The following is a 122,397-nucleotide window of genomic DNA, read 5'->3' as shown; positions in this document are numbered from 1 at the left end:
CTGACCTACAGATCCTTCGACACTATGGGCATGTCTCCATTATAGCTGTGGACCAAAGACCTTCACTGTGATCTGTCTAACGCTAGTATAGTTCCAAGTTATGATTGGCATTAACTGATTTTAGGGATTGATGTAGTATATCCTTAAACCGCTTATACTGGCCTCCTGGTTTCCGAGATCCTTCTGTTAATTCGCCGTACAGAGCTATTCTGGGAAGTCTTGTGTCTTGCATCCTCAGAATGTGGCCGTTCCATCTGAGTCGGGCCTTCGTTTCTTGAGTCTCAATTGTTATACAACTCGCGCGTTGCAAGACTTCTGCATTCGAAACTTTGTGGAACCATCTGATGTGCATTATTTGTCTTAGATGACGTTGTTGCGTTTGTTCAAGCTGTTTAATAAGTCGCCTGTAAGGCGTCCAGATTTCGCTTCCGTAAAGAAGCGTTGGGAGGACCACTGCTTTGTAAACAGCTGTCTTGGTCTTCAGATTAAAGTCGTGATTTTGGAACACTCTGTCCTTCAAATTCCAGAATGTCTGTGATGCTGAACTGATACGGTTGTGTATTTTCCGTGTCCAGGTTAGCCCTAGTATTCATGAAGCTTCCCAAGTATTGGAACTGCTCGACCTGTTCTAGAGTTTCATCCTCCAGGCTGATATCTGTTTGAAGGCTTTCTGGCGGACTTACCAGGATTTTGGCTTTGTCAATATTGAGTCTAAGGCCTAAAGTTTCGTATATATGATAATATGTATATATCCAACATTATCTGTAGATCCTCTGAGCTGCTAGCCATATATAAGTGCGCAGTCGTCTGCATATTGAAGTTCCGTGATAAACTTTGTACGGGTTTTTGCTCTGAGGTGCTTCAGGTTAAACAGGCCTCCATCAAATCTGAATCTTATTCCAACACCTCTTGCAGGCATACTCATGTAAATTATCGAGACAGCTATGGCGACAATATTGAACATTAAAGGCTCTAATACGCAGCCTTGTTTTATTCCAGAGTTGGTTAAGAAATGGTCGGTTGTGGAGCCATTATGCTGTATTCTATCGGTGTTGTTGGTATGGAGGCTTTTACACACTGCTAAGAATTTTTCGGGTACTCCAAGGCGTCCCATGATTTTCCATACCGATTCACCGAGTCGAAGGCCTTACTTAAATCGATGTAGGCTATATAGATCCTTGATTGTTGTTCAAGGGCCTTCTCTTGCAGCTGTCGCAGTTTGAAAATTAGGTCCACCGTACCTCGATTGGGTCGAAAGCCGCAATAGGACTCAGGTAATAGCTTTTCTAAGAGTAGAATCAGACGATTAGCCATAGTCTTCGAGAGAATTTTACTGGTCACACTAAGCAACGATATGCCCCTGTAATTGTTGCAATTTGACATATCGCCTTTGTTCTTATAGAGCTTGATAACTAAAGCGTCTGTGAAGTTTTGTGGCACATCTCCTTGTTCCCAGATATTGCGAAATAGTGTTAGGAGACTATTGACAATGTCAATACTAGATCTGGTGACTTATTATTTTCTATCGCATTTATGATTTCCGACATTGAGTTTTCGTCATCAAGCGATGTCGGATGTCATCGGACAATACGGGGAGTGGCGGTCTAAAATGGATAAATCAGAGTCGTTACTTTGATTCAAGACCTGGGAGTAATGCTCCTTCCATCTTTCGAGAATTTTTCTATCATCATCAGTTAGTATAGCTCCATGAGCATCCCTTATAGGCAAGTCAGCTTTTCTGCTTGGACTATAAACAGTTTTAATAGCTTCGAAAAAACGCCTGTAGTCATGGTTATCGGCGTAAGCTTGTATGAACGCTGTATGAACATCTTGTTAACACGAAAACTGTGTATTTGACAGTAGATTCTTGAGGTAAAAAAATATACACTTTTTTCCTTTTCAGTATTCTACGATTCGGTCCTGATAAAAAGATATAGCCATTTTAAGTTTTCATAATGAGCTATGCCACCTCTGTAAAAACAAAATTACCGCCAGAATAACTAGCTGTGATATCTACACATCTGTGACACTACACATCTGCGGTTCTTCCAAACAGAGTTGTATTCAGACAAAGAACCCAATTTTCCAATTTCACAAAGAGTTTTTAATTTTCGAACATCAAATTACTCGAAAACGGCGCATTAAAGGAGAAAATATGAAGAATACTTTTATTTTACAAAACGCTCAAATATTCATTAGATAGCGTTCAACTTAGTTTCAAGAGTTGGGTTCTTTGTATTGTAACGTGGTTTCCTCGGAGAAAACTTATCTCGAGCGCCAGCTATTCTTTTCACTAGGAAGAATAGCAAACCTACCAGAGAAGCTGCTAGTCGGAGACAGAGTTCGCTGTTATCTAGGGTGGCAGCATAACGAAGTAGTCAAAATTAAATTATGTACCAGTTTATTCGCACCTTCGGAAACTGATTATATATACAACGAAAATATGTGTAGGTATGAAATATGAGCGAATCGATCAGCAAACATACATTCTGGAAATTCGATCCGATCACGAGCACTTTATAAAGTTTATACCAGGTACAGTGAAAAATCAAAGGTTGTTCAATAAAATACGCCAACCAGAACTGACGAAATGGATACTAAGGATGACCTCGCGAAGTGAAATGACTTGCTATACGGTATCGGGATGTAATTACTTGTATTTCTACAGAAATGAATGAAACACAACCAGGGCGGATCTACTCGAGACTTTTACTCGCTACCCCAAGGGCTACGCTCCATGACTGATGGCGAAGAAACGGTCTATTTTGAGCGCAACTACGGGATTTCACTGACGACGAGCGGTATCTCTTATTCTATACCCCAAGGGCTTACGGACCATGACTGATAGAAAAGAAGAGATTTCTATTTCAACTTTCAACACTTATGACGCGGGAACGCGAACAGAGGGGTTGACGGGACTTCCTCTTCACTACCCCAAGGGCTTACGCACCATGACTGATAGCGAAGGGAAAAGTCAGACTTGCGAAACAGGGTAAAGTACGGCAAAAGATAACAGAAAGCGATACAGTACAGCAGTGTCAAAGAAGTAACTGGTGTAGGTCCAACAAAGAAACTGAACGGTAAGACGGGGACCTACCTCCTTTATTCAAGGCACTCGCGGAAAACAAAAAATAAAATTAATTTCTAAGAGCACTACCTCCGTAACACAAAATTTATTCTAAATTCGCTGATCGGCTCGTCGGGCACACAATCGCAGAGACAAGAGAAAAGAGAGTAAAGAGCGTAAAGAGACCAAAGACAGTCAAATGACAAAAAAAGAGGCCGTCGCGGGAGAAAATCTGCTTTTATAGGCAAATCCCCCCACACGTTAAAAATCTGAAAATTCCAGAATGCGACAAGAGTGAAAAACGTCGTCAGCTCCGGTTTATCGTATATCAACATCTGAAAAACGTCGAAATCTTCAACGGCATGCAAGAAAAACAACGTTAACCACAGATAAACGGTTTTTTACATTTACTCTGCCTATCGAAATGAATGTACTGAATATTTGAGAATTAAATATTTTCAAAGGCGGAAATGTGAAATGAAAGGAATGCACTAAAATGAACTCCAATTTTCTCAGAAAACTGGGATTCATTACAGTATTTTTGGTTTTTTTATGGTATGTAATGGTCATGATGAGAAAACTGAAAAAGGTAGGTAATTCTTAGGGTCGAAAGAAAATAATTAAATAAATGGAAAACCATATTCCGAAATTCCTTTTATTAAAAAAAAAATAGTTTGTGAGATAGAAGTAAAATAATTTTGTTTTATGGTTTTTCAACAGCCTGTATCTTTTAAACCGACTAGATTCGAAAAAAATGGAAAAGAGAAATGTTTTTTTTTTGCCTCAAGACTACTGTCAAAATATTTGTATAAATTAAAGACTCACCCTGTATTGTATGATAATTTTTATAGAGGAAATTCTACAAAAGAAAGAGCATGAAGGATAATGTAATAAATATATTTGATATAGCAGATTAATTCATTAAAACAATAATTAATGATCATTATATACATAGCTCAAATTACACTGAGTAAATAAAACAAAATTAAATATTCAATATAAGCAACATCTTCAAACCCTAACTGAACCAATCCCGACAATTATACAGCCAACCTAGTATACTCGTTACATTACAAAATAAAGCACATTTTATTATGTGTTCATTTCATAAATATTTCCTATACAATTCTTTAATTCTCATCAATCTAATTATTCCAATTCAACCCCTATTTATTCGAAAAGAAAATTACAAGATAAGAAGTATGATCACTGTTTCCAAAATCACTGAAAATAATAATATGTTTACAATATTTCCCATAACAATATTTACACAATTCTTCGATAATTTTACTTATGTCATATTATATACAGAAAATTCAACAATTTATCACAATCTCCCAATTTCCATACAATTCAACAGAAATTTGTATCTTCGAATAAAAAGTGTTTTATGAAATCTTATTACAAACTGTCATCATTACATCAAATTTTTTTATGTTATAAATATCATAAAAATCAATTTTACCTAATGATTAATGTAAATTATAGTAACAATGAGAAAGATTCATTACATATGTTCATTAAATGCTATTGCCTGTGGTTTGAATAAGTTTGATATTCCGCAATTAATCCTCATTTCGTAATGCAATTCAAATTCTATTGGGATGTTAACTGGAGAAAAATAATTGCAAACAACAAGAGAGTTCAAACACTATAAAATCCCTTACCTAATGTTATTTATACATTGAGATGAGAAAAAGTGTATTTCGCTACATATTCAAACATACCGCACTAAAACACTCCTCTCAAAGATACTGTTTGAATTAATTTTTTAAATTAACAAATAATATATCTTCTTGTGTTGTTTCCAACACTTGTTAAACATCAATCAAACATTTTAGCTACTCACTTGAAATCAAATATCCTCTCTCCATCACATTACTTATGCTACACTACTCATACTACTTCCTATATGACTTGAGCTGCCAATTGTTGATGATAAGTCCTGAAAACTGAATTGAGGAAAATGGGGTTCCTCTTGAATGGAACTCAGTATCCTATCAGGTTCTGGGGGGGTTAATTCTACACTTTCTCCAGTAAATTCCTGATCGAAATATCTGGTGTCCGTTTCACTTGTTACCTGAGGTTTAAAAGGGGGAGGTATCTGAAAAAGGTAGAAACAAAAGATTGTTGTTAATCGTTTGCCATCAAATGTACCAGTAAGAAAGAATTATGAGAAAAAAAGTAATCACCCTTTTCATTTCCAAATCCGTCCAGTTGATGCAACTGAAGAATGGATGCTCCATTATCTGTTTCGCATCTTCAGGACCGCCACCTAACCTCAATTCAGGTTTTTTGACAAGGAGGCCAGCGAGCAGGTCTTTAGCTTCATTGCTCAAATTCCTTGGAAATCTAACTGATTCTACACAAATGAGTTGGAAGAGGATTTCATGGTCTTTATTATAAAATGGAAGTCTCCCACACATCTGAAAAAAGATGAGACTATACTCCATTCACCAAATGGAACGAAAAAAGTAAGTTTATAAGGTTGAAATCAAGAAGATATAGCAAAGGAGGCGCAATTCAGCAATTCGTAGGAAAAGTGATGACGTAATTGGAGGCTAATGTAGAGCTGAATTAACAGAACTGGTATCGTTAGCAGTGGCGTATTATTGGTAAAGTTAGAAAGAAGATAAGTTGAAATACCTTCAAATTTTGTGCGAAAACGTTATTTATCTTATGAATAAGTCACAGGAAGTGCTACGGTACTTCCACAAGTTAAAAGAGTTAGTGAAGAAGAATGATGACCGAAGACAATCTTCCATTGAAGAAAAATTGATGTTGGCCATGATATCTGACCTCGTCAGGGCAACACAACTTCCTCCTCGATGGAAAACGGAACTTAATTGCTATTAGGGGCTGTGAAGTATTAAATACTCCAGCGCCATCTAGGAGGCAACGAGATCCAACTCAAATCCTCTCTGGACACCCAAAACGAAGACATTAGCGTATGTCCTATCCCTCCAAATTAAGTACGCTGATCCGCATAGCGCAGTCAACATGCATACCTTATCCTATACCACCTACATATGAAATATTATTATATTAACTTACCATTTCATACATAACCACTCCAATACCCCACCAATCTACAGCCCTGCCGTAGTCGTTATCTTCCAATACTTCTGGTGCCAAATACTCTGGGGTGCCACAGAATGTTCTTGTTGTCTGACCGTAAGTTATATCTTCCTTGCACAGTCCAAAGTCTGTTATCTTTATATGTCCATCTTTATCAAGAAGCAAATTCTCCAACTTGAGGTCTCTATAAATAATTCCTTGAGAATGAAGATAGGCCAATGCACAAATAATTTCTGCCCCATAAAATCTTGTACGTTCTTCTGAAAATACTCTTTCCCTGGATAAATGGAAGAACAGTTCTCCACCATTCACATACTCCATCACAAAACACAACCTTTCATTGGTTTGAAAAGAATATTTCAGGGACTGCAAAAAAAAAAATTGGTGTAATCTTAGATCAGAATGAGAAGGAATTAAATCAATAACATACCGTTAAGAAGGGATGATTTGTACTTCTCAGCACCCTGTTTTCTGTTTGAGTATGTGCCACCTCATCTTTCTGGATGATAACCTCCTTCTTTAATATCTTTATTGCATATAACCTTGCTGTACTTTTTTCCCTGCACAATATCACTTTTCCAAAGGTGCCTTTACCGAGAACTTTCAAGAACTCGAATGATTCTAGAGTTACTTTCTTTTTTCCAGATGACTTGGAATACGACGTACCCTGCAGGAGAAATTTTTTCGACAAATCTTCAGCGGCCGGTTCAGCGATTTCTATTGGTCCTGCATTATACGGCATAGAATTCATCTCAACATCGGAATATTCCGTTGACAATCGTTCGGCTACAGTTTTGATCGCTAATATCCACTCTTCTCTGAAGAAAAGAAAAATTTTATAGTTGGACCACCTCGTTTTTAGTTGGATTCACGATCAAAATGAAACGTGGTTGAGAGGTGGATAAAATAAAAAACTTTTATGATTATCTATTGAAGACGGCGAATCTATCTGCCTTCCAACATACTGGGGATAAGTGTACAGGGTGGGCAAAATTCGTTGTCTAGTGAGGGGATCTCAAGAACAATAGCAGCTAGAAGAAAACTGACACATTTCCGAGCTCTTTTTCAGTGAAAATCGTAGACTCCTACGATTCTTCGTTTTGGAGTTATTAGCAGAAAATTAGATTTTGACGATTTCGAAAAATTCTCATAATTTTTTTGTATTTGAAGTTACAGATCTGAAACTGACATATTCTCGAGCTCTTTTTTCCTGACTTATCCAAATCAGAAAACAGAACCGGCCTATCATTTCTAGATTTTGAGTTATAAAAAAAAATTTAGATTTTGACGATTTCGAAAAGTTCTCATAACTTTTTTGTGTTTGAAGTTATAGATCTGAAACTTGAATCTTCTTAGGCACTTTATACGTAGAGTCTATTGACAAAAGAATTTTTACAATTCAAAAATATCAAATTCAATAAAAGTTTGCATTTAAAAAAACAAAAGTTCGCCTAATGATTCGAAATAAAAAAATATTTTGATCTCGACAGTGGATTCTACGCGAAAAAGTGCCTGTAGAAGGTTTAAGATTCAGATCTGTAAATTCAAAGACAAAAAAGTTATGAGAACCTTTCGAAATCGTCAAAATCTAATTTTTCTTTTATAACTCAAAATCTAGAAATGATAGGTCGGTTCTGTTTTCTGATTTGGATAAGTCAGGAAAAAAGGGCCCGAGAATGTATCATCCGTTCTAGCTGCTATTTGTTCTCGAGATCCCCTTAGTAGGGGCCTAGAGTCTGATATAATGTACACAGAGATCTTCTTTTGAGCAGTCATGTATGAGAAAGCATCGATTTAATTAGTACTTCGATGCGACTACTGACTTTCAACAAAAGGTCCTTCTTTTGGCGGCATCGTTCTCCACCTCTTCTCATCAAATTTCAAAATTGTCAAAAAGTGACAGCCTACTATCGAATTTAGTTCTAAAAGTATTCCACATAAAAGATATTCAATTAAAACCAAATTTTCCTCGTAATTTCGAAGAGCTGTGACTTCAAAGAGACTGGACTCAAAACAAAAAATAATGTGACAAACCTCCCTTGATCGATCAATTCAAAACACCCTATATATCATGGAAAATTGCATGTAGAATAGTGAAGCAACAATACAAATTTTAGAAACTGATTAATAATTATTTGCGTAGGTTGTTCATCTCACATAAATTTTTCACTAATGTTTGTACTCCAGATTATATAATAAAAATGTTTTCTTCGTGATCGATCTGAAGGCTTTTTTATTGAAAATAATACACCAAAATATAACATTTTTCTTACAATTTCTCGAACAACGATGAAATGATACCCCAAATTCACAATAGTGAAAAAAATACAATATCTCACCTTTCTTGCTCAGTCTCAACATTGAACATTCTTTCAATTACAGTTGTCCACTGAAGACCTCTTATAATGAAAGTGTAGGGCTTAGGTCTGTCTGTTGACATTATCTGACACCCTCTCACGGTAAAATTATTTAGTGGATCGCTCATGGCAGTAACATGGGGTCTGTTTTTGAAACCGAAAAGGGAACCATCATCCAAAAGTATGAAATACCTAGTAAGAAAGTGTATTGGTAAGGATAATCTAAATTTGTGAGATCAACCTCTACCTTGGTCTCCAATTTTTTATTCTTTCACCTCTCTTATACAGCCAACCTTCTTTCACTATATTTGCTGCACTATAATTCTTAGTACCAACGGATGGTGTACCACTCTGTAAGATCTGATTCATTTTTCTGTGAACAAAAAATTGAAACATTTTAAAAAACCCTTCTTTTATCTAGAGGGATAAGAATTGTTTCATGGGCGAAGCAAAGTAATTCATGGTAGATAAAGCTCATTTGGATCATTCTGGAAATACCATATTAACTACTACTATTATCTTGATATCTCAGAAAAGAGAAATTCTCATCATTTTCAGTTTTTTTCAGTTGTGTAAATTTGCAATAATTTAACTCGCAATATTTTTGGAACGATCGATCAAAAATATTCGAAAGTATTCTTGATAAATCAACTAAATCAACTGTTTTCAAGTAATTTGAGTTCGAAGATAGGTGAGTGCAACTACAGCAAGGAGAACAAAAAAATCTGGAACTGATACTTTTCTGAACAGAAAGCTTCTAAACAATGCTCTTCTGATTCAGAGATACTGGTCGAAAATTTGGTTAACCTTGCTGATGTTATAGTCAAACAGTTATAGTTTCGAAGACTATTTTCATTTTGATACGTTTTATCTAAAAAAAACTGATGAGAAACTATTTCGACATTAAATAAGACTCCTTGATAGCAGCTCTGAAAAAATGTATGACTGTGTTTGTGATCTGAATTTGAGCTGAAGAACGGTTCGGAATATAAAAAATGATATCTATATTTTTCCTACTGACCTATTGAGCTAAATTAGACAATTTTCCATACAAAAAATTGTTGAATCTTTATTCATCATGAAAATGCTGTATTGTTGAGGAATTTGTTTTTTTATCATTAAATTTTGGTATAAAAGTCTGTGAAGTCTGTGAATCGAAATTCACGCATACGCACTTTCGTAACCTTTTCCCAGCAGGATATAAAATTTAAGCATGAGCTGGGAAATTTTTCCCATTTTCCTTCACTCTTCAGTTCCCAAAGTATCGCTTTCCCGCACTTAAATATACTTTTTCTAATGCCGTGCGTTTTTACGCACAGCAGTGCTGTGCGGGAAAGACACTTTACATACGATTTGGGATCATTATTTTTTTAGCGACCTTTTTTTCTCAATTTTCCTTTACCCATTTCGGTTTCTAAAATATCAACAGATTCCCGCAAAATTCAGATTTGCATCAGATAAAAAAAACATTTCGAATATATAGAACCATAGAAGACTCTAGGATCTACGTTCAAGAACAAAAATTCAAAAGAGCGCTCGTTAGGAATTGATTATATGGATACTAGGTCCAAACTTTTGATGTATTTGACACTCTAAAAAATAATTCACCAAGGATTTAAATCGAGAGTAGACGTAACTGGCGTTAAGGAAAGAAACTCGCCGAATTATGTCGATTGCGCATTTCAATATTAAAATGGGGCGTCTCTGTGTTTTGTGGTTTCTTTACCCTCCTTAGTTCCCTTCATAGACTAAGATGTCTATGTTAGAAAGAGTTTGTTTGAATTTTAATCTGTGTTTGAATTAATTACCGTTTGGTGAGATTGGGCGTTATTTTATGTTAGGTATCAATACACAGTCAAAGAAAAAATTCCACAATGAATAAAGTAACATTTAAAAAAAAATTGTGGAATTTCCTACCAAAGTTTATACTTAATCGAGGTCTAAATGTTATAATCCTGTAAAAAATTCAAGCAGATAAAATGCCCCATGTACATATTTTCAATCTTGTTCATCTATCTACATATAAATGCAACAGTTTTTCAAAAAGTTAATTTAAACCTTATAGGATGTTAATGGAATAGAAGAACATCCAAAAAAAATGGTGTAAGAATTGAGTAAAATACAAAATAATCATTTTTCAATATCCACAAAATAAGCAGATCTGTAGATTTCCCCATTGACATATATCAGAGAAAATACTGATAATGATAAATTTTATTATTATATTCCATTCTTGAGGAAAATAGTGAAATAGAATCCTGCAAAAATGAATACTTAGTTTTTCATTGTACTTTTTAAATGAAACCAAAATGTTCTTGAACTTCCATTTTTAAGGTATTGAATAAAAAAAAAAGTTAGTGAATCTGAACTTGATTTGGACATCTTACCATTATCTGATAAAACCACTTACTTTGCAATACTAGACAAGCAAATTTTGTCAAAGAATTCTTCTGCCATTTGAGGAAATATCGGTAAATTTTTTTCTAGAGCTTACCTCATGCTCTTGAAGCTGGCAAAAACTATTATGCTCTTGTAGGATCTTCATACTCATTGCTTTATTGTAATGAATATGATATTATAATCTCTTTCCTATACCTTGTTATTGATTCAATATAACTGACTCATTTTCTTCTTTTGGTTGTAATAAGTTATCACCTAGATAACACTGAATGTTTACTAACTACCACCCAAATATTTCTGACAAAGTAGAACACTAAGGCCAGGTTTCTTCAGATGCATAAAGATATTTAAGTTTATAATCAAACACTATTATCATGTTCCTTTTCTTATTTTATATTTATCTCAAATGACATCAAATTCAATGGTGATGATTTTATGTAGAACATTAAACTCAACATAAAATAATAAGTATTTCTATATTTGTAGAGATAAATGAAACTGCAAACTATTCTCCTAGTAGCATTTGCAAAAAACATGTAAACAGACTCAATTTCATCTATATAGTAATATACGATATTATTTTCAATGAGTCTGACAGAATTCATGTGTATATTAGCATATATACTCAATGAAATTAATGGGTCTTCCAAAAAGAGGGACCATTCATTAAGCATGGTCCTTTGAGAATATATAGCTGACACTACAGGAAGTTATTTATAGAAAAGCCATTTTAAGTAATTTGGGAAAACTCACATCTACACCTTGTAGAAGCATATTGAGGTTCAGTAATGAGTTTTTTTAATATTCATGTGTTTTACTTAACATAATACGATACCCAAATTTCTTATCATGAGGTAATTAAATAACAGGTGGTGGCAAAACTCTTGCACATCCTATACACACACAAAAATTAGGTTTTCATATCACTCTACTTGCAAGCATATACCTTTAGATGTCTTCAAAAATATTATTTCATTCAAATTCTCCACATTAATTCAAAATACTACGCAAAATTTTCCTATAACAAGGACATTTTCATATTATATCAAAGTCAACAACCAAAAGTCAACAAATATTGTTATCAGACACGGAAAAAGAGATATATCAGAGAAACTGATTTCTTTTTTTTTAAGTGTTAGCAAACTCTTCTGATTGACATTCGCCAAAAAGATCTCTGCATTTAGGATCGCATAAAAAGTGTTGGGAAGTTCTCAATAATACAATACAGTACAGTAAAGTAAATCCATTTTCGTTTTAGCGAATTGAATGAAAATTCTCCAAACAAAACTCTAGCGCCTGCAGCTCGTACAGAGATATATTCTATATCTCTGAGCTCGTATCAGCATTTTCTCTGTAATTATTTTCTATGGCTCCTGTCAAATCAACGTTAAATTTTTTTCGTGTATGAGGTTTTTTGAAATTAGGAAAATTCGAATATTCTTTGCCTCCACCCATGGTAGAAAATCAGGAATTGGAAATTAATTTCTTATATTATTATTGGACATAATATGAATAAAATATGCGGCCTCTATTTCTTCCTTACAGCATTTGTGTGGCAAGGCCAATGCTTTTCACAAGGGAGCAATTGGTTTTTCAATTTCACTACAGTTGATACAGTATGTATTATATTTTTTCGCTTCGTCATTCAAAATTAACAACCTTCATTTCTAGGGTTACAATTTGTATAATTTACCTCAGAGTTTATACAAAGGATCCCAAACTTTCGTACAGAGTAAGGACTGTTAATAAAAAGCATACATATTTCAATATCATTCTCATTTTAGTAATTTGTGAGCCTCCCCACAATGTAGACACCAGAATTAGCTTGGAAATAGCTATTGTTCCTCTTGCCTGTTGGGACTATGCTGATGCAGTCAAACAAGCTCAAGAGGTATTGTCCATATACAGTTCCAAAGTATTATATATTTCATAACCCAAGAATGGTTACCTATCATAAAATGAGCATAGCAATTATATAATCACATAAGAGAACCATCTCTAGTTTGAAAAATGACACTAGTTTTCAGAATAAAAGAAATCAAATTATTTTACCACCTTCTGAAATGAAGAAATGAGCAAAAAATTTCTGAAAGGAGGTCCGAAATTCTGGTAAATTTCAAAAAACTCAAAAAGGGCTGGGTCGATTTCGACCAAAAACGATAGTTGCGTACTTTATGCAAATAATTATATTGGAAAGGTTTCTTCTTTACAATTTTGCAATAATGAGAATAAAATTTTCAGCTCAATTTCAATTTCAGTGATTGAAAATGATTCCTTTTTCAGCTGATCAGATCCAGTCAATACAGCAACAGTTCCTTGATCTTCAAATTGAGCAAGACGTTCAAATGTGATGATCACATCATAATTGACGGAGCTCCTTTGAATCAGGATGAAAAATCCCTACACAAAACTCTTCATCCAGTATACACTATACCACATGATGGATTCTATATCATATCTTTTCAAGTAGCTTCGAACTCATCAGGCGCTCAGTTGAAAGTACATTTAGAAATGCGAAGCAGTTATGGGTACCTTTCAGCAGCCGATTGGCCCTTGTTGCCCTTTTACGGATTCATGTGTGTTTTTTATGTATTTCTGGGGATTATGTGGTTGGTTTTTTCATTTATGCAGTGGAGGGATCTTTTACGTGTGCAATTTTGGATTGGTGGTGTAATTTTGCTTGGGATGCTTGAAAAAGCAACTTTCTATGCGGAATACCAGAGTATTAATAATACGGGAGTACGAGTTCAGGGTGCAATGCTCTTTGCAGAGTGGGTGTCCTGTGCCAAACGTACCTTAGCAAGAATGTTAGTCATTATTGTCAGTTTGGGCTTCGGAATAGTAAAACCCAGACTTGGAGCCACCCTTCATAGAGTTGTAGGTGTAGGTTTGCTGTACTTCTTCCTTGCATGTTCGGAAGCTTACCTGAGAATTGTACATCCTAAAAATGATCAAAGAGATCTACTAGTGGCTTCTGTGCCTCTTGCAGTACTCGATTCTGCAATATGTTGGTGGATATTCAGTGCTTTAGTAAATACTACTCGCACTTTGAAATTGCGCCGTAACGAAGTGAAATTGTCGTTATATAGGCACTTCACAAATACCTTGATATTTTCTCTTGTGGCTTCTGTTGTTTTTATGCTTTATTCTATAAAAACTCACAGATTGGTGAGTTGTTTGTCTGTTTGGAAGGATTTGTGGCTCGATGAAGCTTACTGGCATATCTTATTCTCATGTATATTGCTAGTTATTATGATTTTATGGCGTCCTACCAACAACAATCAAAGATATGCTTTTGTACCTTTACTTGACACTGAAGATGATGAGGAGGAGGCTCAGTTAGTAAATGATGCATATGGGGTAAAAGTCCGAGTAAATCACAACGCGAATAAAAATTTACTTAAGCGAGAAAAGTCAGTTGAAGATGATCTGGAATGGTTACAGGAACATATTAAAAGTGAACCAACATTATCCATTCTAGACTCGGATGAAGAGATAGTTAATACCAGATTTGAAGTTTCCAAAATGCAGTGAATTAGTTGTTATTTTGTTGTATTATTTTTTCATTACTTATGCATAGAGCTTTTTAAGATTTTATTGAATGTACATATATATTACTAGAGTTTGTTGGATACAGGCTTTCTAATTCTGTCGTCCCGGAAGTATTGAATCAACTGTTTTTGATGTATTGAGTCGTAACAAGAACGTTGATTATTATTTTATTATCACATGTGAAATTTGAGTATATTTATTTTATTTATCAATTGAATCTGATGTTCCTTATTTGAGTATTCATTTTTTTTTTGAAACTAGAAGAAAATTTCAGTTTTGTATAGTTTTAGGAATATTCTTAATGCTTTCCACATAGTACATTGATAATTTATAAGAATATGGATGTTCTTATTATAAATTCTTCAAAAGATAATAAATGTGTTTGCAGATGTTTTAATTTTATTCAAGCGATTATTATTTCTGAACAGAATGTGAATCAACAATTAAAGTTTCAACCTCAATCCATAAATTCTGTGCGGTTTGGAGAACCATTAGCGATTAGTGAAGGCTTCATTTAGTGTCTTCATGCCACTTCTGACAATCCATGCAATTTTTTCATAAATTCATATTATCTGGAATATTTCGACAGCTCAATTCAAAAATTTTGGGCCTCAAAACCAAACCATTTTTTTTTTATTATGTTAGAGGTTCCTACAAGATATTTGGACGGCTGTAGTGAAGAAACGGTTTGATATATTTCGATTCTGTTTTTATATTCGTCTTTGGTATGGGTACATTTTCGGATAATTTTTTTTTTCGCTGTAGACATGTAAAAAAAAAATTGTGATAGATTCATGAAAGAATTTTTTCGCAGAAATTTGAAAATTGTGTTCATTCCGAAAAAGAAATTCAATTTGGCAACCGAGAAAAAACACGAACATTCCAGGTTTTTCGCCATTATGTGAAAAAAATTTCCGGAGTTCTTCACCTTTACTGAATTGAACGCTCAAAAATACTCAGATGTGACCAGAAACCGTTACTCTGAGGTCAATACATAACTGACCACACTCATTAGAATATGCACAATTGCTCAAAGATGACCTTGAACACCCTGTATCTCGCTTATGCATCGAAAACGGGGTATATACAGGCTGATTCATAACTATTGGGACATAGGTAAGGGTAGATTGTTTGGACCAAAATATGGCAAAAGGACCAAATATACCTCGATAAAATATTGCTGTGGAAAAATATAGAGGGCGTTAAAGTTGACTTTTTTTCGTCTTTCGCTAATAATTTCACTGTCTATTTTTTCATCCGTTTTTAAGAAAAACACAATTGAACAGTTCAGAGCATCGGAAGGGGATTTGAAGTAACGATTTATTTATTTATTTCGACGATAAAGCATATTAAAAACAATGTAACATAAAAAGAATAAACTTAAATTAAATGTTCTACATGGCCTTCTCCGACTTCTATGCCTTTTCTAATTCTTTTAATAAAGGACTCTCGAACTTCGAAGAAAATATTATTCTGTCCCCTTATAAAAAATTCAACTTTATCACCCTCTATCTTTTTCCACAGCAATATTAGGTATATTTGGTCTTATCGCCATATTTTGGTCCAAACACTCTGCCCTTAGCCTATGTCCCAATAGTTATGAATCACCCTGTATATGTCATAAGGAAAAATGATTCTCCTGGTGTCATTTACCGACCATATATGTTGGTCCAGTTTATGAAACACCTTGTAAAATAAAGCTAATAATATAATATAATAATGAACAGTTATAAAAAAACCTTTGTAATTTTATTATTCAACAAAATTATGTACAAACATCACTTCCTAAATAACAATAACTTAATTAGAATATAGGTCACCCCATTTTATTGGTCAAGGTTTTGTTCTACACTTGCTTTGTACAGAGACTAACAATTTTGCATAATTTGAAGATTAATTAAACTGAGCTTCTTCTTAACGTTCCAAGAAACTGATCACCAGAAAGGGAGCCTTTTACTGGCCTAAAACCTTTCTGTGGTATAGGAAAATGCACCTATAAGAAAATATTTCTGGAGAAGAGAAGAGAAACCCTGTAGGAATCTTCCAAGAATGCATCATTACAAAAAAATCCTCCAGAATTTTAAAACTGCCAAGAAGTATTTGGATCTGGGTAAAAATAAGTTACACCTCCTCACATTGTTCTTAGAAAGCATAAATATGATGAAAATGGGTTCATCAGAAACTGACAAGTGTAGATTCTTTGGGGAAGAGGAGGAAACTCCTGTTCACCTGGTTACAAAATGCCTGGCCATTGCAAACCTGTGCAAAGAATGTCTTGGACAACAAAATTATAGGAGGAATAAGGCCTTGTAGCCCTCTCAGATACTGGGGTTCAGTCCCATATGGGATTAGAGCCTGGTTATAAGATTCTCTTCCTCACTTCTTCTACAATTTGGTAGTTTGAAATGAGAATGGCAAACTCACTTCAGACCTCAACAAAAAACTCACTGCAGGCACTGGACAATATCTTTTGCTCTTTTGAATTTCATTTGATCATTCAACTCAATTTCTTCATTCTCGATTATTTTTATAGCCTCATTAATTACTTTCTCACGCACTTTGCCTTTCGAATTATTTAAATAATCAATAAGAGTTTCCCAATATTTTTCATCTATTTTGCCAGAATCATATATATTCTGAACTAACCAAACCTGTCTCAGTTTTTCAAATTTCCATTCTGACCTGGCATGTTTCCATTTGGACAAATAATTTAAAGCTTTCTGTTGAGACTCATTGTCAGATTCTTTCTTTTTTTGGTCTAACAGTTGCTGATGTTTCGTTCGTTTCAGAGCTCGTTTAGATAAGGATTTCTCAGATTTTTCAACCTCATTTTCCTCGATATTTGTTACAGCAGGAGTTTCCTCATTCCTCTTTTTTTTCTTGGCTTGTAAACCATCTGCCTCATCAACCTTTATATCCGCTAGATCCTCTTCCTTCGAGACTTTTTGTTTTCGTTTTTTGGGTTTCTTGGGTGGGATTTTAGCCCCACCGATTGCACAGTCTTCTTCTAGTTTGTTCCGAAATGTTTTTGGATCAGATTCATTTCCTTTGGGCTCTTGGGATAGCAGATTTTCTGCTACATCTCTAGTTACAATTTCTTCGGTGAAACCAATTCTTCTGTTGTGGCCCCGATTCCGTTTCTTCACTGGTTTTTGTTCTGAGTGAACCATTATATCTCCTGAAATCTAAAACTTGATATAGTATAACAAATAATTTTTCTTCAATTAAAAGAGTACTGCATAGGTGTTGAAGCTTTGTACTCAAGTTGAGGTCAATGTTTTTCATGTGCAAAAGATTATACTTATTTAGTTGAAATATAACCTACCTGTATTGTTTAGGAAATTTCGGTTAGAGGGCTTCTGAAGAGATTCTTGTAACATGTATTTCTAGTTTGTCTCTGTAAAAAGGATCTGCTTGCACAAGCACAACAGTTTTTACTTTTTAGGTTATTTCAATTTCAGAGGTCTATGTTTCAGAGGTTATTTAAATGTTCTGTGGTATGAGGAGGCCCAAACCATAGACCTAATAATAATAACATATCAGTTCAGTGAACTAATAACGAAAAATATTATTATTAGATTTATTATAATTGTAGATATAGAAATATCTCCTTGGTTTCTCCCAACATGGAAACGTCGGTACGGGTATGAGCCAGATACAACTCTTCGTAGGAAACGTCAAACGTCAGTTAACTTAACCTAACTCTTGGCAAAAATAACACAGAACATCAAATAATAAATATATTTGACAGTTCACTTCAAAAAAACATGAAAACAGTTTTAATTATTTAATTTCGCATTGAATTATATGTATAATAGTTGGAGGTCGGCTATATTTAATATTAAACATTAATCATTCTCACTTTGGTTCTCGATGGAAATCATAAAGACCCCAAAAGTAAGTTCAAATCATGTCTCATTTCCAACAAAAATTCAATGTTCAAGTTTATGAATATCTCATTGCAGATTGAAAATGTTCGAATGTTGGATAGATATTCAAAAACTCCTTCACAAGGAACATTGTATTTAGCGGCAACGCATTTAATTTTTAAGGATCCTGATGAAAAGAAGGAAACTTGGGTAAGTCTTCATTGAAAATTTGTTTTTGTACACCATGGTACTTACGACCTAATTTTCAATGTTTTATAGATACTCCTGATGCATATTGCTAATGTAGAAAAACTCCCACTTTCTACTACAGGATCGCCCTTATTAATCAGAACAAAAACTTTCCTTTCTGTAACTTTTGTCATACCTAAAGAGAGGGATTGTCATGATGTATTTACTGCTTTGAATCAGTTGTCTCAACCAGCGAATATTGAGGATTTATACTGCTTCACATATACTGTTAGTGTAAGTGATTCCTCCAAATCTAGAGGATGGGACTGCTTCAATTTATTAGCAGAGTACCAAAGAATGGGGGTGCCTAATGAACATTGGAGTCTAACTGAGCTTAATAGAGAATATAAGGTGAAAGAAATATTATTAATATTGTGGTGTTACATTTTTTGTCTGAGTTAATTCCTCTGAATAAAATGTTACAATCAGTAAATTGTTCAGTATTGAAGAAACAAACAAGATGATTTTCAGGGTACAAATATATTGATTTTTAAGAATAATATTTTTCAGCTTTGTGATACCTATCCAAGGCACCTTTTTGTTCCAAATACAGCAAACAATTCAGTTTTACTTGGCAGCTCCAAGTTCAGAGCTAAAGGAAGATTACCAGTACTATCTTATATTCATCACAATAAAGCTAGTATATGTAGGTGTAGTCAGCCTTTGTCAGGCTTCAGTGCTAGGTGCTTGAAAGATGAAAAAATGCTTTATCATATTGCTAAAACTAATACCAATTCAGCTATTATGTATGTGGTGGATACTAGGCCAAAGGTAGGGAAATATTTTGATTCATTTGACAGAGGTTAAAGAGCTTTTTTTTCCTAGATCAATGCTATGGCGAATAGAGCAGCAGGTAAAGGATATGAGAATGAGGCTTTTTATGAAAATATAAAATTTCAATTTTTGGGCATTGAAAACATACACGTGATGAGGAGTAGTCTGAATAAGGTAGTTGAAAGTAAGTATTGCTTGTTTCTTTTTATGGTTTGCAGAAATGGTTGTTATTTCTGCTTTTCTCTTTGAAGCTATTTTATTAACAGTCTATTATATGATAATGAATATAACATATAACATTAGAGCTGGAAGTAGAAATAAAAAAATTCCCCATGGTATGGAAATATGGGTTCAAAAATAACGAATCTTTAAATGAATGAACATCCCTCATCAATACCAACATTCAAAAACCAACACACACACACATAGAGATTCTAATAATATGTTGGATTCAATGTGGATAGCTGGTATTGCCAAATCCATTCGAACATTTTCCAACTGTTTCCCTAGGAATCGATCTTTTTGAAAATTTGTCATAAAATACGAAAATTTCAATGGTTAGGGTGTTTAGGGAGAATAACCATAGTTTATTGCATCTAATGAATGGTCCTGTGGAAGTGACTCAGACTCAGAGTCGTCAGATATTTCGCTGTCTCTAACGCCAGAGTGTATTAGTATCTTAATAAGTTGCTCTCTACTAATTCAGAAAGAGAGAGATTAGATCTACACTTCAGCTTTAGTTACATTTGTTAGTAGTCAGTGATCTGAATCCAGATCAAGTCTCCTTCATGGCGAGGCACTTCTACGTGCGGTGCCTCCACGTGCATTGAACCGAGGCCTTGTGGCCTCATTTTTAATCCCCTTTTAGTTGGAGAGACTCACACTCTGAATCACGTCAAAAATTGCCACAAGTCAACACAGAGGAGTCCATTTCACAATAAAAATAGAGAGTATTGTGTTTAATAGGTGTGTTATCCTTAACTGTGTAAGCTTACTACATGTGGACAGACATGTGTTCAACAGTTTCATCATTACAGTCCTCATTCACAAGAAACAACCAGTAATTCCCATTTTCCTTTAATGTTTATTGAACAGGACGCCTGTCACAAGTCTCAGCTGTTTCCTCTCAAGGCCAGGAGTTTTTTGAACTCAGGCTTAAAGGACAGTCTCTCAATGTGGAGGCTGTGGAACACTTCCTGTGTTCCATTTGGAGGAAAATTTTCTGTCTAGACATATCATAAAGAAGTTCTTGACAGATGGACAGCGCCTGTTTCGGACTAGCAGAAGCTTAGCGAACCCTCCACTGAGGAAGTATGTCTGTCTTCACGTTTTCAAGAACCCCTACGTCTACCGGACTCCAAATAACTTTTAAGATCTTCACTAGAGCCGAGTTATTTCGGAGTTTCCCTTACTTATTATGAGTTGACCTTTATCTCAGAAAAGGATGTTCCCTGACTGTCACAGCATACGTAGATATGTTTTCCGTAGTATCCTGTGCAGATATCCTTCAGTATGCAGACAAGAAGAGCATACAGTTCAGCCTAATACAGTCCTTCCCTAGGGGGATGGACTCGATAGACTTGTTAAAACAATGTCTCACAATCCCCACTCCAGTCCCTGTGGACAGCATCGGTGAGCACTAGGGTTCACGGTTCAAGGAGTTTGGTGAATATCATAGATTTCCATTAAGGCCCGGCGCAAATAGAAACGCAGGTTGGTGAGGTGACGCAGGGTGACGCAGCTTTTTCCTGCGATGCACGTACTATCTGACAAGTCACTGTCACGCTTTATTTGCGCAGTCTTGGTCTTTTCTATGTTTTACAAAAACTCACTCTGCGTCACCTCACTAACCTGCGTTTCTATTTGCGCTGGGCCTATCCCTATAGGGTTCGTCAAAGCAGAGGCTGGTGCCCGCGCAGTCCACTATCACGCCGTTGTCTCTGTTCCCAGATCCGTCGTCATAGCACAGCCTTCTGAAGGAATAGACGGCTGTGGTCATAGCCATATCCCGTAAGAGCGAAATGTACAGGCTGGACAAAATTCGTTGTCTCCTGAGAAATCTCGAGAACTATAGCAGCTAAAAGAAAACGGATGGCATATTTTCGAGCTCTTTTTTCCAGACGAATCCAAATCTGAAAATAGAACCGGCCTATCATTTTTAGATTTTGTGTTATAAAGAAAAATTGAGATTTTGACGATTTCGAAAAGTTCTCATGATTTTTTTGTCTTTGAAGTTACAGATCTGAAACTTGATCCTTCTCAGGCACTTTTATACGTAAAATCTACTGACAAAAGATTTTTTTCCAATTCAAAAATAACAAATTCAATAAAAATTTGCATTTAAAAAAATGAAAGTTCGCCTAATGATTCGAAATGAATATTTTGAGCTAGTCAGTAGCTTCTACTTAAAAAAGTGCCTGTGGAAGCTTCAAGTTTCAGATCTGTAACTTCAAATACAAAAAAATTATGAGAATTTTTCGAAATCCAATTTTCTGCTAATAACTCCAAAACGAAGAATCGTAGGAGGCTACGATTTTCACCATGCTTTGTTTCTGCGAAAAAGAGCTCGGAAATGTGTTAGTTTTCTTCTATCTGCTGTAGTTCACGAGATCCCTTCAGTAGACAACCAATTTTTGCCCACCCTCTACAGGGGGTAATCCTAGTAGACACTCTATAGCTGACGTAGAGATAGATCTCAGAGCGCCCGTAATGCTCAGGCAGGCTTTCCCCTGGCATTTAATCATAATGATGCCTACCAGAGATATGTAGGTTAGGATACGCCTCACCACCATAGTACACAGCTAGTGCTTAATGTGTGGTTTGAAGATCCATCCCTCACCAAGTACTTTCAGAGTATAACAAAAGATCACCTTAGCCTTATATTCAATTGAGTCTCAATGTATTTGTTCGACAGTAATTTGCGATTTAATATCACACCAAGATATGGGGGTTTTATAGCTGAAGTGAACCAAGTCCATTCAGCCTAGTTTTGAGATGAATGACTTAGAAGTTGTTTATCACCAATTAATTCACAAGTGACTTCTTTAGATTTTTGTCACATTACACAAATCTAAAGAAGTCACTTTTGAATTAATTGGTGATAACCAACTTCTAAGTCATTCATCTCAAAACTAGGCTGCATGGACATGCTTCACTTCAGCTATGGACCCCTCATATCTGACTTGCTTGTATAGAGTGAACCCATTCCCAAACAAAGTACGAAGCTTTATGTTGCTGGGCACCCTTCTTCTCCTAGTATAAAAGGCAATTTACCAAGGATTGACTGAGAGTTAATTTTCTAACCACCATGGCTCAATCACGTGCAGAGCGTTCTGCATCAGATCGAAAATGACACATAACACTGATTAACTTACCTGTAATCAAAAAGACAAAGTCAGCCCACAGCAACGAACCCTCAGCCTTTGCCATCTAGACCAAAGGGAAATTTTATTCTTACTATACTTGATGTTTGAAAATTCAATAGCAAGATTCCCGAGGAGTATTCACAAGACGAAATAATACTCCTTTGTCCATAAACATAAACACGTCGGTTCAAGATACGATTTTCTTCATAAAAGTAGTCAAAGCCCGCAAATTCTCCTTTCCGTCGGTTTGTTAAGAAATCCAATTAAATCTAGAGAATGTCGTTTTTTTCCCGATAACGTCGCAGAAGACAATAGTTATTAAATCTAAATCTAGTCTTACCAATGGAATTAGCTATTATGACAATTTTCATTGGCAAAATTGGTGCGCACTGAGTGAATACAATACAAAAAGTGTTGAATCTGAAGGTTCATTTTTACTTTCAGCTTGCGAACAGAAAAATCCCACAATGAACAGTTTTCTCAGTGGGATGGAGTACAGTGGTTGGCTGAAACATATCAAATCGATATTGGATACATCTTGGTTTGTTGCTCAAGCAGTTGAGGAAGGAGTGACAGTTTTGATACACTGCTCTGATGGATGGGATAGAACTGCCCAAGTGTGTTCTTTGGCATCCCTACTACTTGATCCTTTCTATAGAACATTGAAGGGATATCAGGTACAATAAAAGTATTTACAGTTATTAGGTCTGATATTTTTCTACAGCCATTAATGATAATTGGGATAATTATTATTTATTAATATTTTGTTAGTATTCGACATTAAATATACAGGCTTTAAATGAATACATACATAGTTGCGAAAAAAAGGGGTGAATGCTTGTAAAAAAATAATATGGGTATTCAATTTTTCTACTGGGATTGCGAAACACGTGTCGTGGTTAAACAACCCCCGTTATAAATTTGTTTTTAGTTCAATTATGGATGCTTGATAAAGACTTTGATGACATGAAAAATCATTTCTGATAGTATGATATGAAATGCTACATTTATAATCAATAGGTTTTTTCTCATGTATACACATTACAAATTGTTGGGCGTGTTAGTCGGACCTACCACCGCTATCAAAGAGGTCTATTGTAGCACGCAAACAAGTCGATTTAAGATTTTGATCCATCAGTAAACCATGTGGGTGACGTTTTGTTCAGATGATTTACGAAACTCATTGCACTAGCACTGTCAGCTATGACCGTTTCAAATGGCGTTTCGTAATCGAAGATGATAACATCCTATGGTTTTGCCAAGAGGTTTGAGTCCAGTCTGGTTAGGAGATTCCTGTTAAGGGATATTCTAATTGCTTCCAGCAAGTTGCATTCCCTATAGGGGAGGCAGATCAAGTATGACCTCAAGCGCTGCTGTAGGAGCTGTGCCCATAGCTCCCGTAACACCAACACAGGCCCCCCTTTGCAGTTTCTGAAATCGGTTGCTTGTGGTGAGCTCTTCGGTTTTTGTCCACCACGCTAGAGACGCATAGGTGACAATAGGGCGTACTACCCCTGTGCATAGCCACAGTACCATTATCGGTTTCATGTCCCATGTCTTTCAAAAGAGTCTTTTGCAAGCCCACATGGCCGCCGTGGCTGTGGAAAGAGTCTTATCCATGTGTTCCCTGCAGTTGAGTTGGCTGTCCAGGATAACAGCGCTCACTGGAGAAGTTGAGAGAGTCTGGCCATTTAGGACCGGAGCTCTGAGATCGAGATTCCTTTTTCTAGTGAACGGAATCAGTGTTGTCTTCGAGGGATTGACAATTAGCTCTTCCTCGCACCACTTTCCGATAACACAGAAAGCAAATTACATCAGGCTGTTTAGTGGGCCCTTATGTTTGCCTCTAACAGTCACCACTATGTCGTTGGCGTATGCCTGTAGGTTAAAACCACCTATCGTGAGCCTCTCCAGAAGACCATCCACGACCAGACTCCACAGCAAGGATGATAGTACCCCTCCTTGAGGGGTGGCACGTCAGCACGGTCAGTTTTCCCCAGGTAGGCTGGGACGGTTTGCCCTTTCAACATAGCTGATATCTACTTAACTGGGGAGGGTTCTATCAATTTCCGTTTAACTGCATTTCATATAGAAACATGTAGTGTTATATTTTTCATAGAATTTTATAAGATGTTATTAATTTTCAATTGTATAGTAGCCATTTGATGTTTCCAAGGTTTTCAAAAAAAAAAGATTGATTGAAAAAATATATTTGACGACTGATGACAGATTTTTCATTTTTGACCATATTTTCGACCTTCGACCGGATATAAAGCAATTATTTACAGGTAAAGACTCTAACATTGGACCTTCGACCGGATATAAAGCAATTATTTACAGGTAAAGACTCTAACATTGGTCCTTCGAACTTTTTGAAACAACCAGCACTACGGTAGACAAATTATGGATACGAAGTCAGATAATTTGAGACGAAGCAAACGACTTCAAGCTAAAGAAGCAGTGAGACGAGCTGCCGCAAGTGAAGGTGAATTAAAATGCGACAAAGCAGAAAGAAGAGGATATTCAGCAAAAGACGTGGAAGACCAAGAGATGAATCATGTGAAAGTCACGAAATCCAAGTCAAAAATAAGTCAGAGCAGTATAGCATCAAGGAAAAGACGAGCCGAAATCGAAACTGCTATACAGAAGAAAAAATTAGAGCAAGAAATGTTAGACCTACAATTAGCGCTGAAGCTGACCGAAATTGAGGAAAGTGAAGGGACGAGCGAGTCCAGTTCTAAGCAAGATGATAATTCCGAATCGATACATGAGTCATTGGAGCCCAACATGGAAGAATGGATGGACGGACGCCTTCCATGGAATCACGGACAGGACCCATATTCGATTGGGAGAGAACAAGATAAGTACAGGACTGTCAAAGGTAAAACGGATAAAATGAAAGCTGAAGAGAAGGTAAGAGATTACAGTTTTGACAGAAATCTATCTACTCCTTCCACCTCTCGAGATGAAAACCCAATTACTCTTCCACAAATAACTAAGATCATGACAAGACAATCTCTGCCGAAAGAATTACCGATATTTGATGGAAATCCTCTTGACTGGCTCAAATGTTGATCACAGAAATTTTGAATAAACTGCCTATCTCTTACAAACTTTTATGGATTGAACATATTGCTAAAATCAAAGTTGATATTAAATTGATCGAATTATCGAATTGGTTGGACGAAAAAGCAAATGCAATAGCACAAATTCATGTTCCTAAGTTTGACAAACAGCAAAAGTACAAGTTGAATCGAGATGTCACTTTGACAACTTCAGATAAAATTTCGAACAAAAGATGTTTTTGTTGTAACAGAGAAATTCATCCATTGAGTTCATGTGCAAAATTCAAAAATTTGTCAGTGGATGCTCGATGGTCTCTTATAACTGAAAAGAAAATATGTTTTTCTTGTCTGGCACCTTTTCATAATATCCGACAATGTCGAAAGAAACAAATATGCGGCATCAATGACTGCAAAAGACCACACCATAAACTTTTGCACAATCAGTCGAGAGAAAACAATTTAGTTCCACAAAATAGTAATGCCGCTGAAACCAATTGCCGTGTTTCTGATAGCATGAATGCACTCATGAAAATTCTACCAGTTATTTTGTGTCACAATGGTAAAGAAGTCGAAACATACGTTTTATTGGATGATGCTTCTACAATTACTCTAATTGATGAAGAATTTGCAAACTCTTTAGATTTGAATGGTCCAAAGCAATCACTGTGTTTGCAATGGACAAACGAAGATATCACTCATCATGATAATGATTCTAGGATAGTGAGCTTCACAATCAAAGGGAAAAATAACGGATCAAAATTCCAGTTACGTCGTGTTCGTACAACAAAATTATCTTTACCCCACCAAACTGTAGATGTGAACAATTTGCGAAAAAATTATCCCTATATTAATGACAAAGTGATTGCAATGACGAATGCCCAACCCAAAATAATTATTGGGCAGGACAATTGGCCGCTTCTTGTCAATAGAAAATTAGTTGCTGGACCCTGGAACGGACCAGCAGTGAGCAAAACGCTTTTAGGTTGGGTACTTCACGGAAATTTGAAATACGGCGAGAAAAATCCAAATTCAGTGTGTCATATTCAATCTTTCGACATTTTCAGAGAAAAAGATGACTTAGATGTTCTTCACGATCTTGTCAAAGAACAATGGAGACTAGAGAAAATTGAAAATTCTCAGGAATTGGCTCCATCACCTCTAGATCGAAGAGCACAGAGGACTTTGGATACTACAATGAGAAGAGTTGGACAAAGGTATGAGACAGGACTATTATGGAAAAAAGAAGACTTAGTATTACCAGAAAGTAAAACGAATGCCTTCAGACGACTTCGCTGTGTCGAACGGAAAATGGATAAAGACAAAGATTATGCAGAAATGTACACTAAAAAATTTGAAGAAATGGAAGAAAAGAAATACATAAGACGACTATCAAAGAGCGAGATTGAAGAAGATTCAAATAAAATTTGGTATCTGCCCCACTTCGGTGTAATCAATCCAAATAAGCCCAATAAATTGAGAATCGTTTTCGACGCATCGGCAAAGAGTAATGGTATAAGTCTTAATGATTGTTTGTTGACCGGACCAGACCTTTACAATTCTCTACAAACAATACTTCTGAACTTCAGGATAAAGCAATATGCTTTCACAGCGGACATAAAAGAGATGTTCCTTCAAGTCAGAGTAAGAAAAGACGATTGTTATGCACAAAGAATACTTTGGAGAGGCATGAATAGAAAAGTAGAACCTGATGTCTATGAAATCATGGTTGTATTTTTTGGCTCATCCTGCGGACCGTGTCTGGCTCAAGAGGCCAAAAATAGGAATGCCAGAGATTTTGCAGAAACCTTTCCTGAGGCTTCAGAAGCTATTATACGTCATCATTATATGGATGACTATTTGGGAAACGCAGATGAGTTGGAAGATGCCAAGAAATTGGTAAGAGACGTAATCTACGTTCATGGACAAGGTGGCTTCGTTATATGCAACTGGATTGCCAATGATGACAGAATTCTTGAGGACGTGGACATGGATCTTGTAGCACAAGGTCATAAGAAATTAGATAGTAATAATAAGGACATGGTGGAAAGAATTTTGGGTGTGTATTGGAATCCTGTAGAAGACACATTCTGTTTTCAGACAAAATTCAATAAGATCGATCGAGATATTTTGGATAACCGCAGAAGACCAACAAAAAGGGATATTTTGAAAATTGTTATGTCAGTTTTTGATCCTTTGGGATTCTTGGCAAATTTCATCGTTCAAGGCAAAATTATTTTGCAAAATATTTGGAGAAGCAAAATTGGGTGGGACGATGAAATTACCCATACTCTCGAAAATCAATGGCAAATGTGGTTCTCAGATTTGAAGAATATTTATAAATTCAAAATTCCAAGACAATACTTCTCGTTGAATCGTCATAAGAGTAATATTCAATTACATGTATTTTGTGACGCCTCCGAGAACTGTTATGCAGCAGTTGCCTATATAAGAGTTCAAGAAGAACAAGCAATCCAAACCAACTTTGTCACCGCTAAGACTAGAGTAGCTCCGTTACGACCCCTATCAATTCCCAGACTGGAACTGCAAGGAGCTTTGATGGGTGCACGTTTAGGAAATTATTTGAAAAAAGAAATGAACTTGAACATATCTTCTGTTTTCTATTGGACCGATTCAAGAACAGTTTTACATTGGATAAGATCAGAGGCACGACGATTCAAAGTATTCGTCGCTCAAAGGTTGGGAGAAATTCAGGACATTACTAATATCGCTGAGTGGAGATACGTATGTTCGAAAGAGAATGTAGCTGATGATGCCACAAAAAGAAAGATTTCTTGGGACAGTCAGCGATGGATGAACGGTCCTGATTTTCTGCGGAGAAATCCTGAAGATTGGCCAAGAGAGGTAGAAACTGAGAACTTCGGAATAGACCCAGACACTTTGGAAGAAAAGTTCGGTAATGTTCTCATTATTTCAACCAAAGCAATTTTGTCTACACCTGATGCTCTAAGATTTTCGAAATGGCAAAGATTGCTTCGAACTACTTCTTATGTCTTGAGATTTATCGACATTATGAAGAGACAGTGTACAGGAAAAGGAGAACTTTCGGTTGAAGAGATCAACAAAGCTGAAAACCTTCTTTTCAGAAAAGTACAGGAGGAATCTTTCATGGAAGAAATAAATGCATTGATGCAAGGTAAACCCTTCTCATCGAGTAGCAGACTCCGAACACTAAATTGTTTTTTGTCGGAACAAGATGGACTTTTGAGACTTGCTGGGAGATTAGAAAAATCCGAATTGAATGTACAGACAAGGAAACCTATCATTTTGGATCCACAACACAAAATTACGAAGCTTATAGTCCAAAAATATCACGAAGATGTTCACCATCATGGACAAGAAATAGTGATTAACAATTTGCGACAAAAATTTTGGATTTTGAGGTTGAGACAAACCGTCAAAAGCATTTGGAATAGTTGCCAGCTTTGCAAAATTCGACGTGCAACCCCAAGAATTCCAGTTATGGGTCAACTACCAGAATGCCGTATTCAACCGACTATCAGAGCCTTCATCAAAACAGGTATTGACTATTTTGGGCCGCTGGAAGTCACAGTAAAAAGAAGCCGGGAGAAAAGGTACGGAGCTATTTTCACATGCATGACGACTCGTGCTGTACATTTAGAAATAGCTCATGACCTGACAACCAATTCCTTCATCAATGTTCTTCGACAATTCGGCTGTCGGAGAGGCTTTCCAGATGAAATTTATTGTGACAATGGTTCTTGTTTTAAGAGTGCTGAGAAGGAAATTACCGAAGAATTCAAGAAAATTGAGAAAAAAGAAATTTTGGATTTCACTGTGATGAGAAAAATCAAGTTTTTCTTCAACCCCCCTCTAGCACCACATACGGGTGGGAGCTGGGAGAGATTGATACAAAGTATCAAGAAAATAATGAAAGAAATTTTGAAATGCAGATATCCGCCAGAGCATGTACTCCGGACAGTACTTTTAGAATGTGAAAGCATTCTCAACTCCAGGCCATTGACTCATGTATCACTTGATTCGGACGATGCAGAAAGTTTGACTCCCAATCATTTCTTGATTGGACCATCCAATATTTCACCATCATTCACCGAATCTGTAGAAAAAGACTTAAATTTGATGTCTTCTTGGAGAGCTGCACAAAGGTTAGCTGATATGTTTTGGTCAAAATGGTCAAGAGAATATTTACCTACGTTAATCAGAAGCAGTAAATGGTATAGAGACAATGGAGAAAGAAGCATACAACTGGGTGACGTTGTTATAATGGTGGATCCAGATGGACCTAGGAATTTATGGCAGAAGGCTGTTGTTATCAACGTCTACCCAGCAAAGGATGGGAAAATAAGAACAGTGGATGTTAGAAACTCCAACAACACCATTTATCGAAGACATGTTGCAAAACTTATTGTTTTAGATGTTAAGAAGTAATTGTCATTTCCCAAGTCAATTACTGGGTGGGAGAATTGTTATATTTTTCATAGAATTTTATAAGATGTTATTAATTTTCAATTGTATAGTAGCCATTTGATGTTTCCAAGGTTTTCAAAAAAAAAAGATTGATTGAAAAAATATATTTGACGACTGATGACAGATTTTTCATTTTTGACCATATTTTCGACCTTCGACCGGATATAAAGCAATTATTTACAGGTAAAGACTCTAACATGTAGGTTATTATCAAAAGCACTCCCAATGTCTCCAAACATTGCAAGCAGAGTCTCCTTTTCAATAAAGATGCCTTCCACCTCTTTAAGAAGATGATGAAGGACGTTTACGGAAGGTCTACCAGCTCTATAGGCAAATTGTTTGTTATGGAGCTTTAAATTTCCCCCCTATACTGTTATCCATTATTTTCTCCATGGTCTCCATATGTGTCTGTTTTTCAGACACTGATCGAGAAAGATTGGCTGTCATTTGGACACAAATTTTCCGAAAGATGCGGCCACATTCAAACAGACAGCAAAGAGATCTCTCCTATTTTCACTCAATTTCTGGATGCGACTTGGCAGTTGATGCAGAACTTTCCTTGTTCCTTTGAATTCAATGAACACTTTCTGCTTACTCTACATGATCATGTTCATTCTTGTCAGTATGGAACCTTCATTGGAAATTGTGAGAAGGAAAGGATTGAGCTCAGGTAAGTGAATGATATCGCTATTGGCGATATGGGCTCATAGACATAGAGACATGGTCATTCACATAGAGGTGGGTGCGGACCAATCAAAATTCAGTTTCTCTCTGTCACTTTTTTGACAGTATTTCATGCATAGATAAAAAGGGAACACACAGTCCATGTCTCTATGTCTATGAATGGGCTCCTTCAGAAAAATTACTTTGTGTGAATAAAATGCTTATTGTTGTTATTGACAAGCGTCAGTTCTCGCAGAACTATAGGCGCTAAAAAATTATCAGGAAATCCGTTTCAGAAAACAATTTAGAGTAGGTACGTAAAAAATTCTTCTATTATGGAAACGCCCTGTATATATAAAATTTTGAATCTATCACATTGATAGATTATGTGCATCTACGTTGAGAAGTTCATCGATTTTGGTGGAAATCGAAAAAACGGTTTTTGAGTTGATCAAATTAAAAAAAAATGTGAGCTCGCTACAATTTTTAACGAATCGATGTGAAAATTAGTGCTTATCTAAATCGTGAAGCTTCTTGATTTTGATTAGAATTGATCTAGCCACTCTCTAGCCTCATGCAAAAACATAGGAAAGTACATATATAAATTTATCAGTGAACAGAGTTATTGGGGTATCAGCAGTTTTTTAAGAAAACTCTTTTTTTGAGCTCGAGCTTTCGAGATTTATTCTTAATTTCTTCATCAGGAGCACTAAAATTCAAAAAGAAACATCAAGAAGACACGATAATACGACATTGATTTAAACTGACTGAAGGTGGAAAGAGAAATTCACAGGAATTGAGGTTGCTACAAATAAGAAAACATTTCTTCTATCTTGGAGTCTCATGTATAGAAATTTAACAATCCTATTTGATAGTATATAACAGTTCCAGTCTTCAATAACAAATATTTTACCAGTAGATTCTTGAGGTAAAAAGAAACACTTTTTTCCTATACCATTTTTTTTCCGATTCGACCTTGATAAAAAGATACAGCTATTTTAAGTTTTCATAATCCCTGGAGAAACAAAATGAGCTTAAGAATAACAAGGTAAATCTATGACACTACACATCTGTGGATCTTTTAAACAGAGTTGCTTTCAGCCACTTAACCGTTTGCGGGATAGAACTAAAAAGAACCATTTTTTATAGTTTTTTAACAGCCTGTATCTTTTAAACCAAGCCGATTAGGAAAAAATGATCAAGGAAAAAAATTTTTCTTTTGACCTCAAAGATCTACTGTCAAAATGTTTGTATAAGTCCTAGACTCACCCTGTATATGTTCCAAGATCAAGACCGATAAGCGTGAGAGTGCTTAAATTTATGGCAAAACCCCTATCTGTAAGCGCGGGTGTTTTTTACTGTAAACTTTTTCAAGACAGCCGTCAATATCTCAAGAAATATGGTAATGTATTTTCGGATTCAATTCCGAATTCATATTGACTTAATATTGTGGTGAGCCATAAACATCTTTCATTTTTCTCTTCCAGATTGAACGAGAGAACATATTCATTCTGGGGTTATGTAGAAAATAATGCAGAGGAATGTTTTAATCCTTTATATTCTATAGATGATTCGCCAGGTCTGCTAGTTCCAAATTTATGTCCTCAGAACATAAGGTAGGTGGAGAAAACTGGCCGGGGAAATCGAAGATGGACTTGAATGATATTATTTATAGATTTTGGCGTGGAATGTACTGTCGCTTTGAAAATGGTGTACATCCGAGAGAACCTCAGGAGGACTTGGTTCTAGCCGCTTATGATCATACCAATTTATTGGAAAATCATTTCAAATTCCTTTCCAAGGTAAAAATATCAAGAGATCCAAAACCCTGCTTGGTCGATGATATAGTTTGTATTTTATTTTTCAGAAATTAACAGGACTGAGGAATATGATAATGAAGAAGAAAAATCAAACCAGAGAAATATTAAATGACCATGTTAATGTTGTGAATAATAGATATTTGAGGAATAATTCCTCGAGTGCTATGGAACCCACCCAGGAACATCCTTTAAAAATTGATTTCAAAGCAAGTGATTCAAGAACGTCCGATGAGGATGTAGATGGAATTGAAAAGGATCTCGAGAATGTGGCAATAGACTGGAAATTGATGAATAGGGCCACTGAATGCAGTTGTTCATCTCCATTTGATAATTTAAGTAAAAAGGTTAGTTTCTATCAGTTATTTTAAATTTCAGTTGTATACCAGGTGATTTATTCAACTTGGCAGAAAAAAGTTGTAGATAGAAATGTTTGATACTTCTAAAGGGCGCACCCGGTAGTACTGAACTACGCCACCCTGTAGGCGAGGAAGGAGCAAATTTGAAAACTTCAGCGGCAACCCCAATTTTTTATGCCGAATCAAATTCTATGTATTTTTTTATTATTTGGGATAGATGGCGTTGTACAGGGTGGGCAAATTTCGATGTTTTAGCACTACAGCTTCTAAACCAGAGGAGATAGACAAAATCTGATACCCCATTCTCGTTCTCTTTTTCTGAGAAACTTACAATAGTAGTAGTCATTTTTGGCCACTTTCTTTTGTTTTCGAGTTATAAGCAAAAAGTGGAAAAATGGCGATATCGAAATAAATTTATATCTCCGCTAATACTGATGATAGAGCTCTGAAATTGAAACATTATACAGGCACTTTTTTACGTAGAATCCAGTGGCGTGCTCGCCTTTTTAGCAGGATTTTTAATTACGAAGCAATGACCCAAAGTTATGTTTTTTTAAATGGAAACACTAGTTTTGTGTGCAATTTTTTGAAAGCTTAATTTTTACTGATTTCAAAAATATATAACATCATATGGTTGGTATCAACATAAATAATAGAAAATGGTCAAAAACACTTCTTCCCAATATTTCTATGGTTTCAACTTTTGACGAACACAGAAAAATAGAGTTTCCTATAACAAAAGCAGTCTCCTTCCGGCAATGTCATTCTTTCTATGCTCTTTACCAATTTTCATAAAATTTGAATTAAGATATATTTCATAAATTTTCATAATAATGAAAGGACTTATAGAAAAAAACACTGGTAATCATACGACGCTATATTTTTCTATGCTCATCAAAAGTTGAAACCATAGAAATATTGAGAAAAAAGGTTTTTGACAATTTTCTATTATTTATATTGGTACAAACTATATGATGTTATATATTTTTGAAATCAGTAAAAATTAAGCTTTCAAAAAATTGCACAGAAAACTAGTGTTCCCATTTGAAAAAACATAACTTTGGGTCATAGCTTCGTAATTAAAAATCCTGCTAAAAAGGCGAGCACGCCACTGGATTCTACGTAAAAAAGTGCCTGTATAATGTTTAAATTTCAGAGCTCTATCATCAATATTAGCGGAGATATAAATTTATTTCGATATCGCCATTTTTCCACTTTTTACTTATAACTCGAAAACAAAAGAAAGTGGCCAAAAATGACTACTACTCTTGTTAGTTTCTCAGAAAAAGAGAACGAGAATGGGGTATCAGATTTTGTCTATTTCCTCTGGTTTAAAAGCTGTAGTGCTAAAACATCGAAATTTGCCCACCCTGTACACGCAAGGATGGGAATAAGAGGAAAAGCAGAAAAAACAACGAACATTTGTCAAAGTAGGTTTCAAATTACATCACGTATTCGAGAAGAGAACGTCTCCACATAAATGGACGCAAGAATTTCCAATTCGATTAGTCATACCCCCAGAAGGGTTGGTACTTTTTGCCAACCCTTCTAAATTGATCCCCAGGATTATGCGGATCCACGGTGTTAATTTTGATCAAAATCGATCCAGCGGTTTTCGAGCTTTTTCCGGAATTTCGAGTACCTTTGAAATTTTGTGGCTCGTTAGGTGTCGGAACTTTTCGAATGAATGTCACTTCAGGTTATTAAAGAGAAAATGCTCTTTTCACAAGAAGTGACGAAATAAAAGTGTTGATATCCGTGCAATGATAATTATGCTTAATTTTAGCCCGTTCAAAATAAACTAGTTGTGTGATTTTGATGTGATGAATTTATTTCCAGAATTACTGCAGAAAATGTGGTGAGGTCTTTTGTATGAGATGCATTACAAAAAAAGAAATCCCTGGACAAATTGCACAAACTCCTATACCCATATGTAAATCATGCTGTGAAAGTTTGGAGAGTTGAAGTGAGAAGAATTCCAATTTTGTGATAATTTTCAATGTCAAATTTATTTATTTGTTATAAATCAATTTTAAATGATATGATATAGGTTATTTATACATCGAATGTATTGAATGAAATTAAAGCTATTCAATAATAATAATTCTTGTTCAAAGTTGTATTGGATTAATTTTACAAAAAAGCCATATTTCCGGCTAAACCGTCCTAGATGGACGGTAGAAGTAATAAATTAATTAAAACAACGTTTCAAAGGGCTAACAACCCAGGTCTTCCTGCCCATATACAGATTTATATTCTACATATTAAGAAGAAAAATCAGTTTGAACTTTTAGAGAAGCGATTACGTTTGTATGATAAAAGAGTGGTTTTAGTTTTTCAGCATAGCGTTATTGTTTAGTGAATTTTTCATTCAATCTATGGGGGAATTCTATCTCAAACGAGCCACGGGTGTTACGGATTCATTCGCCAGCCAGAACCAAGACACCCTTAACGGGCAATGAAGTCGGGATTCAGTTTCAAAACTACGGGATTTCAGGTTGGGGAAAACAAAACACAGTGTTGGGAAACGGTTCTCTACTCTGATTTCTGCTTCCAACGGGTTTGCACGCCGGCCAGAAACCGTACTTCTAACGGAGAGAAACCTAAAAGGATAAGGAAGCAGAGTGAACAATTGTCCACCACTCTGATTTCTGCTTCCAACGGGTTTGCACTCCGGCCAGAAATCGTACTCCCAGAAGTGATAGAACTAGGTAGGATATGGGGTTGAAACTGAGTTTCTCAAGTGAAAGTACAGAGTGCATGAGAAGGTGCCTTCTAGCTGTTCATAGTACAGTTAGACTTCATTCACAGATTTTCTGACCAACCTAGACCATTAAGGGGCATCATCAACAGAATAATGAATATCAAGAAAATTTTTCCTATAAGGATAAGTTGGGGCTGACGAAAATAACAAAATAAGTTTTGCCATATTTTCATACAAATCCTGAAAATTCTCTTAATCATGCTGAAAGAGATGTAGGAATATGTTCGAGAATCAGAAAAAAACATGAGATGCAAATTCAATAATTTGAGAGAAACTGATCTCATGATGAAAGGATACGGTTTGTGAAGTAATTTTGATCAGAGTTCAAGAAGATGAAAACTTTTTGAACTGTGTTATTTGGTCTGACAAATCAAAAATTACTTACAAATGATTGTGTAGGGTTTTGAGAGGAAAGATGATAATGTGAATTTCACAAGTGATGTCATTATTAATGACTCTTTAGGGGCCACATAACAGTGCACAGGAATTGTGAGTGATTTTTTGGAAATCCTCCCCTATCCCCGTTTACCTCTGTTGCGAAACAATCTTATACTTTCTAGGGAATACTCCTTCTGACGAAAATAATGTATTTTTTATGGAATATCTTTGAAATGTCACATTTTGAAATAACCATTTCAACCGTTTTCGAAAAAAAAATATGATATGTGGAAGAAGAAGAAGAAAAATGAAAAATAAAAATGGGTATTTAAAATTTAAAGCGTTTCATGTGGATTGCAAAAGTTGGCAACACCGACTGAAATATGCCTTGATGATAAAGGATAACAAATACATTATCTTGATGAGATAGACAAAGATTTTTATGGCCGGTTGCAGTTGAAGCTCGCCAGTAAGTAGGCGCCTGTAGATCAACAGCTGTTATTTTATAAACAAGCTGATCAGACATTGTTCTTTTCATTGTCTTGTATGCGCTGTTGCCAAATCGTAAACTCCGCACAAAGCGATTTAAATTTTAAAACCCCGTATTTGAAGGATGATTTTGAATAGTTTCCGCGGTGAATTTGAAAAAAATCATGAATGAAACACATAATTATTCAGTTTAAACTTGCATATGCAGTGATAACCCAAATTGAGGAGAATTCCCCATTTCAGGTCCGATTAATGAAAAGAAATTTATTGAAATTGAGTTATAATAGCATAACTGATATTTTTTACAATAAAAATTCATCATTTATTCACCTAAGCTAGTTTCACAGGCCTAACGAAAGTACGTGCCCTCTTCAACTTCTTTCTGGTAATTTCCAATTTTTGCAACTGGTTTTTAATATCATCGAATATTTCAGTTTGTTCTTCTTCTGGAATTGTTTTCCTGAAAATAAGAATTTATTTAATAATGGATATTAAAATGATCTTCAGAGTAATTACATGTAAGTTTTCATTAAATCATATTTTTCCCAAGGTTTGGCCACCTTTGCTGCCTTATCCCAGAACTTCTGGGGTAAATTTATATTTTCAACACCTTGTAAATTCTTACGTTCCCACCTCTGAGTCCAGGGTCTGGGTTTCAATTTAACTTTGGTTGTATTTACAGGTATAGGAGTATCTGTAAGCAAAATATTTTCAATATGAATTTCCTCAATCGATATTGACTTTAACGACAAGTGTATTAAAAAGGAGACTCCCAATCTGTTAAAGTAGAATTTCACCTTCTGAAATCAATTCAGCAGTCATATTAACATCAAATGTACTGTACTCTGGATAAGAGTCCCTCAGATATAATAATTCATCATCTAATCTTTTCTCCAACCTTAATACTTCAATCCTTTGAATAGATGGATCATACAGTTCATATAATACTTCAACTCCCTAAAATTATAATACTATTTTCTATTTTTTTATTTTGTAGTGTATCCTATTAACCTCATTATCAATAACATTCCTCAGTAAGAATGTGGCTCTTAATCCACATCCTAGTCTTTGAATGCAAATTCCAACAAATCTCTCACTTCTACCAGGAGAATGCTTGTCCGAAATTGTGACTGCCAATATAGATCCTAAAGATTCATATTCATATTATATTGACTTATTACCCTTTTGTTTAACTACTCACCAACATAGAATTCCGGTATAGCTACTTGACTCCTACGTGATATCATATCTTTCCTTTCTAATTTTTCACGAATAACATTTCGAAATTTCACATTTGGATCCGGTAAAAATTCCGGATATATGTGGCGATATGTTAAGAGATTTTTTTTTGAACTTTCCACTACCTTGTTTTCAACACTTTTAGGTTCAGCGGCATTAGAACAATTTCGAAAACCTAAAAATAAAATTAATGATGTTATGTACTCCTAGAAGAAAAACAGATATTTACCGTTTACATTCTTCCACTTGAGTACTCGGGGTTTGATTACAATTCTTATAGTTGTCAACATTTTTCTAAAACTGTTTCGTTTTATATTTTATTTGTGGAATTTTATTTTCGAATTTTTTAGGTTAATGAAAAGATTTAAGATTTGAGGTTGAAGGTTGATGTTGACGTTGACTGAAAAGATGTACATGAATATTTTATTAGCGTTTTGTTTTAAGTGAAGTATTTAAAGTATGCGAATATGCAGTTTAAAATACGAACAACTATTAATTATGGTGTTCAAATTCAAAAAAATTAAGCAATTTCAAAGTGTCTTTTTTATTTTGTGATACTGTCATCAGAGACTGTCATTTTTGACATTTTCTGGAATGAAAACTTCAAAACAAAATTACTTGTCATCATGTTTCATCAGTATCGTGATTTGTAAATTTTCTCTTTTCTCCTAATATCACATCATCACAGCCCCACTATTTTATCAACTATATAAACCTATGCTCAATAGCAAATTTTATTTTTGTATTCTCTTCACAATTTTCTTCTATTAGTATAAAATGGAGTTTCCACATTTAGGAAAACAGTGTTCTGAACCCACCTGCAAAAGACTAGGTAAATACGATTTTAATGGTATTTGTTCTTTATAATTAATTCAATTTTGATCATTGCAGACTTTCTTCCAATTAAGTGCGATGCATGCAACGAAATTTTTTGGTAAGTCTACTGGCTATTCAATAGATTAAACAAACTTATCCTTCCGTTTCTTCCAGTGGAGATCATTATCAGTTCAGAAACCATAATTGCAGAAATGTACACACTAAGGATAACCAAGTGCCTGTTTGCCCACTTTGCAATAAACCGATACCATTGAAATATGGGGAGTTGCCTGATTTGATAGTCGGATCCCATATTGGTGAGTAATTGATTAAAAGTATATTTATTGTATCGATGGGATCCAGATACTGGATGAAAATTAATAATAATAAGTAATGAAATTGTATTATATGAGCTTCACTAGATACATAAATCAGTAGTTCTACTAGCAAGCAAAAAAAACATCTACTTAAATAAACTTATTGAGATAATCATGAAATTAATGCTTTCAGATAATGACTGCCAATCAGATCCTGCCACGAATAGGAGGAAAGTTTTCAATAATAGGTGTTCATTTAAAGGCTGTAAAGCAAAAGAGATGGTACCAATAGTGTGTAAAGATTGCAATCAGAATTATTGCTTAAAGCACAGATTCCAAAATGACCATAAGTGCATGGGAAAGATGTCTGTCAGACAAACAATTCAAAAGTAATGCATACTTATTTGTTATTGATAGCGTTCTAATAATTTTCTTTTCAGTAAATCTGTACTATTGAGGCCGAAGGAGAATAAAACAACAGCACAACCTGCAACTACTACCCCAAGCACTTTACAGGGCAACATGGTGAGTAAAATGATTATTCTCAAATTGGTTCTTTTTAAAGTTGATAGGCATCAATGTTAATTTGTATTACTCTTGAATATTTTTATAGTATATGTTAAACATTTCGATTCATAAAAAGCAGTAAAAGAAAAATTTCATATACTGGTGTATTCAGGGTGATGGCCTTTATATGGAAAAATAATCATAAATCTCTGATAGGCCACTGTGGTGAATCACCCTGTATATTTATCACATTATAATATGTAAATAATGAATCTTGAAGATTTTTATTTATAATTTAATTAATTTTTTAATGTGTTTTTCAGAGTGAAGATGAAGCATTAGCTTTAGCCCTTTCTCTTTCTATGAATGAAAGCAAACCAAAAGAAAAGAGTCAAGAAGAAATCGACTTTGAGCTGGCTCAACAACTTCAGCAGGAGTGGAATCAGCCCTCTCAAACAATGGTAGGAGGTTCTAGCAATGGACGAGAGCGATGCAGTGTTTCTTAGTTAAGCTTTATTAAATAAAACTTGTTATTTGGAATAATGATTCAGAATATTTACACTTGTTAAAAATTGATGACTATGCCTTTCCAGTTTTATGCATTTATTAACTTTAACAGTTGGTAAGTTTCACTTTATCTAATTACACAAATTATGGAAATGTAATACTTAGTACAAAATATAATTTATTTACACATTATTATTACTCTCAGTTTGATGTTGGGGATTGTGGGGGACGCTGATGAATAAGAAAAATCAGAGCTAATATTAAATTTATTGAGTGGGACGCTGAAAAACCAAAGATTCAAACACCACTGAAAAAAATGGCTGCTTTCTTGACCTTGTTGCTTGGTAACAGAACTAGTTAGGCTGACATCAAAAGAGATGGCTGAGGCCAGGCTTTCCTCAACCGTGGTTTCACCACAGAATAAGAGGCCATTGTCAAACACTCTAGCGCAAGCTGAGTCACTTTTATGTATGTTTGAACTATGAAAAAATTTCATCATTTCGAATTTTCCAATAATTTTGTTCCTTTTTCATAACCACATCAGAGAATTCGTGATGTATGTGGTGTTATTAGTAAAAAAGTAAGTTTCATAAGTTTCACCTTAAAAAAAAGGTATTTAATCAACTGGAATATTAATTACAGCAATTAATGATTGGTTAGTGATTGCTTCGCTCGCACCTTAATGTTCGAGATACTTAATCGTTGAATTAGTAAACTAGTTGATTACGAGATTTTTCCGTAAACATCATTTCGAATTGAGAATTTTGATTGATATAACGGTTGTTATTCATTGCGAAATTGGAAAAAAAGCGAAGATTTTCAAAGAACTTATGAGATGAATAACAAATATGAATAACAGATAATTGCAAGATAAATTTCTTGTCGAAAATGAAATGAAAATCAAGAGAAGAATATCCAATGTATATCGCCAACGAAATCACTGTAACTTATTTATTTTATTATATTCTACTTTGACCAAATGAAATGAGTTTATGCTTGCTTTTCAAGCTCAAAATGCTAAAATCTAATGCTGTCAAAATATTTCATTACTCAACATATTCTCTTAATTGGATACATTTTGTAACGCCTTTTTCTCGGGGTACTCGAGCGCCAGCTATTCTTTAAGAGAAAAATAGCAAACCTACCCTGGTAGCTACGAGCCAAAGACGAGGTTCCTCAGTATCTGGGGTGTTAGCGCCAACCAGTGAAAGTCAAAATCAACGTATACAAATTATATTTGTCGACTAGTAAAAGGAAACACAAATAGCACTATTATAAAATCCGTACAGTGAAAGATTCGATATAAGTGAATTTACAGGGCAAAACGGACGGAATGAAACAGGATCTGATCTCAACGCGATACGGGGTTTACGGATGCGTTTGCCAGCCAGAACTTAAGACGCACACTTAACGGACAGGTATTGGACCTTAGTCAGGTTAGGGGATGAAATACGACGGCACAAATTCACGACGGCTCACCCTTAAGCGCGTTCTGCACTCCCCGGGTATCCACACCAGCAGAGTGCTACCCCTTCATTACAATTTATTACCTGCAACGTCTCTAGACCTTTAAAAAAATTTTTTTCTTGTTCTGAAAACCAGGAAATTCACGACCTTTTTAACTTTTTTTCAGTTGAGGAAAGAGATGATAGTCATATGGAGCCCAATGTGGTACATATGGAGGGTGTTCTAGTAGTTCAAACCCTAATCACGAATTTTTTGCATGACAACATGATATTTGTCATCTTTGGATAGCTTTCCGCGTCTTTTTTCTTCAATTTTTTCCCGTAGAGTGGTCAGCAATGTCGAATAGTAATCTCCGATTATTATTCTACCCCTATCCAAAAAATCAATCATGGCAATCCCAAAAATCTGAAGCAAGAACTTTTCCAGCAGATTTTTGGACACGAAACTTCTTAGGTTTCGGAGAACCAGAGTGTCGCCATTCCATCGATTGTTGCTTTGTTTCTGGATCGTAGAGATGTACCCAAGTCTCATCCACAGTAACAATTCGGTTTAAGAAGTCTACATCGTTTTCAAATCGAGCACAGATCGAACGCGATGCTTCTACCCTTGCACGCTTTTGGTCAACATTCAAACCTTTGGGGTTCCATTTTGGAGCAATTTTTCTCATGTCCAAATTGACGTGAATTATATGATGAAAGCGTTCGTATGAAATATTCAGTGCTTCAGATATACGTTTTAGCCCAATTCGACGGTCTGATAAACTGAACATGAACTGCCTCGATCATAGCCTACTATAGTATATCCAAATCCAAGAGGCCAGCGGTAAACATTGCAGCATGAAGTGATCACGCGTCAAGAACGTGATAACGCAGAGGTGTACTAATAAATTGAATTCCGAGAGCGTTATATTTTAAAACTTTTTGAGTGTTCCAGTTCCGGTGAAAAATGTGTATGCTTATCTACGAGTCTGAGTAATGAACAATTAATCTAAAGTTCCCACTTTAATAAATACTATGTATATAAATGTGTAACAATATTTTTTTTGTAAAAGTGACTACCCCGTAGTGTCGTCAGAAGATGCAGAACTTTCCTCTAAGTTGACGATGACTGGTGTTATATCATCCATAATATTATCCAGTTTCCACATGTCTACCTCAACTTTTTGTTTGACATGTTTCACGCACTTTCTCCATCTTTCGGAAGTAACCCGTGAGAGAGCCTCTTGAAAAAGATTTTGGACGTCAGCCATTTTAAATGTGGTGTTTTTATCTGCCACAAAATTCTTGACATCGGCCCAAATCAATTCAATAGGGTTCAGTTCGCAGTGGTAGGGCGGTAATCTAAGTACAGTAATATTTTGGGCCTTTGCGGTTTCATCCACAATGTATTTTTCAAAGTTTTCTTTGTTCTGCCTGACTATCTGCAACTATTCCGCTTTTATGAGGTCAGAGGTGAAATCAATATTTTTCTCCCTCAACCATTGTTGGATCACTCTTTCTGAATTGTGAATTAGGAATTTTTTCCATTTTCCTTGAATGGTAAGGAGCATTATCTAAAACTACTATAGAATTTTCCTCCAATTTAGGAACTATACCCTCGACCACTTTTCGAAGGACTGACCAACCATTTCTTCATGGTAGTCACCAGTTTTTTTGGATTGGAAAGTCCAGAGTCCTCCAGTTAAAAAACCAGTGTCACTGCCAATATGACACACTATAATTCTTTGCCCTTTGCCTGGAAAAATATATTCACTTCATTTGAAAAAGAATGTTGAAATTGTTTTCCACCAAAAAGGTACTTACATCAAGTTTCACAAAACTTTGATTGCTCGATCAACGATTTGGCATTCGATTTCCCGAAGGAAATCATTGAAACTTTCATATTTCCGAATATATTGGAGGAGTAGCAGTTGAGAATCATCAAATGGGCGTGTATAGATAATTATTTGGTGAAAGAATGATATTCAGAATGCTTATGACCAACTTATCGACTGAAAACTAATTGACGTTCATCCGTCACTCGATCGTTGATTCTCTGATCAAGCTTTATGAAACCAAAGGGTTAAACTCAAAATTCAAGACCTTCCCAGACGGATTTTTAATCCAGTAGATAATCCAGCAAGTAACGCTTGCCGAGAAGATGTAACTGTTTCATCGGTCCACACTTTGGATTTAGTATGACCGGTATTTACCCAAGTTTCATCCAAGCAGTAAATCTTCCTGTTTTCATCACGGAAGGTCCTAATTTTCGTGAGATAGTTTCTTCTCCAACATTTAATGTCGTCACGGTTCATTAAAAAACTGTTGCGTTGGCGACGTCCATATTTGAAATTAAGTTTTTTCAATATTATAGAGAAGGTACTCTTCTTAAAATTTGGCAAGTTCGAGTCTTCATTAACTATTTTTAATACTTTCTCTATAGTCGGGTGTTCATTTCTGAAGAAAAACTCGTGAACTTTTCGCCGTATTACATTTTTATCGAAATCTGATAAGGACTCCCATTTGGTGGTCCGATTTTGATTTGTTGCCGGCTGTGATAGAACACCGGAATTTATGTATTCGGAAATAATTCTCCTAAAACTTCGAGCTCCAATGCCAAGTCTCTCAGCAACTCGGAGTTCTACGTCCTTTAAACACATTGCTGCATTTTGAATAATCTCAATTTTATAAGTATTCAAAATCATATCTTTTATCTCGGCACTGAAGTGTCGTTTCAGACGTTTCTTTTTTGGAGGACTTAAGTCAACACGCGATTCCTCAGCAGTATCAGTACTTGACATTATCTTAAATGCTTGTAACTTGAATAACTTGCTACAACTATAAACCAATTTACGAAAGAAAAAGCAATGAATGATCTCTGCAGTTCTGCACAACAATTCGCATACAATCAATGAATCAAACCTAATGCGGTACTGCATTACTCCCACCTGCAAACATGGCGTTCCTGAAGCTTTGACCAATAAGAGGAGTACCTTAAATAAGATCACGCGTTAGTCAGTTTGTTTACGCTGGCCTCTCGGATTTGGATAGACTATAGAGTTAGTTCTAGTAGGCTATGCCTCGATATTTTCGGGCACTGACACAGAAACTGGGCTTCCCGATCGGTCATCATCTTCAATGGCTCTTTTGAAGCTTGCAGTCAAATTTTTCACGGTCGCATTCGAAGGACATTGATGACCAAGGAAATTGAGCATATCTTCGTAAATCTGCTTACCCCTTAACCCTTTTAAATACAGGTATTTGCGATGATGGCTCAATACTCCAATTTTTCGATTTTCACAATTTCGTTGGACATCTTCTTTCTTTTAATTTATTGCGTAACCCTGGTTCACTTTTTTGACCTCAAACTCCACAATCACACTTCTAATTAGTTATTGTTCGTTGCTATGGTAACGCATTTTTTTTATGCATGGAACTAATCTAGGCTCACTAGATATCAATACATCCTCGTAATTGTTACGGAGCAAAGGGTAGAATACATAGCTAAGACTTTTTTCAATATCAATATAATATCAACTTACAAAAATAATATCTTGTAAAATATTTTTCAACATACAGGGTTAATCTGTAATAAAACCTATTATAATTCTAACAATTCTGAGCATTATCTAAGCACCATAAATATGCATTTTTGAACATTCTCTCCCATGGACTAGCATGGTAATTGACCCAATCTGGAGGCATGTAGGGCCACTGGAATGGTTGAACACATCTCTCTGGATGAGGCATCATGGCTAAATGTCTCCCATTCTTCGAACATATTCCAGCTAAACCTCCAATACTACCATTTGGATTCATAGGATATTCCTCAGTGGGATTACAATCATCGTCAACATATCTTAAGGCAATGCAATTGTTACTAATCAGTTCATCATAAATTTTATCATTTTTAAAAGTGAATCTGCCTTCACCGTGTGCTACCCATACTCCAAAAATGGAATCTTCCATATCTTTCAGCATAATCGAGTTGGATTTCTCGATCTGAAAATATTTTAAATTGACCACCAGTATTTTTTTTTTCAATTCAGTTTTTATAACCTACCTTGACCGTATTCCATCTGCATTCGAATCTACCAGATTTGTTGTGATCGAGATATATGTCCGGTTTTAAATGTGAATTGTCCAATTTTCCAATCCATCCTATCAGGGCCATCAATTGACAACCGTTACATACACCCAGGCTGAATGTGTCGGGTCGGGCATAAAATTGATCAAATTGTTTCCGCAACTTGTCGTTGAAGAGTATATTAGCTGCCCATCCTTTTGCAGAGCCAAGAACATCTGAGAAAAAGTGGAATATTCTATTCACGTTTTGTCAATTAAATTTTTTTTTATTTTTCCTCATTTTGCAGCAAAGATATTTCGATAGAATACATATTCAGATTTCGGAAATTTTAGGACTGTAGAAATGCAATCGCCCAGTGCGAGAATAATTTTATTGGATGGGCTAAATTATCGGATGTTCATATGGACCGCTCTCTGTATCACTGCGAATTCCTGGTCGGTACAGTGACTATACCGGGTAGCCCACCCCAGACGCGGCGCTCATTTTCAGGGAGTAAATAAAGATATTTTGTGGTGTGTGTAGGGTGTTCAATCAATAATTTAAAAATATTTTCATATACAGGGGTATATACAGGGTCTTCGAAAACAAAGAAATAGACCAAAGTTACACTTTTTTGAATGTAACACTGTATTTGAACTCAAAAATGGAATGGCAAGCTCAAATTATTATGATTTTCTTCAGATCACGTTATACCTTAGATGGATCATTTACGAGATAATGGGCGAAACTGTTTTATTAGTTTTGAATTAAAAATCGAAAATTGCTCAGAAACTATAAGGTTTAGATGTAAAAATTTTTTATGAAGATAGTTTCGAAATTAATTTTTACGCCATTTGAAATAAGAAAGTTTTAGACGATTATTTGTAGTTGATGTTTGAGAAATAATTATGATCACTCTGTATATTCCAGAGTTGAAATTTTCTTTTATATGTAGAAGTAGCCAACTTGTCTACTCGAAAAAATTCTGTCTGTATCGCTCGCGTAACTAGTTTCTTCATTAATTGCTATTTAAAAAAACTCCATATTTTCGATTTTTAACCATTATCTCGTAAAGGGTGCTTCTAAGGTATAAAGTAATCTGAAGAAACTCATCATAACTTAAGCTTGCCATTCCATTTTTGAGGTCAAATATAGTGTGTTACATTTAAAAAAGTGCAACTTTGGTCTATATCGATGTTTTCGATTACCCTGTATATGACAATAATTTAAAATTGTGCTTTGGGACATCCTACACACACCACAAGAAAAGATTTTCAAATCTTCATTTACTCCCTCAAAATGAGCGCCGCGTCTGGGGTGGGCCACCCGGTATATAGTCAATGTACTGGTCGGTGACGTCTACAAGGGAAAAACTTGTAGCTCATAGCCGATGAGGTAGGCGCAGCTAACTAAAATATTTATAATATGAAGCGATCCAGTTGAATATCCATCCCCTGTAATAAAATTATTCTCGCACTAGGCATTTTGACAGTCCTCTTCTTTCTCATGGCATTCCCTATGTTCGGCGTTAAATTTTCTTAATCTCACAAAAATTAAGAATTAAGGAAGCAAAAAATTCTAGTTTTTAGGTGATTTTCAGCAGGCTATAATTCGATGAAAAAGCTCCTCAGCAATAATATAAATATGGCAAATTGTATCTCCAAGTGTCTAGTTTCCGGATCTGACCTTCAAAATTTATTTTTAAGATATTTTTTCCAGTAATCTTGGGAAACTAACCGGTGTAATTAGGAATTATGACAATTCTAACGATCAAATATGTTTTTGCTAATACAGAATACAGGTTAATGATGTGCAGTTTCCCTGAAAGTTATCAATACTGACCTGCATAACTGAATCCACCAGGAAAAATGACTCCTCTGTAATCGTTCAAATCAGCATCTCCCGATAACAAATCATGCATGGTGACATCCCAAACCTTGAATCCTACTCTAACGAATGCTGCTGCCATCTCTCTATCGCCATTCGAACCTTCTTCCCTTATTACCGCCACTCTTACTTCCCTATCGGGTTTGCTGAATGCCAAATCTGGATCGAAAGTTAGTTTGTAACTCGGCCCTTTCCTCTGCGCCAAAGAGTTGTACTCTGATTCAGCACAAGATTTTGTGGTTTGTTGAAGTTCTAGGTGATAACTTGTTTCTTCCCACATTTTCATCAGCGGCAGAACGCGACTTTCAAGGCAGGAATTATTCACGATAATGCTTATTTTAGATTCGATGCCATAACCTACGCTCCTTCCAATATTGAACACAGGAACACCCATTTCCTAATAATTAAATTAATTTTTTCATCAATGATGACTTTTGTGATTTGGTTTACGTTCCACCAATATAGGTAGAGCAAGCTCCTGTGGTGTAAGCATATCAGTGGTAGCAAAGCAATAAAGACCTTGATGGCGCTCAGAAATCTGTAGGATGTAACCCATAAATACTACGATGGATGTACGTCATGATTGTGAGACCAGTAATCATTTATCGGGCAATAGTCTGGCATTCTAAGGCAAGTCGAAATATTATAAGGAAATATTAAGTCGAAATATTATAAGAAAAATAAAGGCTAGCCTTTATTTGAATCACTGACCAACACTGCCGACTCAGGAATCATTCAATGAGAATGGGTCTAGCAGAAACTGACTAGTGCAGATTCTGTGGGGAGGAGGAAGGATCTCCAGGTGAGAGAATGACTCGCCATTACTAGCTTTGGACGAAAAACTTGCAGGAGCGAGGAGACAAACCATTGAAGTTATCTCACGCACTGTGGTTCATTGGAACTCTTGTATGGACGGCGAGCTGTAGATGACATAGTGGCGAAAACAGATCTGATTGGGCACAATAGATATTAAAGTTGCAAGCAGTGCATCACTCCCTTTAAAACCTATAATCTACATTTTTTTTTTAATTACTTAATCAATCAATCAATTCAATTGATTAAGTAAATGAAGAAGAATTCTTGAAATGGGATACCTCTTTTACACAGAGTGTTCCTTAATTGGAGGTACAAACGAAGAGGGAAGATTCTTTAAGTAATTTTGAAGAATAAGTTCCATAAACATCGGATCGCAAACGTTTCGTTTTCGAGATACAGGGTGTTAAAGTTTTAATTTTTGGATTAGTATCAAAACAAGTTGTGAAAACACATTAATTATTAGAAATACCGAGTTTAATGTGTCAAAACTAAATATGTGGTATTCACTACAGCTTACTTACTGAATTTTCATGATTTTGGTGAGGATTGCAATCGTTCAAAATTTTTTTCTCGAAACCGGTAGCAGATACGACAAAACTACAAGAGACCATAGAGTTTAGTACAACGACATAAGCTTCTTTCCACATCTTTTCAAATTAAAAGTGGCTCACAAAAAAAAAAGTTTTGGAAGAAAACAGGGGACATTGTTCCAGAAAGAAATCACCCTGTAGGTGAGAACTATCAATTGTAATATTTATGCCAAATTACAGTTGAATATCTTGTGAAGTATGTATGCAGGGTGAGTATTTAACTCGTACAAATATTTTAACAGTAGTTTCTTGAGGTCAAAAGAAACACTTTCTTCCGATTCCGCCCTGATAAAAAGATTTTTCATAATGTGCCACCCCTGGAAAAACAAAATTCCCCTTAGAATAACTAGCTAAGGCCCGTTTGCACCAATACCCCTTAAAACTAGTAATTAACTAAGTGTCGTTTAAAGTTAATGGACGCTTAATTTTATTCCCAGTTGCACGACTATGGCTTTACAGAATCTTAAGTAAGGGGCCCTTAAGTTTTTATATCTAGTGATATTTCAGTTTTTTATTTTGGTGCAATTTCATCCTAGTCCAATAAAGCTATTTCATTGGTTGGCCGGTTGCCGATGATCGTTGTCATTTCATTAAGCTAACTTGATTGTCCTGTCAGTCAGTTACAAGTAAATTTTATCATATAATTATCATAAAGTAACAACTTTTTGTTGTTAAATTAGTATTATTATTGATAATGATAAGGATTGTCAAATAAAGGGTACTTAATTTTATATAAGTACAACACTTTCTTTATAAGGTCTTGTGTGAATTTGTTTTACTAATGTTGAAGAGGAACGTGAAGAAAATGTCTTTATTGCCCTTGTTAGTACAAATACGATGAATGATTACCAAGTGGTGGTAATTTACGAAGGGCACTCAACTTCTCAACAGAAGAAAAGAGTTTGTTGAAAACTATAGTATGATTTGTGACACCAAATTGAAAATTAAAAAAGACTGATGGCATTGCAATAAAGGCAGAAGAAAAGGCTTGGTATTCAGTAATGAATTTATTCAATTTTCAAAATCCAAGACCCGTTTGCATCAAACGCACTTAATGTTAAGTGTCCCTTAAAATGAACTCTTAACTTAAATTACGTTGCACCAACTGTTAAGTGACATTTGAATGGCTAAAGCTAACCTTAAATTTAAGCGCTCCTGTAATGACCACTTAAATATTTAAGGCGGGATTCTAACCTAGAATTATTTGTTGAACTGGCTGCAAAACTTCCCATTTTTGATGGATTTTGAAAATTGGATGAATTCATTACTGATTACCAAGCCTTTTTTGCCTTTATCGTTATGCCATCAGTCTTTCAATTTTCAATTTTGTGTCACAAATCATACTATAGTTAGCAACAAACTCTTTTCTTCTGTTGAGCAGTTGAGTGCCCTCTGTAGATTACCACCACTTGCTTGGCAATCATCCATCGTATTCGTACTAACAAGTACAAGGAGGACATTTTCTTCACGTTCCTCTTCAACATTAATAAAACAAATTCACACAAGACCTTACAAAGAAATTGTACTTATATGAACTTATAGGTACCCTTTATTTGATAATCCTCATCATTATCAATAATAATGCTAATTCAACAACAAAAAGTTGTTACTCTTTGATGATAATATAATAATTTACTTGAATTTGACTGACAGGAAAATTAAATTAGGTTAATGAAATGACAACGATCATCGGCAACCGGCCAACCAATGAAATGGCTTTATTGGACAAGGATAAAGTTGCACCAAAATAAAAAACAGAAATATCACTAGATATAAAAACTTAAGGGCCCCTTACTTAAGATTCTGTAAAGCCACAGTCGTGCAACTGGGAATAAAATTAAGCGCGACTTTAAACGACACTTAGTTAAGTACTTGTTTTAAGGGGTATTGGTGCAAATGGGCCTTAGAGATTTAAATCAATTTGTGTTTATTGTATGATTATAATCAAATCATATTCTTCAATAAAGATGATATCATATACGAAGGAGAAATTAACTGAAAGTTTTAATTCCATATGAAGGAAGAATACACATAGATTCAATCGAAACTTCGACAGAACCACGACGAACTCGAATAAACACTTAGTAGAATATGTGGTAAAGAAACCAAGATATAGCGATAAATGAAATAGTTATTTTTCAGAATCGCCCTGTTTACCTCGAGAACGAGGAAATTTTTATAGTTCTCGAGATGCACCGAATTAGGGGCACCCTGTACAGCGATTCACAATCTCTGCTGGTATTATTGTGTGTCGCCAAATTTTATAAATGTATATAGTAAAAATTATAATACAAACTTATCTTATCGTTAAAAGTGTGCCCTGACAAAATGAAGGTTGAGAATTACTGCCCTAGTAGATTCTCGACTAAGAACTGCGGAAATTTTTAGGTTAATTTTTTAGTTCTTGCACTATAGATAGGATAGGAATGCACCATTACTCAGAGATAATAATGTTAAATCTTAATCTCTTCCTAATTGGGCACCAATTAACTCACCTTGAATATGTGTAAACAATGATCCAAGTCATCCTCCAAGACTTCCAGAACCCAGCCAACCTCCTCGTTGAACAGAATCGATATGGCGTTACCCTGACGGTAATTTATCGAGATCTCCATACCGCTCATTCCTCCAAAACACATCTCCAACAAGCAAACGATAAGACCACCATCGCTCACATCGTGTCCAGCCAAAACAGCGCCGTCTCTGATCAATCTTTGGGTAGCCTTGAAAGCGTTGGATAGATCTTCCACCGACTCGACATCTGGACATTCGTCGCCGATTTGTTTGAACGTTTGAGCCAGGGCAGAACCACCCAGACGATGCTGATCGTGTGAAAGGTCCACGAAGAGGAGGGTGCCGGTTTTTCCCATGGAGGGGGCCTTCAAATCTGGAGTGACCACTTTTCGAACGTCAGGACACGGAGCATACGTTGATACTACTAGAGTGCCTGGAGCCTTGACCACTTCTTGGCCTACCCTAGCCGCCATACTGAGCGAATCCTTACCACCGTCGATGGCGATTCCTAATAGAAAAAAATGGATGAAATTTTGAATATGGATAGGGGCATTTTTCTCCCACCTAGCTTGCACATTATTTCGCACATGGCTTTGCAAGTGTCGAAGAGTGCAGCGCCTTCTCCTGGCAACTTAGCTGGCCACATCCAGTTTCCACTACATTTGATGTCTCTGATATCGGTTATGACTGCGAATACCAGGTTACTTAGAGCTTCCGCCACTGTCATTCTTGCACCGGCGGCACAGTTCACCAAGCCTTTGATCGGTTGTTCTCCTATCGAAGAGGCTATACCTTCCTGGAAATTAGTTGAGAATTTTTTTATTCATTGATTTATTATTAAATTGATTGGAGCTATGCAACCTCAAAGTAGAGCTAATACAGTTTATAATAATCTGCACTAGTGAAATAGTCAAGTCGCTTACCCTCAGTTGCAAAAAGGTCAATTATAAATTATAATTTAATGGTAAATTGAAATTTCAATCCTCCATCAGACGATGTATAAACTCCTTTTAATGGAGGATTAAAATTTTAACGGATCGTTAAATTATAATTGACGTTTGCAGAAACCGGTTGCAGAACAGGTTGTATGAGACTTATGTTGTTGGACTTGCAGTGAAATTTCATTTCTAACTTTTTTTATTTTTAGTTATTTTCTCAACAAGTGCGGAAAGTGATACTTTGCGTCTTTCGATCAAATGCAGTCGCGTAAGGGAAAGACTCCTTTGCCCCTACTCATTCCAATTTGTAAAGTATCACAATCCGGTAATGGCCAGGGAGTAATAATTTACTTTCCTCCACTAGTGCGGGAACACTTTGGAAACTGAAACGAGCGCCGAAAGCGGGCAAAAACACAAAGGAGAAGAAAATAGTTATTTTCGTAACAAGTGAGCAAAATGTCCTTTTTCCACACGCAAAGAAATTAGATGAGTTTTTGCATGCAGGAAAGGCACGAGCATTTAATTCTTTTTACGATTTGATGAAAGGAAAAGTGTCTGTAGATTCTTGTTGACAGAATCGGAGTCTCAAAGTCGACAGACGCAGAATGTTATAATAATTTAGCTATAAAACAGGGTACTTGGAAATGAAGAGTTTTTTTGTTTCAGATTGAAATAGAAATATCTGATTTACGATCGCAAGTTAAAAAGGTTGCTGAATTCCAACTAATAAAAATCTACAGCTATTAAAATAAGTATACATAAATTTGCTGTAAACTCTGCCTACGGAGGACAATGGGTGGATTGAGTAGCTCAAAGTCCGAAGTAGCCGGTCCCAAGCCCGGATAAAAGAGGAGGGTTGGGGCGATGGGCTAGCAACCTATCCCCTATAAAAAAAATAAACCGCTAAAAAACCCAAACCAAGCCTCGGAATAATTGATGGATCTAACTGGCAACGAAAAAAGCTTCGGAAAAGGACTATGAGTTTTGGCACATGGAACGTACAGGGAGTTAGAGGAAAGTTGGAGATAGTTGTTAAAGAGATTGAAGATCTGAAATTGGATATCATTACTATAACGGAGACAAAGAAAAAAGGTTCTGGATCGGAGAAAGTCGAAGAATATGTCCATTTGTTTAGTGGAGTTCCTAAACATGAAAGAGCAAAAAGGGGAGTGTCCATCCTGATTAAGAATAACCTGAAGAACAAAATAACAGGTTGGGAAGCGATATCTGAAAATATACTGAAGGTGAATATGACTCTGTACCAGAGGAAGATTACAATATTGGCGGTTTACGCAATATCGGAAGATGAAAATGCGTCAATAAAAGACGACTTTTTCGAGAGATTGAATGAGGTCGTGCAGAATGTTGGATTGAATAGGGAAATCATTTTGATGGGCGACTTCAATGGTAGAACTGGTTCAAGGAGAAACGATAAAGTAGTGGGTCCATAGAGAGAAGATACAGTGAACGACAATGGCGAAAGACTTATTAATTTGTGCGAAAGTAACGAATTAAGAATTCAAAACGGCTTCTACAAACACAAAGAAATCCACAAGTTTACGTGGATCCAACCTACCCGTGGCCTGAAGTCAATTATTGACTATGTCATCACTAAACAGAATACCGAACTGAAAATAGTTGACGTAAGAGTACAAAGAGCTGCAACATGTGGATCAGACCACCATCTTATTAGAGCAAAAATCTGCATACCATATACTCATCAAATACAAACTGAGGATCGAGAACACAAGGAAAATATGGAAGAGGTAAAATTGGAGACATACAACGTAGAAAGCTTCATACACGAAAGTACACAGGATCTTTTTAAAAGAAGATTGGATAGAAAACTAGATGAAAACTTGGAGACAATAGAAGATACATATAACAACATAATTAGTAGCTTACACGAAACAGCTAGAGAAACGCTAGGTATAAAAGGAAGGAGGAAAAGTACGAAAGTGTGGTGGAGTGAAGAAGTGAATGAGGCGGTAAACGAGAAGAAGAAACTCTATTTGAGATGGATTGGTTCGGGAAAGACAACTATATGGAAGCAAAGAGAGTATGCCGAAACAAAGTCAACGCTGCGAAAAATAAAACATGGGATAAAAAATGCAAGGAGATAGATACATATATTGGAGGACGACAGTGTACGGAAGCCTGGAAGTTCATAAATGCCATAAGAAGACCCGTCAAAAGTGAGGTGAAGTTGGATCCAATAAAATCAAAGGAATGGATAAACTACTATAAGAGATTGTTGACTGAAGATAGGCATGAGTTTACAATGGACAACGAAAGATCCAACATAGAAATAGAGGGAGAACAGATAAATCTCACACAGGAAAGGCTGGAAAAGGCAATAAGGTCTTTAAAAAACGGTAAAGCAAGTGGGCCGGAGGGAATAGCTGCAGAATTAGTGAAGAATGGTACTCCAAAACTTTATAGGATGATTACGAAGAATTTCAATTATTATCTGAACGGTAGTCCAATACCTGAGGAATGGAAGGTGGCACACATTCATTCTATCTATAAGAAAGGAGACAGAAAAAAGTGTGAGAATTACAGAGGGATTTCTGTTACTAGTACTATGAGCAGGCTGTACGGAAGAATCCTTCGAGATATGATCGAAGAGGAATACGCGCCAAAGGAGGAGGAAGAACAAAGCGGATTCAGAGCAGGTCGGTCTTGTACTGACAATATATTCTGCTTAAAACAAATAATTGAAAAGAAGCTAGCTACTAACAGAGATGTACATATGACCTTTGTGGACCTAAAAAAAGCCTATGATACAGTACCTGTGAAGAAACTGTGGGAGGTATTGGAAACATAAAATATAAGCCATACATTGATTACTGCGTTGAAAAACTTGTACAACAATTCGTACTCTCAAATAAGAATCGGTAGGTATCTAACAAAGAGATTTCGTGTTTCGAAGGGTTTAAGACAGGGATGCTGTATTTCGCCAACGCTATTTAAAATATATGTTTCAGTAGTACTACAGAAATGGAAGAGTAAGGTAGCAAATATGGGAATGAACATAAATGATAACTTTGTGTACACTTTACAGTTTGCCGACGATCAGGTAGTCATTTCTAGAGATAAGTCTGACATGGAATATATGATGAGAAAGCTGATAGAGGAGTATAGAAAGTGGGGATTAGAGGTAAATCTGGAGAAGACGAAATACTTGTGTGTAGGGTCAGAAGAAACAACGAACTTGGATTTGGAAGATATGGGGGAAATTGAAAAATGTAAAGATTATAAGTACTTAGGAGTCAATTTCAACGAGACGGGAACAGATAATAAGGAGATCGAAGGAAGGATAGTTCAAGCAAGGAGAGCGATTGGTAGTTTAAACAGCATCCTATGGAGCAAAGAAATAACTATAAGGGTAGGAAATTCAGAATATATGAAACCATAATAAAAAGTAGTCTTCTTTATGGTTCGGAGACATGGAGGATAACAGAGAAGTATATGAGAAAGATCGAGGCAGTTGAGATGGACGCCATGAGAAGAGCATTGAGAATTTCCCGAAGAGATAGAATCCGGAATGAGGTAGTGAAGGGACGAATGGGCATTGAAGGTGAGATACGTGAGGATGTAGAGAGAAGACAACTTAGGTGGTACGGACATGTAAATCGGATGGGGAACGAACGAATACCGAAGCAACTGATGGAATGGCAACCTGTGGAGAAGAGAAAAAGAGGACGCCCAAGAAAGACCTGGGGGGAAGGAGTTAAAAAGGCAATTAGTGCAAGAGAATTGAACGAGGCACTGGTACACAACCGAGTGGAATGGAAGAGGGTTATCGGACAACGTCGCAAAACGTTATAAACGGACATATATATATAAATTTGCTGTAATTTTTGGGAAATTTCACTTTTCCGCACGGTATGCGAAAAAGTTTAAATTATCACACGTTTGTATATGATAATATACAGCTACTAAAAATAAATATATGTTATCTACCACTGCGATTTTTGAGACATTTTACTTTTCCGCACGGCGTAAAATATGTAGTACTTCACGAATTTGTCAGAAATTGTGATTTTCCTAACAAGTACGAAAATTGATAATTCCTTGCACGCGACTGCTCTCAACTTAGCTAGAGTATTCAATTGATACTCAATGGGGGATAGAACACAGCGCTAAGTGGAGTTATTAAAACATTTTGCAATAAATTTAACGAATAAGGACAGTTTTTTGAAGAAAATTATCATTTTTTTTCGATAAAAAGTGTCTTTATTTTTTTTAATTTAGTTTCGAAAAACAATTTGTTTTTTTTTTGTTGAGTTATCTACTTAATTATGGTATATGTTACGTATCGCTAGAAAGAGTATCAATTCAAAAACATTTGAAGATCCCACACCTTTTTCACATTGTAAAGTTGACCTAGCATTTTTTTTCTTGAAACTTTTTAGGGTTTTCACTTCCAATCTCTGAAACAAAATCAATTAAAAAAGTGGAATAAACGATTTGCTCCTGCGTAAATTCTTGCACTAATTTGTCAGGAGCAAATCAACTAGAAAAAATTGTTGCCTGACAATGAACTGAAAATAAAGAACTTTGAAATTATAATTTTATATTGTAACGTTTCGGAGTCTATATCAGACTCCTTCATCAGACGAAAATTAATTTTCGAAAATCTTCTGAATTGAATCTTTGGTTTGACATTAATTGTCAGGCAACAATTTTTTCTAGGTTTTTTGCTCGTGACAAATTAGTGCAAGAATTTACGCAAATCGTTTATTTCACTTTTTTAATTGATTTTATTTCAGAGATTTGGGAGTGAAAACCCTAAAAAGTTCCAAGAAAAAAAAATGTCTTCAAGAAATGTAGAAACCTCCAGAATGAAATTCAATCGATTACATTTTTTTCTTGTCGATTATGGATATTTCTTAATTTTAATGAAATTATGATTGAATTAAAAAAAACATTTTTTTGCCATTTCTACCGTTACTGAAAAAATATTGAACTCTTTAACAAAAAAATGTGGATTTTTCATAAGCACAGAAAAAATCTCATCACTCGTTGGATTTGCGGCAAAATTTTGTTCGATTAAGCGCAACATGAAGCCAACAATCATTTTGATATGGCTACTCACCCTCCAAACACCCTGTATAATATTTTCTTCATATCATACCATATGATAATTTTTGAAAGTAGAAATATACAAACTGCAAATGAACTATTCATTAACTAAGTTTTAGCTTGAATAGCTGAAATAAATGGTTGAACTCACATAACCGAAATGATTCAAGGCTGTAACTGCCACATCCGCCAGTGGTGTATGCAACGGCCCAACACACTGCTGTTGTGCAACAAGTCCAGTAACACAACGATCCACTTTACTGGTGAGGTATCTCTTACTGCTTACTGAGGGAAGCCTGAGCACTCTTTCTAAACATCTGTAGATTGAAATGCTAGGTTGTAATTCTAAAGGTTTCAATATGCTCGTTTTCCTTGTTAGAGTAAAAACCTTTCTAGGCATTTTACCTGAAATACAGTTTGTAATTAGTTTTCTGTTCAACCTAATTCGAACTCTATTTTTTACCTAATACATGATCCAATTCTAAATTGAAAGGTACAACAGTCTGTTTTTCATCCATAGAGAAGACAACTTTTCCACTACCAGTTACTTCACCAACAATGTTAATGGGACACCTCTCCCTCTTACAAATGTCCCGAAGAATGTTTAGGTCGTTTTGTCTACACAAAAGGGCGTTGTTTTCCTGATATTCAGCACCCCAAAGTTCCAAAGCATTCATCGTCGGATCACCCAATTCGAACCTATCGAAATAAATTATACCACCGGCGGGTTCTACCAGTTCCTTCAGCACGTTACCGTTGCCTCCTGCTCCCTGGTCATGTATACTGATGATTGGATTTTTATCTCCGAGTTCAAGACACGCTCTCACTACCCGATTGAGTTTTTGTTCCATTTCAGCATCACCTGCCATAAAATACAAATGCGAGTTTATAAAAAGAATTTTGCTCTCTTCAATAATCTGTAATATCTGTAAGAATTTAATTTCGTACCCAAATTTGTTCTTAGCGAATTGTCACATGATATGCATATTTCTTCACGACTTGGACTTACCTCTCTGCACAGCATTGAAATCCAGTTCCGCGCTATTATCCCCTTGGACTTCAACAGAACTGGCCGAACCACCACCCACGCCAATCCTATAGGCAGGTCCGCCAATTTTAATTATTTGGTGGCCCTTTTCGGCTGGCAGCTTATCGACCATATCGGCTTCCATACTGCCTATGCCACCGCTGAACATTATAGGTTTGATCCATTCTTTTCTTTCATTGTTGGAATCCACCAGTCCGAAAGACCTGACAAAGCCAGCTATTAGGGGTTCGCCGAATTTATTACCATAGTCGGAGGCCCCGTTACTGGCTTCAACCAGAATTTCCAGTGGTGGGGCAAAGTTTGACGGGTATTGGAATGTGGCATCCTCCCAAGGTAAATCATAACCTGCAATTAGTGATGTGAAATCATAAATAGAGACATGGAATGAGCAATGCCAGCATGAAACTGGCTTTTTGGTAGAAAGAGAGAAATGATCGTTCGGGTCTTTACCTGTCTCTTTTCTGTTCACATAGAGGTGAGTGCGGACCAATCAAAATTCTAGCATGCCAGATGTTCAGTTTCTCTAGTCACTTTTTTTCACCTTATTTCATGCATATATAGAAAGGGAAGGCACAGTCCATGTCTCTATGTGTATGTGTGAAATAGATACTTAAGAAGACTGATGAAGAAAGCTGAATCGAAAAGATGAAGGAGTATGAAATAGGCGAACCCAAACCAATCCTCACAAATTCAAAAAATGTTTATCACATGTGAAAATCAAAACTTACAGGATGAAAATAGAAAAATTTAGTAAAAAATATAGTAGGAATGAGGAGTTAGCCTATTTGAAGCCCTGTCAGACTCAGATACTGGAGTTCATTAAAGCTCTGGAGCTGGTGGGCGAGCTATAGATGGCGCAGTTGGGAGAAGAGCTTAGAGTCCCATTGAAATATAATCCTCTTATCAAACTATAACTAAATATACAGGCTGTCTGTAAATCAATGCGAAGGATGTAAGGACATGATTCCTCTATGAAAATTAGCAGGGGCGCTCATATATTTTTTTTTTCAAAACCTACCTCCCTTCCAAGATACAGCCTTTGCAAGCCGTTGACGTTTGACACAACGGTTGACGGTTTTCAATTGTTTTTTACGGTTTCCAAAAAACACTGAGTCCTAAAACTCTACATAATATGTAGCACTAAGTAGATGTTGCTCACACAATTATTTTTTCAATCCTATAACTTTATTTTTGAGGGTTGAAAATAACCCCTTTATTTTTTTCTTCAAAAATTTTTTTCGTGAGAAAGATTTTCAAAAAATAAAATTCTCTAATGGTTTTCCACTCAATTCCCAGATCGACAAAAAATTGTGTGGGCAATATCTACTTGGAGCTTCATATTATTAGTAGTGTGTACTGTTTTTTAAAACACAGTAAAAAAAAATGTCAACTATATATTCAACGCTTAAGGCTGTATCTTGGAAGGAAGGTCGATTTTGGAAAAAGTTTATATGAACTACCCCTGCTAATTTTCATCGAGGATTCATGTCCCCAAGTCCTTCGCATTCATTTAAAAACACTGTTAATCACGCTTAATTTCCAAGTACTTTTTAAGCGTTAAAAGACAAAATTGGCAAACCTCAATTTTCCCTATTTCGGATTTAAAGACCCCTGAATTTAGCCCCTAAAATTGTATTTTTTTTAAACTCAGAATCCAATCATACGAAAATCAATGAATTTCAAGAAATTTTATGATATGCGAAATTTCGGACTACCACCTATTTTTTCAATGGACCCCTTGGGCACTTTTTTGTGGGTCACAATATGCCTCTGGAACCACTTAATATTAAGACAGTATTTGAATTTTTTGAAAATTCTTAAACCATTAGAAAGCCATTCAGTTGAAAAATTTTCTTGTCTCTTTGCGATTCTAAAAATTTGTTTGAACATATTTTGCAATTCGTATAGAATTTTACTTGTTAATCATAGGTGGCTGATTTTCAATCACATTTTTAGATTTTCCTCAAAAATCTTGTGTTTCATGAAAAAACTACAAAAGACAAGATAGTTCTTCAGTTGAATGGGCTTTTCAACAGTTTAACAATTTGCAAAGGAATGTTTCTTAAGGGGGCCTATCGTCATAATAGGTAGCACTATGAGATTTCACATATAATAAAACTTCTGTTCAAGGGGCTGTTACACAATAGAAAGAGGCCTCCTGGCAAAAATCGAAAACAGGGGTCTCTTATTTTGTTGAATTAGTTTCGGGACACCTGTATAATAGAGAAGACAGAGTGGACTCTCAGTGCTTTATAGCAACCCTAACATAAACAAATTCTGTGCTACTTAAAGTCCTTCAAATTGTCTACATCGAAGAAAATACCTGTATAGCATGTTATAAAGTGAAAATTGTACTTTCCTCAGGGAATACTCTCTAGGGTCTGGAGGCTAGGAGCTACTTGTTGTCCATATTAATCAGAATGTTTCAAAATTAATTAGAAGTCATAGTTGGATATGAAAAAGTTCATTCTTTCAAATAGAACACCCAGTATTTGGATAGGACCAGGAGATGGCCAAAATCTTCATCTAATAAAGTTTCACACCCTATACCTAAATCTGAAGATTCTCAAGAAATTATAACATTTCGTTCAAGACAAATTTCATTCATGTCAAAAATGAATTAACATCTCCAGGACCTTGAGGTTTGAGTATAGAGAAGTTCGAAGAAACCACAGATAGAATTTTGTAGAGAATTGAAAAAGGTAATAAAATATAGGGCATCAAATTTGAAGCAACAAATTCGGCTCAACTTCAGGTATAACCAGAAGTACCACTGGGACACAAATATTTCAGTTGAATAGATCTCAGTAAATTCATTATGACACACAAATTTTCAGAAAAAAATCTCATTCGGTTCTCCAGATACACTGCCTGTATATCTTGAAATTTCAACACTTGCTTTTCATTTTTCCACACTTACCAGGTATATTCAAATTCCCCACAGAATAACCGGCTGTCCCTGCTATGCAATGACCACCTCTGCCCACACTTTGTACATCCCTTATTCTTCCTCCAGTACCTGTGGTGGCCCCACTGAAGGGTGCTACCCCAGTTGGAAAATTATGAGTTTCCGCTGTGAATATCAAATGGGAGTTAGTTGAAGTTGAACGAAGTTCTGACGCTTTTCCAGAATGCACAGGCCTTAATGAAATGTTGGAGAATCCTTTGATGGCACTAGAATTGTGATAATAAATAATGTGACCACACTTAATTGTCTCAATACATGTGGGACAGTAATTAGTAATTTTTATTCTTATTGATTCAATTCTAAAACTAATTCAAGAGAGTTTTTGATAGAATTGGTATTTAACAAATGGATTTTAATCTCAAAATTGTTTCAAAAACAAAAGAAGTTGTTTGTTATGAGTTGAAGCAATTTGAATGCTGGTCACTTTCTTATTCTTGGATCTTAATAGTAGCCTTTGAAAATTTATAATAAAAATATTAGTTGTTGGACATTACACACATTTATAATTTTCCAAAAAAGATTGAATCCACTACAATAGAAAAGTCATTTGTCTTGAAAACATGATAAAGTCTGAGAACTGTCCTAAGTAGAAAATGTGTTTTTGAATAAGTGTTGAGGTCAAAGCTGATAACAGTGAATTGCAAAAGAATATATTCTGACGGCATACTGTATTGCAAATTTACATATTATCTTTTATACCTACATAATATATTATAGGGTTGTTGGGAAAATTCTGCTTGCATTATTAATATTATGAATAGAAATTTATCATATATGATAATATATATCAAGGATATATGCCAGTATGCTCACCTGCTGTTATCACTGAATTTGATCACATTATTTTTATTGGTGAAATCTTGTGTTTTGATTATCATGTCGATCAAGGATTCCTCGTACTCTTTGCCATCTATTACCATTTTTCCTTTGAAAAACCAGTGCCTGCTGTGCTCACTATTCGATTGAGCTAAATCAAAACATTCGACATTCGTTGGGTTTCTCTTAAGTACATCTCTGAACAATTGTGTATAGTATTCTAAATCAGATTCATCAAAAGCTAATCCTAATTCAGCGTCTATGGCTTGTAATGCTTTCTTGCCCAAATTCAACACATCAACCTCATATATGTTCTCTTTCTTAGTTAATTTCTCGTTAAAACTCAACTTTGGGATATTTTCTGCAGTATAAATGCATTCAGTCATTTTATCATGCAGGAGTGCAGCTATCTCAAATTTTTTATCCTTGTTTATTTCAACGGAGGGGTTATAGCTTATCGAATACCTTCGGGAGACTTCTAGCCTCACAACTTGATGTAACCCCAAGTTCTGGCATATGGATACAGCGTTTGTGGAGTTTGAAGTTGAAAAATTAAACCTTGGTCCTATTTCAATCAACAATTTTCCCTCATCATTTTTCAAATTGGGTGATCCTGATAGATCCGAAACTTCTAGTGGAGACTTTAAGATCCATTTCAGAACTTTAAGTTCTTGTTCTGATAGTTCACTGCTGACTTCAATGTGGTAACATAATTCAACTTGAATATTATGAATAAAAGTATGCTTCTCTTGTAATTTCTTCAATAAATCACTTCTTTTTCCTTCAGGAAATGCCGACTGATACAGTCTTATGATTGAACCGCACACAACCATCTTAATAATTTGAATGATTTGATAAGGCGAAATTCGTAACACTACTCACATCAACCTTAGGGAGATTTGTTTCGAAATCGAGCAATAATCGAAAAGGAATTTGATAACAGGGTCAACATTGACAAATAGGGTTATTTGGTTGAAATTGAGATCAAATTATTTTGAAACTTGTTTTTCTGAGTTCTTTTCTTTTGTAGAAATACCTAATATTATGTTATTTGGAGGAGGTTAAGGTTTTTGCTGAAACTGGAAAGTATGTAAAAATTCTCAACTTTAAAACTACTTAACCGTTGCCCTCGTCACCAATGCCTTGAATATTATCAAGGAAATAATTTAATAATTTATTTCTATTTAAGAGAACAGTTGATTTGAAATCGTACTCATTTGAGTGCGCAATACGGGACCAGTAAGAAAAGTGGGAGGTAGCATGCGACTCCTGCGAGATTTGAACTTGGACCTTTTGGATGATTCCTAATTTTTATTTTTCAACCTGTTTTGTACAGCACAATCATCATTAGAATTTCTTACTAATGACAACGAATAAATAACCCTGTTCTAGAAACACAATACACACGCTTGTAATCGATTATTCTGAATATGAAGTATATCTAATTTTAAATTTTTTTAAAGAACGACAAAATATGAATAATGAAAATGCAAAATAATTAAATATAAAACTATAATGAAAATAAGAATATTATACAGTAGCTGTTTTAACTATTTAGATGTTATAGCTGTAGTGTTTGGAAAATATTTCGTCATAAAAAATAACAAGAGTAGATTTAATTGAAAAAAATTTTTTTTTTTAATCGATATTCATCTTGATCTCAGTTACTTCTACAGGTTAAATAGTTTTTTTAAATCATTATTGTATTCTTTGATGTCCTTAGAAACCTTTTCATAATAAAATCTTCATTTTTAAATTTTTTCATTATTTTCTGCGAACCGCCTTTTCAAGCTTTCTCTTAGGGACATTTCTTTTCCAATAAACATGAAATATTTTTTTAGGTTGGCTAACGTGATACTATCTGTCATGTTGGCTAACGTGATCCTATCTGTCATGTTTGACAGGTTTGTCAAAATATGATATTTGAATAAACAATCATTACATTAGTGTTTGAATCTGATAATCTAGTTGAGTTTGGTGCGACAAATTCACTTAAACGATGGAGAAATAATACTCAAAACATATTTGGGATGGATAAGTGTGAGTAAAAAAAAAATGAATACAAATAGTATGAAGAATCGATTTTCTGGTAAATGTGTCACTTTGCCATGGAGGCCTAATAATGTGTTCTTATAATATTGTATTCAGAAGTCTTCATGCCCAATGCATTCCTAAAAATGTAATAATAGCATAATTACTAAACTGCGCAAAAATTTGTAATACATGAGTTGGACGAAGTAAAAACATAATCAATAAATTTCATGTAGTTCTGATCTCATATTATAAACAATAGTAAATATTATTCCCTAGATTTTCTACATCTCTAAGATCTCAATATTTTTGCATTGGAATTAGAAGAACATTGTCTTATCGTTTTCTAACAACAATTAGTTTCAATCTTTCATCTTAAATTCCCTTGGAAAAATAATTATTTGGCTTATTCAGTGGAAAATTATTATTCAAGTGATGGACAGTTACTAATTGAATCTAACATCATTTTTTAATCTGGAATAATTAGTCAAGAATAACAGCGATTATTACACTTGATCATCATGAATTAATTAGTTGAGAAAATTACTCTAGTCATTACTACAGAATTTGTGAATAGATATATGAAATATTTCTGAATAAGAATGTTTGAGGAACAATAGCAAGTCTTGCAAGCTGAATAAATATACACTTAGTTTAACAGTATTCACAATGTGATCCTGAACATTTTTTTACTTGGCAGCTATATAATAATTCAGTTAGCTCTCATATGCAGCTTGGATTCATCAGTTAATAATTATCAATATTAAAAAGTTTATTAGAGCTTAAAAAATTCCAGCCCCCCTGACATGTGAGCACATTTTAGTGCATACAAATTAAGGAAAATAACACAATGCACTCTACTCAGAAAGTACTGAAAATATATTGATTAAATTTGGTGGAAATATTCCATGTTATCTGAAACAGCACTTACCAAAATTTCGATTCATTTACCTAATTCAAAAGTTTTGAAATTGAGGGGATGAATTATAAAAAATAGCAACTAATTTTCCATTAGTTGTAAATTATTCAAGTATAAAATGAACAATCTGTGCAGGTTGGAATAAAAAATAAATATTTTCTTTACTGATTTCACATAATAGCAAAAGTCACTAAACCTTTCAACTTTCTACTTTGGTACATTTGATTTAAAATTTAGCAAGCACTTTGTCCAATACCGCCTTAAAAATTCAATCAAGCTCAATATATACAGTTGATTTGTTGAATCACACTCAAAATTTCTAAGGAAAAAGAAGTTAAAACCTTCAAAATCCAACTTATCATAACGTGAAATTTTGTACTTCTGGTTCAGATTGCGAAGTAGTTTTTTTGAGTTCGAAAACATCTTTTCCAATTTCCGCTAAAATCAGTGTAAATAATTAAACCAAAATCTGGATAATTTCTAACTAGCCAGTAGTTCAGAGTAGGTAAATGGATAAAATTTTCGATTCGAGTGAATCTCAAACCTGTACCTACCCCTTTGAACTCGAACCAAGAGTGTTGTTGTACAGGCTGTCCCAAATTCAATGCTGATTGAAAGCGTCTCGAGAACTATAAGACTCAGATAAAACATCTTCAAGGATCTCCGATTTCTTTTTTCGAAATAATAAGATATCAGAAAGCAGATCATAGATATCTTGATTCGTTATCGAGTTACAGGGCGTTTCTGAAAAATGACTTATTCAAATATTTCGCTTTATCTTGGTTTATGTTCGAGATGTTCGGAAAATGAACCATTTCTTACATTTTTTCTCAACTCACACCCTGCATACGGTGGTATTCGGTTTTTCTAGAGATGCCATTTCATATAGGGTGTCCCATTTAAATGAGAGTTTCAAAATGTGTCAACAATAGGTTGTCTTATTAAAAAGGTTGCTATTCGATAGCCATAAAGGTAACCTACTTGGTTATTTTTTCTTGAATTGAAATAAATACGAATATATAAATCTTATACAGGGTGGGCCATCCATAACTTTCCACCCCGAATTTCGAGCTTTGACATGGAATACCGAAAAAATGCTCAAATTTTGTTGAAAGGGGAACAAATAAGGGTGTTCAAATGATTTTGATATCACAACCCCTCTAGCCGCAACCCCTAACAGCTCTCATTTTTGAATAGGGAAAAGGGGTCGAGCAGCACCTTGTTAGAAAGGCAATTAAATTTCCTGCATGAGTGTATTTTTTGTTCATCGCTTTATTATTATACAGAGTGACTCAGTATTCCATCAAAATTTCACACGCCGAATTTGGATCTTTGAGATGGAAAAAACGCTCGGACGGGTCAAAAAATGAATTCGATATCACTACCCCTGTAGTCGCTACCACTTAGAGCAATTATTTTTTAATAGAGATAATAGGTCGTAAATCGTGCGCTTTCGTTTAAATTGAAATAATTGCTGTTAGGGTAGCGGCTAGAGGGGTAGTGATATCGAATTCATTTTTTGATCCCACCCTGTATATATTCGACTTACTTTAGTGCTCCTCCGAGTTCGTCCTATGTTTATCGAAGTTTCGATCCAATTTTTGTGTATTCTTTCTTCTTGGGATTAAAACTTTCAAATAATTTCTCCTTTTTATATTTTATTATATATAATATCTTATTTATAAGCTGTCCTATTTCAAGAATGAAGTCGGAAAACTAAATACATATCTTTAAAACGGATGACATGTTTTGAAAACCGGTAACGGGAAGCTTCGACAAATCTGCAACTAAAAAACTCCGTTGAAAAATATAGGGCGATGCATTAAAAAAAAACAGACTCTCCTGTATATCTCTGTAATTGATCAATTTTTCGAATATCTCGAATATAAACCAAGATATAGCGAAATATTTGAAACAGTCATTTTTCAGAATCGCCTGTAACTCGAGAACGAATCAGATATCTATCTATACAGGGTGAGTATTTGATTAGTACAAATATTTTAACAGTAGATTCTTGAGGTCAAAAAAAACACTTTCTTCCTTTACCAGTTTTTCAGAATCGGCTCGGTTTAAAAAAGATACAGGCTGTTGAAAAACCATAAAAAAATGTTTTTCTTAGTTCTATCTCACAACGGTTTTATCGAATGAAGTGAATTTCGGAATATTTCGGAATATAGTTTCTCATTTATTTGATGAATCTTTTTCGAACACAAGATATCACCCACGTCTTTCAGTTTTCTCATTATGACCATTACGTACCATAAAAATACCAAAAATTCAAAGAACCCAACTCTTGAATCTAAGTTGGACGCTATTTAATGGATATTTGAACGTTTTGTTGAATGAAAATACATATTCATATTTTTTCGTATAACGCGCCGTTTTCGATTAATTTGATGTTCAAAAATTGAAAAGTATATGTGAAATTCGAAAAATTGGGTACTTTGACCGAATGCAACTCTTCTTAAGAGAGCACAGATGTGTAGTGTCCAAGATTTAGATAGTTACTCTGAAGGTAATTTTGTTTTTCCAAAGGTGGCACAGCTCATTATGAAAACTTAAAATGGCTATATCTTTTTATCAGGGCCGAATCGGAAAAAATGGTATAGGAAAAGAGTGTTTCTTTTTACTTCAATAATCTACTGTTAAAATATTTGTACGAGTCAAAGACTCACCCTGTATATATGCTTTCTTAATTATTTCGAAAAAAGAGATTTGAAGATTATTTCCCTAAGCCTTATAGTTCTTGAGATGCTCTCAGTCACTCAGTGAGCATCGTATTTGGGACACCCTGTACAATCGTGATCCGATTACAAAAATATGGTTTCACATTTGAATTAACGAAATGCGTGATGACGATTCGAATCAAAATTCGACGTTTTTCGTTTATTTTTTCATCAAGATTGATAGTTGAGCATTTCATTCTTCCAACGTTAAAGTATGATCATCTTTGTAACTATCCCGAATAAAGATTATTTGTATAAAATCTCAAATATCTTCAAAAATCTTCGGAATATCAGTGATGTCATGGTCGAAATCATATCAAAATTCGATGGGGAGTCAAAAAATTTAATAATTTATTCGGCATGCCATTTGAAAAAACGTAGTTTATAGATACTTTCTTTACCACCGGGAGAGACAGAAAATATATGGAATTTTCTCGTCATTCGAGAAAATGAATTTCCTGAAAATATACGTATAATTTTGAATGAAGGAAAGAATGACCCTGTATGGTGTCGATAAAAATCGCGCTGTTGATGCACCAAATTTTAATTTTTAAATTTTTTTGTAATACTGAATGAATCGGTAGTTTTTCCGCTGAGTGTAGGTCGGCACAGGTTCTTTCTTTCGAGGTCGTCTGTTTGCTTCAACTCCATATTACGTCCCGAACGAAAAATCAATAGTAACACGAAGTGTGCGCCACACAGACACCAGACTGGTCCTAGCCTGACAGGCACCATCAAGAAAGAAGCCCCATAATAGTTTTTCCTCCCACCCTTTACAATCCAATTCAGAGGTATTCTCATTTACCATTTAGTAGCTTTGTTGGCTTTTGATGTATACGTAATTGTTGATTTTTTCTGTGCGCATACCTGAACGAAAAATAATAATTCGACCACACGGGGTGGCAGGGGTTGTATAGACGTCGCTCGCACTTCGATCCGTTACCAGAAGTTGGGATTCCGATATGCCCGATATGTTGCGTAATTTTCACGACGATCTTACGTTTTTACCCTCGGTTTGAGTTTGTCTTTTGGTGGCATTTTTCGAAAGCTATGTAAATGTAAGTAGTAAATGTGAATGTGTCCTGTGTTTGTCCTGTGAATGGAGGAAGGAAACCCCGTCTTGTGCCTATCTATAGGCTAATATTTCATACAAAATCGCTAAAAAAAAATTGTATCTATCGATCAGTCGATGTAATGAAAACGAAATATCTATTCATCAGATACTTTATTGCGCTTTGTTTGCTTTGCAGTCTCGGTAGAACGCCTAATTGAAAAATCGATTTTCGAATGAAACTTGGATTGACAACCATCGGAAAGAACAACAGGTCAAACCAACAATTCGAATCAATTTTACTTCGATTATTTAGTCTTGGCAATTGGGGAATATCGATTTGTTAGATGGAATTATCAGTTAATCGATGAGATAATTCGACCTTAATAGGAAATACTCAAAAATTTTGTTTCTAGAGAAATGATTGTCATTTTTTCCTATTTTAGCACAAATGAAAAATCGATTTCGTTATCTGAAGTGCTACAAATTCGTGCGTATTGTTTTCAATTGATACGAATGTTGTTGACAATTATACATTGTAAAGGGTTTGAACAGAAATTATTTCCAAAAATTGCTCTAATATCGATATATCTATATATTCATATTATCCTGATTCTCCATAGGTACTGAAGTACCCCTCAGAAGCTCCGTACATACATAGTCTTTTTTCACCAGTTACAACTTTTAGAAAAAAAATCTTTTCACATATTTTCAGTTCGATCTCAACTCAAAAATTATGTATAAGAAAGGTCTTGTGGTGTATCACCAGAACATTTTCGTTCTAATATAAAATAAAAAATTATCTAAAGCAATTAGTTTTCAGTTTAATTCAATTTTGAAAATAAAATACCTTTCAGGGCATCAGAAACATGAATCTCTTCAAATTGTTCAAGTAAAAAACTGCTTTACTATGAAATATTGAAATTGAAGTTAAATGTCACCAACTTTCAGAAAATTTCAAATTTTCACCATTTTTTTAGGAGCACTTGGCGAAAGGTCTTTGTGTTTCACATTCATCAATAACTAATTTGAAGAATTTATGTTTTTGATGCTGTAACAATATTAACTATTTTTCACCCTCTGGAGAAATTATATATTTTTACGCAAACAGGCTTTTCCAATAATAATGAATCATTTGTTGGAATCAAAACTGTCAACTGAATACAATTATAAGTGTTGCGAAATTTTTCAAGGGGATGAAAAGGAAATCCGGAAACTGAAGATACTATTATGACGATTGTCATTCTTGTCATACAATGTGTCAATTTGGAAAAAATGCAAAAAGTGGTAGGCTTCGTAGAGGGACATTTTATACGGTCAGTTCCAATCAATTTGTATCAAATATCTGAGAGAATTCTCCATTTTCTACAACTTTTTAGGGTTTTTACTCCCAATCTCTGGAACAAAATCAATTTCAGCAACCTCTAAAATCTTGAATGGAAAGGGGTCTTGAGTGACACCTTGTTTTAAAGGTAATTCGATTGCCTTTTCAAAAAATGCCTTACACTTTACCTTTTTTTAGTATTTCCTTATTATTATCGAAAATAAAATACAAATCAAGTGAAAAATATCCAATATATCCTCTATATTTAACAGTAGATTCTTGAGGTCGGAAGAAAGACATTTTTCCTTTACTATTTTTTCCTATTCGGCACTGATAAAAAGATGTAGCTATTTTAAGTTTTCATAATGAGCTTTGCCACCCCTGGAAAAACAAAATTACCTTCAGACTAACTAGCTGAAACTGTGACACTATACATCGGTATAGGTATGGTGGTATTTTTATGGTACGTTATGGTCTTAATGAGAGTTTGTGATATATTGTGTTCGAAAAAGATTCATCCAATAAATGAAGAACTATATTCCGAAATTCATTTCATTCGATAAAACCGTTGGTGAGATATAACTAAAAATAACGTTTTTGTATGGTTTTGTAATAGCCTGTATCTTTCAAATTCGACTTAAACTCTCGGCACGCTGTGTTTATAGATAATTTTCAAGAGAAATAGATTCATAGAAAAGGCCGATTGAATGGCCACAGTATTTGATACCTTTAGATTTTTTTGTCTGGGGACAAAGTCGGTTGTGTATAAACTAGCCCTGAAATGTAGAACAATAATTGAAAGTAAGAATACGCACAGCATGCCGAGTTAAAGTTTTCCAAAAGGTAAGGGCCGAATTTGCAAATAGGTTATATTTTGTTTACAAAATAATGGACAACAATAGCAAAGTTTGTGTATTATTTTCATGTTTCGATGCAAATCTTGCTATCGCACCTATTCTACTCTTTTATTTTATTTTTCGGAATACCAGATGCTGCATTTATAGCGTGATCCCGACGAACTTGAAATACATAAGACATAATAAGAAATAACAAAGTATGTTAAGAAAATGGATTTTTGAAAAAGGAAGAAAACATTTCCAATCCATAATCAATTCAACTCAAATCCAAGAATTCCTGCCTACCTCAGATCGGCCTCTAGATGATGAACCGGTAATCCTCAACTACACGTCACCAAAGTGCATAGTTACAACACTACAGGGTTATCACTAGGTCCTTTCGTTTGCATAAAAAGTGTAGCACTTTTCTACACTCGATTATTCGTTTGCTGATTGAATTTACAACTGTGTAGAGAAGGTGTAGTTTATTCAAAAATTCAAAAATTAAAGTTATCAGGAATTTGGACAGTTTTTATTGTCTCAAATGTTCAATGTGCCAACGTTTCGGAGGCGAATTCCTCCTTCTTCAGGGCTAAAAAACGAAAGGACATTCAACAAAACAATCACAAAGACAAAGTTACCGATATTACCTCAAGAATATTAAGTTGTACGAGAAAATATTGGTGTAGTTTATCTACATCTCCTTTTGACTATGTGTAGATAAACTACACTTCCTCTAGACTGGTGTAAATCAAATCGAAAGTAGAAAAGTGCTACACTTTTTATACAAACGAAAGGACCTATTGAGTTCTCGACACATTAAGTTATCCTCATTTTTGACATTCGATTAAATACTTTTTTTATTCAGTTTTCGATTCAGAAGATTTTATTTCAAATGTGGCTACTGTAATATTGTTTATATGTATGTTATATTGTATATCGCGTATAGGCTTCAGCCTCTGCGATTCATGTTTACGTCACAATAAACTATTCTATCTAACTAACAAAAAAGCTCCAATGTATGGCGTTTTTGAAAAGGCAATCGGATAGGATCTAGATGCAGCTGTGATGAAAAAAATTATTCCTATTATTACAGTGAATGTATCAATAGCTGAGAACGAAGTAAGGAGGAAGATTTGAAGCTTTTAAATAAGACAAGACATTCAATGCGCCAAGCCAGTAATTCCTTTTCTATCGAGATTGAAAAATGTATTCAATTCTTCAGATTGAATAAAGCTAATATGGTTCAATATGAAATGAGCTGCACTTAATTTTTTTAAATTGGAAGCTAGAAGTTAACAAAGAGTGTTGGTCAGAAATTTTGATATTTCAATATAATATATATATATATATATATATATATAATACCTCAGTCTTGTGCTTCGATAGTTGTAAAGGAACTCACCATGAAAATCTTACAAGTGCTCGAAGTAATTTGATTCAAACTTGCTCCAGTTAATATTGTATCATTCAACTATTGATAAATAATATAAAATATAAGAAATAGGTGGGTAAATTGGTGAATATACAGAATCGTCGGTACTGAGCAGCTGAAAACCCTTAAGGGCTTCACCATAGACTCCACCACAGCCCAGAAGTAACCGTTTGGCGTGTGTGAATAGGTATTATTAGGCCATATTTTTTTGAGGAAGCTAATGTCACGGTGATTATGAAATCTGACCAGTGCTGTGACGTGCTTGAAAATTTTTGAGGCCAAAAATCTAAGAATTCGGTGAAGAGTACGACCAAGAGAGCTGCTGGTTCCATCACATTACAGCCCAGGAGATATCCCCTGGGCAACTGGTCTTTTTGCGGGAGCCCATTCAGTGGCCCTCGCGCTCTCCTGATTTGAGCCCTTGTGGTTTTTTTCCAAGGCCAACGTGTTTAGATATCGCCTGAGGACTCTGGAAGACCTCAATTAAGGAAGAAATCGTTCAGATAATAAGCGCCATACCCGAAAAAGTCATGCGAAATTTCGATGAAAGACTCAATAATTGTGTTGCCCGCCAAGGTCATCAGTTGAACGATATAATTTTCAGAACAGAGCTTAAAAAAAATCTAGATAATATAACCTTCCTATTTAGGTAGTAGCGATTTTCTGACCTACATTCAATCCTAATCTACTTCTAAGGTAAATCTGCCTGTTCAAGTTAGGAATAATATTCTATGTGGAAGTATTCTGTTTGAACTCTTATCTTTTTCATCACCAAATGGTGAACGTCCTCTCTCTATAAATGTATATTATCTTTCGCATATTTTCCAAGCGTAATCTGAGTTTTTTTTTTAATTTTCAGACGATAGGGATGCAACACCAGTCTGGGAATGCTGTGTGGGGAGTTTCAGAGCCTGCCACTCGCTTTAAATTTAAGAATATCGGGTGTTACAGATGTGCGTAATCCGTACCTTTCTTTGTTAGCTCTCGTCGAAGGCATGGCCACCATTCCAGCTAATGGTACACAGGAAGAAGAAGAAGATATTTATTTAGGTAAAGGAAAGTGATGAATTTCTTAGTTCTTATTCTTAAGACAGGTCTAACGTTAAGGCTTCCTTATTTATCTGATTTTATAGCAGTTACCAACTTATATTAGTGTTACGTGAGTTACCATAGCAATCAGTGAAACTGAAATGAGTATGACTTAAGGTTAAGCGACCATATGATTGCCATCTATCAATAGGGCTTCATTTCATTTTATTCGTTGTATAAACTCACCTTGACGATAGCAAAAGCTCTTCGCTCGGTCCCATTTTAAACATCAATACAAACTGTGTCGATTTGAAAAGATTGCATTTTCTCTGATTTTGCATGCGGGCTGAGATATTAAAAGTGATACCTTTTCAAATTGACAGACTGTATGTATTGCATCGATAGATCAACTCTTACCTCGGGCAGTGAGGATGATATTCTCAAATGCCGTTATTTATTTTAGAAAACGGACTCATGAGTTACGAAAACCCAAATTATCATTTGGATTCCGCCAAATTGGATGACGCACTCAATTCAAATACAACAGATGATAATCTTTATAAGGACATATATCAAAATATCGACATTTGCAATATGGTACATGGAATAAAAAGCTCTCTGTCTAACAACTCTGCACGCAAAACATACGCTTCTTTAGGTATAGATTCAATGGGAGTGGACATAACCACCGGACCAATAACCAATCGAGATTGCTACAATGAGGATTATAGAACGTGAGTTTTATCAGAAGAAATAATCAGAATAGTAAAGATATCTTTGTCAAATTTTCCTATCAAGAATAATTTTCGAAATACACTTGTTGTGGTGAAAAATTTTACTAATGTTAAAAAAATACTTATTCTCAGTCCAACAACAGAGACAAGCACCGAGAATATAGACAATCAGGAGGGGGAAGTTGAAATAAAACATATAACTGGTAATTTGAATAATGATCTATACGCTGTACCAGTTAAAAGACGTCAGAAGAAACCTCAGCTCATTGAACATGAAAAAGAGGAGAAAGAAGGAGAAGACGTCGAATTGCCACCAGGTTGGGAGAAACACGAAGGTAGTAATCCTCTGCATGAAGGCATTTCGATCATTTCACATATTTTTGTTTCCACTAGATCATGATGGTCCTTATTATTGGCATATCAAGAGTGGAACTATTCAAAGAGAACTACCTGTGTCGGATAAAAGCGAACAGGAGAAAGCTAATATAAATAATTTTTCTCACTGTGCTGAAGATTTTATTTCATCCTACGAAAATACTATATGTTCTGTAACTAGAAGTAGTACTAGTTCTGCACTTGATACCGATTTGGAAGAAAGAAAATTGAAAGAGTCTTACAAGTATGTATCAACTTTTGGGTTGGTTGCCTATTGTTCGTAGTTTTCAGAATGTTTAATTGAAGAATTTAATTTTGAATTAACTTTCAGGCGAAGAAGTTATCCAGCAAAATTCGAAGAGGTGAAGAATAATACTATCCGCTTTGCCGTCAGATCTTTGGGATGGGTTGAGATATCTGAGGATGATCTCACTCCAGAGCGAAGTAGCAAAGCTGTGAATAAATGTATTGTTGATTTGTCTGTAGGGAAGAATGATTTCCTTGATGTTGTCGGACGTTGGGGAGATGTAAGTTGAACTTTATATTACATATCATATAACTAATGAGCGGGTGAATCTAACCATCGGAGGATCTATGTCGTCAGTAGATACACCACATCAGTGTATACACTTTTTCGGCAGATGCACTTTTACGAATTGAAAAAACACGAGGATTGAGTAAAGCCGGTAGAAAGAAAATAGGTGATGAAAATACGTCAATGATCCCTCTTTGAATATGCCCGTACAACTTTTTTGTCCATCAAAAGCCATCCTTTCCTTCCTCGGAAAAAAATCCGTCAAAATCGAAAAAAAACTTTGAAAGATACGAAAACGGCACGCCACTGGTCGTTTTGAATTTTGAATTCCCAGTCGAATGCAACGGCCATGTCGATGCCCAAGGTCACTTCTGATTTTCGAAAATCGTTCATGTTTGTCGTATACGTTGAATGAATTATACTCTGGGGCTGTGATATCAAGAGTCAGAAGTGTCATATTATATCCTAACATATTTTTCAAACATTTCCGTCCCATGTGAAGAATGAAATCGGACAACCAAATATCTATTCATCTGAAAACGCGATGCTTTTCGATAAAGGCCCTAGGGGTGTAAGCATGGTGATTTATCCCTTGGAAGATATTTGAACGATATTGATAGGATCTGTAGGAACCAATAATGTTATCAAATCCTGGGAGTTTAAGATATCTAACTCACTTGTTTTTTGAGAAAGAACAAAATATATGAAAATGACGAAAAAAATTTTCTTTGAGAAACTCGTGAATCGATTTTTCCCAATTTTGGTTATGTTCTTAAAGCTGACAGGGGCTTCTAGAATAATATTATGATCTTCATCGTCTCGAAGGATTCGATTTTTCATCTCAATTTTTAACTACGATCCAACTCTGGCACAATTATGAAACAATTTTTTTTCGGAAACCTCATCATTTTTTCTATAAAATCCTGATACTTTCGAATTTCAAAAGAAAGTGCGCCATAGCAAAAAAAATGAAGTTTCCTTTCGCCAAAGAACAGAAAAGCGCGTGACCTAAACGCCACATGTGATTTTAAGCGCATACGCAACTGTCATAAGCGTAGGTAGTTAATAGGTCCTTTGCATAAAAAGTTAAGCATTTTTCTACACTCGATTTTTGCTGATTGAATTTAAACCAGTTTAGAGGACTTGTAGTTTATCTACATCTCATTTTGACTATGTGTAGTTAAACTACACTTCCTCTACAGTGGTGTAAATCAAATCGAGTGTAGAAAAGTGCTACACTTTTTATGCAAACGAAAGGACCTAATTTTTGATGAGATAGGATATATCCCATGTTCATTGGGCAAATAAGATGTCTTCATTCAAGACCGTTAATGAAAAGTGTAGTGTTTGCTCAAAATTATTGAAGAAAGCTCCAGGTACTCCTGAGCGGTTATTATCATATGAAGATATTTGCGAGTTTTCTGTCGTATTCGATTGTGATTTTTTCAATGGTGCTATTGTCTGTGGCAATTTAACATAGAATTTTAGTCTTTTTCTGTGGTCGCTGATGGAAGTCAGGATATGGTCCGTAAGTTAACCAAACGTACCAGGATTCAGGTCGGTTGGTCCATAAAATCACTGAAAATCAATTTCCAGGTTAACCAGATTGGTTGACACATCACCGCTGTCAACCGATTTCCTGAACCTGGTTGACTTACGGACCATATCCCAAGTATTTCGAAATGGCTAATTTGCCTTAATTCAAGTATTTCTTTGTTAACTCTGAAAGTTTATAATTTTCGGTATAGGGTTTATTAACACTTTTTTTGCGTAGCATCGATTTAAACCATAGAAAATATAGGTTATAATTTGAAAATCTTGAGTTTCATGAATACGATTTGTCGGTCTTCACATAAACACCCTGTATATTTTTTGTCCAAACGGCAAACAGTATTATAATACTTCATAATGGAAAAATTTTAAGTTTTCACAATTTTTTTTTGAAAATCCCAATATATCATAAAATGTCGATCTTTTACACAATATGTTTCACACAGTATATTGAGTTGGAAAACTTGACCGAGTCATCCCACATCACCTCTGAACAACCTGAAAGTCCTATTGAAATCGGATTTTTTTCCAGCAGACCCTACTTTTTTTGCACCGTTGTCCATTAAATCCGTTAAAATCGAAAAACAAACTTAGAAAATGCGAAAACGATACGTCACTGGTCATTTTCAATTGTGAATGCCTAGTCGAATGTACGAATGGTTATTGTGAGTTGTGGTTTCATAAGTTTTCTTACAGGGCAAAGATCTCTTCATGGATTTGGATGAAGGATCGCTGAAATTGATAGATCCAGAAAATATGACAGTCTTGAATACTCAGCCGATACACACAATAAGAGTTTGGGGAGTAGGAAGGGATAATGGAAGGTGAGACAGAAAAAACATTTAGATTTATGCCAAAAATTTCCACAGTGCATTAATTGGACACGACATTTTCGAAACTGTTCTGAAACTCTCAATAACATTATCGACATTCATAAACAATAGTCGTATCTTCTTTCTCTGTACTAATTCTTCTTTCCTTTTTCTCTGCCTTCTTCTGATGTATCGTAGGGAAAGGTAATTTTGATACTCGATGCGTGATTATTATTTTATCTGTTCATTTTTGATTTAAGAGATTTTGCTTATGTGGCAAGAGATAGAAGCACTAGAAAACACATGTGTCACGTGTTCAGATGTGACATGCCCGCTCGCACCATTGCAAACACACTAAGAGATATATGTAAAAAAATTATGATAGAGCGCAGCTTACAGCAGAACATGGGTAAAACTAATGACATAGGGACAAGACCTATGGCAGTTAGACCTACCAATTTACCCACCGAGAACAGACGTTCTCTGAAGAATGGCATTATCAGTAAGTTTAATCCTTATTCAATTTAACACCTCCTAGGGAAAGGATGTTATATGGGTTGATACTTATTATTTACTTTTTTTGTTTTTTTTTGTTTCATTAACCGGAAATATGTTTGAGTCAATTGAAATCGCGTAATAGGTGTTCAATCGATTGTTACTTCCTTTACAGCTCACTCATTTCCTACGCCTATGGAAGAACCAAAGAAAATACTCAGGGCCCAGTATTTAGGCTCAACTCAAGTTCCTAGGGCTACTGGTATGGATGTATTGAATGAAGCGATAGATACACTGGTCGCAGCAGTACCAAAAGAAAAATGGCAATATGTTAATGTAGCTATAGCACCTTCTATGATAACGATCCAATTAACAAGTGTGAGTCACGTTATTTCTTCAACGAATTTCCGTAGAATCTCATGTGCATGTTTTCAGGATGAGCTTTTAGCCGAATGTAGAGTAAGATATTTGTCCTTCTTAGGCATTGGGAGGATAGTGAAATACTGCGCATTCATAATGCACACTTCGGAGGACAAATTTATTGCACATGTGTTTTATTGCGAGCCTTCTTCGGGCGCTTTATGTAAAACAATTGAAGCAGCTTGTAAAGTAAGTATTGAAATATTTCATCTAGCCACTTTGAACGAATGAGCGGACATGGAAATAACTTTTTCAATATACGCAAACACTGTTATTATCGTACTCAATTTTTATTTCAGCCAATAATTTACGGTGCGGACTTCTAAAAAGGAATATATTGAATATAATTTTTTAGATACAGCTGATTGCACGTTTCATAACTTTTATGCCCGTTTGCAACAACGAATTTAAGGCAGGCTTAACGTTAAGGCAGCTCAGATTTCTACAGCAGTCACTGAAATGAGGAAGACTGAAATAAGCCTGCCTTGAATTTGTTGGTGCAAACGGGCATTAGTTACCATAATGTAATCGAAAGTGTTTCGTAACTGCAAAATCGTTGAACATTGAACAGGGTGTCTCATTTCGGACTCATTTATAGGGTGTCTCCCCTTATCTTTAAAGATATAGGATTGCGGTTTTCGCGAAAGATTGCTACTTTTTAATTAAATCAAAAATGGCACAAGCAGAATTTTGATCGCCTTGATTTTTGTACATACAGGGTGAAATTGAAAAGCATCACTTTTCAGGCATCCCTCGTGTCTCAGTTATCTGTAAACTTATCGAAGAAGCTGAAACTTGTTCTGATAGTAATTTTTTGTAGAATGCAGTGACGTAGTTATTTTATTCCTTTCAAAAAATATACAGGGTGAGTCTTTGACTCGTACAAATATTTCAACAGAAGATTCTTGAAGCCCAAAGAGACATTTTTTCCTTTACCATTTATTCCGAATCGGCTCGGTTCAAAAGATACAGGCTGATTGAAAACCATAAAAAATGTTATTTTTAGTTCTATCTCACAAACGGTTTTATCGAATAAAATAGATTTCGGAATATAGGTTTTTATTCATTTGATTAATCATTTTCGAACATAAGATATCACCCACGTCTTTCAGTTTTCTCATTATGAATTAAACTCTTGAAACTAAGTTGGACGCCTTTACTGTTCAATATTTTCGCCATAGCTGTCTCGATAATTGCTGACATGAGTATGCCTGTAAGAGGTGTTGGAATAAGATTCAGATTTGATGGAGGCCTATTTAACCTGAAGCGCCTCAGAGCAAAAACCCGTTCAAAGTTTATCACGGAACTTCAATATGCAGACGACTGCGCACTTATAGCTAGCAGCCCAGAGGATCTACCGATAATGCTGGACACCTATAAATATATATACGAAGCTTTAGGCCTTAGAATCAATATCGACAAAACCAAAATCCTGGTAAGTCCGCCAGAAAGCCTTCAAACACATATCAGCATGGAGAATGAAACTCTAGAACAGGTCGAGCAGTTCAAATACTTGGGAAGCTTGATAAATACTAGGGCTAGCCTAGACACGGAAATACACAACCGTATCAATTCGGCATCAGGAGCATTCTGGAAGCTAAAGGTCAGAGTGTTTCAAAATCACGATTTCAATCTGAAGACCAAGACAGCTGTTTACAAAGCAGTCGTCCTCCCAACGCTTCTTTACGGAAGCGAAATCTGGACGCCCTACAGGCGACATATTAAACAGCTTGAACAAACGCAACAACGTCATCTAAGACAAATAATGGACATCAGATGGTTCCACAAAGTTTCGAATGCTGAAGTCTTGCAACGCGCGAGTTGTACAACAATTGAGACTCAAGTAACGAAGGCCCGACTCAGATGGAGCGGCCACATTCTGAGGGTGCAAGACACAAGACTCCCCAAAATAGCTCTGAATGGCGAATTCACAGAGGGAGCCCAAAAACCAGGAGGCCAGTATAAGCGGTTTAAGGATATAATGCATCAATCCCTAAAATCAGTTAATGCCAATCATAACTGGGAACAACTAGCGTTGGACAGGTCACAGTGGAGGTCTTTGGTACACAGTTATAATGGAGACACAAGAAGAATACAGCGGGGGCCAGATCTGGTTGGTGACTATCCATGCCCTGAGTGTGGAAGGATCTGCAGGTCACGATTGGGTCTCTTCAGTCACAGGAGTGCACATAGTCGCAACTAGCCCTAAGAAATTTCTTTTTTTTGTAGATTGATTCCCGGTAACGGGATACAGCAATGAATGAATGAATTAATTTATTTGGGCGTTTCGTAAAATAAAAGAATTCTTCATATTTTCTCATATAATGCACCGTTATTCGATGTTCAAAATCAAAAAGTATCTGTGAAATTTAAAAAATTGGTTAATTTGGCTGAATACAACTCTGTTTAAAAGATCCACAGTTGTGTAGTGTCGCAGATTTAGCTAGTTATTCTGAAGTTGATTTTGTTTTTCCAGGGGTGGCACAGCTCATTGTGAAAACTTAAAATGGCTATATCTTTTTATCAGGGCCGAATCGGAAAAAATGGTATAGGAAAAAAGTGTTTCTTTTGACCTCAAGAATCTGCTGTTGAAATATTAGTACGATTCAAAGACTGAAATATGTATTCATAATTCATAAGGACCACATTTTTATGTGGAAATAATTTGGGAGGAAATATAATCCAAGGATAATTGAAGATTCCGGGCATTCTTATCGTGGTCTTATCGGTATTTCAGCTGAAAATACCGACAAAACTACGACTAAAAAGTCCGCAAACTTCTATTATTCAATCGGGCCGTGAAAGCCTAAATCAGTATATTAAGGTGTATTATTTCAGAACAACTGCAGATCAATAATATTTGTTTCAGTTAAGATATCAAAAGTGTCTAGATGCTCATCCTCAAGGATTTGAATCCTATAATGCCAACTTGAATACGCCTGGCAAAAGTATTGGCGCAGCTTTGAAGTCCTTCGTTGGATCAATCACGAAGCGAAGGAGTAAATGTCCAGATTCTTGAAAACAGATTTGAATCTCTAGATGATTTTATTTTATTATATTGCAATTTAAAATTTCTATGCTTATTACTGTAATGTACAAAGATTTATTAGTATTTTCAATTTTGAAGTATATCATTTGCAATAATAATATCAATTGAAAAAGAATATGGTGTTTCATTTACTATGGATATATACAATATATTTATGTTTGCAATTATTGAAATCAGAAAAATACACGTTTTTTGGATTTAACTTCAATATATTTCTGAACATGAAGAGGTCGAAATATGGAAAAAACCTTAATTACAATCGACGTAAAATTCAACAAGACATGGAATCAGTAAGGAATAAGTGTCCAGTGAAGAACCTTTAACGCTACCCTTACTTAGTCTTTAGTGAGGGCTGCCAAGGTTAGGGATGTACCTCTTACGATATCAAATTGGATCAGCACAATGCTGAGCACAAGAAATTCACCACGCTTTGCGGCGAAACACTTTGATTTAAAGCAGGTAGAGTGTATCCGCAGGCCGGTGTTCTGTCGCCCCTTCTCTGGTCCCCTCTGATGGACGATCTAATAAGGAACACTCCTTCTGACGAAAATGATGTATTTTTTATAAAATATCTTTGAAATGTCACATTTTGAAATAGGTAATCATTTCAACCGTTCACAAGTTGGCAACATCGACTGAAATATGCCTTGATAATAAAGAACAACAAATACATTATCTTGATGAGATAGACAAAGATGGCCGTCTATGAAGTCTGCGACGAACAAAGAAGGTCGTGAAATTTTATGGGTTTTTTATGGCCGGTTGCAGTTGAGACTCGCCAGTAAGTACGCGCCTGTAAATCAACAGCTCTTATTTTATAAGCAAGCTGATCGGGCATTGTTCTTTCTATTTTCAGTAGGCGCCAAGTCGTAAACTTGAAACCAAGCGATTTAAATTTCAAAACCCCATATTTGAAGAATGATTTTGAATAGTTTCCGCGGTGCATTAGAAGAAATTATGAATGAAATTCATAATTATCCAATTTAAACTTGCATATGCACTGATAATTCAAATTGAGGAGAATTCCCCATTTCTATCATCAAATCGGTTGACATATACGTCCAGGCATATGCGCATGATATATGTAGTTGTTCTACTGACAGGCAATGACGATGCAATCATCTCAGCTGTTCTTGAGGAAACACTAACCGTAATAGGATAATGTGAGGGCGAACAGTTAGGTGTTTCCCTAGCAAAACCTTGATTTTGCCTTCACTAGCCGGAGAAAATTTCTCCACCTATTCTGTACGGCAAGTCTATTCCACCTGTGCAGGAAGCCAAATATCTGAGTGTTAGCCTAGATAAGAAGCTTCACTGGAACTCCCATGTGGATAGAGTCATCCACAAAGTCAAGCACATAAAGTAAGTCAATATGGGTGTGTTCTGTGGTCAAGCACACCCTATGGGCCTGTCGAAGGATTTACGGGAAAACTTGGGAAATAGCGCCGAAGAAGCTCCGCTGCCTGTACGTCACGGTGATTAGACCAATAATGACTTACGGCATGCCTCATGATTTAGGGAACATTCCGCTCTACTCCAACCAGCATCTATGGAGAATATGGAGATGCTATCAGACCTTCTTCCCCTTCACGAGAATTTATTGAAGCCACATCTGTATCAAAGAGATATTCCTTTTCGGTATATCTGTGATCCGTATTCGAGTAGGAGTGGAAAAGAAATATCTCCAGAAACGACTGTGAATTTAGTTTAAACCATGGATGAACACTTTAAACTTGCAGAGGTTCGAACAAGAACCGCTACTAGCAAAGCAAAAAGCAAACATTCCACTTTGGTAACTGAGTTATCTGTGCTCTGTGCATTAGCCTAGTGTGAACAAGGCTTTAGTGCGTTGGTAATGGAATCATTAAAAAGTATGACGTCATTGACATTTCTCTCGTTAAATGGTGCACAAACCAATCAGGTTATAGCATAAATAAACAATAAATAATGGAATGGTGGAAAGTGGAAATCTATACACAGTTTAGAAGTAAAAATAAAAACATATTATAGGGATTATTACATCTCTGGATACAAAATAATAAGTACCAACGAGGAGGTAAACGACTAATGTCGTCGAAATAGTGTGATTCAAAATTCAGCCAGAATAAAACAACTGTTTCCCTGGTGGTTTCCCCCTTCTGTGCTAGAAACTGAATTTTTTAAATATAGCAGTATATTTCATATTATTGAATTAATATAAGTGAAGCGCGACTTCTTAAAATGAGTGCTACAAAACGAATAAGGGGATGTAACTACACGGCCGAAGAAACCAATAAATTATTAGACCTCGTTCTACAGTAAGTATCATATAATTTTTCTCATTGATGTTATTCTGTTTCAGTTTTGTTATGTGAACCTTGGTTTATACTGGCCGATAGCTCATTCCCTAATTTCTAAACTTTTGCAGTTAACTTGAAATTTTAAAATTTTTTGATGTTACACTGCAATGATGAACCTGTGTAAAAGTTGCAAGTTATGGGCCAGCTTAAACTAGCTTCAAATTCTGAAATATGTGTGTTTTTCGACTGACAAGAAACCGTTTAAGTGGTTGGAGCATAAGTACCGTCCAGCATAACCTAGGTCGTAAGATTTCAATTTCCAGTTTATTTTACTTCGCAGGTATCACTCTGCTATAGAAGAGAAAAGGACAGGTGCTGTATTCTTAGCCCGTAAAAAAGAAGCATGGGAAAAAATTTGTTCAGCATATAATGCTGTCGCCACCAGTGGGATTAGAAGTGTTGAAAGTTTAAAAACATTTTATGACAATAGGAAACAAAGGGCTAGAAAATCCTTGGCAGAACATAATGTAGGTTGATGATTGTTAACAAGATATTCATTGAAATTCCTCTGAAAAAACAGTCTATAGATAAAAAATATATTGTAATGTTGGTGTTTTCAGAAAAAAGAACACAGAGCGTTACAAAATATAACGGAGGGAGATTTAAAAACATCTCTAGCATACCCCACTATTCCAGATCCTAACCAGAAAGTTTTGGCAATTATCAAGAAGGAAGTAATACCTCTGCCAAATGGCAGTGACAGTGCTGCTTTCAACTTCAAAGGTGGTCAACCAATAAAATAGTTTTTCCACTCAGGCTCTCCGTTTACTAAGTGAATATTAAAAATCCATCATGAATTTTTGCAGATCATTCGGAGGATATACTTATTCAGCCGGATGTACCACACCACATATTGGAACCTGGATATGAAAACCACGTGACAGGTAAACGAGTTATGTTATCACTTTTAATTTACTGTGCAAGGAAGCAAGTGGTTTTTCACCATATGTCAAGCAATTGTATTGAAGCAACTATTAGTCTTTGAATACTCTACAGAGTGTCACGCTTTAGAAGTCTACTGATGTATGTAGATGGATCTGTATTTTGTACAGAGACATTAAACATATGAAACTTCATTTTTGAATTATTTGCAAGGATTTATCAGTTACGGTTATAACAGAAAGGGGTGTCAACTCGCTTATTTCGAATTGACCACCATTAAAAAAAATGAAAGATAAAAGCTTGTGAGAAACTGTTTCATGAGATTGGTTACCGAAAAGATATTAAATGTTTTTTTATAGGTAAAATTAGGTTCTGATATACAGGAGATTCAAATAATACTGTCAAAGCTGAATGTCAGAAAAAAGTGAACAATCGATTTTTTTTTAAAATATAAACAGTATGTTTTTATCCCACATTTCAACTCATAATGAAAAAATAGATGGGTTTATTTGGAAAGATACAGGCTGTTGAAAATCCATATAAAAAGTCTTCAGATATATTTGATCAAATTGAATGATTTTCGGAATATAGTTTTTCATTGATGTAATGAATCTTCTCTGAACAGAAAATTATTCCAACCACATCTTTCAGATTCTTCATTATGCATATTCATCACATAGTATAAAAATATTAGGAATTCAAAAAACCCAACTCTGGAATGTAAGTTGAATGTTCACTAATGAATATTTGAACCTTTTGGAAAATAAAAGTATTCTTAATTTTTCCTCGTATAGTGCGCCATTTTCGAGTAATTTGATACACAAAAATATCTGTGAAAAATGGGGAATTCTCCTCAATTTGGGTTATCACTGCATATGCAAGTTTAAACTGAATAATTATGAGTTTAATTCATGATTTTTTCAAATTCACCGCGGAAACTATTCAAAATCATCCTTCAAATATGGGGTTTTAAAATTTAAATCGCTTTGTGAGGAGTTTACGATTTGGCAACAGCGCATACAAGACAATGAAAAGAACAATGTCCGATCAGCTTGTTTATAAAATAACAGCTGTTGGTCTACAGGCGCGTACTTACTGGCGAGCTTCAACTGCAACCGGCCATAAAAATCCCATAAAATTTTACGACCTTCTTCCTTCCTCGCAGACTTCATAGTCTATCTCATCAAGATAATGCATTTGTTGTCCTTTATTATCAAGGCATATTTCAGTCGATGTTGCCAACTTATGCAATTGAAACGAAACGCTTTAAATTTTAAATACCCGTTTTTATTTTTCATTTTTATGTGCTTCAAATAATTTTCTTTGGGAAACGGTTGAAATGGTTATTTCAAAATGTGACGTTTCAAAGATATTTCATAAAAAATAAATCATTTTCGTCAGAAGGAGTATTCCCTATTGGGTATGTTGGCTGAAGGCAACTCTGTTCAAAGGTTTCACATTGAATAAACACATAATATGTTTGGAAACGTTTTTACGTCAAAAAAAAATCATTTATTTATTTAGGGTTATGCTTGAAGTTGGTAATTCTTGAACGAAATGAAATAAACAATGATAATGATTGATTACATATTGGAGATGAATATCACAGCTAATATGGGTGGTTGCAAGCTGATTTCGTTTTTGAAATTAAGACAATATTTGTTCTTTGCTACATAAAATGAACGTAGAATTTGAAAATACATTCTAAAATGTGGTAATATAAGGAGTGTAGCATTTAAAATAAGCGAATTGATATTTATCCATATAACCGGATGTCATAATAGGGAATACTCCTTCTGACGAAAATTATGTATTTTTTATTAAATATCTTAACCATTTCAACCTTTTCCAAAAAAAATTATTTTAAGTACTTAAAAATTGAAAATGAAAATGGGTATTTAAAATTTAAAGCGTTTCGTTTCTCTTGCACAAGTTGGCAACATCAACTGAAATATGCGTTGATAATGAAGGACAACAAATACGCTATTTTGATGAGATAGACAAAGATGGCTGTCTATGAAGTCTGCGACGAACGAGGAAGCCATTATTCTTTTTATTTTCTAGTAGGCGCTGTTGCCAAATCGTAAACTAGAAACGAAGCGATTTAAATTTTAAAACCTCATATTTGAAGAATGATTTTGAATAGTTTCTGCGGTTCATTTGAAAAATTCATGAATGAAACTAATAATTATTCAGTTTAAACTTGCATATGCTGTGATAATCCAAATTGAGGAGAATTCCCCATTGCTTGCAACTATTTTAAAAGGCAAGGTTGGTATGCATAGTGTCGGTGCAAAATTTCAAACAGAATCAATATATATTTCGCTCTAAACTTCTAATTTACTTCTTCATTCATTTTAAAATACAACTAATATTCAACAGTTTGTTGTTACTATAGTCGGCTCAATTTAAAATTTTTGATATGGGCACTCGTAGTGGAACACTCTGTGTATAAATAAATTTTCATTATCTTATTTGTAGATTACATGGAGACAGCTCGGCACGATGATGTGAACTCGCCCACAAACACTGAAAATTGTGAGGAAAACGGTAACTAATTCCTACATTATCCGTAATAAGATATGATAATTAATTTTTTCAGAATTATAATTGGAAGTTATTTGTATATTTAATTTTTCAGATTCATCACCTAAAAAGAAGAAAATTAAGAAGAACCTCATGTATTATAAACAATTATATTTTAAACTGAAGTGCCAAAATGAATATTTGCAAAAACGGAAAACTTTACAGGACATAAGACTGCGGCAACGGGAACATTCAATGTTCATGAAAGAACATAATTTGAAGTTAGAAATAATGCAGAAAGAATTTAATGAGAAATTTAAATGAGCGGTAAGCTCCAAGTGACACTGCCAAATAATAAAAAAAATGGAGCTCTTATCAATATTTAAATCATGACTGATTTCCATGATTTGGACCTCTTTTTTTTTTTTTCAATGAAAATTGGCAGGTACCTGATAAGCCTAACCTTGATCTTGTAAGGACTGTGTGGAGTCCTGAGCAATGAATGTCATCTTAGTGCATTACTGATGGACCTGAATGTTATAAAAAGACCATATTATTATTTCTGTATTTGTATTTTTCGAACTTAAGCAAGTGGTAATTGACAATGCCAGTTAAATCTGTGCTTTTTTTGGGTGCAATAATGTCAGAATTGCAAATAAAAAAGTGAATTTGAGTGAGATTTGTTCTGTTCATTTTGAACTGTTTTTTCACTTTACCTCATTATATTGTGTTTTGTTAGTTTTTTAGTTTCTGAAGGTACTGGAAGATAATCACTGTTTGTTTGTATAAAACATTTATTATATGGGAAACAATAATAGAAACTAGTAAACAATCCATTTATCCACTAAGAAGAATTTTTCCATGAAAATCGTTCTCTACTTATGCCGTAGAGTTGACCGAAATCGTTGAAATTTTCGTTCAATTTCATTACTTTCCATCTCCAGTTGTTCTAATTTGAAATGACTTTCTTTTATCGCCTCCTCGATGTTATGATCGCCTTCACCATCGGTTCCAACTGTTAGAGCTGAAATCGTAACTGATTTAATTTCTTAGTTTTGCCGAATTTCATTTGTCCATTAAAGATTCTGAATATGTTTTATCATGTTCAAGAGGATATACCGATTTTCCTGGCAGGTTTTTTAAATACCCGCCTGCAACAGTGGATTCACAAATTGAGTAATAACCCAGTAAGATATTACTCTGAAGGTGCCTACAGCATCTTCAAGTTGAAACTTAAAGTAACATAGTTGATTTAATAAGGATAAATTCAGATGCATACCACCCGACGATATGAATATCGACAAGTGTTACGATCTGAATTGAACTAGCCAATTTGCCATCGTCAAGGCCCCAAATGGAGTACGCTCCACCGGAGAAAAGCAGATGCTGACCATGGTTTCGGCCTCATTTGGCCTCATCAGAGCAACATAGCATTTTTCTACGGTGGAGAACGTTTGGAATTGATGGAACTTTATTCAATGTTGGCGTGTTCTACTGGATAATATTTACCTAGAGCGCCACCCAACATGAAACGGTGTCCCATTCAATCCCCTCTAGATAGAAACCAAAGATATTACTAATACTACTACGACTAATATTACTATTAATATCTTTGATAGAAACCAAGACGAAGACAATAGCATATGTCCCATATTTTCCCTAATTCAGTACGCCGATTCGCTTTGCGAATGTCAGACGCATGATGAATTGAGAAGTCTGGGACGAGCTCAGATCACGGCAGAAACGATGCCAGCGGTACAATAATGAAGAATGCTCACGCCTAAACGGGGAGGCAATTAATAAATTAATAAGGATAAATTCAAGTCGTTTGACCAAAAATTATATATAAAAATTAAATATAAAACATTCAAGATGGCTGAGATACAACCCCTAGAATTTCATTGAATTTCAAGTACGGGACTGTAGAAGGTGACTCCGGCATCACAAAAACGAAACAAAACATAAACATATAGCTGGACAATGAACGGTTCAGTACCAAGTTCATCGAATGAGATGCATCAGGTCACTTTTGAGGGAATCATATTTGTTTTATCGTGCAATTTAGGGTGAAAAAAATTTAGAAAATCAAGGCAGTTTCTTGAATGTTAGTTATGTTGGAAAAAGTGCTCTGAGGTTTCCCCATTTCATCCCATTTTTACGACGATTGTTGGAACAAGAACAAGAAGATTGTGATGCCCATTGTGAAAAGGTTCGTGAATAATTTAGACGAATTTATTGGTGAGAAATTGAAGTATTATTCTATTTTTTACACTTGCGTCCTAAGCCTCTTCTGCCAGTTGGGTCCCGATTCTCGAATGTGTAGGAATTAGATCCTATAGGAACATGATCCCATGCTTTCAGTTCCCATAGGAAATCATAATTTGACGTGATACCTATTCTCGAATTCGATGGAATAGTTTTTCCCATAGGATTGACAGAGTGAGGTTTGTCGATGATAGTGTCTTGTCCTTTAACGAATACACCAATGAGAAAGATGTAAATTATGTTGGTAATATGTAACATATTCTGTGGTATGTAGTTCTGAGGTTATATTATTTTGACATTGAACTCAATGAATGAAAACTTCATGACTTCAATATTGTGTTCAAAGTGTTTTGATATATTTTTATTACTACTTGTTCATAAAACATAAGACAGCGAAGAAAGATGGATAGAAACGGAAATAAAAGAGATCGAAGAGTGGCCAATATCAGTAAGGAGTAGAAAAAACTTCTTATTGAAATAATGGAGGGGTCTGAGGACTTGAGAGACTTAGGTCATTGGCGAAGAAAAGGCATATACCAAATAATTATATATGTACATATATTATTAAGTCAGCATTAAGTTTTCAGATTAGTTTGTTGAAATGTTTCTTGTTGAGTTTAATTATTTATTATTCAGATTCTTGTTTTATTGTCACATAGCCTGTTCGTTAATTGTTGTATAATAATTTCGTTTACAATGATAATATACGCTGAATTTTCTCTACTGTTTGTTTTGTTCTCAAACATATAAAAGAATATTTCATGATAAGGGGTAAATAATCATAAAATGTGATAAAAAGAATATGTTCGATATAAAACTGTAACATCCAAATTCAGAGGAAATATTTCCGAAATGGTCGTTACGGTGGGATGATTACTTTTCCTCACGTCACATTTTGGAGCTCCCTGAGTTGAAAGTGTCTCTGAATATTTTCTGTTGTCGACGTTTGTGAAGAAAATATTTCGAAAATGTTTGGTGATTGTTATGATAATCAGTTATTGTGACGGAGTTTGCAACGCAGCTCGTTCCATGTGTAGATGGCGACCAGCCAGGCACATTTCAAAAAATTCAATGAATGAATATGTTCCTAATCTTGAATTCCGAAAAATATTGATTCGCGAAACTGTCGAAATGAGAACATAAACGTCAAACGACCCTGTAACGTCAAATTTTCCCACTGGAAACAGCTCATTCCCATAGAAAAAACCATAGGAAGCAGTTCCTCTGAAATGTAGAGGAATATGTTCCCATACTTCAGTTCGAGAATACAGAATTTGAAAATTCCATGGGAAATGTCATTTTTTCCTATAGGATTGCATTCCTACACATTCGAGAATCGGGCCCCAGGTATCGAAATAAGCCATTTCATAAAATCGTGTAAGTTACTAAAAAAGAACAATTCGGAAATCCATTTTCATTACCACGTGAATATCGAACGTGCCAATAATATCCTAATCGAAACCACATGGTCGAATCAGGAGATAAGTTTTTACCCACTGTTTTGCGATAATTCAACTAACAAACCGGTCTACTGTCGTATTAGGATCTATTTCAGTAATGATTTTCAATTTTATTTTTCAACATTATCATTTTGAAAGTTTTTAGTTTTGTATAGGTGATTTTTGGTGAAACGCTTCATTTTGATCAGTTCTACCTCCTGTTGAAAAAAAACGCTCACCTCCAAATACAGCCTGTACTTACTTATATGTATATTTCTCAGTCAGAAAAAAAAAGACTATGAATTATGAATGATTATTCACGACTACGGACTTCTCAACAAGAAGCTGAATGAAAATCTAGCTGTGAAAGAGATTTTCTAGGTACCACATCATAATTTTGAGTCGCGCTTAAATAAAAATTTCAAATCACTTTTTATATCTCAAATGTCACATATTGGTATAATTATTGAAAAGCGTCAAATAATTACGATAATGAATAAGGAAATAATCAAATACTCTCAAATTGGGATTGCAGAGATAGAGTTATTCTTGAGAATCCACCCTGTCTGTATGTATTTGATATCATTTTAATTTCACCTAATGGAAAAGCATGCTTCATTTTAAAAACACATTCCATACAAACCTTCACTGCTAGATATGGTCCTTTCAGAAAGCTGTTCTCTTTTACTTTGGATTTCTAAAAGTGCTTTCTGTTTTTCTATTTGCTTATTTAAATTTTCAATTGTCACCATATTATCCTGAATCTGTTTGTACATAATATTTGATTTTGCTGTGAGATTAACTATCAGAGTATTCTGATTCTCGACAACTTTTTCAAATCCACTTCTCTGTATCTTCAGTTGTTCAATTTCTTGGAGATTTTCCTCACATTGCTGATTACAGTGAGGCAGTTTACAAGGTTCTCCTAAATGTTGCTCTTTATCAGATGATGTTTTATTTTTGTTGGAACACTGCAAGTTTCCTGCTAGTTTAATTTCTAATTCATTTATCTTCTTTAATTTATTTTCCATTTCTCTGGATTTCTCGGATAGTTTTTTCTCATTAGAAACCATACTTTCAGTCAAATATACAAGTTTTTTATGTTCTTTTTCTATCCTTTTAGTTTCTTCGTTGAGAAATTTATCAACTTCCATCAGCTTCTGTTTGAATTCCTCTTCCTTGTTTTTATATTCTGCTCGAAGTATGTACTTTTCTTGTTCGTGGTACTTGGAAATGTTATTTATTACGTGTTTCATATGATTTTTCACAATTTGGTTTATTTTTTCAATCATGTGATTGACAGCTGATGTTGGTAGATCGAAATGTATCATTATTCTCCTTATAAATTTTCCAATCTCAATAATATTCCCTGAAATAGGAGGTTTCGAAAAACTGTGTGAAGTAAGGAGAGAGAAGAAAATTACTCAGATTGAATAACAAATAAATACAATGATGAGAATTAATTTCATACTGATGATAACAATAACTACCAACTATTCTGAATAAAAACACCCTTGTTTACTGAACTTTAGTACACTATATCTTCTCGAGGACACCATTAATTTTGAGTATTATTAAAAGTAAGTTTGAGAAGTACCTAGATGAATTGGATTAAATATGAATGCAATTAGTTTAGCATTGAATTTATGATGCAATGAAAGATTATATCAATGAAAACCACCCTTGATTATTGAACCAACTGATTTAATATACTTGAGGATACCACAAAGTTGCCCAGTTGCTGTTATAAAATATGTAAGTTTGCCTATTACATAATTTTTAGTTTAGAGAATATGCATGTATGGGTCATACTATAGAAATTCAACTTACCAGATTTCTTTTTTTTCTTTTTCTGAGATAATTTCTTAGGTATTTTACCACGAGTCTGATGCTTAGGTTCTTCAAGATTATAAGGGTGTTCTTCTTTTTTGGTTTTCTTGAGTTTCATATTTGTATGCAAAAAATTTGGAATCAAATGAGAAGGGATCACCCTTAACATCAGGATTTACATAAGAAATAGGAAGTTAAATTGTGAGAAAATAACGAACAAAAAATTGTCAAAATAATTGGCATATATCAAAGAAGGTGACTGTCTGTTATTGATTTTACTATTATTTCAAATACAAATTCCAAGCATTCAATATTGTGAACCGCAGTGAGGGAATTCAGAAAAATCCAAGGGCAAAGTCAAAACTGTACATACCTTCTTCATTTGAGTTATCTGGTTTGTAATAATTCATTACTACTTTTAGTAAACATAGGAGCAGTGTTCCATTCTCTAACTGTTTATATGTTTTTAAAATCTCTCTAGCTAGTTCAGAATTTCCGTTAATACCTAACAATTCTATAACGGACATAACATTTTCTTCATCAATTTTGTGTCGATACTGTGTTTTCTCTTTATTAAAGAGAAAAAAGCAGAATTCAGAAACCAAAGTTTTAATGGGCACTTCTGTACTGAATACTGACAGGGAATAATCATACCCATGTTGAAACAAATAATCAGCAATTAGAACATTCAAGGCTTGATCTTCTATGTTTACATTATTACTACTTTTGAGAGATTCTCCTATTGCTGTAGTTTTTAGAGCGTTTATCATTTTCATTCGTAAATAAGATCTCATATCAGAAACAATACCCTTCTGATTGAACCAATTGTAAAGATTTGTCTGAAATTCTTGAGATGTTAATTGATTGTTAACATCTGATTCGTTATGATTAATAGCTGGGGAAATATGCTCAGTATCCAAAGTTTCCATTTTCAATAAATCCAATGGATGGCAATAGCTGATATTCAAATATTCGCAGGTTCCAACGAAGTATCGATTTTTTGTTTTTACACTCTTATGTTTGTATTTATATTTTTGAATTTGATTTGAATTCGGATCATAGATCTTTCACAACCTATTATTGTCAATTTGACGTTTGACCATCAAATAGAATTTCTTTTTCTCCAATTAACTTCTTGGTGACGAAAGCGAAAGTAGCGGAATGTTTGGACATTACCAGAGATATCTATATCTCTGGACATTACACCACTCACTTTTATCTCAGTTATAAATGTGGAGTCAGGTTCCAAGATTTTGTTTAGCATCAGATGATAAGTTTAGCAAAGATTATGTATAATCTATATATAGCATTCACAGGGTGTTCTTATAAGGGAGTCTCTTTTTAGAGTAGGTAAAACAAGTACAAATAATACAAAAAGAAGGAATACTGTATAAAAAGATATACAGTACTCCAAGCGCCTAACCGGACGCATCGGAAGAATGAAATATTAATGGAATCAACAATTCCGAAGGAATTGTCGTTCCAATAACGTGAGTTAGTCATGAACTATCATAGGAAATCCACAAGTACAAATAAAGTACAAATAAACCACTCCACTAGAAATTAAGTTCAAAAGTTTTGGAATGATGGGGCTGGAATAATTATAGATAAAATAGATTCTAATATCGTCCCTGTGATTTGGATGGCTTCCATATTTATCATCGGATATTCTCTCTATGTTGAAAGCGATTTCTGTTTTAGAGTTATTTAACAATAAAATCAACAATAGAAGGTCTATCGAAATCTTTACAAAAAAGTGGGGTTGCCAATACCCTTTCACCAAAGATTATATCTCTAATACTAAAAACCGACTACATTTTGGCCAGTGAAAACACATTTGACAATGAGATGGCGCTGAAAACGTACTGACAATGCAGAAAAACAGTTTAATAACAGTTTTCTGTTTTATAATTGAAGGGCGCGAAACACGAATTCTATTCCTTGTATTGAATTTCAATATCGATTTTGTTGAGTCCAGAAATCAAAAACATCCTGTGCGACAAAACAAAAGTATAGTTTTGTTTTTTGATCAGGATGTTAGTTTTCATCTGAACATTGTTTGAAAACAATTGATATCAATGAAATACGCTCGGATATGCTATATTTTTATTTGCAATTCATAAGAAATTTACAAAAATTTTAAATTATGGACAACAAATAGAGCTCTGACTAGCTCACGAGAGTATATGGTAATCTGCTGTACGTCAAAGGTGCTATTTCTGTGCAATATGTTGTTTTAATATATAAACTTAGTTGAATTGTATCAGAAATTAATATGAACCAATATTCAATCTACCATTAAGGCATACATATTTCAATTACTTACATATAATTTACATTTACAGAATGAATATTTTAAACAGTCTAAGAGGGTCTTAGAAACACATTTGAAACACAGATAGCGCTCACATCACTTTAGTCTTACAGTGACTATAATATAGTCGCTTCGTTTCCCATCTTTCTACTCTATAATCTTTGCCCCGTCACCTTTCGTAGAGGGATCATGACAGACTCCTCATAATAAAAAGCTACGTAGTTTGAAAAAAAAATGACCCGTTCGAAAATTTCTCTACAAAGTATAATAAATACCGAAGATATGAAGTTTGCGCTTTACTTTTTTCACTCACTCTGTATGAAGATAACATAGTTAACACAGTCATACAGCAAATAAATACGGCGGTCTTGAAAGTTCACCTTTTATTGAAATGACATGTATGTAATTGTTGCTGATGAATTGATGATACTCAAAATCATATCGAATTTTTCTGTTGCTCCATTTCTCTGAATTAAATAAGGTGAACTAGATATTTTGTAAAAGCGGTTAGGATCTGTAACAAAAAATTTTGAAGTGTTTTTAAGTGAGTTTATACTTGTAACAAATCATTCTTTAATAGTTTTATTTTTATATTATTTTACAAATTTCACGAAATAATCAGTATTAATAACAACAAATCAATACTGAATACACTTCCTTTTATACATTAATTCAAATTACTAACAAAATGATTGAATTCTGCTGATCGTTTGACTATGAACTAAAAAATGAATTCATCTCTGTTGTAAAAGAAATAATATTTTGGATTGAATTCTACCCAGTGAGCCGATATCGAAGATGTTTCCATATTTGTTGTGTTGTTGTGTAATAATCTTGTTTTGTTTTACCAAGAAAACTCAATCTTTTTTAAAATAATCAATTATTACTCTAAAAGTATTGGGAAACATTTATTGAAATATCGAATCTTTTCAGAATTTATTTGTATATTCTCTAATAGTGATCAAGAAATATAAACCTGAATTGATGTGTCCATCAATAAATATTATTGATTATTATTGTCTGTGTGAATTAGGACGATTGATGAGTGACCAATAACTTACAGAATATATGATAGGTACTACATTCAACACTGAACAGACCCCCTAAAGATGAATTGCATTTGTTAATTCTGCCATTCGCTAGAGATAGTTCAATGTGAAAAAAAAAGAAAACTGATTGAATGTACTTAGGCAACTTAGTGCTAGAAGAAATAATTTAATCAAACTAATATTTTTTTGACAGGGTGGCAGGGTGGTTAGCCAAGAAGTCACTCAGGCAGTCATTTTTTATCCTTATATGGTATGTCTTGTTTGTCCTCGTTTCATTAATTTATCATTCGTTTATTATGCAATGTGTAAAGTTCATACGAATATTGAATAAGAGTTCACTGAAGGCGGTGCAGAGCTATCAAAAGGCTGTTACTCTAAGGTTTCATTCTCGAGGATGGGGGATGGATATTCTTTTAATGGGTTAATAGGGGGAAAAAATCCCACCCTTCTCTATTAATACTCGATGAGAAGACTTAACATATCATCGGATATTAATCAAGAAGGTAATAACAGCATAATTCTATGGGATAATTTTAGTTATTACGCTAATGGAAAATGGCATGCTCTTCAAAAATTAACAGACGTTAGTCTTTGTTACTTCAGGGAAGAACTATCCAATAGAATGTTTATGAGAAATGTGATCACACCATACTTTTAGGCAGATCTTATGCTAATTTATTATTTTCGTGAAACAAATTGTTCCAACCGTTTGTTGCAGAAATCGCTAGTTCTGCTGACTTAAAGTTTGAGCCTAAAATTTTTCACTAAATAATAAATGAGCAGAAAATTAGATTGATGTATCGAAAAATTTGCGAGCAAATATTTTTCATTTGGGCAGTAAATTAGACAATAATTATATGGGCAGAAGAATTTAAAGCTCGTTCTGATTGCTTTGCGGAAGGTGTTTTTTTTTCGAAAAATTTCCAATAACTAAAGTACCTATGTTAATGATTTCGAGAACTTCCTGAAATTCGATCTTTGGTAGGTACTCCAAATCCTGAATCGAATTTCTTACGGAACACTGTGAATTGTAGGTATTATTTTATGAGGTGCTTAAACTTATGAGATTAGCATGAGATAATTATTGTTCACTTATTAATATGAAATATAACTTTCTTCACTTCCAACTTGCAACGCATTAATCATGGAATCGAATGTTGATCTTAAGAAGTAAATATAGTGAAATGATGAAATATTCAATATATATGGGTGAAGAAAATTCGAGTAGTAGGTAATAATTAAAAACTTTCTATAACTCTATATACATAGATATACTATTGGAATTTCTCATCATGAGTAGGTATTATCTCGATTCTCGATGTTTGAAGTTTGTATAGTATGTATTCTTAAATGATTGGGGAATAAAATCAACTAAGGAAACTATTTCACACACATGTCAATGAATTATAATTTTTGTTTGTAATTTTTATCCTGAAAAATTTGAGAAATATACCTCATAAAATTTTAGTGAGGCTGACATTTGATTCAAATATATGCCAATCTAAAAGTTATACTTCAGAAGTTTGTCAACAGCAATTCAAAGATATATGTTGATAAAAGATTACTTAGGCCCGGTTGTTCAATTCGTGATTAAAGTTAATCCTGGATTAATTTTGACATTTTCGTTCAAATCTGTCACGTTAATTCAGGATTAACTTTAATCTCGTTTTAAATAACCAGAATTGAACAACACCGAGCTTAAGTGTTAAAGTGTTCTTTTGTTTTGAATTGTTGCCCCGATGGCAATCACATGATGAAATATTGTTTTTATTATGAGTTTTGAGTGATTTTTAGATCAAGGTATATTTTCGCCATCTCTTATATATCTCTTCATTGTAATTGTATGTTAGTGTTTATTGATTTCTATTTTTGGTGTGTTCTCAGTGTTCTTTTTGTTGAATTGTTGCCCTTATGAAGAACTATAGATAGTTCGAAACGACGGCAAAATCTTTGTTTGCTAAAAAATAAAGTAGTCTACATAACCAAGATTTTTCATTCTATCAGAAATTCTAAGAGTTGCTGAAAAATTTTACTACTCACTGTTTTGTACCTATATTAGATTTTGCTTCTTCATTATCAACTTTACTTTCTAGATAAAACCATACCTACATAAGGTGAAGTTGTTGAGTGAGACACAAACGATCAAAATATATTAAAATCCTCTTGAAAAATGAAAATCACCCTGAACTATAACCTATGAATAGCAGAAAATACCTTCTTATGCTCTTTGATGTTCACCATCACCATTACTTGTTAATTAATTGAACTTCATCATTCACCTTGTACAGGGTGAGTCTTTGACTCATACAAATATTTTAATAGTAGATTTCTGGCCCTGATGAATATATATATATATATATATATAAAGCCATTCTAAGTTTTCATAGTTACCTTTGCCACCCCTGGAAACACAAAATTATCTTCAGAATAACTAAACTGCAATACACATCTGTGGATCTGGAGTTGTATTCAGCCAAAGTAGCCAATTTTTCAAATTTCACAGGTACTTTTCAATTTTTGAAAATCAAATTTCTCGAAAACAGTGGATTTACAAGAAAATATATAATGAATACTTTTATTTCACAAAACGTTCAAATATTTATTTGATAGCGCCGAACTTAGTATCAAGAGTTGGGTTCTTTAAATTTTTGGTATTTTCATGGTATGTAATGGTCTTTATGAGAAAACTGCAAGACGTGGTTGATATCTTGTGTTGGAAAATAATTCAATAATTCAAGTTGCGTAATCTAAAATACAGCTGTTCGTGCATTTTCTACAACAATAGTAAATAGGTATAGAAGACATTAAGTTTGTGCGTTAATATTACTGACGCTCTGTAAAGATAACAAAACAGACAACAGACAACATAGTTCTCTTGAAAGTGCACATTTTATTGAAATGACATTTCTTCGTATCATTCATATATTATCGACAAGAATTTGTCCAAAGGTACTTCATAACATATTTTTTGCAATTTTTCTATCAAAATTTCAATCACGTTCTTCATTTTCTTCGGAAATTGAATTGCTGCTGACGAAAAAACACTCTCGTTAAAGAATTTCTTGCTGAGGATACTCAAAATCATATCGTATTTTTCTGAAGCTCCATTTCTCTGAACTGAATCAGGTAAACTAGATATGTTGTGAAAGCGCCGAGCATCTGAAACAAAACATTTTTTAATGTTATCGAGTGAATTTTATGGAATAAAAATTATAGATCTTTAGAATCATGGAAATATATTTGGTGTGGTCTGAACATGATATCAAACATGATTCGTGAGGAATGGCAATTTATCAGCATGAACAACATGAAATACAGCTCTCTGTATATCGTAATTTCTACAATTACCTACTAAAAAAATAGCTGAATTCTGGTGATCTATCGACTATTAACTAAGTTTTCATTATTTTGATGTAAATTCTTCGTTTTTCCAAGAAGACTAGATCTTATTTGAACATGAATGAAATATCGAATCTTTTTGGAACTGATTTTAATGGAACATCTCCATTGGATAGCTGTCCACCAATTTTCATTAGTGTAAGATTCGCTTATAATGATCAAGAAATATTTTAACTTTGAATTGATTTTCAACGAAAGAAAGTGATTATGTATTGTCTGTGTGAATTTCTTAATGGGATTGAGTAATCGTTAACTTACAGAATGAATGATAGTCCAATCAACACTGAAGGAACCCCACAAAGATGAACTGCATTTGTTAAGTCTGCCCTTCAATAGAGATAGTTCAATCTGAAACGGATGGAAATTGAAGAAGAATTAATTTAATTGAGTTCCGTACAAACTGTTGGTGAGTACACATGTGCTACCTCCGATAAGTACACATATTTATTTTTCCTTATCTACGGTGAGCGAAGATATAATATTTACCTAATAAATTATACTGAAATAACCCCATCTTAAAAATCACTTGAACAATCTGATTATTGCTGAATAAACGGATTATTTTCATCTCATTGAGCTCTGGCTCGACGGGGTTGATCCGTCCGAACGAACTGGCGTATATTTCTCACGAGAAAATATGCCCATGATTATTTCCTATCTTGAATATGATAGATAAGACAACAACAATGAATAAAGGAATCATAAATGAACCATCCACCTCACAAGCAAATAATAATTCAGCCGTACAAACCAAAACATCATACGCAAACGCAACAAAATCCTCACTGACCATGAATTTTCCAAAAAAAGAGCAGGCAATCATACTAAACGCAATTGGAGAGCTCCGAAATTCCGACTATATAAAAGCTATTGGCAGTTTAATAGGACCGAAGTGTATAAGATTCATCTCACGTCTTTCCAACCAACGGGTCTGCATCTTCTTAGATGAAGTGAAAACCGTAGACAAATTGCTAGAAAATCGATCTAGTATCAACATATGTGGCAATGATATACATATTCGTAGATTCATAACCCCAGCAAAGCGAATCATTATTTCGAACGCATGTCCTTCTATTCCCCACGCAACTATTGAAGCAAAGCTAAAAGACCTCGGACTTAAACTCGTCTCCAGCATAAATTTCCTAAGAGCTGGAATAGAAGGCGATGAATTTGCACACATATTGAGTTTCAAAAGGCAAGTTTTCATTAGCCCCCCAGAAGATGAAGGAGAAGGCTTTCCATCATCTTTCCTTCTTACACACGAACAAACGAATTACCGAATATTCCTCGCTTCTGACACATTGGTTTGCTATAATTGCAAGGAACAAGGCCACATCGCCAGCACATGTCCTAATATATCGGAAACCGTAATGCCCTGTAGTGCTGAGTCTTCTGAATCTACTGATACTACCCAGAGGAATACTCAGGTAGAAAAAGAAATTGAACTAATGGAAGAACAAAATCCTATAACTGAAGTACCTGAGAATCCAAAAAAACGTCGAGCTTCTTTCAGTTCACCAAATTCACCAAATACAGAAGAGATCATCAACCCTCTCACACAACCAACGACTGAATCAGGCACAGGAAATCCCGAACAAATTTTCGCGACACCTGACCCCAATACATTGAAAACCAGTAGAAACAAAAAGTATAAAACTTCACAACATTCCAAGCCCAACATTAACTTAGACGGTATCGAAAAGGTATTTCAGGCTGACCCAACACAATTTCCGTTCAATTTCCTAGAATTCAAGAAGTTTCTAGACCTCACCATGGAAAATAAAAATCCACTCAATAATGCATACAGCATAACCAAAAACGTCGAGTTAATCATTCACACAATGGAAAATATTTACACACACTTACCTAGTAAAACCACAAAAACAAAGTTTACAAAAATACTGAATAAACTTAAGGCTCAATTAAAACTTGAAGAACAGGATATGTCCAGTAGTTTAAGCATTAGCTCACAAGATGAAGTTGATGAACATGAAATCAGAGAGGATAGAGAACTTCACTCACAAAATTCACTATAATTCAATGGAACTGCCAGGGCTTTTATAGCCATCTAGAACGAATACAGCAAATCTTAAACGATCATGATCCCGACATGCTGTGTCTACAGGAAACATATATAAAGGAGGGCCACAAACCATTTCTAAAAAACTACGAATCTTATTTATATAACCGGACAAGCGCAAGAAAAGCCAGTGGTGGAGCTGCTATATTTGTAAAGAAAATATATCACTCCGAGCAATTAAACATTCAATCCAACCTAGAAACTACAGCAATATCTATAAATTTACCTAATAAAATCACAGTATGTAACACTTACATCCCACCTAAACGCGATCTTCAGCAGTCTGAAATTGAAGGACTCATAAGTCAGCTTCCTAAACCCATGATTTTTCTAGGCGATTTCAACGCTCATAACCCCATATGGGGATCCAAAGATAAAAACAAGAAGGGAAAAATCATTGAAAATATTATAATTGGGACCGATCTCATACTTCATAATAACTCAGATCCCACATATTTCAATAAGGCTAATGGAACCTTCTCCACCTTAGACCTTACGTTATCACACGCCAGTATCAGCACCAACATAGATTGGCAGGTTTTAGATTGTCTTCATGATAGCGACCATTTTCCTATAAAAATCACATACCTAACAGGAACTAACCATGATGAAGAAGTAACCGAAAGCTGGAAGATAAATAACACAGACTGGACCTCTTTCACTAACTATCTACATGATAAATTTCAAACTTTCGTACTAGATAATGACGTAAACATACTTGCAGAAAACTTTTCGAGTATGATTAACGAAGCTGCCGAGATATTTGTGGGAAAAAGGAAGAATACGCACAGGAAAAATTACAATACGTGGTGGAATTCCGATTGTCATAATGCCGTTAAACAAAGTAAACAATTTCTATATAAACTAAAAAAGAAAAATACACCTGATAACCTCGAAAATTTCAAGAAACAAAGAGCAATCACACGACGAATTTTAAAACAAGCAAAAAAACAATCATGGCAGGATTATGTATCTCAACTCAACACTAATTCAAACATCAAAGAAGTCTGGCAAAAAATAAACGCAATTAAAGGCAAACGAAGAGGTCCCGAAATTACAGCACTGAAAGATGGAAACCAAAAACATATCATTGATAAAAAAGAAATTGTTGAACTGCTGGCACAACATTTTCAAGAAAATTCTTCAGACAATAACTATACCTCAGATTTCCTAAGACACAAAAAACATATTGAACTCACAGAACCCTTAAACATAAATGAAGACGATATGAGCCCAATAAATCTTCCAATAACTCAAGAAGAATTGAAGTACGCCATAGATAATAGCAGGAATGGCTCACCAGGCCCCGATCAAATACCAGTAGTATTTCTCAAACATCTTCCCGAATCTGGATTGGAAATCTTACTGAAACTTTTCAACAAAATTTTCTTAGAGAAAACTTTCGTAAAGAAATGGAGAGAAGCGACTGTTATACCTATACTCAAACCAAAATGTCCCAAAATGGAAGCAAGAAGTTATCGTCCCATATCGCTGACTAATACTATGTGCAAGATCATGGAGAAAATCATAAATAAAAGGCTATGTTATATCTTAGAGAAAGAAAAGTTACTAACAAAGTATCAAAGCGGCTTTCGTAAAAATAGGTCAACAATGGACAACCTAGTTCAATTACATACAGAAATTCTAGACGCTTATGCTAATGAGCAAGAATTAATTGCAGTGTTTTTCGACATTTCTAAAGCATATGACACAACATGGAGGCACCGCTTACTGCAAAAACTAAAGGAGAAAAACATAGACGGAAATATCTTACACTATATACAAAACTTCATAAGCGAAAGATCCTTTAGAGTCAAACTGGGCAACTACAAATCTGGATCGTATATTTTACAAAATGGACTTCCTCAAGGTTCGGTGATCAGCACTACTCTATTCCTTGTAGCCATAAATGATGTTGTCTCCGCAATAACACCACCTATAATACCGTCACTTTATGCCGACGACATTGTTATAATGTGCCGTGGTAGAAACTCTGAAACAACTGAAAATATACTACAGGCCTGTATTAAAAGAATCGAAGAATGGTCAAATACATCCGGTTTCAGCTTTTCAAAGACAAAAACTAAAGTGATGAAATTCACAAGAAAGCGTTTCAAACCATGTCTTTTGAAACTCTCGAACACCCCTCTAGAAAATGTCAAATCTCACACATTCCTCGGAATCACTTTTGATACAAAACTCAATTGGCAAGAACACCTTAAAGAGCTCAAAGCTAGTTGTATCCGAAGGCTGCATATAATGAAAGTTTTATCTAACAACCACTGGGGAGCAGATGAGAAAACTCTTCTAACAATTTATAGAACGTTAATTCGGTCTAAGCTGGATTATGGATCGATCTTATATTCAACGGCTAGTAAAACCTCCTTAAAAAAGCTAGACGTCATACAGAACACCGCACTTCGGCTAGCATTAGGTGCACATATTACCAGCCCTGCAGATAGCCTATGTAAAGAAACCAACGAGATACCCTTATCATTACGCCGACAAATGTTGCAGTTAACATACTCTGCAAGAATTTCTAGTAATACCCAGAATCCAAGCCAAAATCAAATTATCACCCAGAAATATAAGCAATTATACCAAAACAATGAGCACTTCAAGCCCCCTTTATATTACCTGGTGAACAACTCATTGACCTCAGATTTCCCCCCGACAATTATAGATGAAGAACCAACTCATCCACCTTGGATCAGTAAGAAACTCAGCATCAACCTTCATCTCACTAAGTACAGAAAAACTGAAACCCAACGAGAAATTCTTCAACAACACTTCAGAGAAATAGTTTCATATTATAAAAACAGCCAAATAATTTACACGGATGCAGCTAAGTCGACGGAAGGAGTTGGATGCGCTTATCTCTTCAATACAACATTCCAAATGTATAAACTCCCAGAAGATTGTTCCATCTTCACGGCCGAACTTATTGCAATACAGAAAGCCATTGAATATGCGGTCTCTCAAAGCTTTCGAAACCTACTTGTTTGCTCCGATTCTTTGAGTTCAATTCAGGCTATTATGAATATGTACTCCAAAAACCCAATCGTCAAAAACATCTCAGACTTAATGAATCAAAACCAGTCACCATCAAAAATAACTCTGATGTGGATACCCTCTCATACAGGAATTAAAGGTAACGAAAAGGTCGACAGATATGCAAAAGAAGCCATATACGAGGGACAACCTATAGAAGTCATGACTACCTACGACCTTAGCACAAAATATAAAGACCAAATAAAACTGAAATGGGCTACTATATTTCACCAACGAAAATCGAAATTATCGTTCATTGAACGCTCTACTGTCAAACACTGTCCCATCGTGACTAGAAGAAATGAACTGGTAACGCTGAGAAGACTTCGAATTGGTCATACATATTTCTCTCACTCATACTTACTGAAGAAAGAACCACCACCACAGTGCAGTTCATGTAACGTCCAACTTACGGTCAAGCATATTTTAACAGATTGTCATTTTTATGAAAACCAAAGGAAATCTTGTGTAGTTAGCTCAAAAATGGAAGATGCCCTTGACATCAATAGACCAGAAGCTTTCAACACAATTCTATTTTTCAAATCAATTCGTATCAAAATTTAGTTATAAAATGTACTTATTATGTTTTCCTATTCCTCACTGTAATCTTATAAGTGACTTGTAAACCTTATTGTGCAAAAACCGCCAATGACCTAGGTGTCGAAGCGGAAATAAATAAATAAATAATTTAATTACTTTATTATATTTTGATTCTACAGAGTGAGAAATATATCTAGAAATGTAGGGTCAACTTTTAAATAGTCTGTACGTAGTGTTATTCTGATCGGAAATTCTATATTACTCACTACTTTGTCCTCTGATAGAATGATAAATCTGGAAAATTATTATCTGTTTTAGAGCTTGTAATTGTTTAATTGTAAATTTTCACAGTTGATATTCAGTGAGTTTAGTGAGGCCTTTGAAATTGCCATCCCATGATTAAATATTGTTTTTATGAGTTTTGAGTCATTTTTAGATCAAGGAAAATTTTCGCCATCTCTTATATAGATAGGTATGTGTGTAATTCATTGTAATTGTATGTTAGTGTTTATTGACTTCTATTTTGGTTTGATCTCATAGTTCTTTTGTTTTGAATTGTTGCTCTGATAAAGAACTGTAGATAGTTCGAAACGTCGGCAAGATCTTTTTTTGCTAAAAAATAAAGTAGACTACATAACCAAGATTTTTCATTCTATCAGAAATTCTAAGAGTTGCTTCAAGAGATTCTGGAAGATTTTACTACTCACTGTTTTATATATAAGATTTTGTTTCTTCATTCTCAATTGTACATTCTGGATAATTTCCATTCCTTGTTGAAACTGAAATGAGTTTTGATTACTTGATTGATCACATAAATAGTGTTATGGAATTGTAAACAAACAGTTTTTTGAAGTTTTGGTTTATTTCCTCTACGATTTCTTGCCAATAGCTTTTTGTGAGCTTCAGCGCTTTGTCTATCGGTTTCGTGGTACTCGGGCAAGCAGTTGAGTGGGGGCAAGGCACTTTCCGCAAGAGTTAGGAACAATATGTTTTACATGAAAGTGCTTGAAATATACAGGGTGTGTCTTTGACTCGTACAAATATTTTAATAGTATATTCTTGAGGTCGAAAGAAACACTTTTTTCTTATACCATTTTTCGATTCGGCTACACCAGTCGATGGCTAGGATTTTCTAGAACCAATCTGAGATCTATAATGGCGGTCTTCACGGGATGACATTACAGTCTCAGACGATTGAGTACATCTTCTGTGACTGCCCACCGGCAGACATCAGACAAAGTCAGACTTGAAGTCTTTGGCCCTTCCATGCTGAATCTAAAGTAAAAAGTAAAGTCTCTGCGAGTATGATGGGACAAACCGTTTTGGTCGCTGAGACATGTTTGGTTGGTCCGACCAACACACCCAGCAATCTGTTAATAATCTGTTAAACCATATTTCCAACATTATAATGCACGACCACATGTAGCAGAATAACGACCACATGTACACAAAAATGTAGTAGGTACTCGGTGTTTTGTTTTCTATGTAACTTAGTATGTGAATGAATTGCATGGGAAATTATAGAAAATTTGATTATTAGGTACCTTTCTCGAAGAGACATCTCCAAAATAAAGAAACACCAGTAAAACTATCACTTGTTCCACAACACAGGTTATACCATATAAATTTAAATCCAAGTTTTTCGATAAATCAAGCGGGTCATTTGTCAAACAGCAATAATAAATAACCATAATGATATTATAGGTCAGAATGCAATACTTTGACAAAATCGGCAGTGGAAAAGCATAAAGACACTGGTTCCAGATCGAAACAATGTCGAGGTAAATATGTTCTATGGTGGAAAGATGCTCTTCTGTCTCCATTTTCTCCAAATAGTCATTGTAATACATGATTATCTTGATCAAAGTTACCTCGATTACTAAAAAAAATATTTGAAATGGCAGGCTGAGAATATTGCACATGTGTATGACAAAAATTTCGTTCAAGAAAAAAGATTTTCTGTTGTATAAGTGGATTTGCATTGCAAGTTGGAATAAACTGATTACAACATGGAAGCAGAAATAGTAGAAAATATATAGGTATCCTCGAGGGTATCCTCCACTGAGTATTAAGTCCTTTTTATCACCATCGTCTCCATGAACGTTCTTTTTAATTTTTTCAATTCTTCTCATGATATTTTCTATATCGGCTGTATCTTTGTAGAAGGTGAAGACTGCTGAAAATCCATTCAACATTGTTATAAAACTGAATATTTTGATCAAATGATATTCCATCTTATTTTTTTTCCATACATCTTTGGCTGACAAAAATAATCCCACTAAGAAATATATTAATGTAAGTATTATCTGTTTCCTGGTATAACTGATTTTTAAATCATGCTTCTCACGATTGAATGAAAACTTAGGGTAAAATGGAATAATATTCCACAGTTGGAAGAATTTGTAGAAATTATTCATTGGCTAAAAGAAGGGCACATTTGACATCGGGGTTATGGATCGTAAATGTAGGTTCGGTGGAACAAGGATCCTTTATTTATTCCACTTCATTACTTAGTGGATATAGAGAGAATTAATGAAATAAGTAATCATTTTATCGGATCTCTATTCACAATGGAAAATATTTCTTGTCATATTTTTCACTTTCCCTGAATTGAAATCATTAAGATATTTTGACAGAAGCATTTCATTGGAAGAAAATATCGGAAAATCATCTTTAGTATCAATTGGTGATTTATGCCTAAAAGTTGAATATCGTTATCGGTTCATGTAAAATGCGTGTCTCAGAAACAGCGTGAATGGCAGAGCGCCTGACTTGACCAAACATGTAGATTTGACTCAAGTTAAAAATGGAAAAACTTATGCGGAAACACCAAACACAGTTTAACTAATTTTTCTGGTCTTCTATCTACCCTTACGGCATGCGCATTTCCCAATGAATCACAGTATATAATAAACTAAGCAGCAAATGCCCAAATTTGACAAGCTATAACTTCGACGACTCTTCTTGTTGTACAGGGTGTGAATGTAAGAAATCCAAAAATTTTCGAATTTTGGCGAAGAGTTTGGGAAAGGTAAAAGGGCCTTACAAAGTTTTTTTTGTGCTGGGTGGTACAGTGACTATATACTCTACATAGTGACTATATACTCCCTGGGGAGTATATAGACACTGTACTGGGTGGATTGTTAGGACGAAACCTCGTGACATGTTCGCTAGTTTTTGGCATTGCTACTTATGGAAATATCGCCATTTTATGAAATCGCCTCTGTAATTGGAGAGTTCGTCAATGCGTGGGTAGATATGTCATGTTGGTCAACTGGTTTGTTTTCCTTTAAATTAGTTGTGCGTATTATTCTATTAGTCAGTTTTTGTAGCTTTACTATAAGTTTTTTTTCAACTTCTCAAATCTGGCTTTCTGATAAATTTAAATTCAGAAATGATTATTCTTTGAAGATCTTCTAGAGTTCAGACATACCTAGTAGTATAAAATAGTAATTTGCAGCCGAGTTATTCGAAGTCATTTTTGATAATATAGAATAATTTAGGTTGGCTTATTGATTTAGCTGTAAAGGCATTATTTCCTACGATTAAATTCGGATAGCCTTGAATTGCGATTTCTGGACATAATTATTTTTTTGTATACCAACTTCATCTTCGATTTCTGTACCAACCTTGAATGTTTACACCAACGATCCATTGACGAGCTTCCCAAGATTCAGGAATAGTTTACTGAAAATCATATTGGTACAAACCAATCGAGCCCTACCAGAAATAGGTCAAACAGCAAAATCAAGAGGTGGCATTCACCCCAAGTTAAGTCCTTCCACATGGTAGTTTTCCCCATTGTAATTTTTCAACTTCATTCTTTCAATTTTTCCAAAAATTAACACTTTCTATTATCTTTTTCTTAATCTTCCTTACAAATTCTGTTACATAAATTATCAATTCTGTTTTCAATTTAATAATTCTGGCAATGATGAGGGAAATCTGCGTGCAGTCATTCTTCTAAATTTGTAACTAACTTTTGACATTTGAGTACTTGTACCCATTTTGAAATTTTGATGCTTGTCTTTACCTTGTTTTGTAGATTGTTGATATATTGCCTAAATTGGTAAATTTGAATAGTATTGTAATAAACCAATTAACGAAGCACTTTTTACTTTTGCCACATAGCAAATTTTTATTAGTTTTAAGAAATTCAGACTTAACTAATTTTAATTTCAAATAGGTAAATTTGACTTTGAACGTGGCATACTAGAAGACTCTTAGCTTAAAAGTGTATAGTGAAATCAGAGTTTTTACGTTTAAAGTAGTAGGAGTAGTGTTGAAGATCTGAACTCAAACTATCAACAACAAATTATTGAAAATTAATCAAACATGGCTCTGTTCCGCTCCCGGTGAATGGGCTGAATTGAAATACAGCGTGTCCCAAATTGGATGCTAACTGAGAGCATCTCGAGAATTATAAGACATAGAGAAAAAGTCTTCAAGGACCCCCGATCTCTTTTTTCGAAATAATTAGAATCGTTACATTTTGAAGCAGTCGATTTTCATCTCAATTATTAGTCCAGACATTTTGAAATTTTTTTTTTCGATTTATTCATGAAGATTACGATAGATTGGAAATCTATGCTCATCATAAATTTTGGTGCTCTGCTGCTGTATCGAAATTATAGGATAGGGTTAATATTACATTATTACCAAAGTATTGCTTCCATTTATGTAATGTAAGAGTAGATTTCAACCTATGACCTTTCCGGCGAATCCAGATCCGTCCAAATCAATTGAATTCTCTAAAAAAATTTCTCCATTACGCAAAGATAATTGGATCTTATTATTCAACTCATTCTTGGATGATATGAGGACCTGATTGAGTTATGCTATATGACCACTGACTTTGAAAGTGCAGATAGTACTAGTTTTAATAAACCGAGCATTACCAAAGATCATTCCGAGCGGAAAGTAGACCACACTCAACGAAAAAGTAGCGATAGAACGAGGCGGAGAATGCATTCACTCCGTCAGACTGCATCTTCTGAACACTCCAATTATAAAATATTTTCATTGGCTACCTCTGATTCCGAATAAAATTTGGGAAGTCCAAGTGAGAGAAAATACACTCTCCGGCTGCTGAGGTTCGTTGTCCGAGAACGATTTCAATTGTTTCTACAATTGTAATTTTAGATTAATTCTTTGGTATCGAAACAAATTCCAAAAAAGTTTTCCAAAAATGTTGATAGCTTATTTACTCAGGGTGAAAAAGAAACATGCATATGTAGTTACAAAGTTGCAGTTACCAAGACCATTCTTTTCGCCATCTTTCAGTTTTTATTTCACCTTGATATTTTGATTTCTTTTGAAGATATATGCATTCAAATAAAAGTTTTGCAGAATGCACTACGAAGATGTATTGAAAAATTCTTAGCCTACTAATAGTACCAACCAAAATTTCAATGTCAAAATATTTCATTACTCAATTTATTCTCCTCTCAATTGGATACATTTATTACAGCGAACCTGCAACGTTTCTAGACCTTCCAAAAAAAAAATGTTTCTTTTTGCTCTGCAAACCAGACCTCCACTTTTATTACCTCCTGGTTGGAAGAAAATTTACGACTTTTTAACCTTTTTTTCAGTTCACGAAAGAGATGATAGTCGAATGGAGCGAAATCTGATGAATACGGGGGGTGTTCTAGTAATTCAAATTTTTTGCATGACAACATGAGATTTGTGTACAGGGGCGTTGTCCTGTAAAAACAAAACACCTTTGGATAGCTTTCCTCGTCTTTTCTCTTTATTTTTTTCCCGTAGAGTTGTCAGTAATGTCGAATAGTAACCTCCAGTTATTGTTCTACCCTTATCCAAAAAATCAGTCATGATTACTCCAGGGCAATCCCAAAAAACTGAAGCAAGAACTTTTCCAGCATTTTTGGACACGAAACTTTTTAGGTTTTGGAGAACCAGAGTGTCGCCATTCCATCGATTGTTGCTTTATTTCTGGATCGTAGAAATGTGGCCAAGTCTCATCCATAGTAACAATTCAGTCTACATCGTTTTCAAATCGAGCACAGATCGAACGCGATGCTTCTACACTGCTTGCACGCTTTTGGTCAACATTCAAACTTTTGGGGATCCATTTTGCAGCAATTTTTCTCCAAATTGACGTGAACTATATGATGAAGCCTTCATATGAAATATTCAGTGCCGTTTTAGCCACTTCGACGGTCTGATTTAATCATGTCATGAATTGCATCGATCATCATCTTCAATGGAAAATTTACCTTTTTTGAAGCTTGCTGTCCAATTTTTCACCGTCGCATACGAAGGACATTGATCACCAAGGGTTTAAGCATATCTTCATAAATCTGCTTACCTCTTAACCCTTTTAAATGATGGCTCGATACTCCAATTTTTCGATTTTCACAATTTCGGTGGACATCTTCTTTCTTTTAATTTGTTGCGTAACTCTGGTTTACTTTTTTGACCTCAAACTTCACACTGACACTTCTAATGAGTTATTGTCCGTTGCTATGGTAACGAAATATTTGTTTTATGCAATATACATATACAATACATATCAATAAATTTATTATGATAATATTATTTTGTATATTATTTATGATACCTTTATGTTTTTTAAATTACCGTTGAATATTGAACCATTACAAATTAAATTTTTTTCCTAAAACAATTCCAGGCTTTTATTTGAATGCGTGTATCTTCAAAAGAAATCAGCATATCAAGGTGAAAAAAACTGAATATAATAGAAAATTTCATTAGAAAAACTGATGCGCCTCGAGTCCATATTATAAAAGCAGAGCAATAATTTCAAGATATCCCAATTTATAATCACTGTTCTGTGATCCAGTTTAGCACTAGTTTTTCCAATAGAAAACGCTATGAAACTCAGCTTGAACTTGAACTGTACAACTGAACCTACGTAGTTACGAAAAGTAAGACGTTTCATAACGTCAATCAGTTCAAAAAGTGTCACTTAATATGTCAAAATTTCAAAAATGGACTTTTCAACATTTTTTAAACGTCATCTTCGAAAAATTGCAGTGTCTTTCGAGTCAACATTATATCTAGTTGAAATCACCACAACCATGAGAGTTGTCGGAAAAAATGGCCTACGTCAAAAAGATACGCAGATAAATAAATAATGATAGGTAGGGTATATCGTATTTCGAAGTAATTTTATGCATGAAAATATGATTTTCTAGAATGGTCAAATATTACTTAGTGAATTGATGTGGCCGATACTTGATGAATATCCATAATTAATATAAAAATTGAATATAGGTACAGGGTGAGTCTTTGACTCGTACAAATATTTCATCATCAAATTCTTGAGGTAAAAATAAACACTTCTTCCCCATTAAATTTTTTCCAATTCGGCCCTGATTGAAAGATATAGCCATTTTAAGTTTTCATAATGAGCTGTGCCACCCCTGGAAAAACTAAATTACCTTCAGAATAACTAGATAAATCTGTGACACTACACATCTGTGGATCTTTTAAATGGAGTTGCATTCAGCCAAAGTACCCAATTTTTCAAATTTCACAGACTCTTTTTGATTTTTGAACATCAAATAACTCGAAAACGGCGAATTTTACGAGAAATTACAATGAATATTCTTATTTTACAGAACGTTGAAATATTCATCAGAAAGCGTCCAACTTAGTTTCAAGAGTTGGGTTCTTTGATTTTTTGGTATTTTTATGGTACGTAATGATCATAATGAGAAAACTGGAAGACGTGGAAGTTATCTTGTGTTCGAAAAAGATTCATCAAATAAATAGAAAACTATATTTCGAAATTCATTTCATTCGATGAAATCGTTTTTGAGATAGAATTAAAAATAACATTTTTTAATGGTTTTTCAACATGCTGCATCTTTCAAAGCGAACCGATTCCGAAAAAGTGGTTGAGAAAAAAGTGTTTCTTTTGACCTCAAGAATCTACTGTTAAAATATTTGTACGAGTCAAAGACTCACCCTGTATAACATGATTTTCATTAACATGAGTTTTCAAAGCACATTTGTTTCACTATTACAGTAGCATCTTTAGATGGACGAAGGTAAACTCTTTATTTATTCATTTGAGGATATTTCTGATCATTAGTCCAAGTGGCAGACAAAAACAAATGATTTAGAACACTTTTTTATAAAATTTCTGAAGCACTGCCATTTCAGCAAACAGCAGACCATTTTTCTGCGTACCGTTTGTCTTTTATGAAAGAATAAATATAAACCATACAATTTTTGTAGGAGTTTTTCTCGTGCTCCATTCAAAAAGCTCATTTTTAGAAATAATGAACAGAAACAATAATATATTTGATATATTGACAGATCGCAAGATAGGTACCTACCTACGTGAGAAGGTACCCACTCAACTCAGTAGACAAAGTACACACACGCTGTTTGCGGAGAATGGACAAAGAAAAAACCATGAGTAATAGTCGAGAAGTCGAGCGTTTCTACTTCCTAGTGGATTTAATGAAAGTGAAATGCAGACGCGTTCATTCGCGATTTTGAAGGGTGTTCCGGAAAGGAACGGAAACCATTTCATTACTTTCCGCTCTTCCCAATATAAGAGAGACTATCTTTGTCAACTGCCTCAGTTCAGCTCCTGCCATCATTGTTGATGAATGATGCTGTCTTTAATCACAGTGAGTAATAACATGAATTCGCCGAAAATTACCATCAAAATTACATGTCGGCTCCGTCTTGATTTTTTTTTGCTGATTGTGTTCGTGAGAGTTGAGCGTGTCCAATTATTCTTGCGGGATATTTATTATTATTATTCATTTTGATGTGTAGAGTAATGTAAGTCCATTCGAACAGGGTGTAAATCAATTGTTCCAAAAAAATTAAATTGGTGCACGATTCCTTGTAACAAAATAAGTGTAGGTTTTTCATATAAACAAATTTTTTTTCAGCATTCTCTGCTTAGATACAAATCCCTATAGATGGCATCTCAAAAACAATTTCTAATTTTTAAAATAATTGAGTAAATATTCTATGGGAAATGAGTATGTTTCCTTATAATGTCAGCATGATATCCGCCTACTAGGTAAATTTTAGGGGTGACTTTTTCTACCCCTTCCAACTATAGGGGAACAGCACCAAGTCTTCTCGCTCCCATAGAATGTCTGCACAATTTAATTTCTGCCATTTTTCTGGTTTCCAAGGAGAAAAATTTAAAATCGTTCAGGTGCCAACATCTTCTGGAAGCTGTATCTCAGAAGATGTTAAAAAAATATATGTGGGTTTTTGTTCTTCCAACAAAAAGGTTACTTGTGAGTCACATACTAGATATTTTCCATTCCCAGAAGATTCGTTCCTTTTTTAATAAGCAACTATTGCTTTTACGGACATAACACATCGCTCAAAAATGATTTGCAATTAATTGTTCCTTTCAAAATATATTTTTGAATAGCGAAATTTTGTTTAGTATATATAGCAGTTCTAGTAAAAATGGAATAGGGATTGTATGTTCAACCTCTTGAAACATCACAAGAAAATTGAAAAAATATTCATACGTAGCCCGTTTATTGGCAGAACATGCCCACAAAAATTCCATTGAAGACCCTCTCTTTTTTTTGACAAGGAACCACCCTCTAAAAACTTTCGCACTTATTTATTAACACCCTGTATAATGAATGGAAGTGGCATCCCAAAAAACTCAAAACAATCTGAATTATTTTCATTGATTTCATATAATAAAAACGATCACCAAAGTGATGTTCAATATTTCATTCCAAGAATTTGGTCACCCTGTATAGCGATTTTCACATTTCCTCAGATATCTGTTGGTATTGAATTCTTTTTTCTTGATATAGGTTATAATTTATTTTCTCAGGTCTATATTCAACATGGTATTTATCTCATAACGAAATGGATCTTGAAACTCAATGAATTTTAGCAATCGAATGTACCCAGTACAGGGTGGGCAAAATTGGTGATACCTGAAAGACAACTTTTTGGTAGAGGAAAATGCATGGCACATTACGGTCATTTTTTTTCGAGAAACTAATAATGTCATCAACTGCATCACTCACTTATCTTCTTTTGTTTTAGAGTTTTATGTCAAAATTAAAATTTCAACTTTGGTCATTATCTCTGTTTCTGTTTGAGCTTGGATGTTGAAATGAAAAAATTATACAGAAACTTTTTTGATAGCAATACAGTGGCGTACTATGAATATTTTCTAACAGGTATATTTGACAGAGATGTATTTTTTCTTTTAAAAATAGTAGTTTAAAATTACTTAGAAAGACTGAGGGCGATGTATGATATATTTCTGAAACGGTAAAAAAATGGCGATTCTTTTAAGTAATTTTAAACTACTATTTTCTCACCAAAAAACACAACTTTATGTTATAGCTCAGCAAATAAACCTGTAGGAAAAAATCATCGTACGCCACTGAATTGCTACCAAAAAAGTTTCTCCATAATGTCTTCATTTCAACATCCTAGCACAAACAGAAACGCAGATAATGACCAAAGTTGAAATCGCCCAAATTTTAATTTTGGCCTATAACTCAAAAACAAAAGAAGGCGAATGCAGTTGATGGCATTATAAGTTTCTCGAAAAAAGACGACATGAATGGTACATTCATTTTTCTCTATTTCGTTGGGTTAAAAAGTTGCAGTTCAAGTATCACCAATTTTGCCCACCCTATACACTGTACAGTGTACAGAATCTATTGCTCTGATTGATAGACTTTAAGGTCGCAGTGACATGTAACTCACTTATCAATAAACTAAACGTTATAAAGAAGATCATTCAAGACAAGACTTTACCTAATGAATAAGTGATTCGAAGTGCTAACCTTACCTAACCTAACCTAATGAATAAGTGATTGGAAGTGCTGATTAGACTTCCACGAACTAGTCGAGTTAGTGGATAAGAAATGAATTATTTACATTTATTGTACGGCACCGCCAAAATATAAGCAATTAATTCTCAATAAAATATGACATAGCACCAGCCATCAAGTAAAATAAAAATAAAATGGACGGCTATCAAAGTATATTGGAAGTGGTCTTCCATTTGAAAACATTTCTCAGCCCTATTATTAATATTACATATTTATTGTTTTCCTTATCAACCTAGAATCATTCCTAATTCTATCACACAAAGTTTGGATTTTTGTATATCAGGAATTCTCATTTCCTCATTGTAAATATTGCTCATGATATATAGACCCATATGAAAAAATCGAGTCAGGGGATCGAGCCAAGTCACTGGACCCCCTCTGTAGTTTCACCAATTTCCAAACTTTGTATTCAGGAAATTTCAAGCTGCTACTAAAAATTTGCTCCATCGTACTGCAATCACATACCAACCTACTCTGCCTGACAACATTTCCGACGGGTTCAAATAAACAGTATGTATATACATACGGAGAATATAATTATAATGAGAAAAAGCCTAATCTCACTAGGTAACTGCTTTGACTAACCGCTGTGGAGATTGTTGAACGGAGAGTAAGAAAAGTACCTTCAATATAATTTTGTTATACTTGCTGTTATATTCACCATGAAAATCTATGATTTATCTTTCGAATTATTTAGCTCATCTACGGAAGTCTTAATGAAAACATAGTTCGACGTTATTTGAGCATTTCAGTTAATTCGAATTTTCAGATGACTCACCGTATTATGAATATTCAAATGAAGAAATGAAAAATTCAAAAGACATATAAAAGAAAAAAAGTCACTGATTCTTATTTTTATTTTCAGGTCACCCTTTTAGCTTCATCATGTTCGAAGGTATATTCGGAGTACCAACATGGATATGGACAACAACAACAGCTTCACTCAGTGCCAGAATTTGAATCCTACGGAAAGATAGTATATCCGCATTTCGATATCATAGAACTTGGGTCCTATCAAGAAGGACACATTCCTCCAAAGACTGTTCATATCACGAAAAAAATAGTTATAACAGAACCGAAGCCATATCCTGTAAAAGTGCCACACCCTGTACCATATCCGGTACCTCAGAAAGTACCATATCCAGTTGTTCATACAGAGCTTCTCAAAGTCCCACATCCAGTCCCTTATCCCGTGACCAAGACCGTGCAAGTACCAGTTGAAGTACCCAAACCATACCCTGTACCAGAGCATGAATTTAAAGGATCAGAAGGAGGTGATTCCGGATACGGTGGAAACCAAAATGGAGGAGACCAAGGCAGTTATGCCCAATTCGATCACAATTCAGGTGGAGGAGACCAAGGCAGTTATGCCCAATTTGATCACAACTCAGTTGGTGGAGACCAAGGTAATTATGCCCAATTCGATCACAGTTCAGGCGGTGGACAAGACTTTGGAAACCAAGACTCTTATAACCAGGCCCCAATCACTTATGGTGTGCCTCATCAAGAGCCGGGACAACCCTTAGGTCTTGCAGAATACCAAAGTCAAAATCGAAATTATCAGGTTAATTACCAGGTGAACCATGATGGAGATTTCTCGGGACATCAAGAAGAAGCCCAGCACGATCAGTCTTCTAATTATGCAGCGTTGTTAGTTCCAGTACAAGGTCAAAACAGTGAAGAGCAAAACCTGCATCAAGAACAAGGGAAGACTGATAGTTAATAATTTAGTTATTCGAATATTGTTGTTTGTATATAATTTTGTTGAATAAAAAATAATAAGAGTTATATATTATGTTTCTTGGGTAAAGGAGATAGGTATTCAACCAAAAATGCTCGATTATGCGAAAGGGTTGCAAATACTTTATTATAATATGGCAATGGTAATTGGTAAAACTAAGTTCCTGAACAAAGAAAAGAATTTCAGAATGGAACGATAATGCCATCGATAAATTACCAAATAGACAAGTTGAATAGTCCTACTGATAACTGTATGTTCCACTGAGTCAGAATGATCCGTCGTTTTTCTGAAAATAATGTTGTTTTTTGATTGGTCGATCAACGATTCGACAGTCACTCGATTTCCACTGAAACTTTTGCATTTCTGAATATGTGGAGGAAGTAGCAATTGGGAGTCATTGAATGGACGTATATGAATCATAATTCGTTTGCGAGAATGATTCTCTGAATGCTAATGACTGAATTATCGATTGGAAACAAATTGACGTTCATTCATCGATCAAACGTTGATTCCCCGATCAAGACTCATTTGGTATTTCTATGATCAATCTTTGTGAAACCGAGGGCTATATACTTCATTCAAATTTATTTTAGCAGTCGGTTGGCCATGAAATAATTTTCTCAAGTTTTTGTAAAGAACGAAGTTAGGTTGGCACTCATGAAATGTCGTTAATGTCATAACGCCGTTGCCACAACTAATATCAATTTTTATTACGAAAATTCGAAAATGTGATTGAAAAAAGAGACAGGGTTTCAGGAAGTGCTATTAAGAATTCAGGTCCGCTCATTCAAATAGTTATACCCTGATATTCTAAAATCCACAAAACGTCAGACGGTAACGAACATATTCAATGTCAGAGAATTTATATAATGTTTCATCTGAATCTAAACGACTTATATTTCAGCTGAATATTTCCACAATCAGAAAGATTGTGAATGAAGAGGATGACAAAGAATTTCCTTCTATTGGGAGACCCAAAAAAGTGGTGGCATTTTTTATTTGAGTGAAGTAATGCGAAAAATTTACTATAGGATTTTCGATAAATATCATCGGAGAATAAGTTCCCTAAAATGGATTTTTCTATTTTTCATTTGACTTGTCCTATACAATGTAAATGTCTTAAGGTACTAATAAATACCTAATTATTATTATTACATCAATGTATTTTTTTTTTTGAAATGATTTATTGAATAAAATATACAAGTACAAAAAAAAAATTTACATTCACAATCCTCTAAACAGTACCCTAAACTGGTTTCGAGGATAGTAGATACAGAATTCCATTGAAATTAACCAGTGTCTTTGTTAAATAAAATAAATAAAATCTTATTTCGTACATACACACCTGATGTTTGAGGAATCGCAGTTCCACATCAAGACAAATTTCAAAAAATGCCAACTTAACATTCTATTGAAAAAGCGGACAAAATCACATTACACCAACTCTAAGTATTCTCTTATTTGATCAGAAAATTTACCAATTGAACTGACAGATTTTATGGGAGTAGGTAATTTATTGAATATTTTTGAAGCTTGTGCTATTGGGTTATTCAGCCCTTTTTGACTTTTTACTCTTGTCTGATATAAGTTTTGATGTGTTCTTGTTTCATAACTATGAATATCTTTCGTAAATTTATACTCTGTATTGCACTTTTGTATTTTATTTATGATCTTAAAAATTAATTTACATTGTTCTAATTCTAATATTTTTTTCAAATTTGGTATTTGCAAATCAGAGTAAAGTTGTGTAGTATTTGTTAATCGATCATAATTAAACAACACTTTAATAAATTTATTTTGTAACGTTTGTATTTTTTTGAAGTATGTTTTTCCACAAGTTCCCCAAATCGGTATTAAGTATCTTATATGTGACATAAAAAACGCATTGTAGACCTGATATTTACTTTTTTTTGATAAATAAGATCGAACCTTATATAAAGCCGAAACCATCGGTATTATTTTCTCGATTATGGAGTCAACGTGGCTCTTCCAGCTCAAATGTGTATCCAACATCAGACCCAAGTACCTCGCCTCACAAACTTCTTGAAGTTCAATATTATTTATGCTTAACTTTAGACTCGTAACTTTTTTGTTCTTTTGCTTGAATACCATATACTTAGTTTTATTTATATTAATTTTCAATTTATTGTTCCAAAGCCAATGTAAATACCGTTGTAGATCTTCATTAATTTGTTCATTCAATTCTTCTATGTTATTACCTGTATATATCAAGACAGTGTCGTCTGCAAAAGCGAAATACCTGGCCCGGATGTTTGACTTGCTCAAGTTAAGCACGTATAATGAATAAAGAAGGGGACCCAAAACCGACCCTTGGGGAATACCAAACGAATTGGAAGTCCAGTCACTTTTGCTATCATCTATACACACATATTGACGGCGATCGGTTAAATACGACTTAATCAACTTATGTATTTTTCCTCTGAATCCCATTCGTTGGAGCTTATGAAGAAGATTATCATCTATTAAGATGAATAGCCACAAATACGCGCCAGTTGTCCTGTTAATTGTTTATTCATGTGAAATTTTTGTTCAACGGTGAAGTTTTGCATCTTAACTTGAAACTGCTTTTAATTCCTTTTACTTATATATTGAAGCAAGATGATTTTTGTTGAAGAATTTAACATTTTGTAATTATCTGTTAATTCCTTCGGGAGATACCCATTCCCAACAACTGCATCATATGCATTTCATCTTCGGGTTAATATTTTTGAAATCTACAACTGATGTAAGCCAAAGAAGATAACGAACATTAACTCTCCTCAAGCTAGTGCATATTATGATATTATACTGATCTCTTGTATTTTCCATGCATATAACTGGATTTGGTATGCCTTCAAACATTTTGTATAAACTTCAATTATGTTCGTCACATATTTTCCGAAGAGATTCGACATTGTGATAAAATACGTAATAACAGAAACTTTTACGTAGAACGGGCAACATAGCGTTGATTTAAAACCCAAAAATGTTTTGACAAGCTTCATAACCCCACATTTTCGTACTATACAGAGTGAAATGTGTCAAATTTCCATGGCCAACCGACTGCTAAAATAAAATTGAATGAAGTATAGGTACTCAAATTGTTTTCCGATTATGGAAGCCTGATTCGTAATAGCTAAGGCAAATTAGGGTTCCTGAAAATTGCTTACATACAGATTTATATATCAAATTCTCTTCCAGAATATCGAATTCTTCGTTACCTAAAACCTACTGGTCTTGGACAATATTTTCATATGGCTGAGCAACAGGTCCAGATGAAATTGCTCAGTGGGTTCTGGGTCTGGAGAAAGGTCAGTGGTCACTCGATTGAGACCATTTCCGATTCTATACCAGTCCCAGTTTTTTGGAGCTGATATTTTGGACCATATCTGCACCTGTAGAGAATCATTAATGGTTAATGAATTGTCGTATGAGCTACTTAGGTATATCATACTCATGTAACATATGCATATGATATGATATACTTCAATATTGAATCTAGAATGGAATGAAGATAATAATTGATACACAATCCGGAAACAATATCAGGAAACAGGACTGAAAAATTAAAGAAACTATGGTTTCATGACAACCGTAGCGACGTTTCGCAAGATGTCTCTTGCTTCCTCAGGCCTACAATTTATTCGAGACATAGTTGCAACGTATAGTACATCAACAATTTCTTACCAAAGATGTCTAAGAAAACCAATTCATCAATTGATGCAATAAAATACAAAAAATGGGTTACCATAAAGATATTCTTGCCAATCGCAAAAAAAGGAAAAGGGCAAAATTAGCATCTAGTCACATTCAATGATATGGAAAAAACTGAGCACGACTCAGCAACATACGGTGACACAGAAGAACCGACAGAACACAAAACAACAACAACAACAACTTTACATCCAATATCAAAACAATTCTTCACAATTACATATTACAGTCTATTTTTAATAAATAGCGTTAATAAATATCGCATAAGTGAAACAAATATCCTCAATCTATTATCATTATTATTATTTTTTTTTTGATTTTATATTATTTTGATATATTCTATATTATTATTATTTATTTATTTATTTTTTCTTTAATTATATAATTTATTCTATAAATAATCTTTTACTATATCATAATAATGATAATACATTGAGGATATTTGTTTCACTTATGCGATATTTGTTAACGATATTTATTGAAAATAGACTCTAATATGTAATTGTTTTGATATTGGATGTAAAGTTGTTGTTGTTGTTCATTTTTTAGTCCCGTTTCCTGATATTGTTTCCGGATTGTTTAATATGGAGGACGCTAATGCCAGTAGTTTTATAATTGATAAACTTTGTAACATTCAAATGTTACAATGTTCCTTTGATTTCGATGCGCCAGCGCCAGTCGCGCGCAATCTCTAAAAATTCATATGTTAAGAAAATTCTGCGTGGAAAATTCCAGAAAGAGGTTTGATCTTGAGGAACTCATGTGCTTCCTTTGTCATTCAGATTTG

The 122,397-nt window shown here is 34.7% G+C and overlaps 11 protein-coding genes and 1 long non-coding RNA gene across 24 annotated transcripts in view; 7 read left to right on the top strand and 5 right to left on the bottom strand.

Moving 5' to 3' along the window:
- Positions 1-3,948: 3,948 nt before the first annotated feature.
- LOC123309131 (RAC serine/threonine-protein kinase) lies at positions 3,949-12,006 on the bottom strand. 3 transcript variants are annotated; one of them, XM_044892061.1, is made up of 7 exons: positions 11,849-12,006; positions 8,750-8,875; positions 8,485-8,694; positions 6,576-6,963; positions 6,122-6,511; positions 5,260-5,493; positions 3,949-5,171 (listed from the first exon to the last, which is right to left on the bottom strand). In XM_044892061.1, the coding sequence occupies exons 2-7, from the start codon at positions 8,869-8,871 to the stop codon at positions 4,950-4,952; spliced, it is 1,566 nt and encodes a 521-aa protein (XP_044747996.1). In that variant the 5' UTR covers positions 8,872-8,875; positions 11,849-12,006; the 3' UTR covers positions 3,949-4,949. The 3 variants fall into 3 exon arrangements, with proteins under 3 accessions (XP_044747996.1, XP_044747997.1, XP_044747995.1); XM_044892062.1 differs by lacking the exon at positions 11,849-12,006 and adding an exon at positions 11,656-11,675; XM_044892060.1 differs by lacking the exon at positions 11,849-12,006 and adding an exon at positions 10,997-11,016.
- Positions 12,007-12,261: 255 nt separating this feature from the next.
- LOC123309133 (transmembrane protein 87A) lies at positions 12,262-14,856 on the top strand. Its single transcript, XM_044892063.1, has 4 exons — positions 12,262-12,518; positions 12,574-12,634; positions 12,687-12,793; positions 13,186-14,856. Exons 1-4 carry the CDS (start codon positions 12,411-12,413, stop codon positions 14,434-14,436), a joined length of 1,527 nt encoding a protein of 508 aa, XP_044747998.1. The 5' UTR covers positions 12,262-12,410; the 3' UTR covers positions 14,437-14,856.
- Positions 14,857-16,181: 1,325 nt separating this feature from the next.
- Positions 16,182-17,919, bottom strand: LOC123309278 (uncharacterized protein C7orf50 homolog). Of its 3 annotated transcripts, none has more exons than XM_044892310.1 (2): positions 17,780-17,919; positions 16,182-17,639 (listed from the first exon to the last, which is right to left on the bottom strand). In XM_044892310.1, the coding sequence occupies exon 2, from the start codon at positions 17,622-17,624 to the stop codon at positions 16,899-16,901; it is 726 nt and encodes a 241-aa protein (XP_044748245.1). In that variant the 5' UTR covers positions 17,625-17,639; positions 17,780-17,919; the 3' UTR covers positions 16,182-16,898. The 3 variants fall into 3 exon arrangements, with proteins under 3 accessions (XP_044748245.1, XP_044748244.1, XP_044748246.1); XM_044892309.1 differs by having other exon boundaries at positions 16,182-17,632; positions 17,780-17,904; XM_044892311.1 differs by having other exon boundaries at positions 16,182-17,645; positions 17,780-17,875.
- A 266-nt stretch (positions 17,920-18,185) lies between these two features.
- LOC123309885 (myotubularin-related protein 6) lies at positions 18,186-35,198 on the top strand. The gene is made up of 11 exons (XM_044893184.1): positions 18,186-18,351; positions 18,420-18,533; positions 18,603-18,923; positions 19,083-19,343; positions 19,398-19,530; positions 23,156-23,388; positions 30,663-30,913; positions 32,394-32,522; positions 32,582-32,708; positions 32,774-33,070; positions 34,922-35,198. Exons 1-11 carry the CDS (start codon positions 18,328-18,330, stop codon positions 35,045-35,047), a joined length of 2,016 nt encoding a protein of 671 aa, XP_044749119.1. The 5' UTR covers positions 18,186-18,327; the 3' UTR covers positions 35,048-35,198.
- Positions 35,199-36,976: 1,778 nt separating this feature from the next.
- Positions 36,977-38,473, bottom strand: LOC123310033 (39S ribosomal protein L19, mitochondrial). The gene is made up of 6 exons (XM_044893387.1): positions 38,182-38,473; positions 37,915-38,127; positions 37,725-37,858; positions 37,511-37,670; positions 37,230-37,407; positions 36,977-37,173 (listed from the first exon to the last, which is right to left on the bottom strand). Exons 1-6 carry the CDS (start codon positions 38,240-38,242, stop codon positions 37,044-37,046), a joined length of 876 nt encoding a protein of 291 aa, XP_044749322.1. The 5' UTR covers positions 38,243-38,473; the 3' UTR covers positions 36,977-37,043.
- A 98-nt stretch (positions 38,474-38,571) lies between these two features.
- Positions 38,572-40,291, top strand: LOC123310034 (AN1-type zinc finger protein 2A-like). The gene is made up of 6 exons (XM_044893388.1): positions 38,572-38,784; positions 38,844-38,886; positions 38,943-39,085; positions 39,279-39,474; positions 39,526-39,610; positions 39,916-40,291. Exons 1-6 carry the CDS (start codon positions 38,730-38,732, stop codon positions 40,096-40,098), a joined length of 705 nt encoding a protein of 234 aa, XP_044749323.1. The 5' UTR covers positions 38,572-38,729; the 3' UTR covers positions 40,099-40,291.
- A 4,817-nt stretch (positions 40,292-45,108) lies between these two features.
- Positions 45,109-63,252, bottom strand: LOC123308909 (phosphoribosylformylglycinamidine synthase). Its single transcript, XM_044891704.1, has 10 exons — positions 62,273-63,252; positions 61,412-61,665; positions 58,453-58,836; positions 57,907-58,305; positions 57,595-57,848; positions 51,982-52,213; positions 51,399-51,925; positions 47,453-47,894; positions 45,608-45,846; positions 45,109-45,546 (listed from the first exon to the last, which is right to left on the bottom strand). Exons 1-10 carry the CDS (start codon positions 63,106-63,108, stop codon positions 45,154-45,156), a joined length of 3,960 nt encoding a protein of 1,319 aa, XP_044747639.1. The 5' UTR covers positions 63,109-63,252; the 3' UTR covers positions 45,109-45,153.
- A 32-nt stretch (positions 63,253-63,284) lies between these two features.
- LOC123308910 (protein Fe65 homolog) lies at positions 63,285-81,712 on the top strand. 6 transcript variants are annotated; one of them, XM_044891708.1, is made up of 12 exons: positions 63,285-63,361; positions 73,457-73,653; positions 74,090-74,360; positions 74,493-74,695; positions 74,754-74,979; positions 75,067-75,262; positions 77,518-77,645; positions 77,832-77,837; positions 77,894-78,135; positions 78,304-78,506; positions 78,564-78,737; positions 81,418-81,712. In XM_044891708.1, exons 2-12 carry the CDS (start codon positions 73,485-73,487, stop codon positions 81,565-81,567), a joined length of 1,968 nt encoding a protein of 655 aa, XP_044747643.1. In that variant the 5' UTR covers positions 63,285-63,361; positions 73,457-73,484; the 3' UTR covers positions 81,568-81,712. The 6 variants fall into 6 exon arrangements, with proteins under 6 accessions (XP_044747643.1, XP_044747644.1, XP_044747640.1 ...); XM_044891709.1 differs by lacking the exon at positions 63,285-63,361 and adding an exon at positions 64,159-64,315 and having other exon boundaries at positions 73,457-73,647; XM_044891705.1 differs by lacking the exon at positions 63,285-63,361 and adding an exon at positions 64,159-64,315.
- A 1,778-nt stretch (positions 81,713-83,490) lies between these two features.
- Positions 83,491-88,017, top strand: LOC123309881. Its single transcript, XM_044893179.1, has 6 exons — positions 83,491-83,894; positions 84,217-84,403; positions 84,497-84,659; positions 84,743-84,820; positions 87,300-87,368; positions 87,460-88,017. The coding sequence occupies exons 1-6, from the start codon at positions 83,818-83,820 to the stop codon at positions 87,666-87,668; spliced, it is 783 nt and encodes a 260-aa protein (XP_044749114.1). The 5' UTR covers positions 83,491-83,817; the 3' UTR covers positions 87,669-88,017.
- Positions 88,018-88,120: 103 nt separating this feature from the next.
- On the bottom strand, positions 88,121-93,938 carry LOC123309879 (oral-facial-digital syndrome 1 protein homolog). 3 transcript variants are annotated; one of them, XM_044893178.1, is made up of 4 exons: positions 93,252-93,394; positions 92,879-92,984; positions 91,692-92,417; positions 88,121-88,368 (listed from the first exon to the last, which is right to left on the bottom strand). In XM_044893178.1, the coding sequence occupies exons 1-4, from the start codon at positions 93,258-93,260 to the stop codon at positions 88,220-88,222; spliced, it is 990 nt and encodes a 329-aa protein (XP_044749113.1). In that variant the 5' UTR covers positions 93,261-93,394; the 3' UTR covers positions 88,121-88,219. The 3 variants fall into 3 exon arrangements, with proteins under 3 accessions (XP_044749113.1, XP_044749110.1, XP_044749111.1); XM_044893175.1 differs by lacking the exon at positions 92,879-92,984 and having other exon boundaries at positions 93,252-93,938; XM_044893176.1 differs by lacking the exon at positions 93,252-93,394 and having other exon boundaries at positions 92,879-93,145.
- Positions 93,939-113,658: 19,720 nt separating this feature from the next.
- LOC123310119 (myrosinase-binding protein 2-like) lies at positions 113,659-117,943 on the top strand. Of its 2 annotated transcripts, XM_044893512.1 has the most exons (3): positions 113,659-113,941; positions 117,021-117,561; positions 117,732-117,943. In XM_044893512.1, the coding sequence occupies exons 1-3, from the start codon at positions 113,921-113,923 to the stop codon at positions 117,740-117,742; spliced, it is 573 nt and encodes a 190-aa protein (XP_044749447.1). In that variant the 5' UTR covers positions 113,659-113,920; the 3' UTR covers positions 117,743-117,943. The 2 variants fall into 2 exon arrangements, with proteins under 2 accessions (XP_044749447.1, XP_044749446.1); XM_044893511.1 differs by having other exon boundaries at positions 113,663-113,941; positions 117,021-117,943.
- Positions 117,944-122,192: 4,249 nt separating this feature from the next.
- The window catches only part of LOC123309396, a 1,725-nt gene continuing 1,520 nt past the window's right edge, over positions 122,193-122,397 (top strand). The window contains exon 1 of the long non-coding RNA XR_006537259.1: positions 122,193-122,397. This exon is cut by the window's right edge and continues 89 nt beyond it. This is a non-coding gene — a long non-coding RNA (uncharacterized LOC123309396).

This window comes from Coccinella septempunctata, chromosome 3 (assembly GCF_907165205.1).
Source record: "Coccinella septempunctata chromosome 3, icCocSept1.1, whole genome shotgun sequence".
NCBI classification, from domain to species: domain Eukaryota; kingdom Metazoa; phylum Arthropoda; class Insecta; order Coleoptera; family Coccinellidae; genus Coccinella; species Coccinella septempunctata.
Note: the sequence above shows the minus strand (reverse complement) of the source record. Positions and strands in the feature narration are given on the sequence as shown.

Excerpts from the sequence above, each read along its gene's own strand:
- LOC123310034 (XM_044893388.1), top strand. The coding sequence starts at position 38,730 with ATGGAGTTTCCACATTTAGGAAAACAGTGTTCTGAACCCACCTGCAAA. Across the intron at positions 39,086-39,278 it reads GATAGTCGGATCCCATATTG|ATAATGACTGCCAATCAGAT; the intron begins GTGAGTAATTGA and ends TAATGCTTTCAG. Across the intron at positions 39,611-39,915 it reads GCACTTTACAGGGCAACATG|AGTGAAGATGAAGCATTAGC; the intron begins GTGAGTAAAATG and ends TGTGTTTTTCAG.
- LOC123310119 (XM_044893511.1), top strand. The coding sequence starts at position 113,921 with ATGATGCTGTCTTTAATCACA. Across the intron at positions 113,942-117,020 it reads TGATGCTGTCTTTAATCACA|GTCACCCTTTTAGCTTCATC; the intron begins GTGAGTAATAAC and ends TTTTATTTTCAG.
- LOC123309133 (XM_044892063.1), top strand. The coding sequence starts at position 12,411 with ATGAATAAAATATGCGGCCTCTATTTCTTCCTTACAGCATTTGTGTGG. Across the intron at positions 12,635-12,686 it reads ATCCCAAACTTTCGTACAGA|TAATTTGTGAGCCTCCCCAC; the intron begins GTAAGGACTGTT and ends TTCTCATTTTAG. Across the intron at positions 12,794-13,185 it reads CAGTCAAACAAGCTCAAGAG|CTGATCAGATCCAGTCAATA; the intron begins GTATTGTCCATA and ends TTCCTTTTTCAG.
- LOC123309885 (XM_044893184.1), top strand. The coding sequence starts at position 18,328 with ATGGAAATCATAAAGACCCCAAAA. Across the intron at positions 23,389-30,662 it reads GAACATTGAAGGGATATCAG|ACACTGATCGAGAAAGATTG; the intron begins GTACAATAAAAG and ends TCTGTTTTTCAG. Across the intron at positions 32,523-32,581 it reads TTATGTCCTCAGAACATAAG|ATTTTGGCGTGGAATGTACT; the intron begins GTAGGTGGAGAA and ends TATTATTTATAG.
- LOC123309131 (XM_044892060.1), bottom strand. Across the intron at positions 6,964-8,484 it reads GTTGAGACTGAGCAAGAAAG|AGAAGAGTGGATATTAGCGA; the intron begins GTGAGATATTGT and ends TCTTTTCTTCAG. Across the intron at positions 5,172-5,259 it reads CGGATTTGGAAATGAAAAGG|ATACCTCCCCCTTTTAAACC; the intron begins GTGATTACTTTT and ends TACCTTTTTCAG.
- LOC123309881 (XM_044893179.1), top strand. The coding sequence starts at position 83,818 with ATGAGTGCTACAAAACGAATAAGGGGATGTAACTACACGGCCGAAGAA. Across the intron at positions 84,404-84,496 it reads AATCCTTGGCAGAACATAAT|AAAAAAGAACACAGAGCGTT; the intron begins GTAGGTTGATGA and ends TGGTGTTTTCAG. Across the intron at positions 84,821-87,299 it reads ATATGAAAACCACGTGACAG|ATTACATGGAGACAGCTCGG; the intron begins GTAAACGAGTTA and ends TCTTATTTGTAG.
- LOC123308910 (XM_044891708.1), top strand. The coding sequence starts at position 73,485 with ATGCTGTGTGGGGAGTTTCAGAGCCTGCCACTCGCTTTAAATTTAAGA. Across the intron at positions 75,263-77,517 it reads TTGTCGGACGTTGGGGAGAT|GGCAAAGATCTCTTCATGGA; the intron begins GTAAGTTGAACT and ends GTTTTCTTACAG. Across the intron at positions 78,507-78,563 it reads TAACGATCCAATTAACAAGT|GATGAGCTTTTAGCCGAATG; the intron begins GTGAGTCACGTT and ends GCATGTTTTCAG.
- LOC123309278 (XM_044892309.1), bottom strand. The coding sequence starts at position 17,834 with ATGTTACAAGAATCTCTTCAGAAGCCCTCTAACCGAAATTTCCTAAAC. Across the intron at positions 17,633-17,779 it reads AAATTTCCTAAACAATACAG|GAGATATAATGGTTCACTCA; the intron begins GTAGGTTATATT and ends TTTAGATTTCAG.
- LOC123310033 (XM_044893387.1), bottom strand. The coding sequence starts at position 38,242 with ATGTTGACAACTATAAGAATTGTAATCAAACCCCGAGTACTCAAGTGG. Across the intron at positions 37,859-37,914 it reads TATACCGGAATTCTATGTTG|GATCTATATTGGCAGTCACA; the intron begins GTGAGTAGTTAA and ends ATGAATCTTTAG. Across the intron at positions 37,174-37,229 it reads GATTTAATGAAAACTTACAT|GAAAACAATTCCAGAAGAAG; the intron begins GTAATTACTCTG and ends TCTTATTTTCAG.
- LOC123309879 (XM_044893175.1), bottom strand. The coding sequence starts at position 93,807 with ATGGAAACTTTGGATACTGAGCATATTTCCCCAGCTATTAATCATAAC. Across the intron at positions 92,418-93,251 it reads AGATAACTCAAATGAAGAAG|GGAATATTATTGAGATTGGA; the intron begins GTATGTACAGTT and ends CTCCTATTTCAG. Across the intron at positions 88,369-91,691 it reads GACCATATCTAGCAGTGAAG|CTCTAACAGTTGGAACCGAT; the intron begins GTTTGTATGGAA and ends TTACGATTTCAG.
- LOC123308909 (XM_044891704.1), bottom strand. The coding sequence starts at position 63,108 with ATGGTTGTGTGCGGTTCAATCATAAGACTGTATCAGTCGGCATTTCCT. Across the intron at positions 58,837-61,411 it reads GGGGAATTTGAATATACCTG|GTTATGATTTACCTTGGGAG; the intron begins GTAAGTGTGGAA and ends CACTAATTGCAG. Across the intron at positions 57,849-57,906 it reads AGAATTGGATCATGTATTAG|GTAAAATGCCTAGAAAGGTT; the intron begins GTAAAAAATAGA and ends ACTGTATTTCAG.